Source organism: Pleurodeles waltl, chromosome 9, assembly GCF_031143425.1.
Source record: "Pleurodeles waltl isolate 20211129_DDA chromosome 9, aPleWal1.hap1.20221129, whole genome shotgun sequence".
Taxonomy (NCBI): domain Eukaryota; kingdom Metazoa; phylum Chordata; class Amphibia; order Caudata; family Salamandridae; genus Pleurodeles; species Pleurodeles waltl.
Genome location: NC_090448.1, coordinates 955,921,962 through 956,066,140, shown reverse-complemented (window position 1 = coordinate 956,066,140; position 144,179 = coordinate 955,921,962). Strand labels below are relative to the sequence as shown.

The window sequence follows — 144,179 nt, the reverse complement described above, 5'->3', positions numbered from 1 at the left end:
TTCCCGGTGGGGTTCCACCCCTCCGTCATTGGAGTGATTCCACAAACATAAGATTCCTCCTGTACCCACAAATAAAAATGCAGTAAACACAAAATACATGGAACTACCACATAAGCTAAAATAAAATTAAAATAAACAACTGCCACAATGCTGGATCTGGCATAAATCCCAACTCGCATTGAATGACGCCCAGATTGGCGCCTCAGGTTAATAAAAAATCTTGCAGTCTTGTGGAAGATGTAGGATGAGGACGTAGATGGTACTTCCCTGAGCCACTCCTCTGAGGGCCAGCGTCCTCGAGACAAAATACTGTGTCGGTTTCAGAGGGACATCCCCCCCTCATTCCCAAGAACCAGCAGCACACCAGATCCTAAGCCTGGCTCAATTCTCAGCAGGGCATCTGGTGAGGAGTCACCAGTATGTTCAGTGGAGGAACAAGAGACTGTCAGAATGTCTGTCCTCAGCATCACGTCTAGCACAGTATCCTCAAGAAACTCTGACTCTGGAGCTGAAGGGGGTTATTGTTTGAAAAATGACACGTTCCTCGTTATGGGCTCACGACTACTTTACGCAGTGACCAAAGTCCCACGAACCTTTGTGACTGTCCACAACGTTTTTCCAATAGGCATTTTGAACACTCCTCCATGATGTCGATTTTTCCGCAGCACCAGGTTACCCACCCGTAGGCTTCAGGGGCGGGCATGTCTCTTCCTTGACATTCGGTCATTATTTATGTAACTTTGACTCAACTCCTTGGCCACTTGATTCTGCTGCATGGTAGGACCCTCGAAGTGTGGAATCGTGTCCACCACCATTCGCTGCATGCGCACCGAGCTAGGTGCAACTTTAGTAGTAGTATGAGGAGTGAGCCTATATTCCAACAAGAATGCAAAAAGAGCACACTCTATGTTCCTCCCTTGGGCCACAGCAATTCTCAAGACTTTGTTGATGGTTCTCATAAACCACTCTGCCTCTCCATTTGCCTGAGGCCACCGAGGCGTGATCTTGCGATGACTGATGCCGTGGGAAGTCAGATAGGCAGTGAATTCCTAGCTTGAGAAAGGTGGGCCATTGTTTATCCTAAGCTCCTGAATAAATCCATGGGTGGCTAAGATCTTTTCTATATGGGAAATAACTTGGTCAGTTGTGATAGATTCTAGAATCCTCTGGATACTTTGAGTAGTCATCAATGACAATTAATGTGTGTCGCCCATCTGGCAAGCTTCCTAAGTCCGCGCTGGCTCGATGCCAAAGAGCCCGAGAAATGGGTTGGTGATGATGGGTGCTAGGGGATCGGCCGGGCCAGCTGTTTGGCAAATGTGGCAATACTGCACAGTCTGTTCCACCTGTTGATCCAGCCCGGGAAACCATACCTTGCCTCGTAGTCTGGCTTTTGTCTTGACTATCCCTTGATGGGTAGCATGCACAAGGTCGATGACCCGTTGCTGAAGAGATCCAGGAATAGCAAGTCTCGGGCCCTCGCAAAAGCACCCTTCTGGGGACACAGCCAGCTCCTGTCAGACATGGCACAGGGAGGACAGTGTTAGGCGAGCCTCTGCCGTCCTTCGTGACACGTTGTGCATCATCGTGTGCCATTTCCCAGTGATATGGCCAACTGTAAGCATTCATTTTGATGTCTTCCAGCGAGATGGGCAGGGGGTCGTGATCATTCTACCACCATTCCTACGTATTCCTCAACATCCACTGCGTCAGCTTCTTCCCTAGCAGTTGCAGGCCTGGCCTGGAGAGATAGTCTGTCGGATTCTGAGCTCCTAGTTGATAGACCACTGAAAACTGATATTCCTGCAACTGGAGGATCCATTTCTCAATCCAGGGGGGTGGTTTGGAAGATGACCCATTGAACAAAGGAATGTGGAGCTTATGTTCGGTGTGAATGGTAAAAGGTTGACCACACAGATAGAGGTGGAAATGACGACAGCCCCAGTGCACTGCTATGGCCTCTTTCTCAATGTGTGACTACCGTTGGTCAGTGTCCGTTAATGCCCGACTGGCATAGGCCACAATAGCCCACTCTCCATCAGGGCCTTTCTGGGGCAGGATGGCCCGAGTCCTACAGGACTGGCATCCAGCGACAGCTTCCATCCCTTGGAGGGGTCAAAGTACATTAGAGTAGATCATGGGGACAGGGCTTGCTTGATTGCTTGAAAAGCTGTTTCTTGAGTGGGCCCCCATCCCCAGGTTGCATTTGCCTTGGTTAGTTCTCTTAGGGGAGCTGTGAGGAAGGTCAGGTTGTGGATGAATCTGCCATGGTACATCACCATCCCTAGAAAGCTGCGGACACCCGTGACAGAGGTGGGAGCTGGGGCGGATTGGATGTCGCAGACCTTCTCCAGGTTGGGCGCGACACCCTGTTCTGAGAAATGGTATCCAAAAAAATTCAATGTCTCACTGCAGAATGCACACTTTTTCCAATGTAGTGTCAAACCATTTTCGTGCAACTGCTGGAAAGTAGCACATAGTCATTCAAGGTGCTCCTCGATGGTGGGAGCATGCACCAAGATTTCATCGCTCACAATAATGACACCTTCTAACCCAGCCAGTACTCCTCTTGGATTAGATCTGCAGCTCTAGACTCACCAAAGCTGAATCCTTTATACCTCCGATGTTAGAAATGGGGTCTCTGGTTGGCAGTCAGTTTGCACTCTGTCTGAAAAGCGGCCCTCACTCTAGTCAGGGCAATGGAGATACACACTTAGATAATTCCTGCTCACCCCCTTCGTAGCTTGGTACAAGCAGTCAGGCTTATCTCAAAGGCTATGTGTAAAGTATTTGTACCAAAACACACAGTAATACAGTGAAAACACTACAAAATGGGCACATGCCTAGTTTAGGAAAATAGCCAATATTTATCTTAATCCAACAAGACCAAAACGACAAAAATCCAAAATACACAAGTCAAGATATGAATTTTTAAAATAAAAAGAGTCTTACTGCATTGAAAACAATGGAAACGTTGTTGTTACACAAAGTACCTGGTTTGCATCAAAAATAAAGCCGCCCAGGTTTTTCTCTCCCGCAAGAGAGCGATGCATTGATTTCTGGATGGGGCACCTTGGAACTGCGCAGGTTCACGTTGACTTTGACGCCCTCCGCTGATGTGTCAGAAATCCAGCTGCACAGTGATGGAGAACCGGGCTTCGTGGGGTTTGCGTCGTTTTCAGCAGCCGCAAGCGGGTGTTGCATCATCGCTCTAGCTGCAATGTAGGTGATGCGTCGATTTCGCAGCCGCAATGCAGTTGGTGCGTCGATTCGAGCCACGAGGCGGGTGGTGCGTTGTTTTTACAGTTGCGTTGCAGGTTGTGCATCAAAATTTTCCCCGCAAGGCTTCCAGTGTGTGGATTTCAGTCCTTGTTCTTCCAGCTTCACCTTTCAAAGGCCCAGGGACTAGATAGGGCACCACTTGGCAGGGTAGGAGTCTCTGCAGAGAGTCCCAGTGGTGGCAGAGGAAGTCTTTGATAGCACTGAGACTTCAAAACTGGAGGCAAGCTCAGTCCAAGCAGGGTTATATATGTGAGTTCATTCAAAGACAAGTACATGTAATCCCTACAAACAAAGCATTAGTCTCTGTAAGCCATTCATGGATGACATCTTGATTATCTGGAGAGGCTCCACAGACAAAATAACATAATTTTTAAGTTGCCTGAATACTTGAGATAAATTTTTGAAATTCACGTGCACTATGCATGATTTGACATTGGACTTTCTAGACGTCACTATTATTGCAGAGGAAATGAAATTGAAAACTAAAACATTATACAAACTTACGTCAAAGAACAGTATGTTGCTATTTGACAGTTTCCACCCACGTTCCCTGAGAGAAAATTTGCCTTATAGTCAATTCTTAAGGATTTGGCGGAATTGCAGCAACATAGAAGATTTTAAGATCCAGGTGAAGGACTTTACTGCCAATCTGAAGGAGAGAAATTACCCAACAAAGATTGTGGACAAGGGCTGAAAACGTGCAAGATACAAGCATCAAGAATTTCTCCTCGAACCATCAGTGAGGAATACAGATGAAAACATTCTCACAAGTGTTACCACATATTGTGCAGCCTCAAACCATGTAAAAAAAGATAATAAATAAACATATATACATTTGATACAAAGGGCAGCCCTCTCGCCATGTTACTTATTTATGCCCACACAACAATTCTGGCCACAGCCGGGAGATTCTTTGGGTATTATCTATCTCCACACGTGCCGGCAATTTGTCAAACACGTTAGCGAAGCGCTGCTGAACAAATTGCCAAGCGCCTGACGGAGCGTGAGCACTTCGCAAAAGTGCGCCCCTAGCAGCCCTTCATGTAATCCCAGAATGCGCTTGGACCGTAGCCTGCTGTACATCTTCGATTCAGTTTAACAGAGGGGAAAAAACGCTACTCAATACAATATCAGTGCAATGCGATAAATCACAAGGCAATCCCCGGCAAACCCGATCGCAAAGGAATGTTAATGAAGCGAGGACTTAACTGACGAGTCAGCAGTGAAGAAAGAGGAAGGACTGCTCCTGTTTATGATGACATTCTCTCTTTTGATGTTGTTTAAGGATAAACATGGTGTATGATCAGAACTCACATGGTTCAAGTCTGTAACTCTGACATCTTCCTTATCTTCTAGGAGGCGATTCGAAAATGGATTGAGGCCACTTGAACTTCACTTCCTACAGTGGAGAAGAGGGAGGACTGCTCCTGTTTGACATTTATATGGACATTCAGATGTAGACATGATTGGTTTACTGGTTTCTCCTACTACGCTCCGGGCATCATGGGAGTTGAAGCATTCATAATGTTTTTTGGGTTTGAACTTTGAACTTGCTGTAATTAATAAAAGTGAAAAAAGGACTGCATAATCCTCAGCTCCGTGTCCTTAATAGAATTTAAACTTTCCTTCACGATTTTTAATTTTTAGTCTCAAGAATGTTAAAGCATCAGCACTTATAATATGAAATATTAATGTTGAACCCATTTGTTCAAGCTTAGGAAAATATAGATGTTAAGGGGCATATTTATACTCCGTTTGCGCCGGAATTGCGTTGTTTTTTTTTACGCCATTTCGACGCAAAACTAACTCCATATTTATACTTTGCCGATAGACGCGTCTAGCGCCAAGGTCCATGGAGTTAGCGTCATTTTTTAGCGTGGACACCTACTTTGCGTTAACTATATGCAAGGTAGGCGTTCCCGTCTAAAAAATCGACTCCGAGGCATGTGCGTCGGATTTATACTCCCGGGCAAAATTCACGGCCGGGAGTGGGCGGGTCAAGAAAAATGCCCTCCTATGCCCCCAGGGACCCCCCCTGTCACCCTTGCCCACCCCAGGAGGACACCCAAGGCTGGAGGGACCCATCCCAGGGACATTAAGGTAAGTTCAGGTAAGTTTTTTTTTTTTTTTTTGTGGCATAGGGGGCCTGATTTGTGCCCCCCTACTTGCCACTATGCCCAATGACCATGCCCAGGGGACAGAAGTCCCCTGGGCATGGCCATTGGGCAAGGGGGCATGACTCCTGTCTTTGCTAAGACAGGAGTCATTTCTATGGGGGTTGGGAGTGAAAAAAAATGGCGCAAATTGGGTTGAGGCGAAAAAATTGCCTCAACCTGACTTGCCCCATTTCTTGACGCCCAAGCCCCATATCCCCCTACGCCGGCGCTGCCTGGTGTACGTCGTTTTTTTTAACGCACACCAGACGGCGCCGGCGGCTAACGCCGGCTAACGTCAGTCAATAAATACGGCGCCCGCATGGCGCTTCAGAATGGCGTTAGCCGGCGCTAATTTTTTTGACGCAAAACTGCGTTAGCGCAGCTTTGCGTCAAAAAGTATAAATATGGTCCTAAATGTATTGTTGAAGTTCAAGAACCAGTCATGTGGAACACTCAACACTATTTTGACAACATTTGACTAGTTTTCATTAGGAAGTCTATACCACTTTTCCAATGGTCAGTGCTCGGATGGGAAGTCCTTTTTCACTGACTGACCTTTCCCAATAGAGCTGCAGGATGCTTGTCTTCGTTGTGAAAACATATGGCTGTTTTTCTTTTGTTTGGCTAAATGTGCCTGTGCACACCGTCTTTGCATTTGTTATTAATTGGTTTGAGATTTCTGTATTTAAGCTCAGTCACCTTTGCCATCCTTCTCACTTGGATTGGGATGGCATTACAGATCTTTAAAAGATTTTGATCACTTCTCCAAAAGTAAGTCTTCTTCTTACATCTGAACTTTTTTAAGGCTTCCTTTCAAGTTCAGAGATCTTTGGCACCACATAACTATTCTGTGTGTGTGTGTATATGTGTATTCCAACAGATAGAGCCTTTTCCTGTGGTGGGATAGAGGGAGAGCTCCCATTGAGGTATTTGAACCTCGAGTTCTTCTTTTTTGTATATCTTTTTTGTATATAGTTTCTCTGCCTATATTTTCCATTTTGACTGTTGTAGACCATTATCAGATTGTTCAGTTTTCTGTGGACTTTACTTAACCAAGTTGACACCCTAATAACCACTTATTCCTAAAAAAAGCTTTTTTTGTTGATTAAGTCAATAGATGTACATAAAAATTGGTCAATGTCACCCCTTTTCACCTATAACTAAGTTATGTTTTTTTTAATGAACTCAAAATGTAGCTTTCACAGAGTGGGCAAGGTGGACACAGGTTGAGAATATAATGAATAATTTTGATAATTCTTTGCTCCTTGTCTGTTGATTATTTCAGATTCCCTTCTGTGCTTCCAATGTTGTGGCACTAGTTTAACCACAAATCATAACTACATTTGGTGGTGACTTGAAAGTTGCACGTAATCTAACTAACAATAAGTCCTAATAAAAGGCATGGACCATGAGTGGCCATGTCAGGCTGAAACATGTCGAACTTCATTTTACTTGTATAGTATTTATTGCTGATCCTCACAATGTCACCTGTTTTTAATCTTACCCTTATCCTTTTTATGGACACTAATAAATAGGAATTTAGGCTATGAGGTAATTTAACTCACATTCTATCACTTACCTTCTCACTGGGATTTCCTTCAGTTCATTTGGGTAACAGGATACTGAAGTGAATGGAGACCACATGATGATGCTATCCACAAAAGCACCCCACTGTGGTAACATTCACAGTTGAGGGTAGAATATGTGGTTGAGGGTAGTTGAGAAAGATCTCAGAGGGCCTGGAATGTTATGGTATAAGGGTTCACTTCTTTTGGTTATTAGTGTATTAACAAAGGAAGCTGAGTGAACCTTAGAGACAGTTTCTTTCTCCCTCCTTCTCTGGTTTATAAAGGGCTTAATGGTGTCTGCTCTGATGAACGCACACAAGAGTGACTCATCGTTCTGAAAATCCCTTACCTCCCTCCGAAGCTAGGCCACCCCTGCTTCTCCCAGACAACTGGTATGTTGACCACTTCAGTGCCGCTGTATTGACCCTCTTGCTTCCAAAGTGGGGTACCCCTTCTCTGGTCTCACTGGCTCCCATTTCTGTCTGGGCACTCCGTGGTAGACTAGTCACTGCCCACTCTTATGGATAGCAGCTCTATATATTCTGTCCTCTGACTCCACTTTCCAGCCCTGTTTGGTTTCTTTAATGTTCTCTCCTTTTTCTCCAGAAGGCATGGTGTGCCATCATAGCTAGAAGGACTGAACCAATAAATCCATCTTGTGGTTCCCATCTATGGTTAACGCCCCCACTCTTTCTTGTAGAATATCACTTGGGTTTCCCGTTATCGCTTCCTTCAAATAGCTGATATTTAAGGCTCACAATTTCAGTTTTTACTGATTTTTACAGATAAATACAGTCAGAAAACAATGTTTACTCTCTGCATTTATTTGTAAAAGTGGAAAAATACTGAAAACTGTCCTTATATGGGAGACTCTCCATGCTGGCCTTTATGAATTCCAAGCTGACCGCTGAGCAGATCGATATAGATAGCTCGGGGAGTTAAAAAACAGGATGATATCTCCTTAAATTCAGACACATGTTAATATCTATTTGTATATACTGCTAATATTTATCTGAGGGGATGTAGTTTTATGTTTGGCTTCATAATCTTCTAAAATGCAACAGACATCAAAGTTTGAGTGCATGTTTATCAGTTAAATTAAAATGGCAATATACTATTTTATAACTCCATTATTTCTCAGAACACTAAATAAATATGGATAAATACCAATAAGATTTCCAAAAAATAAAGATGGATAAATGCAGATAGAAATGTTAAAAAACATAAATAACATAAAACCGGGAGCACTACTGATATTGCATGAGTCTCCTGAACAATGTGAAGCAGCTCTGGGAGATACCCATTATGCAAAATGCTGAAAGATACGCACAAATTCAAGATTTTCCTCACACAACTCACACTTTTTGTCCTGACCATGGTTCACCAGTCTCTGGATATGGTCTCAGATTCAGGATATGAAAAAAGTGAAACTTTCTGTATTCAATCCCGTTTGAGCCAATAAGAAAACTATTGATGTCAATCCTTTAAAAAAGACACCATTGTCCAAATGTCCCGTTAGACTGTGGATGTCTGGCGAGTAAACATGACCTACAATTGTCTACTTGTCACAGCATGCGATGTCACTGTACTTGCAGTTGAACCTGAGAGTGTCACGTTAGCAAACATGCCACATCCAGCAAAACAGCTAAAGGATGTGGAATCATTGTGTCATCATCAGTCTGGTATGACAGCACATGGTAAAGGTTTACTGATCTACTCTTTATATGCATTACACCTCCATCTTCAATATGTGTAAGTGTAATATCATAAGTCCAGTTCTATGACTGTTCACAGCTGCAGACGCTAAACGTTCCCTAGTGACATCAATGCACCTCACCCACCAGGATCTCATTAGAAGCAGGGCATTAGGCAACTGTAATCCATGAGTCAGTTATCTCTCCAGCCTCAGGGCTTCAGAAGCACTGCTTGGACTCATTCAGCACCATGTGTTCTAATATCTAATAAATGTACGCCACATATGTTCATTGTCAAGGCCTGGTTTGATTAAATCATCTACAAGTCACGCCTCACATCAATGCATTGAGTCTCAGATTGGTTGTCTGGGTCTATTCTTTGCAATGTGCATTTTCTCCTGATTTGCTGCAACAGTTGCATCGTCCCGTCACATATTTAAGATTCTTTGTCTGCACCTTGGGATGGCAACAGATCTCACATGGGCCATCCCTGTACCGACTACTTTTGGAACTGGCAGGTAAGAAGTGTTAGGGTCCAAAGTCGCTCTGCCCAATGCAAGTAATGCTATGAAATTCTTTCACATAATAGGTTGATATTGTCTGTTCCCTGTGAGCAGTGCACAAGTCACATGGTTTTAAATATGTTGAAATACTATACTCCTCCCACCACCTTCCCAGTCTCCCAACAAGTATGTCTCTGTCATTCACAGAACTGGGGAAAAAGAGCTGCTGATTAAGCGCCTACTGGTAGGGGCAGTTTGTTTGAGAAAACCCTCTACTTCTACAGGCCACCAGCTTGCTTGTACACACCAGGGATGAGGCTCTGGAGATTGTGGATCCAATAATGAATAGCCCCGGTCTCACCGCACCTTCAGCCCCAGCAAAACCATCCCAGGCTCAACGCTGGTCACCCTTCTTCTTAGACTGCAATTCTTGTGAGTTGCAAATTCTGAGATGCATGGATCAGGGCCTCAGGTGCTAATTCCAGTAATGCAGGACCCACTCCCCAAAAACACACTGCAAGTACCTGAGATGAATCTCTAGTAACACACACCCATCAATGTGCAATGCTAATGTTTACCACTGAATCACAGACACAGGACTTTGTATAATCATCCTCCACTGGCCATGCTGCACACCCCCTGAAGTAATGCCTCCACCTCTCATACAACAACCAGGACAGTGAGACAAACACACATTGGTAATAACTTTTATTGATCATTTTATCATGCCATACATAAACACAATTGGACTTCCCTAGCTCTGGGAGTAACATAGGGGGTTATTACAACTTTGGAGGAGGTGTTAATCCGTCCCAAAAGTGACGGTAAAGTGACGGATATACCACCAGCCGTATTACGAGTTCCATAGGATATAATGGACTCGTAATACGGCTGGTGGTATATCCGTCACTTTACCGTCACTTTTGGGACGGATTAACACCTCCACCAAAGTTGTAATAACCCCCATAATTTGCAAGAATGGAGTACAAAACAAATTGCAAGAGAGACAAGCACATATGTATGAAGGCTTGGGGTAATCAGGGTGTGTAGCTAAGGGGCCCTTCTCTTGAGTACCCTAGCACCAAAGTCACACCATCTTCCTGTCAGTCCTCTCCTGGGCAATGTAAGGGAGCTGTAGACTGAGCAGCATGATGGAATCAGATAATGGGAATGTCTGATTTTGCATTTCCTCTAGTTTACTTTCTGATATGCCGATGTTATATTATGGTTAATGCAGCACAAGTTTATACTGTGTATGGAATGGAAAAAACCAAAAACAAGTGAAATGAAGAGGTTGAAGTAGACAAGTGTAATCAGGGGTTGACAGATAAGATCCATCAGTTGTTGGTTCCAGTTGCGGCTCGCTGCTGTCTGAAGGAGCAGGGCGGGTGTAGCCAGGAGGGGAGATATTTAATTAAAAATTATATGTATAGAAAAACATACCTCCTCCGTTGAAGCCGCGCTGCGCGTCTGTCCCTCGTCACTCCAGGCTGCAGGCACATCCTCCCAGCCTGCGGCCAATCCTGACGCTGCTCAAAGCAGCGTCAGGATTGGGTGGGAGCGACCAGCCAGGGCACTTCCAGGCAGGCTCTCCCCTGCCCGGCAACTGTGTTGCTGGGCTGGAGAGAGCCTACTGCGTATATGTGTTCGGTCGGCCAAAGACGGCCAGCCAAACATACATGCACACTGAGGGGAGTGCTCTGTGCAGTCCCCTCAGTGCTTGTCACCCCCAATGCCCCACCCCTTTACAAGAAAACAATAATAAACACAGTTTATTATTGTTTCCTTGTAAAGGTTTTGCAGCTGCTGCTGGCAGTGGGTGGGGGCAGGGGGCAACGCTCCTCCACCCTAATGGAGGGGCTGCCCCTGGTTGGTTCTCTTTAAGCTAGCCAGGGTGTCAGAAGTCTTGTGAACAAATTCCAAAAGGAAATCAGAAATACAAATACTTTCATATTTGTTTACATTCTTGGGCACAGTCATTATTAATCTGCAATAGTGAACGTTAAAAAAATGTTTAAAACATCCAAACTTGTGCCTTTAGATACATTAACTTATTAAACTCTACAAAAAGAACAGTTTCCCAATGCATTTTAAAGTGTTTTGCTCTTTTACTGAGGAAGAGTATAATTATAGAAAATCACACTATATATCTATAGGAAAAGAGCAGCCAAAAGGGTTAATGTAATCTCATCCCTACACAAGTCAATCAGCAACTCATGCGCTATTTACTAATCTCAGATCTTACTGGAACATAGGCTTCTTCTTTTTAAACCAAGGATTCCTTATCGTCGAATAAATTGCAAAATACTCATGCATGTCTCAAGGCACAATCCCTTTTACATGATAAATAGTCACTAGTGTCTCACATATTGTCCTTAGTACATACAGGGGCAGATTTATGAAAAGTGGAGCTGCACCTAGTGCAGCTCCACTTTTCTTGCGCCCCTTAGCTCCTCCCTAATGCCACCATGTGTGCGCCATATTTAAAATACGGCACGCTATGACGGTAGTTAGGGGTACTAGCGTCAGAATCTTTTATGATAGTCCGGTGCTTTGCAGGATTAGTGTAAAAAATGTTGACGGTCATCCTGCAAAGCACCCAGAGACCCATTGAAACTAATGGAAGCCTCTTTTTAGCACCTACCCTGAGCAGGCATTAAAAGTGCCCAGAAAAATGGTGCAAGGAAATCTCATAGATTTCCTAATGCCATTTTTGGCCCCCTAACAGGGGAATGCCCCCTTTGCACACAATATGCTTGGCGCAGGCATAATGTAGCACAAAGGGTTACAAAGTGGCACAATGCATGCGTTGCACCACTTTCTAAATATGGCGTGGCGTTTTTGGACTTCTAACGCCACATTGGTGTAAAAAAATTACGCTAGTGTGGCATTAGAATGCCGCTAGACCCTCTTAAATCTTGGCCACAGTGAGAGCACTTCAAAGGAGCTTCACCTCAGTGGTGTTCTGTTCCCATGCCAAATTGTGTGTAACCAAACCAAAACCCACCACTTTTTCAGTCAGATGTCTATAACCACGACCCTGTACCAGAGTCAGTCTGGTACAGTATCTTCTGAGATGTAGAATGTTTTGAAACCTCCATAGTGCCATATTTCTGCCACCCAATGGCACATCATCAACCTGTGTCTGCCCTTCATTGCTATCAGTTCTCTGTTATGTACAGGGCTTTGTAATTCTAGTCAAAAAAGGTCATCATAACACATTTGTACATTCAACTAACCACTCAACATATCCAGGTTTGTTCTCAGGCATTTTATTTTGTGTAATACACACAAAAAGATCTAACATAATCCTAATACTTGACCTAATTAAGGCCCCATTACAAGTTAAGGGCTAAATTGTATCCCTTTGCAAACAAGTTTGTACAAATTATTAGAATTATGAGTTGTGTGATGATTATCACACTACCGCAGTTTCCCCTTGATAGAATCTGAGAGTTCAAACCTGTCGAAATTTATCAGGGAAAGGCCCCTAAAAACAAAGGCCAAAACATGCAGAATTCAGTGTGTTAAATGCCAGTTGTGCATGTTATGCCTCATTTTAAAAATTGAGAATGCAGAATAGGAGGCATTGACCATATGTGGCAGATACTTGACCCTGGGGTTTGGGTGTTTACCCACTGTGGTAGATACCCCACTCTATTCGCCTTAACTTGTAATGAGGGTTTAAGTCTTCTTGGTGATTCGACTCAGGAGGGAACCGTATCTCTGTAAACTTAGGCCCATATTTAAGAAAGGTTTGCGCTGCCTTTGCGCCATTTTTTTTACGCAAAAGTGGTGCTAACCTACTGCCATGTTTATATTTTGTCGCTAGACTTGTCTAGCGACAAACTTTCAGCATTAGCGTCTTTTATGGGAGCGCCAATGTTTTGTGACATTGATATGCAAGGTAGCCATTCCCGCCCAAAAAAATGACGCTACCCCTCCAGCGCCATATTTACAGCCCAATGCTAAAACAATGCACATTAAGGAACCGGTCCCAAAAAATGACGCAAAGCCCGATTAGCGTAAAAGTTTAAAGCCTGGTCAGACCAGGTGTTAAAATGAGACCCACACACTACTACTTAAGGAAAACACACAGAAGGAGCATTGGCTACCTCTTTGACAACATGGAACTGCTAATTCTCCTGCTTGGCACAAGCCGCAGACGACAGCGACAGCAACAGGTCCCTCCAGTACCACCGCAACAACCCCAAACACCACAACAGCAGCCACAAAGGCAGCGCAGGAGGTGGGAGAGGATATTTAGACAGCACACAACTATCCTTGGGTTCAGAGAAAAAGATGTCATCAGAACCTGCCGTCTGAAGCGGGAGTCAATTGTACGCCTGCTGCACCACATTACGCCAGATACCACTGAAAGGGTGGAAACTCTAACAACTATTCCATCCATGACCAAACTCCTGGCTAACCTCCATATGCTGGCATCAGGACCTTTCCAGACAACGGGCACACAAGTGGGTGGTATCTCCCAGCCATCCTTCTCGGCCTTCCTACCAAAGGTTCTGGATGCAGTCATCTGCCTCACACCCTGCCATATCTGCTTTCCCAACACCCAGCAACAGCAGCAGGAGACCAAGCAAGGTTTCTACCTAATTTATGGGTTCCCGCATGTGCTGGGTACAATGGACTGCACCCATGTCCAACTTGTGTCACCTGCTGCAATGGAACATCTTTACAATAACCACACACACACCCATTTGATAAATGTGCAGGCCTTTGTGGACCACCGTGGGCTCTTCACAAACATCCTAGCCAAATATCCCAACAGCGTCCAGAATGCCTACATATTCCAGCTTTCCACTATCAATGAGCAGTTCCAGGATGGGCAATATGGCAATGGGCTAGTCTTAGGTAAGCCACCATACCAATCATTACACAGACAACACACTAACCTTGTAGGACAAACAATACATACACCACACTAAACACACATGGACAGAGGAACACAGATGTACAGACAACAGCACCAATGCCACATGCCACACTACACTGCATTCATTGCACATCACACACACATATACCCAAGTCTACATAATACAGCCACAACCTGACTGGCACACCGCATGATGGACAGGTGGAGCTATGCCCCCTTTGCATACAGAAGCTGACCCCAAACCACTACAAGTGTCCACTGGTTGACAACTAAATAGAGATCCCACACACATAACACCAAACAGCGAATAGCTCAGCTATGTGAATGGCATTGGCCCTGTCACTGTAAAGAAAGTCACACATAGGCACCGCCCCACATTTGGCATGGTGTTGAAGCCTCTGGCGGGACCAATATCAAACGCCATCCAAGTTTTGCCACTACCAACTACATATCACCTAAACATATCTGACGTACCTGTTGTGTGCACCTTCACCTGTCTGCTGCATTGTGCTGCATACATAGGAATACAACATCACCAGCCATGAAAGACTACGGGGCAGATTAATGAAAAGTGGTGCAGCACCTAGTACAGCGCCACTTTACATGTGCCCCTTAGTGGCCCCCTAATGCCACAATGTGTGCGCTGTATACAAGAAATGGCCCACCATGGTAGAGAGTAGGTGCAACACTGTCAAGATAATGGATGCCATAGTAGGACTCTGTAGGAGCATTGAGAACATACCTGACCTTTCATGCATCACACATAGGGGCCCATTCAAAACGATGGTGTGCACCCTCCTAACGCGTGCTCTGTGCATGTGTTGAAAGTGTCTGTGATAAATCATGTCCAGGAATCTTGGAGATTTCTCTGCAACAATTTTGCTACTCCTCCAGTCGTGTGAATCTTACCCTTGTATACATGATGGCTGGCACAGGCTTAATCTGCCACAAAGGGTCACTAAGTGTTGCACTGCAAGCGTAGTGCCACATGGCAACAGGGAGGCCTGAGTTTGGTTTTGTTGAGTTATCATGGTGTCAATACAAATGACACCATTGTGGTGCAAGGAGGTGGTAGGTTCCACTAACAATAAGACACAGCCCAAATATGGACAACACAACACATATTTGACGTGGTTGAACTGTCAGTTCAGCTTTATTTTGACAATCACCAGGTCCCTAAGCCACAACCCATGATAGTAATGTCCATCACCAAACACTAATGCAACCATTCCACAAAAGAAGCAACACACACAATACCAGAAGCAAGTCTAATTCACCACTGCACCTAAAATTAACATTTACCATGGCACAAATATGCATGACTGACACATGTTCTCTCATTCCTTTGCAGCCAACCAAGGTTAAGGCATCCAGCTGTGGGTGATGACTTCTTTTGGCAACCTGACAATGGTGGAAGAGCGGGCATACAAAGAAGGGCACAGAAGGACACGAAATGTGGTGGAGAGGACATTTGGGCTACTGAAGTCAAGGTTCAGGTGCTTGGTCCTGACAGGAGGCAGCCTGTTGTATGCACCAACCCTTGTATGCTAGATGATCCTTGTATGTGCTATCTTGCATAACATATGTATACAGAATAATGTCCCCTGCGATGAACTGGTAGATGTCCCAAATGATGAGGAGGATGACAATGGTGCAGCCCAGGTGGAGGTGAAACTACAAAACACAGCTGCTGGAGTTTGCAGGAGAGAACAAATTGTACAGAACTTGTACACTTAGACACTGTACAATTAATATCACTTTGTAAATATCACCAGTAAGTCACTTTGCACCAGAATGTACATGGTGTACTCATTCTCCACTACATATACCATTGGAATGTTGAACACAACAGTTTCAAAGATGGTTGGAACATAGGTTGTGATGTAAGAGGGTCTGGCACCTCTATGCCACACATCAGCGTCACATAACTCATGGCCATGTGGCTCTCTAAGGCCTGGATCCATGCACCAGACAAAATATGTGGCATTAAGTAGGCATAGTGCAATTTCTACACTTTCTCACATCATGCCCACGCCAGGCAAGATGTACGCAAGGGGGCATACATATGGTAGGGGCTGTTTCCAAATGGTGCATTTGAAAATAAGGAACTAAACTGTGTCACATCTCAGGTGGGTAACTGTAATGCCAGCACTGAGCACGTGTAACAAGGGGGAACACCATTGGTATCAATGGACCTTCATTGACTGTTCAGGGTTAGGAACAAAAGTTTGAGCCTAACCCTGCACCGTATATCAATGCTGCTATGTACCGGCACCGCCATTGTCCCCAATCCTGCCACGTGGTGTGCTGCACCTCAAATATAGCACTCAGATGTTGGATGTTGTGAGAAAACAGGGCTGATTGCAGATGCCCCCTAAATGTTTGCCCCCATTTTTCACTTTTTGCTGGTGCTTTGCTGACTCTGATGGTGCCCTGGGTATTCCTAACCAGTCCCAGGGCCTGTGCGCTGAGTAAAATGAGTATGCAAATAAGGCTATTTATAATTGGCTATGTCAACCTACCAATAAGTCCCTAGTCTATGATAGGGCATGTAGTTTTAGAGACCCCAGAATAGCTGGTTCACCCATAGGCGCACTGCTGAAATGTCCACCCACTGTCATTTTAAATGCAGACCTGCCTTGCTGGCTGCTTTTAAATTAAAGTTACATACAAATTAAACCTTGGAATTAAAAGTACTTCCATAGTCGTAAACTACCTTATTTGTACATATGGCACCCCTAAGGTGTGCCCTAGGTGTCCCCAGAGTTGGGTGCAGTGTAACTATTACCAGGGACCTTATAAAATATGTTTTATAAGCCCTGGTGAGGAAAAATAGCCAAATTAATGTTTCCCTCATTGTTGTGAATGGGCTCCAGAGGCTCAAATGGGGAGACTTTATTTTAATTAATAAAGTCTCCAAAGGAGCTAGATATGGCACGTTTGGTCTCAAACTGATTGTTATAATAAATGCAACAACCTGCCATTATTGGATTTAATGTAACTAGTTCAGGGAAAGAATTTTAGAACTCTTCCTAAACGTTACCAGTTTCAACTCTATAGTGCCCTTCTATGATTGGCCAGTCTCGGGCAGCCTGGTCAACCTGCCTTGATGAGGTATGAAGTGGCCTGGGCTGAACTTAAAGGAAATGCCTGGGGGAGGAGATCTGGCTCAGCAGATGGTGAAACAGGATGGGGGAGAGGAGCCAAACAGGTCTTCAAAGGAGGGAAGGATATTTAGAGCAGCTCAGGACCTCATCCATTTCCTGCAAACCCAGACAACCTGGTGCCCTCTTGATTAAATTAGGAGAGGGGTGTGTTAGGGATTTTTAGCCACACCAGTGGGTGGACTCAGTCAGACCTAACCTCAAACATTCAGTTTCTGCCATTTTGAATTTTTAAGGAATGTTGCTCCCTGGGATTGATTTTTGTCACACATCCCAGGAAGTGGTCATCCAAAAGAGTAGTGGCCTGCCTGTGATTTGAAGGTTGCCCCCCTTTCATTTCACTCCAGGAGCAAGGATAAATTTGGCAGAGCTGCACCCACACCTCAGACCCATACAAGGAACAATGACAGACGAAGAAGCACTGCCCGGCTGGACCCCTGACCTGCACCTGGACACTGCACTCTGAAGGACTGCACCAGCTGCACACTTGGGATTCACCACTAAAAGGACTTTGCCTGTTTTCAACTGTTTTGAGAAGGGACTCCCTGCTTGCTACAGGTGAAGAATAGATAACCAGAGTCCCCTACATCAACTCCTGCAAAAAGATCCCAGCTGACCAGCTTCAGGTGGCCATTTGAGGATTCTGACCAGGTCCACTCTGGGAATCGTAGTCCCAACTCCCGAGGAGCAACTCAGAGCTTCTAGAACCTTGGATCAAGTTGTGGAAACTCCAAGGACCTAAAATGAACCTCTGTAAGAAGATCTAGAAGTTTGGAGACATTTGTTGAAGAGGTGCATTGTGGGAGTTGTAGTTCCAGACCCCAAGAGGCAAACCAGAGCTGTTGCTGTGGACAACTAACCGGTATGAAGAAACACTTCTGAAAGTAAGTGTAACAGTATTACATTGTGGGTGGCCTGAACTCTGAACTTTGTCCCTGTCCAGTGTAAGCTTTTTTATCCCTTTCAGCGCTATTTGCTTCTAAGCGCTAAAATTACTTTTACTTTTTAAAAACCATATCTCCGGTTCCCTACATTGGATTTTTGTCTTTTTGGTATCATTCAAAGATAAAAATGTAATCTATTTTTATAACTTGGTGTTGGATTTTTATTGTGTTTTGTGTTTTGCTTATGTACTGTTTTGTTGATATTAAATGCTTTACACAAATGTCTTCTAAGAAAAGTCTAACTGCTTGTTGCCAAACTACAAAGGGTTGAGATGGGATCAATTTATTGAGACCTGACTGGACCTCATGCGGGTTAGTAGCCTATTGCTAAGCATACTTACCTGCCCTTACCAATAATCCACAATTCCAACAGCTTTGGAGTGCGCTAAGTGTTGCTAGACAAGTGAAGCAGTAATCAGTGCTGATCCACTCACCATACACATGCACCAAATGGGAGAATACACCACCAAATTAATGTCTGAGTGGAATGTAGGCAGAGTCTGTCGCACTCCCTATGTACATTCTACACACTTGTCACACAAATCTGCTGTCTTGACATATGCCTGGAGCTCATTCGAATATACATGTGAAGAAAGATTTACAAGTGTATGGCCTAGTTAGGAAAGAGTGTACAATTACCTACAATGGTTGACATGTGTCAGCAAGGTAACCCAGTGTAGTCTGTATGATACCATCACACACCACATATGAAAACACACCTCTCATTCACACTCACATGCCAGACCAAGAGAAAGTTACCTACTGTGACAAAATCCCTAAAATGTCTAGGTCTCCAACATGCCAATCAGGTTTGGGATGTGCATGTATGTCTAGCAATGTCCTAACATGTCACAGACCCATCCTAAATTGCATGGGTGAAGAAGGAGATAGATACGTTGCATGTGGCAAATCAAAAATCCAGAGCTGGGATGATTTCACACACTACCAAGATACACTCATGGTGACAGTGACATAGGTCATGGAATGCAGATGTGAGTGCATCTTCATGTACACCAAAGGATGTGGAAGGACAGCTGAGAGACTCTCACAGACACTTGGAGATAGAACATGAGCAGGTCACTTGGAGACTACACAGGTTCTGTGCTGGTGTATTATGTGTGTGTGGAGGTCATGTAATCTTGCAAAGCCTGGAAATGGGAGGGAAACTATCACATGGCCTGTGGTAGAAGATGTGTACCTCTTCAAATTACACAAGTCGCACGTAGCATCCCACCCATGTATGACCAGGCAATGTTGCAGTAGAAGATGTGTACAAAGTGTAAGCAGCCTAAGGAATGCCAGTAATGTAGGACCAAATATATTCCAAGCAAGATATGCCATTAATGTTGGAGAAGGTACACACATAGACCAATACTGACTGTGCAACAGAATGATATCCCAATTTGATCACCCAACATATGTTCACAGAGGTTGTCTAGGTCAGTACATAACCCAATCATGTTTGCTACAACAGCAACGTTATAGTTGCCCATCGCATACTATTGTGACAGAAGACAGTGACACATTACATCATCTGTCCCTTGGTCGTAAAAAATGAACAAGTTACACTAGAGAAACATTCCCTAACCAAGCTGCATATGGAAATTACTAAGAATGTTTAAGCATTTCTGTCAGACCATGCCAAATGATGAGACATGTCCTACAAGTACAAGCAGCCAGTCCCCTGTAAATGATAGGACACAGCTGATATCAAGTGCCTTAAAGGTAATTGTAAATCCCAGCCCATGTGATCACATTTGGTAGGTGCCTGTCGGCAGGGGACTGTGCATTGCTCGGCTGAAGAGCTATCATGATGAGGTTAGATCCCCATCTAACACCCCTTAACTCCAATGCTGAGGCTACATCGGCTCTTGACGCAGTAGGGGCCTGATGCATGTGCACAGTGGAATGGGCTGAGTGGAGCACCTTCAACCTGCATCAAAACATGCAACAATGAGTCTGTGTGGGCACAAAAAGTCCCACAGTAGCAATGATGAGTAAGCTGCTATCATTGCCTGTCTGCAGCACTCGTACACAGTTGTATGCAAGTTTATGTGACAGTCATAACAAACATGTTGTGGTCGATTGTAAGTACCTAGTTTGTGCCATGCACACATATGTCTGATTTCTCAGAACACATGTACCACTTGAATAGTACAGGCCTGGTGTTATGTATTGGAGTCTGCACAAAAGTCAACTTTCCACCAATGAAAATGTATTTGTATCACATGATCATTGATAGACTTAAATGACCATCAGATGTGTTCTCAAATGTGGAAACACAGGTGACACTGATATGACTACACAGCTATTTAACAATATCCACCATGTGTCCATGCAAGAAGATATCTATGTGAGGTTTCATATCCCATGAACACACCGCTGTGGCATTCTTTACACAAATGACACTATAAATGTCTTTCTACACACAAATTACATACCATCCTTCATTGACACATGTGAGTACACCATCTCCTGCATCATAGATGCTTGGGGAACCATATGTTACACGTGTAGCATTGCATCATGAACCCTGAACCAAAAAACACACCACAGTCTGGACACACATGCACTCAAATTGCTAGAGGTTACGTGAAATCAACCCAGCCATAGTCCACTGCTTCCTCTGAGTACGATTTGTTAAGGGTATCACATGCATGACCATGAATTGGACATTGCCCACCATATCTATTGTGTTGTTGTTAAACGTACATTTGGAAATCAGACATGACAATATGGTAGACCCACAAATATGTGTTACATCACATATGTACACTCCTAGTACACATTTGGTAACATGTATGTGGACAAAGCCTACCAACGCATGCACATATGCAAATGGTATCGGTCATCGCATGCATCACACACATACAAACATAATGGTAACACATACCGATGTTACAGTTTAAATGAAAGCACACACATGCACACACAGGTAGCCATACCATACTGACTACATATATGCACACCCGGTGTGACATGGTATGTGAATCTAGATGCACTGTCAGCCTTTCCAACAAAATCCATGCATTCCCGTTAGTCATCAACAAATCTGACACAAACGGCAATATTATATACTGCGCTATTCCAAAAAATTGTGCCTAGCCCCTTTGCATCAGTCGCAAGTCCACGGGCCTTGTTAGCCTTCATGTGAAGAAATACCATGCATGAGCATCATGCGTCAAATTTTTTGACGCAAACACCAATACTCCGTACTTAACTACACACAAAAATTACGCCTGGCCCCAGCGCGTCAATTGGAAGTCATGAGACCTTGTCAACCTCAATGGGGAAAAATTGACACATGACCGCCATGCATCAAAAAAATTACACATATCAGAAAACGTGAGGCACATGCCCAGGAAGTGATGAAACAGGACTACCTGGCTGCATACATGGTACAGTGATTTCGCTTTCACTTTTACTTCACAGTCTTTTTGTCTGTGACTGTGAGAGGGGGTGTGAAGCTGGTGCTGGTTGAGGTGTGTTTTGGAGAGTTCTGTGCTGTGTCATGTTGCTGTTGTGTGCTTTTTATCTTTTTTGTCAGTCTTGTGTAGTGTTTTTCTCCTGTTATTGTTCTTGTATTGTGCAGTGTTTGTCTTGGGGTAGCATAGTGGGTTGGGGTATTTGGGGTTAGGTGGGTTAGTTTATTATTATTTTTTGTGGCTCTTTCATTTGCAATTACCTTATACTGCAAAACGTCTGGGAAAGGGAGAGCAACTAAGATGAGTGGAGATGAACTGGGAGAGTTCATCTGGCTGGTGCGACATTACCTCCCCATGATGCTAACTTTGGGTGGCTGGGTAATACAGGGCTAACCAACAGAGGAAGCTGCAGAGGGGCAAGGTGCTCCACCACCTATGCAGAATTTTCAGAGTTGTGTGCAGGGACCACCAGATCAAACACTGTTGGGCAGACCTCATAGCATGGGAGCAGGATCTACTGGATCTTAAAGATTTCCTTGTGCCATTTTTCCCACAATTTAACACCTGTTCAGAGCAGGGGGCATACCATTATATGTGATGGGCCCCTATGTATTCCACAGGAGTTGCGTCAAAATTTTGCAGAGTACATCAATAGCGTGTAAATAAAATTACGCTGTTGTCCCCTATCCTGCACCATGGGTGCCATATTTTAAATACGGCACACACATGATGGGGGTAGGGGTGCGCTAACGGGTGCAAGGAAAGATGCTCTGAACTAGGTGTTGCGCCACTTTGTGAATTCTGCCCCTTTGCGTCTTTAGCCAACAGCATTTACGGGACCTTAGCTATGCACCGTGTCCAGACTACTTGCACATTCCTTTTTGTGTACATCGTTGTTAGAAATGGGGTCTTTGGTTGACAGTCAGGTTATCCTCTATTCAAGCAAGGACCCTCACTCGAGTCAGGGTAAAAGAGAATCACCCTCAGCTAACCCCTGCTTACCCCCTTGGTAGCTTGGCATGAGCAGTAGGCTTCACTTCAGAGTGCAAGGTGTAAAGTATTTGTACCAACACACACAGTAGCTTAATCAAAACACTACAAACTGACACAACACAGGTTTAGAAAAATAGAGAATATTTATCTAAACAAAACAAGACCAAAACACCAAAAATCCACAATACACAAGTCAAGTTATCAATTAAAAACCAAAAAGAGTCTTCATGTAGTTTTAAACACACACTAACACTGTTAGTGTGAAAATGTACCTTGGGTGCGTCAAAAATAACCCTGCACGGGCGAGTGTGAGTCAAAAAGGGCTTGCGATGCGTCGATTTCACTCACGAGCGAGACCTTGCATCGTTTCTCCTTTCATCGGGTCGGGACGCCTCGTTTTTTCTCTCAGGCTGAGAGCGATGCGTCGATCCGGTCAGCCCTCTTGGGTCGGGGCAGGCCTTGTGTTGTTTTTTACATGCCCAGCAGTACTTGTGTAAGAAATCCAGCTGCACGATGATTAAAAAACCACGCAGCGCAGGTTTCGATCTCCGAGTCTCCGTCAGCGATGCTGCACGTAGTTTCTCCAGCTCCGTGCGTCGATTCTTCAGTCGTGTTCCGGCGAGAGTCGATTTTCAGCTGCAGAGCCAGCGGCGTGTCGCTTCTTCAGCCGCAGATCGGAGCAGAAAGACCACAAACAAGCCTTGCTAGCTGCAAAAGTAGTCTTTGAAGAAAATGGGGATTGCCCATGCCCAGAAAGGACCAGGAGGTTCCCCCTTGGAGGAGGAGACAGAGGGGGTGCTCAGCAACAAAGAGAGCCCATGCAGAAGCAGGCAGCACCAGCAGAAGCACTTGAACATGGGTTCAAGAAAACTGAGCACAGTGGTTATCCCATCACTACAAAGGAGGGTCCCATGAAGCCGGTGGTCAACTCAGCGAGTTGAGCAATGCAGGACAGAGTGCTGGGGACCTGGGCTGTGCTGTGCACGAAGGATTCCTTTCAAAAGTGCACAGAAGCCCTAGCAGCTGCAGTTCACACAGTACACAGGATTACTGTCTGGCGTGTGGAGGCAAGGACTTACCTGCACCAAATTTGGACAGATGGGCCACTGGACTGTCGAGGTCACTTGGATCAGGCTCCTATGTTCCAGGGACCATGCTCGTCAAGCTGAGAGGGGCCCCAGAGGACCGGTGAAGCAGAAGTTTGGTGCCTGCATTAACAGGGGGAAGATTCCATCACAGGAGATTTCTTACTGGCTTCCAGTGCAGGGTGAAGGCAGACAGCCCCCAGAGCATGCACCACCAGGAAAGAGTCGAGAAAGCTGGCAGGATTAGGCGCTACAATGTCGCTGGTAGTCGTCTTGCTACTTTGTTGAAGTTTTGCAGGCGTCCTGGAGCAGTCATCGGTTGATCCTTGGCAGAAGTCGAAGAGGGAGAAGCAGAGGAACTCTGGTGAGCTCTTGCATTCGTTATCTGAAGAGAAACCCACAGGAGAGACCCTAAATAGCCCTCAGACGAGGATTGGCCATCTAGTCAGGTAAGCACCTATTAGGAGGGGTCTCTGACGTCACCTACCGGCACTGGCTACTCAGAGGCCTCCATAGTGCCCTCACACCTCTGCAGTCAAGATGGCAGAGGTCTGGGACACACTGGAGGAGCTCTGGGCACCACCCATGGGGTGGTGATGGACAGGGTAGTGGTCACTCCTCTTTCCTTTGTCCAGTTTTGCACCAGAGCAGGGGCTGGGGGATCCCTGAACCAGTGTAGACTGGTTTATGCAAGGAGGGAACCATCTGTGCCCTTCAAAGCATTTCCAGAGGCCAGGAGAGCCTACTCCTCTCAGGCCCTTAACAACTATTTCCAAGGGAGAGGGTGTAACACCCTCTCTCAGAGGAAATCATTTGTTCTGCCTTCCTGGGACTGGGCTGCCCAGACCCCAGGAGGACAGAAGCCTGTCTGTAGATTGGCAGCAGCGGTAGCTGCAGTGAAAACCCCAGAGAGCTGGTTTGGCAGTACCTGGGGTCCATTGTGGGATGTATGGGATTGGCACCCCAATACCAGATTTGGCATTGGGGGACAATTCCATGATCTTAGACATGTTACATGGCCATATTCAGAGTTACCATTGTGACGCTACATATAAGTATTGACCTATATGTAGTGCACGCGTGTAATGGTGTCCCCGCACTCACAAATTCCGGGGAAATTGCCCTGAACTATGTGGGGGCACCTTGGCTAGTGCCAGGGTGCCCTCACAGTTAGTAACTTTGCACCTAACCTTCACTAAGTGAGGGTTAGACATTTAGGTGACTTATAAGTTACTTAAGTGCAGTGTAAAATGGCTGTGGAATAACGTGGACATTATTTCACCCAGGCTGCCATGGCAGTCCTCTGTAATATTGGTCTGAGCTCCCTTTGGGTGGCAAAAGAAATGCTGCAGCCCATTGAGATCTCCTGGAACCCCAATACCCTGGGTACCTAGTTACCATATACTAGGGAATTATAAGGGTGTTCCAGTGTGCCACTTAGAATTGGTAAAAATGGTCACTAGCCTGACAATTTTAAAGGCAAAGAGAGCATAAGCACTGAGGTTCTGATTAGTAGAGCCTCAGTGACACAGTTAGGCACCACACAGGGAACACATTCAGGCTACAGACTATGAGCACTGGGGCCCTGGCTAGCAGGGTCCCAGTGAGACATATAAAACACACTGACAAATAGGGTTTTCACTATGAACACTGGGGTCATGGCTAGCAGGATCCCAGTGAGACAGTAAAAACACACTGACATATACTCACAAACAGGCCAAAAGTGGGGGTAACAATGCTAGATGGAGGCTACCTTCCTACAAGGCCCCAGGCGCTCACCAGAGGGTTGGAGACTGCATTGTGTGAGGGCAGGCACAGCCCACTCCTGCCCTCCCTCCTAGCCCAGATGGCTCATCAGGAAATGCAGACTACACCCCAGCTCCCTTTATGTCACTGTCTAGTGTGAGGTTCCACCAGCCCAACTGTCAAACTGACCAAGACAGGGAATCCACAAACAGGCAGAGTCACAGAAATGGTATAAGCAAGAAAATGCTCACTTTCTAAAAGTGGCATTTTCAAACACAAAATCTTAAAATCAACTTCACTAAAAGATGTATTTCTAGATTTTGAGCTCAAAGACCCCAAACTCCACATGTCCATCCACTCCCAAAGTTGAATCTACACTTTAATCAGATTTAAAGGTAGCCCCCATGTTAACCTATGAGAGGGACAGGCCTTGCAACAGTGAAAAATGAATTTAGCAATATTTCACTGACAGGACATATAAAGCACATTACTATGGCCCTCATTACAACATTGGCGGTAAATCCCGCTTACCGCCGTGCAAAAGACCGCCAACACACTGCCGTGTCCGCGGAATCCCACCACAGCTATTACGACCCACAGCTCAGAATCCGCCAAAATCGAGACACCCATACAAGTCCGCCACACCAAAGGTCAGTGATAAACTGGCGATAACAAACCCTCCACCGTCACGGCAACAGGAATACGCCCACACTATCACGACCCACGCGGCGGTCTTTCAACCGCGGTATTCCATTGGCGGTACACTCCACTGCACTCAAAATACACACACATTTACAAAAAACTACCACATTGGACAAATCAAAATACACACACCTGATACACATACACACACCACTCCCACACACCCAATACAATATAAAACACACACCCACATTACCCCCAAACCCTTACAACGAACAATTTGGAAGAAGCAGAGAGACAGCAAAGCAAAGACCACACCAGCATACAGAGGAACAAAAACCATCACTCATACACATCCACGCACAAAACAACAAACCCCCCTAAACATCACCCCACACATCACAACACACACCACCTCACACATCACTCACACCACCCCATGGCACCACAAAGACACCCCAGGTTTTCTGAGGAGGAGACTCAGGGTAATGGTGGAGGAAATCATCCAGGTAGAGCCATAGCTATTCGGATCACAGGTGCAGCACACCTCCTTAGCTAGGAAGATGGAGCTATGGCGCAGAATCGTGGACAGGGTCAACGCAGTGGGACAGCACCCAAGAACACGGGATGACATCAGGAAGAGGTGGAACGACCTACGGGGGAAGGTGCGTTCCGTAGTCTCAAAACACCACATTGCGGTTCAGAGGACTGGCGGCGGACCCCCACCTCCTCCCCCACAACTAACAACATGGGAGGAGCAGGTCTTGATTATACTGCATCCTGAGGGCCTTGCAGGAGCAGCTGGAGGAATGGACTCTGGTAAGTCAAATCTTTCACTACTTCATCCCCCACCCTACCTGCATGCTATCACATACCCCCACACTCACCCTCGCCCCCATCACTCCAACTCCTCACATATGTCCCACTATCACAAACCATACATCCCAACACCAAGCCCTGCATGCAACAACAAAGCATGGACACCCATCAGCAATGCATGTCCACTACAGATACCCACACAGACCCCTAAACAATTATCACACAAGGTCCTACACAAGAATGTAAGCACTGGGGTACAGGGTCATCCACCCATTGCACACCATGGCACACACAGATGCAATAATCATGCCTTTACACCCCTGCAGGACCCCTACCCAATGTCACCAGACAGGAGGTTCCAGACATGTCCACTCCCCCCACAAAAGAGGCCCACACTGATGACAGCAGTTCTGTCCAACTGGATCTAGATGACCAGCCCGGCCCATCTGGGACCTCGGAACAGTCGGTTCCCCTCACACAGTCACAGGCCACTATAGAGCCTCCCCCCTCAGGAAACACCAGCACAGCACCCACCCAGCAGGCCCATACGTCTGTCCCCAGGACACGTCAAGCAGCAGTGTGTCCACCACTACAGGGAACCCAGGCGAACCCACCACCCCAAGAATAGCAGAGACCTGGGAGCAGTGGCAGTGGGCACATGGTTCAGGGGACAGAGGCCCAGGAAAACCGGGCAACTGGGATGTCTGCTGTGCGACAGGGGGAGGACAGGCCCAGGGAACCAACTCTCCACGAGGCCCTCTCCAACATAATGGGAGTGTACCATCATTCCCAGGAGACGATGGCAACTGTACTGGCCAAGTTTCAGGAGACCCAGCGGCTGCGGGAGGAACAGTATTTGGGGTTCAGGGAGGAACTCAAGTCCATCAACACCACCCTGGGCACCATTGTAGGGGTGCTGAAGGACCTCGTGAACACCAGGAGGGACACTGTGGCACAACAAGGGGCCCCTGACACTAGCCTGGATGATGAACTGCCCACCACCTCCGCTGGCGCTAGTGGACAGGAAGCACTGCCACATGACCACAACACCAACACCCCACCCCCTGCAGATGGAGAACCACCCCGCAAGCGGTCCCTGAGATCCAGGACAAAGACAGAGAACAATGCCAAGACCCCGCCAAGAAATGAGACCACCCTGAATGTCATCCATCTGTCCCACTTTGTCACCCTGTCCATCCTTAAACTGCCCTAGCTCCACTTCCTATGCCCCTTTGGAAAATGCACCTGTAGGACAAATAACTGGACTCTGCCATGTACATTCCTCCACTATCACCCGTGCCCATTTTACAACCCCCTCCACTATCTAGCACTTAAATAAACACCCTTGAATCACAAAACAATCTGGAGTCAGTCTGTGCTTTCACAAATGTGTATTTGCAATAACTGAGGGAAATAGCAATGTCCATTGTATTGTCAACATAACTATGGGGGTCATTACAACATTGGCGGTATAAGATGCTTACCGCCGTGCAGAAGACCGCCAACACACCGACGTGGCGGCGGGAGCCCGCCACAGCTATTATGACACACATCACGGAATCCGCCGAAATTCAGACACCCACACAATACCGCCACACCAAAGGTCAGCGATAAACATGCGGAAACAAATCCTCCACCTCCACGCCAACAGAAACACGCCCATGCTATTACGACCCACGAATCCACGCGGCGGTCTTTCAACCGCGGTATTCCATTGGCGGTACACGCCGCCGCGCTCACTATACACACACAGCTCCAAAACACCGCCACATTGGATAATTCCAAGTACACACACCTGATACACATACAAACAACACTCCCACACACCCAACACAATATAAAACACACACCCACATCACCCACAAACCCCTACGACCCAAAATTAGAGAGAAGGCCAGAGTGAGACAGCACAGAATAGAGAACCCCATCACATAGAGGCACACTACACCATCACCCACACAACATCCACGCACAAAACACCACATACCACTACACTCACCACACTCATCACCACATACACCACCTCACACATCACACACACCACCCCATGGCACGCCAAAGACACCCCCGCTTTTCCGAAGAGGAGCTCAGGGTCATGGTGGAGGAAATCCTGCGGGTAGAGCCACAGCTATTTGGCTCACAGGTACAGCACACATCCATAGCCAGGAAGATGGAGCTATGGCAAAGAATAGTGGACAGGGTCAACGCTGTGGGACAGCATCCAAGAAATAGTGAGGACATCAGGAAGAGGTGGAACGACCTACGGTGGACGGTGCGTTCCACGGTATCCAGGCACCACATCGTGGTTCAGCGGACTGGCAGCGGACCCCCACCTCCTCCCCCACAACTAACAACGTGGGAGGAGCAAGTCTTGTCCATCTTGCATCCTGAGGGCCTCGCAGGAGTCGTTGGAGGAATGGACACTGGTAAGTCACATCTTAACAATCATATCCCCCACCTTACCTGCATGCTATCATACACCCCCACCCTCACACCCTCCCCTATCACCCTAACTCCTCACTAATGTACCCATAACACCAACCACCCATCCCAACCCCAAGACCTGCATGACACAACTAAGCATGGATACCCATCACTAAAGCATGCCCACTGCACATACCCAGAACACCCCCCAACCATCAGCACACAAGCCCCCACACAGGAATGCCTGCACTGGTGTACACGCACACCCAACCATTGCACACCATGAAACACACACATGCAATAATCATGTACTTATACCCCCGCAGGAACCCGAAGGAACGTCACCACACCAGAGGGTCCAGACAACACCACTCCACCCCCAGAAGAGGCCCACAGTGACGACAGCAGCTCTGCCCTACTGGATCTTGATGACCAGCCCGGACCATCGTGGGCCTCAGGACAGTCGGTTCCCCTTGCCCAGCCACAGCCCAACACCGAACTTCCTCCCTCTGGTAACACCAGCCCAGCACCCACCCAGCGGGCCCATACCTCCCTACCCAGGACAGGTCTATCAGCGGTGTGTCCACCACTACAGGGCACCCAGGCTAACCCAACACCCCAACAACAACAGGGACCTGGGAGCAGTGGTAGTGGGCACACGGTCCAGGGGACGGAGGCACAGGAACACAGGGGAACTGGGAGGGCTGCTGTGCGACAGAGGGAGGACAGACCAAGGGAACCTACTCTCAACGAGGCCCTCTCCTCCATCATGGGAGCATACCACCACTCCCAGGAGACGATGGCAACGGTCCTGGACAAGTTGCAGGAGACCCTGCGTCTGCAGGAGGAGCAGTATTTGGAGTTCAGGGAGGAGCTCAGGACCATCGACTCCGCCCTGGGCACCATTGTAGGGGTGCTGACGGACATTCAAAAGACCTTGAGGGACACATTGGCACTCCAAGGGGCCCCTGACACTAGCCAGGACGATGAAATGTCCACCACCTCCGCCGGCGCTAGTGGACAGGACGCCCCGCCACAGGACCAACACACCAGCACCCCACCCCCTGCAGACGGACAACCACCACGAAAGCGGTCCGTGAGATCCAGGAACAGGACAGAGGACAGAGCAAGATGGCAAGCCCCCACCAGGAAATAAGACCACCCTGATTGTCCCCCCACTGTACCACTTTGTTACCCTGTCCAAATTGGAACTGCCCCAGCTCCACTTCCAATGGCCAGATGTGCAATGTACCTGTGAGACTAATAGACTGGACTCTGCCATGGACATTCTTCCACCATAACCCATCCCCATTTCACAACCCCCCTTCATTGTTATGCACTTAAATAAACACCCTTGAAACACTAATAAAACTGGAGTCAGTCAATGATTTTGAACTTTGTATTGTCAATTACAGTGTCAAAAATGGTTACCCATTGGAAGGCCAACATAACAATGTCAGACATCACAAGCCTTTCAAGGGTGCAAGCTGTTGACACGTAGGTTACCACATTTGTGAAACTGAAATGGAAGGGGACAACTCAGTTAACAAATAGTGATTGAAATGTAGGTACAGGATAGAGGTAGACGTGTGAAAGTTGATGTTATATTAAACCTGAAAATGTACTCACCTGTGTCTCACTTGAAATATTGCTGGATGACTGACTCCCTGTTGTCGTTTTCTTCTTCATCAGCTTCATCCTCATCACTGTCCACAGGCTCCACAGGCTCCACCGCTGCTACAACACCGTCATCTGGATCATCCTCCTGCAGAAAAGGCACCTGGCGTCGCAATGCCAAATTATGGAGCATGGAGCAGGCGATGATGATGTCGCACACCTTCTTCGGTGAGTAGAATAGGGACCCACCTGTCATATGGAGGCACCTGAACCTGGCCTTCAGGAGGCCGAAGGTGCATTCGATCACCCTCCTAGTCCGCCCATGGGCCTCATTATACCGTTCCTCTGCCCTGGTCCTGGGATTCCTCACTGGGGTCAATAGCCAGAACAGGTTGGGGTAACGAGAGTCCCCCAATAGCCATACACGGTGCCTCTGGAGTTGACCCATCATATCAGGGATGCTGCTATTCCGCAGGATGTAGGCGTCATGCACTGAGCCAGGGAACATAGCATTTACCTGCGAGATGTACTGGTCTGCCAAACAGACCATCTGGACATTCATCAAATGATAACTCTTCCTGTTCCTGTACACCTGTTCACTCCTGCGGGGGGGACCAGAGCTACATGGGTCCCATCAATGGCACCTATGACGTTCAGGATATGTCCAAGGGCATAGAAGTCACCTTTCACTGTAGGCAAATCCTACACCTCAGGGAAAATGATGTATCTCCTTACGTGTTTCAGCAGGGCAGACAACACTCTGGACAACACGTTGGAAAACATAGGCTGGGACATCCCTGATGCCATGGCCACAGTAGTCTGAAATGACCCACTTGCAAGAAAATGGAGCACTGACAGCACCTGAACGTCAGGGGGGATTCCAGTCGGATGGCGGATTGGTGACATCTGGCTCCAACTGTGTACATAGTTCCTGGATTGGGGCACGGTCGAACCGGTAGGTCACGATCAAATGTCTCTCTTCCATTGTCAACAGGTCCACCAGCGGTCGGTACACCGGCGGATTCCGCCATCTTCCAATATGTCCCAACTGACGGTGCCTAAGAAGGACAACAGCGAAGAAACTGTCACAATTCCTCCAGGTATGTACCCACAGTCACACACAAGACTACAACAGACAATTAACCCAACCGGGAAATGTTTTGAATGTAGGCCTCAGTATGTGTGACGCAGTAGTAAATGAAGCCATGTGGGCCCCTGAAATGGCGGCTGCCTGACCTCTAAACTGGGACAATGGAATTGTGGGGTAACTGTGCTGTCGTTGGACACCGTCGCGGTAGGCGGTCGTAGAGCGCGGCGCAATGCTGCATTGGTTAACATTGGACCATATGGGTCCCAGGAGCCAATGAACAGGTGCGCTGGCGGTGATGATGCGCCCCGCCGCAGACGTCACCGCCGCGGACGTCACCACCATTTTCTATCTGTTCAATCACTAGATACCTGACTTTCGACAGGCGAGGACCTACACTGCTAGTGCTGCTGTGACCTCGGTCTGGAAGCGACGATGGCTGCTGCGTCTGGGGAAAGGGCCCCTGCCTTCACTGCACATGAGTTGGAGAAACTTGTGGATGGGGTCCTCCCCCAGTACATGCTACTCTACTTTCCTCCAGACCAACAGGTTAGTACACAGGGAGCACGTTGGATGGGCTAGGCCTGGGTGGACAGGGCTGGGTGGGAGAGGGAAGGGGGCAGAGTTATTACAACAGAAATGCATAGGGATGAATGGGCCACATGGACAGAGTTGGGAGGGGGCCACTCACATTGACGGTGCAATAGGTAATGACTGTTTCTCTTTCCTTGTGCATGTCATGTAGGTCAGCGCCCACCAGAAGAGGGACATTTGGCGTGCCATTGCCAAGAAAGTCCGGACCCTGGGGGCCCACCAGAGACGGGGCACCCACTGCCGTAAGAGATGGGAGGAAATTCGCCGCTGCAGCAAGAAGACGGCGGAGGCTCAGCTGGGGATGGCCTCCCAACGTGGGAGGGGTGCCCGTCGCACCATGACCCCCCTGATGTTCCGGATCCTGGCGCTGGCCTACCCGGAGTTGGATGGGCGCTTAAGGACATCATAGCAGACACAAGGGGGTGAGTACAACCTCATTTTGTGGACTTTGCGTGCAGTGGAGGTTTCTGGGTGGGGGAGGTGGGCTGTGGGTGTCCCTAGGCCAGGGCGAGTTAGGTAGGCAAGGCCCCTCCGTAATGTAGGCCATGTGGGACTCTACCCCAGCTCAGAACAGAGGCAAGTTGATGTATAGTTGCCCCTTTGCCATCCATGTGCGCAGATTTCGACCATTGCCATGTAGGCCATATCCCAGAAATTGCATGTGCAGAGGGCAGGAGTACGGCGTAATGCATGGGGCTGCTGCGTCTGTCTTGTCCGCCAACGGTAGCGGTATGCCATGCACTAAAACTCTCTTTCTTCTGTCTCCCCCCCTTTTCCTGCTCTCCCAGTCCTTTTGTGCATCAGCATCATCAGGCGGAGGTACAGTGGCACCGGAGCACGAGGGAGCTGCATCCCACATGGCCATGGAGGGCCACACCACAGACTCTGAATGCACCAGTGGGACGGAGGGCGAGGGGAGCTTCACGTCGGCCACAGGATCACCAACCAGCGACACGGACTCGTCCGCCGATGTGAGCTCCCCTGTGGTGGCAGCACCATCTGTGCGCCCCACTTCTACAGGTACAGCCGCCACCTCCCCTACCAGCACCGCCCTACCAGCAGCCCCTCAGCATTCGCCCTGTGCCCGCTCAACCAGGAGGGTGGGCATCACCTTCACCCCAGGCACCTCAGGCCCTGCCCCAGTCACCCCTGCTGCCCTCAGTGAGGAGGCCATTGACCTCCTCAGGTCACTCACTGTTGGGCAGTCTACCATTGTGAATGCCATCCAGGGTGTAGAACGAGAGTTGCAACACGGTAATGCATTCTTGGAAGGGATTCATTCTGGTCAGGCTGTCCTTCAGCAAACCCTGCAATCTCTGGCCTCAGCACTGATGGCAGCCATTGTCCCTGTGTCCAGCCTCCCCCCTCCAACTTCCTCCACCCAGACCCAATCCCCTGTATCCCAGCCCATCCCAAGCACACCTACAGACCAGCCTGCACACAAGTCAACACCCAGAAGTAGCTCAAGCAAACATAGGCACCACACACACCACAGGCACTCACACAAGCATCACACCCATACAGACAAAGCAACATCCACTATCTCCACTGTGTCCCCCTCCTCCTCTTCTCCCTCCTCCCTCCCAGTGTCGTCTACACACACACCTGCATGCACCACATCTACAGGCACTAGGACTCGCAACAGGACACCCAGCACCACAAACCGCTCACCTGCACTCACCACCTCCACTGCCATTTACGCGTCTCCTGTGTCCTCTCCCAGTGTGTCTGTGACGCCCCCTCCCAAAGTACCCAAACGCCGGCAATCACTCACCCAACATCCATCCACCTCACAACAGCCTCCAGTACCTGTACCTGCACCCAAAACACCTAAAGTGACACCTCCTACAACCACCTCCTCTACCTCCACTCCCAGACCCCCTCCAGCTACCCATCCCAGTGTCCGTCAGAAACTGTCCCTCTGTCAAATTGACCTGTTTGCCCCCACCAACAGTTCATCAGCCCCATCGTAGCGCCTCAGCCAAAAAGGCTCCAGTGCCAGTGGTGCGTGTTCCAGGTTTTTGGAGTGCATCGTCCACCAGGGCAGGCAGTAGGACCCGGAGCCAAGGCACTGGCAGCCCACCCCCTGTAAAGGCTCTGAAATTGGAGAGTGGACGACGGGACTGTGTCAAGACTCCTGGTGGGACAACAACTGAAATGGGATCGAAGGCGATTGGTGAGTCAGCTGTAACTCCAAAGAAGGTGGGGAAGGTCCCGAGGAAGTGTGCCCAGCCTGTTGTGAGTGTCATGGCGGAGAAGTGCGCCATCATTTCCGGCGGTCGAGACACAATCGCCAGCACTGTCGTTACTGGTCAGGAGACCACCACCGGAGTCAGTGCCCAGGAGGGCCCAAGTATCGTTATTGGTCAGGAGACCACTGCCAGAGTCACAGCCCAGGAGGGCCCAAGTATCGTTACTGGTCAGGAGACCACCGCCAGAGTCACAGCCCAGGAGGGCCCAAGTATCATTACTGGTCAGGAGACCACCACCGGAGTCAGTGCCCAGGAGGGCCCAAATATTGTTACTGGTCAGGAGACCACCGCCAGAGTCACAGCCCAGGAGGGCCCAAGTATCGTTACTGGTCAGGAGACCACCGCCAGAGTCACAGCCCAGGAGGGACCAGGATCCCACAGCCCCGCTGGGCAATGATGGAACGTCAAGCCACACACCAATGTCCAGTGTGGAGATCGTCATGCCACACATCAATGTCCAGTGTGGAGATCATCATGCCACACACCAATGTCCAGTGTAGAGATCGTCATGCCACACACGAATGTCCAGTATAGAGATCGTCATGCCACACACCAATGTCCAGTGTGGAGATCGTCATGCCACACACCAATGTCAGTATCCGAACCGCCATGTCAGAGCACCGCTGAACAGTCCATAGAACGCCATGGTGAAGACCGCTGAACAGGGCAAAGACTGCCATGGTGAAGACCGCTGAACAGGGCAAAGACCGCCATGGCTAAGCACCGCTGAACAGGGCAAAGACCGCCATGGTGAAGACCGCTGAACAGGGCTAAGACCGCCATGGTGAAGACCGCTGAACAGGGCAAGGACTGCCATGGTGAAGACCGCTGAACAAGGCAAACACCGTGTGGGTATGAATAGGCCGCCACATCAGGCATCCGTATCCCATGTGCAGCTGGGACAGTGACAGGACATGAACTTTCACGGGGAGACTCATCCTGTCTGGGCACCAGTCCCACCCAGTACCAGTAGAGAACTGCAGATACTAGCGAAAATGTGGCTTTGCACTCCCCAGGATGTAACAGTGGGCAACCCACCCACTGTAGAGACTTGTGAGACTGTGGCTTTGCACTCCCCAGGATTGAACAGTCGGCAACCCACCCACTGTAGAGACTTGAGAGACTGTGGCTTTGCACTGCCCAGGATATAGCAGTGGGCAACCCACCCACTGTAGAGACTTGTGAGACTGTGGCTTTGCACTCCCCAGGATGTAACAGTGAGCAAACCACCCAATGTAAAGACTTGTGAGACTGTGGCTTTGCACTCCCCAGGATGTAACAGTGGGCAACCCACCCACTTGTGAGACTTGAGAGACTGTGGCTTTGCACTCCCCAGGATGGCACAGTGGGCAACCCACCGACTGTAGAGACTTGAGAGACTGTGGCTTTGCACTCCCCAGGATACGTCTATGGGCATGGAGCCCCGTAGTGGATCTGGCTTCGCATTCATCTGGCTGAGGTGCCCCCCCTTCCCTTCCCCCTGATGTGCCTGTAGTGTTTCTATCTGATACCCCGGCAGTGTTCACTCCGATTTTGGTCAGGTATCTATTGTGGGCCTCGCCCATGCATTTTTGGACTGTTGGTGCACGGACATTGTTGTGTACATATCTGCACTACTTCTTGTATTGTATATATAATTATGACAGATTTTGAGATATATATCAGTATTTTTTTGTATGACATGTATATTGGCACATTACAATGTTTGACCGAAATTCGCTTTATCTTTGCATTCTTCCGGGGGGATTGTGGGTTGTTCATGTGATATTTTTGACTGCATTGGTGTGTATGTTGTGATATGCGAGGGTGGGGGTGTTTGGTGGGTGTCCCCCTAACTTTTGCCTCCCCCTTGTCGTAGATGCAGTACTCACCAGTATCTTCTGTGCCTACGTCGCTGTTGGTCGTAGAGGAGCAGAAAGACAAAGGCAGGTAGTATTTGGAGTTCCGGCTCCATGAAGTCGTCGTTCCTCGTGGAGTGTGTTAAGGTGAGCGTTTTCCCATAGCAAAAGCTGTTTCCGCCGTGTTTTTATCCACGGAGAATCCACCCCGGAAAAGGTGGCGGATTGGCCTGTCATAATAGTGTGGGCAGTACATTGTCTCCCGCCTGTCTGTTGGCGGTGACCGCCGCGCTGTTTGTCTGTACCGCCGTGGCGGGCGATGTGTTAAAGTGGCTGTCTTTGTTGGTGGTTTCCGCCAGGGTCGTAATTCCCTTTTTTTTTATTCCGGCCCGTTTGCGGTATTTCCGCAGCTTTAACACCGTCCGCCAGGGTTGTAATGACCACCTATGTCACATAGCTCTAGTCCATGAGGTAACATGGCAGAGGTCACACAGTGGGACCCACATCTGTGAAATCGAAAGGGAAAGTTTCAAATTAGGGGCCATACACTGGGTCAATGTGACAGACAGGTGATAGGTCGAACAATTTTATCACATGTATGAGGCAGTGATGTCTTCTTACCTGTGTCTCTGTCAGAGTCACCAGATCCTCGGGGTCTGCGCACATTCCCAACACGTCCACCACTGAACAGCTCCAAGACTCTGATAGATAAATCACAGAGGCTAAGAGAGTTCAAGAGGGGAAGGGGGGTTTAGGAAGGAAACAGCTAGAAAGGAGACCTGTAGTAAGAAAAAGGTTAAAACACACAATATGAAAATTACATCTCATGAAATCAATACTAGACTATGACTCTAAGCCTAGTCATTCTGAAAACATGAACAATCTAAGAATTAGACTTAAAATGACTAAGTTTCAAGATGGCCGGATACCTGTAAGGGACTAAAGATGGCTTAAATGAAACTTTCAAATTCAAGTACTTTCCTTTACATGAGAATCAGGAAAACATTCTGAATAAGTTCTAAACCAGTCATGTGAATCCTTTTTTTGAGAATGCATACTAGGGCCATGCAATATTGCATCTAGAAACTCTGGCCTTCTGTGTTCTCTTGAAATATTTCAACACAAATTGTGCACATTGCAGATTTTCATATATATAGTAAACATCATAAAAGATTTGTGCACCATGAATAACACAATATGGATTCAGGAAACAAATCACACAACTTGTCAACTCGAATATTACCTCATAAATGTCTTAGAATAGTGGCATACAATGAACAACATGAATTAAGCTAAAGGAGAGAATCGCGCGTCTTGCCGGTTCGAGTGCCACCATGTAAAATGTCAAGAAATGGTAGCACTCAATTAATATCAAGGTTAAATCACCATTAAACGAATCGTGCATCTTGCCGATTCGTAAGCCACGATGTAAATGCCAAGAAATAACAGCGTGCAATGAATAACAAGATTAAAGCACCATGAAACGAATCTCGCGTCTTGACGATTCTTAAGCCACCATGCAAATGTCAAGAAATGGTAGCACCCAATGAATAACAAAGTTAAAGCACCATGAAACGAATCACGCATTTTGCCGATTCTTAAGCCACCATGCAAATGTCAAGAAATGGTAGCACGCAATGAATAACAAAGTCAAATCATCATGAAAACTAATTGCGCGTCTTGCTGATTTGCAAGCTACCATACAAATGTCAAGAAATGGTAGCGCTCAATGAATAACAAGATCAAATCAGCATGAAACGAATCGCGCGTCTTGCCGATTCGCAAGCCACCATGCAAATGTCAAGAAATGGTAGCGCGCAAAGTAATCTGTTAATCATTAAAGAATTAGGCCAAGAATATGAAAGTTCTCGATAACGGTGTCGGGAGGCCAGCCCAACCACTGTCTTACCGCCCAGAACAAGGATCACCAATGAAGAATGAAGGGCAGAGGCCTGGAAGATCAAATAGGCCACCGGGACAGGAGCTCAGGAAGTAGCTGCTGCTTTGCACCGGGACCTCTGAATAGTGAGCACTTGGAGCTGGGCTGGCGCCCTTTTATAGAGTCTTGGCACAGCCCACAACCACACCCAGGCATGCTGCAGGGAAAGTCTCTGGAAGGCCCTGGAAAGGGACCACACCCTAACACACTCTGAAAGCCTGCAGCAATACATTGCAAATGAACAGTGTTTGTAAACACATTAAAAATAAGTCTTCAGGATTAAACCCTGCAATGCAAAAGGTTAAACAACAACATATCAGCAGAATGCATAAATTACATTGTTTTGAGAGAGCTGTTTTTTTGCATTCTAGACGTCAATAGAGCACGCACTGCCCTGGTGTTGACAGTCTCACTGGAAGTATTGCTGGATCACAGTGTTTCTGTTGTCTATGTCCTCTTCTTCACTGTCCACAGGCTCCACAGCTGCCACAAGACCTACTTCTGGACCATCCTTCTGCAGAAAAGACACCTGTCATCACAAAGCCAAGTTGTGCAGCATACAGCAGGCCACGATGATTGGCACACCTTCTTTGGTGAGAAGTATAGGGAACCACCTGTCATATGGAGGCATCGGAACCTGGCCTTCAGGAGGCCGAAGGTCCTCTCTATAACCCTCCTAGTTCGCCCATGTGCCTCACTGTAGCGTTCCTCTGCCCTTGTCCTGGGATTCCTCACTGGGGTCAGTAGCCATGACAGGTTGGGGTAGCCAGAGTCAGCTGCAAATGTCGAGGGACAACTGTTAGACACTCACTAACCATTAGGGACAATCCCAGACCCAGATAACTATTCACACTGTATAGAGTCCTTGTCCTCACCTAATAGCCACACACGGTGCCTCTGGGGTTGCCCCATCACATAACGGATGCTGCTATTCCTCAGAATGTAGGTGTCATGCACTGAGCCAGGAAATTTGGCATTCACATGGGAGATGTACTGGTCGGCCAAACACACCATCTGCACATTCATCGAATGGTAGCTCTTCAAGTTTCTGTACACCTGTTCACTCCTGTGGGGGGTATCAAGGCCACATGTGTCCCATCAATGGCACCTATGATGTTGGGGATATGTCCCAGGGCATAGAAGTCACCTTTCACTGTAGGCAAATCCTCCACCTGAGGGAAAACGATGTAGCTGTGCATGTGTTTCAGTAGGGCAGACAACACTCTGGACAACATGTTTGAGAACATAGGCTGGGACATCCCTGATGCTATGGCCACTGTTGTTTGAAAAGACCCACTTGCCAGGAAATGGAGTACTGACAGGACCTGCACTAGAGGGGGGATTCCTGTGGGATGGCGGATAGCTGACATCAGGTCTGGCTCCAACTGGGCACCTGGATTGTGGCACAATCATGTCTGTAGGTGACAATTACATGTCGCTCCTCCAATTTCGACAGGTCCACCAGCTGTCTGTACACCGGAGGATGCCGCCATCTCATCACCTGCCCCAGCGGATGTGCTCTATGGATGAGAACAGCGAGCAGAGGGTCAGCCAACACTGAGGTACTAAAACAACAACTTTATTGCACACTTTTGTCAATCCGCTATGTGCCTGTCTTAGTGTGTATGCAAGGCCTAGATATGTGTGACGCATTTCAAAATAATGCCATGTGGCTCCTTGAAATGGCGGTTGCCTGACCTGTAATGTGGGACAAGAGGATATGAGGTAACTGCGCTGCCGTTGTACACCGTCGCGGTAGGTGGTCAAAGACCGCGGCGCAATCATGCATTGGTTAACATTGGACCCTATGGGTTCCAGGAGCCAATGATGATGCACGCAGGCAGTGACGGTACGCACTGCAGCGGACGTGACTGCCATTTTCTCTCTGTTCACTCACTTGATACCTGATCTTCAGCAGGAGAGGACCTCCACTGCAAGTGGTGCTGTGACCTCAGTCTGGAAGTGATGATGGCTCATGTGTCTGGGGAAAGGGCCCCTGCCTTCACATCGGAGGAGTTGGATAAACTAGTGGATGGGGTCCTCCCCCAGTACACGCTACTCTACGGTCCTACAGGCAAACTGGTGAGTACACTGTGAGCATTCTGTATGGGCAATGCCTGTTTGGAGTGGTGTGGATGGGAGATGGGGGGGATGAGGCGTGCATGATCCGACGGTGAGTGTGTGTGCGTCAGGGCAAGGGTGGGAACGTGGGCCAATGACTGTGACGGTGTAGACGATTAATGTTGTACCTTTTACCCTGTACTATTCCTGTAGGTCAGCGCCCACCAGAAGAAGGATATTTGGCATGCAATCGCGAAGGACGTCCGGGCCCTGGGTGTCCACCACAGACTGAGCACCCACTGCCGTAAAGATAGGAAGACATTTGCCGCTGGAGCAAGAAGATGGCGTAAGCCCAGCTGGGGATGGCCTCCCAACATGGGAGGGGTGCCTGTTGCATCATGACCCCCCTGATGTTCTGGATCCTGGCGGTGGCATATCCGGAGTTGTATGGGCGCTTGAGGGCATCACAGCAGCCACAAGGGGGTGAGTACAGTCACATCCATCTGACTGTGTGCGCATTGGAGGTGTCTGGGTGTGGTGGGTGGGCTGTCGGATCCCCTAGGCTAGGGCGAGCCTTGTAGGCAAAGACCCTTTGTGACGCAGGTTAAGTGGCACCCCAACCCCACCAGTAGTAAGAGCTATCTACACCTAGTCAGGCTCCTGTGACTTCCATGTATGCAGCAATCGGGCATAGGCCATGTACCCCATGTCCCTGTGAGGAATTAGGGAACTCTAAATGCATGGCGTTGTGCAGAGGGCTGCTGTATGTGTAGTGTCCGCCAACGGTAGCGGTATTGCATGTACTGAACATGTCTTTCTACTTTCTTCCCCCCCCTTTTTGTGGTCTCCCTGTTCTTGTGTGCATTAGCATCATCAGGCGGAGGAGCTGTGCCACCGGAGCAGGAGGGAGCTGCATCCCACATGGCCCTCTACGGAGTCAGAATTCACCAGTGGGACAGAGGACGAGGGGAGTTCCACGGCGGGACTGGAACAGAGACAAACAACACAACTCCTGCTCTGATGGGAGCTCCCTTGCGGTGGCGGGCCCCTCTGTGCCCCCCACATCTACAGGTACAGCCGCCACACCCCCTACCAGTACCACCCTCCCAGCAGCCCCTCAACGTGTGCCAGTGGCTGCTCACCCAGGAGGGTGGGCATCTCCTTCGCCCCAGGCACCTTATCCCCTGCCCCAGTCAGCCCTGCTATCCTCAGTGAGGAGGCCATTGACCTACTGAGATCCCTCACTGTTGGGCAGTCTACCATTCTAAATGCCATGCAGGGTGTAGAGAGGCAGTTGCAACAGTCAAATGCATACCTGGAGGGCATTCATTCTGGCCAGCCCAACAGCGAGCATTTCAGACTCTGGGCTCAGCACTGATGGCAGCCATTGTCCCTGTGTCCAACCTCCCCCCTCCAACTTTCTCCACCCAGACCCAATCCCCAGTACCTCAGCCTATCCCAAGTACACCATCAGACCAGCATGCACGCACTTCAACACACAAGGGTAGCTCTGGCAAACATAAGCACCACACATCCCACAGGCACTCACACAAGCATCATACCCATGCACACATACCAACATCCACTGCCTCCACTGTGTCCTCCTCCTCCACGTCTCCCTCCTCCCTCCCTGTCACGTCTTCACTCACACCTGCATGCACTACAACCTCCGCCACTACCTCCTACACCGGCACTCCCATCACCACACACCGCTCACGTGCAATCACCACCCCCACTACCATTGACACATCCCCTGTGTCCTCTACCAGTGTGTCTGTGAGCCCTCCTCCCAAAGTACACAAACGCAGTCACACACCCACCCAACAGCCATCCACCTCACGATAGCCTCCAGCCTATGCATCTTCACCCAAAGTCAGCAAACAAACACCTCCTACAACCACTACCTCTTCCTCCACTCCCAAACCCCCTCCATCTACCCGTCCCAGTGTGTCTAAAAAACCTTTCCTGTCAAACCTTGACCTCTTCCCTTCACCTCCCCCACCCCTTCCGTCCCCTAGGGCCCGCCTTTCCAGGTCCCAACCCAGCACCTCAACCACCACATCACCCTGGATTCTGGAATCCATAACTGGATTCTGGAGTGCGCCAAGCAGCAGGGCTGGCAGTGTCTCAAGGAGCGAGGCAGGGGCATTCCGCCACTCTCAAAACAGAAGAAGTTGCCCACATCCCGGAGGATGTCACAGTCGGCAGCACCGAGGTCAGTGAGCCCCCCACCAGCACCGCTGCCCAATGAGTGCTGCAAGCATCGCCGCTACTGAGCCCACCGTCAGCACCGCCAGCAGCCACGTCACATCCTGAGCCAGTGGCACCAACGCAGACATGGCTGCCATCCCCAGTGGTCATTCTAACGAGGCTGGTGGTCAGTTCCAGGGGCCTGGCCAGGTTGCATGTTGCACCACCGTCAGTGGAGTGTCACATCCACTACCTCAGTCCTTGGCAGGATGAAGCACTCTGGGCACAAAGCCCCCTCCAGAACCAGTGGAGTATCACATCCACTACCTCTGTCCTTGGCAGGATGAAGCACTCTGGGCACAAAGCCCCCTCCAGAAGCAGTGGAGAAAGGCATCCACTACCTCAGTCCTTGGCAGGATGAAGCACTCTGGGCACAAAGCCCCCTCCAGAACCAGTGGAGACTGTTATCCACTTGAGAGACTGTGACTTTGCACTCCTCAGGATAAAGCAGTGGGCAAACCACCCACTGGAAAGACTTGAGAGACTGTGGCTTTGCACTCCCCAGGATAAAGCAGTGGGCAAACCACCCACTGGAGAGACTTGAGAGACTGTGGTTTTGCACTCCCCAGGATAAAGCAGTGGGCAAACCACTCACTGGAGAGACTTGAGTGACTGTGGCTTTGCACTCCCCAGGATAAAGCAGTGGGAAAACCACCCACTGGAGAGACTTGAGAGACTGTGGCTTTGCACTCCCCAGGATAAAGCAGTGGGTAAACAACCCACTAGAGAGACTTGAGAGACTGTGGCTTTGCACTCCCCAGGATAAAGCAGTGGGCAAATCACCCACTGGAGAGACTTGAGAGACTGTGGCTTTGCACTCCCCAGGATACATCAATTGGGCATGGAGCCCCCTCGTGGAGCTGGCGTCGTGCACTCATCTGGCTGAGGTGCCCCCCTTCCCTTCCCCCTGAGGTGCCTGTGTTTTTTTCGATCTGATGCCCCTGCAGTGTTCTCTCCGTTTTGATCGGGTATCTTGTGTGGGCCTCGCCCATGCATTTTGGGCCCAGTGGTCCACGGACTATATTGGTGCAGTACCTGGACTTTAATTCTTGGTGTACATTTTTGTTTATAGTGTATATACATTTTTGATTAATGGATTTTACATGATTACAATAGTTCAACTCATTTCCTTTTGTCCTTGCGTTCTTCCACGGGGGCTTGGGGGTGCAAATGTAATATTTCAGCATATATTGGTGTGTGTTGTTGTTGTGGGTGAGTGTGGGGGTGGGGGTGTTGGTGTTGCGTGTTGGCTTTGACTGTCACTCTCTTTTCCCTCCCCCCTCCCCTGTGTCGTAGGTGCAGTACTCACCGTGGTCGTCGCCTCCGTCGGTCGTACTCCTGGTAGAGGAGCAGGAATACAAACACAGGGAGTATTTGGAGTTCAGGCTCCATGGCGTCCTGGTTCTTCGTGGAATGTGTAGAGGTGAGTGGTTCCCCTTCCAAGTCCTGTTTCTGCCGTGTTTTTGTACGCATTGAATCCGCCCCTGAAAGGGTGGCAGATTGGCCTGTCATAATAGTGTGGGCGGTACATTGCCTTCCGCCTCTCTGTTGGCGCTGACCGCCATGCTGTTTATTTGTACCGCCGTGGCGGTCGGAGTGTTAAAGTGACTGTCTATGTTGCCGGTTTCCGCCACAGTCATAATTCCATTTTTTTTACCGCCAGCCTGTTGGCAGTTTTACCGCCGCTTTACCACCGACCGCCTGAGTTGTAATGAGTGCCTATATGTCCTACCTTAAACATACACTGCACCCTGCCCTTGGGGCTGCATAGGGCCTACCTTAGGGGTGTCTGACATGTAAGAAAAGGGACCGTTTAGGTCTGGCAAGTGGGTACACTTGCCAAGTCGAATTTACAGTTACAACTGCACACAAGCACTGCAGAGGCAGGTCTGAGACATGATTACAGAGCTACTTATGTGGGTGGCACAACCAGTGCTGGGGGCCCACTGGCAGCATTTGATTTACAGGCCCTGGCACCTCCAGTGCACTTTACTAGGGACTTACTAGTAAATCAAATATGCCAATCATGGATAAGCCAATTACATACACATTTTATAAAGGAGCACTTGCACTTTAGCACTGGTTAGCAGTGGTAAAGTGCCCAGAGTAACAAAAACAGTAGAATCAGAGTCCAACACACATCAACAACCTGGGGAACAGAGGCAAAAAGTTAAGGGAGACCACGCCAAGGATGAAAAGTCTAACAATTGTACATCACATACACCCCATAAAGTGTCAAATATCAGACACACGTGTGCTGATTTTGTATCACAGGCCTGCCCCGTATTACAGACAGTACGGGGCAGGCCTGCATCTGCGCCAGCACTGGCCCATTACTCAGCAGCCTTCGCCAACACAGGCATACTTGGACCACAGTGCAAGTGTGTCTGTGTTGAGGGGAGTGTATATGCGCAGGTTGGCATCCCTTCCTGGACATAAATAGTCTACTATGGGGACAATGGCTGCCCACATAGTAGTGGCAAGACATCCGTAATGTTATTCTGTTAATGTGCAGAAAGGTACAACTACGTGGACCTAAGGAAACTGCCATGGCATTTTAGCTCTATTGTGTGTGCCTTCAAATAGCGCACACATAAAAGAAGCAAGAAACAAGGATGTATTAATGCATTCCTCAACACTTTGCTATGCTCGCACCACCCCTTTTCAGTTTTAGTCTTTTAGTGCTGATAATGAGTAAGATGTCTTCAACATCTGGGGCAGGGTCAAAAGCAATGGGTGTTACAATGGGATGGCCACTGCAAAAACCATTGCATGCCCCTCTGATACAGAATACTGTGTCATGCTGCCCCATATGTACATGGAGGTGTAATGCAACAAAAAGCTGCAAATAAATCCATGTACATATGGTACAGTGAAATGCACCATATAGAAGTCTGGGAAAGTGACGCTTTGGTGGTGCCAGGGCCTCCATTATCTGGCCCTTTGTCTTACAGACAGATTTACAATGTTGGCAGTTGTTGTGACCTACCACTAAGTTGACTTGCTTACGCAGCTTAACAAGTTGAATGTGTAACTGTTGTCCATGCACAGAAATATTCAAAATTCACAAAACTATGTTTTCCTGTCATGTATTGCAGGTGGGCCTCTACCTTACACCATTGGAAAATGACCCAATTTGAAGAACCCAATGCAGCCAGTAAGTGTCACCTTGTGTGTCACATGTGTCATTCCAGGGTTTTGTGTGAGAAGTTATGATGTGTCCAATGCAATGATGAAATGTAATGTGTGATCAATGAGATGACATCATCTGAGTTAGGATATGGACATCATGTCTGCTGCTCTGTTGAAGATGGAGAATGAGTTGATTGTTGCACAAGTGCCAACGTGTGCTGCTATGGAATTGTGGATGTTAGGAAAAGGAAAGCATGCCCACATACACAGTGATGTTAGTCAAGATACATGTTAGAGGTACTGTTTATATGAATAGCATGCCTGTTGCCAGCATATTTGTCACAGCACTTTTTACAGCGCTGTGTGCCACACATGGCTTTCATTTAGTCAGGAAATGATACAGATGATGTACATGTGTTTAAGTCTCTAGGGGCTTATGTAGGGGACACTTGCACCACCGGTTCCTCGCTACTCTTCAGAATTTAAGTGAGACAGCAGTCGGGAAAGTAGCCTTATTGTGCTGGCCAACATTCAGGTGAGTACACAATGAGAATGTAACTCTGCTCCAGATGGATGTGGGACATGCCTACAGATTGTATCAACCTAGTTCTGTGCAGATTTACCAACACGGTCTACCCTTCATGATATTTGTGAGTGATCTTGGTCACATCATGTGTGCGAAGAATGTGAATGCTGAGTGTATACCTGGTATTTCGGAAATGTTTGACCTGCATGTGCACATGTAGTTCAATATGTAGGAATACAGTAGCTACACCCAGTGCAGTGCCGATCTACCTATGCCCCGTAGGGCACCCATACAGCCACCATGTGTGTGCTGCATTACACCAATGGAAAAGTGACTCAATTTGAAGAACCCAATGCTGCCAGTAAGTGTCACCTTGTGTGTCACATGTGTCATTCCAGGGTTTTGTGTGAGAGGGTATGATGTGTGCAATGCAATGATGAAATGTAACGTGTGATCAATGATATGACGTCATCTGAGTTAGGATATGGACATCATGTCTGCTGCTATGTTGAAGATGGAGAATGAGTTGATCGTTGCACAAGTGCCAACGTGTGCTGATATGGAATTGTGGATGCTAGGAAAAGGAAAGCATGCCCACATACACAGTGATGTCAGACAAGATACATGTTAGAGGTACTGTTTATCTGAATAGCATGCCTGTTGCCAGCATATTTGTCACAGCACTTTTTACAGCACTGTGTGCCACACATAGCTTTCAGTTACTCAGGAAATGGTACAGATGATGTACATGTGTTTAAGTCTCTAGGGGCTTATGTAGGAGACACTTGCACCACCGGTTCCTCGCTACCCTTCAGAATTTAAGTGAGACAGAAGTCGTGCGAGGAGCCTTATTGCGCTGGCCAACATTCAGGTGAGTACACAATGAGAATGTAACTCTGCTCCAGATGGATGTGGGACATGCCTACAGATTGTATCAACCTAGTTCTGTGCAGATTTACCAACACGGTCTACCCTTCATGATATTTGTGAGTGATCTTGGTCACATCATGTGTGCGTAGAATGTGAATGCTGAGTGTATACCTGGTATTTCAAAGATGTTTAACCTGCATGTGCACATGTAGTTCAATATGTAGGAATACAGTAGCTACACCCAGTGCAGTGCCGATCTTCCTATTCCCCTTAGGGCACCCATACAGCCACCATGTGTGTGCTGCATTACGCAGTTTGCACACCATACCACATGGTAGGGTGCAATAGGTACAAAATCTGTAGACAACATAGATGTACTGTTCGTGCTTTTGGCAAACTATTTGGCCACTAGCCCTGAACTGTACATGGGGCCCATTGTGAGCAATGGTGTGCCCCCTTGTAGCACGTGCTCTGAGCAGGTGTTAACCCAATGTTACATGAATGATGCATTGGCAAACCCTATCATTGCCGGTGGCAAGTTTCCTGTCCTCCTACCAGATGACCCCCACCTTGCATTCATGATACCAGGCCAAGGCTTGATGTAGCACTAGGCGAGTCAAAGTGGTGGATTGCATATATTGCGCCACTTATTGACAATGGCGCAGAGATTTGGGATTTGTTTGGCCACTTGATCCTCATTAGTATGATGACACAAATGGACGCAGTACTCCACTTACCTCTGGGCCCTGATAGTCAACAATGGATATCCATTACCCCAGTGACATGTACATGATACCATAGATGGCAGTAGGAAGTGTAGTATTGATTTGGAGTTTGACAGTGTTGCGGAATGTGTGCTGGACAGCATGTATCATCTGAGGATGCTGTGCACATTGCATGTTTTTTCTACCTCTACCCAATGCTGTATTTGATGCCATGTTCTCCTCATGTTTTCGCTGCCAATATGACCACAGCACAGAAACATGCATTTGAGAAGAGGGCTGAATGTTACAGACACATCATTGAGGTACAGGCTGGGTCCCAAAGGATGACAAAGAAATATCACAGATAGAAATCCACTGGGGCTTGGCTTGCCTTTTCACATGTGGGACCTCCACTGCAGACTACAACTGTGCATGCCACATCGGGCAAAGAAATCTGGGGTGAGGGAAGCCTCTGCTGGTCCTACCCCCTCCACATCAGCTGCACCTATGCACAGCCAGGCACCACAACAGCCACCTGCACCAGCCAAAACCTCAACCTTTGAGGCAGACATGAGACGGTACATGGCAGCCCTGATGGCAAGATTGGACAGACAGGAAAAGGACAATGCCAGGAACTATAATTGCTGAACTACTGCAAAAAGAAACGTAAGCGGATGTAGACATTGTGTAGCACAGCCTCCGAGTTCCTTCCCTTCTCCCTTTTTCTATTGTTATCTGTTTTAGGGGGTTTCAAGTGGGTAGGAATAGGTTAGTTGTATAGTTTAGGTTAATTGTAGGTTAGTGTAAGTATACTTGGGGGGTGACTTTTAATATATTATTTATTTCTGGAGGGTTGGGTGGGGGTTAGTTGGGGTTTCTATGTTTCTAAAAAATAATATATATGTATATATATATATATATAAAAATTCCCACAAAATAATTAAAAATATATATATATATTTATTTAGGATATAGGTTAAGTTAGTACATGTGTAGGCTTAGTTTATGTTGTCTCTTAAAGGGAATTGGGGGACAATGTTTAGAGTGTGGCGTTACATGAATAAGTTAAGTCTAGATTAGGATAAAATATCTGTAGGGGTAAGTTAAGATAAGTTATTTTAGGTTAGTTAGTGTAGGGTAGTGTCTAGGTTAGGTTTTAATATGATGTTCTTTTAATGGTTTAATAAATCCTGTTAGTTTTAGACAATTATCTCTCCATGTCAATTGAGTGTCTGGGTGTTCTTATGTGTGGACTGGCCAAGTAGGAGGAATGCCTTAGGGTATGCTTTCTGTATCTAATTACATGTATGACCATGTGCATCCCCTATGACCAAGGAGCTGTCAGATTTGCTGCAATATGATATCAGCTACTCAAAACATTTGTCATTCCAGGTTCCAGACTTTCACATTGTGAATGTATACGGAATCTTGGAAAGGTAAGATTGGAACTTCAACTGTCATCCCTGAGGTCTGTCAGAAATATTGATGGAAAGTGTAGCACATATTACATCAGCCATTTTAGGGTATGTATCCTGGCAAACTGACAGCTGCCCGTCAGGGATGAAATTTGCCTCAACTGTCTCCCACATATTAGTTGTACTGGTGTTCTCATCTGGGAAAATTCCAGACACTTCGGTCTGGCCCATATATGCCATATGTCAACTTGCATGGATAACTGTTCAATACATGTAATTAAGTTGGTTGTAGCCCACAACACCACCTCTCACCTTTTTCATGTTAGGATCCTAGTGTGTGGCTTTGTGTCTGACAGTAAGGCACTGTAGGAGGCTGGACTGGCTTGTAGTGAGTACCAAGGGGTACTTGCACCTTGCACCAGGCCCAGTTATCCCTTATTAGTGTATAGGGTGTCTAGCAGCATAGGCTGATAGATAATGGTAGCTCAGCAGAGCAGCTTAGGCTGAACTAGGAGACGAGTGAAGCTCCTACAGTACCACTTAGTGTCATATGCACAATATCATAAGAAAACACAATACACAGTTATACTAAAAATAAAGGTACTTTATTTTTATGACAATATGCCAAAGTATCTCAGATTGTACCCTCAGTATGAGGATAGCAAATATACACAAGATATATGTACACAATACCAAAAATATGCAGTATAGTCTTAGAAAACAGTGCAAACAATGTATAGTTACAATAGGATGCAATGGGGACACATAGGGATAGGGGCAACACAAACCATATACTCCAAAAGTGGAATGCGAACCACGAATGGACCCCAAACCTATGTGACCTTGTAGAGGGTCGCTGGGACTATTAGAAAATAGTAAGGGTTAGAAAAATAGCCCACCCCAAGACCCTGAAAAGTGAGTGCAAAGTGCACTAAAGTTCCCCAAAGGACATAGAAGTCGTGATAGGGGAATTCTGCAGGAAAGACACAAACCAGTAATGCAACAACAATGGATTTCCAGTCGAGGGTACCTGTGGAATAAGGGGACCAAGTCCAAAAGTCACAAGCAAGTCGGAGATGGGCAGATGCCCAGGAAATGCCAGCTGTGGGTGCAAAGAAGCTGCTACTGGACAGTAGAAGCTTAGGTTTCTGCAGGAACGACAAGGGCTAGAGACTTCTCCTTTGGAGGACGGATCCCTCACGCCGTGGAGAGTCGTGCAGGAGTGCTTTCCCGCCAAAAGACCGCCAACAAGCCTTGCTAGCTGCAAATCATGCGGTAAGGGTTTTTGGACACTGCTGTGGCCCAGGAGGGACCAGGATGTCACAAATTGTGTCAGGAGACAGAGGGGACGTCGAGCCAGACAAGGAGCCCTCTCAGCAGCAGGTAGCACCCGGAGAAGTGCCAGAAACAGGCACTACGAGGATGCGTGAAACAGTGCTCACCCGAAGTCGCACAAAGGAGTCCCACGTCGCCAGAGAACAACTTAGGAGGTCGTGCAATGCAGGTTAGAATGCCGTGGACCCAGGCTGGACTGTGCACAAAGGATTTCCGCCAGAAGTGCACGGAGGCCGGAGTAGCTGCAAAAGTCTCGGTTCCCAGCAATGCAGTCTGGCGTGGGGAGGCAAGGACTTACCTCCACCAAACTTGGACTGAAGAGTCACTGGACTGTGGGAGTCACTTGGACAGAGTTGCTGGATTCAAGGGACCTCGCTCGTCGTGCTGAGAGTAGACCCAGGGGACCGGTGATGCAGTTATTTGGTGCCTGCGGTTGCAGGGGGACAATTCCGTCGACCCACGGGAGATTTCTTCAGAGCTTCTAGTGCAGAGAGGAGGCAGACTACCCCCACAGCATGCACCACCAGGAAAACAGTCGAGAAGGCGGCAGGATCAGCGTTACAGAGTTGCAGTAGTCGTCTTTGCTACTATGTTGCAGTTTTGCAGGCTTCCAGCGCGGTCAGCAATCGATTCCTTGGCAGAAGGTGAAGAGAGAGATGCAGAGGAACTCGGATGAGCTCTTGCATTCGTTATCTACAGTTTCCCCAGAGACAGAGACCCTAAATAGCCAGAAAAGAGGGTTTGGCTACCTAGGAGAGAGGATAGGCTAGCGACACCTGAAGGAGCCTATCATAAGGAGTCTCTGACGTCACCTGGTGGCACTGGCCACTCAGAGCAGTCCAGTGTGCCAGCAGCACCTCTGTTTCCAAGATGGCAGAGGTCTGGAGCACACTGGAGGAGCTCTGGGTACATCCCAGGGGAGGTACAGGTCAGGAGAGTGGTCACTCCCCTTTCCTTTGTCCAGTTTCGCGCCAGAGCAGGGCTAAGGGGTCCCTGAACCGGTGTTGACTGGCTTATGCAGAAATGGGCACCAAATGTGCCCATGAAAGCATTTCCAGAGGCTGGGGGAGGCAACTCCTCCCCTGCCTTCACACCATTTTCCAAAGGGAGAGGGTGTAACACCTCTCTCAGAGGAAGTCCTTTGTTCTGCCATCCTGGGCCAGGCCTGGCTGGACCCCAGGAGGGCAGAAGCCTGTCTGAGGGGTTGGCAGCAGCAGCAGCTGCAGTGAAACCCCTGAAAAGGCAGTTTGGCAGTACCAGGGTCTGTGCTACAGACCACTGGGATCATGGGATTGTGCCAACTATGCCAGGATGGCATAGAGGGGGCAATTCCATGATCATAGACATGTTACATGACCATATTTGGAGTTACCATTGTGAAGCTACATATAGGTAGTGACCTATATGTAGTGCACGCGTGTAATGGTGTCCCCGCACTCACAAAGTCCGGGGAATTGGCCCTGAACAATGTGGGGGCACCTTGGCTAGTGCCAGGGTGCCCTCACACTAAGTAACTTTGCACCTAACCTTTACCAGGTAAAGGTTAGACATATAGGTGACTTATAAGTTACTTAAGTGCAGTGGTAAATGGCTGTGAAATAACGTGGACGTTATTTCACTCAGGCTGCAGTGGCAGGCCTGTGTAAGAATTATCAGAGCTCCCTATGGGTGGCAAAATAAATGCTGCAGCCCATAGGGATCTCCTGGAACCCCAATACCCTGGGTACCTCAGTACCATATACTAGGGAATTATAAGGGTGTTCCAGTATGCCAATGTAAATTGGTGAAATTGGTCACTAGCCTGTTAGTGACAATTTGTACAGAGAGAGCATAACCACTGAGGTTCTGGTTAGCAGAGCCTCAGTGAGACAGTTAGGCACCACACAGGGAGCACATGCATATAGGCCACAAACGTATGAGCACTGGGGTCCTGACTAGCAGGGCCCCAGTGACACATAACAAACATACTGAAAACATAGGGTTTTCACTATGAGCACTGGGCCCTGGCTAGCAGGATCCCAGTGAGACAGTGAAAACACCCTGACATACACTCACAAACAGGCCAAAAGTGGGGGTAACAAGGCTAGAAAGAGGCTACTTTCTCACAGGCACACATGTAATTTGGTTCTGTTCTCATTGACATAGCTTTACACAATGCATACATTTAGCTGAGTTGATGGATCACAGTAAACGTTGACATGATACGTGTGAACATGGAGATTTATTTACATGTGCAAGTGTATTTTCTAATGTAATACAATGTCCAGTTCACAGACCCCATGAGAGATCCAGAGCCTTTTGTACTACAGAGTCCCAGGCTGAGGGACATGTCATGAGACATGGATAGGAGAAGTGTGCATTAGTGAGGAGGTGTCCAAATTGACAATAGGTAGGATTTGAGATAATGAGAGTCTACAGCAGATAATTTAACAGTGGTTGTGTGAAGAGGGCACATAGCCAGCTGTCACAACACTGGCATGATGTAAAGCCCAGAACAAAGGAGATACTGTGCATGTGTCACAGACTGGTGCTACCAGGTGGTGTTCTGTGTGAATGTTATTCCTTCCACATCTTCATCTTCTGATGAGTGTGGTGCCTCCTGTGCCATGGGTAGTACTGTTGTTGAAGTTGAGGGGGCCACACACACATCAGGGGTTAGAGATGTGGAATCTAAGGTCCCGGCAGCTGCCATTTTTGGGAACACATAAGGCAACAGTGCAGCAAGGAGGTACTGCTGATTTTTCAACATCCCAGCTACATCATGGTGGCAGGCAGCCATGTTTTCTCTGAGGGAGGCAGCTTCACGCTGTATGGACTCCAGGACATTTTCTGTTGCCCCTAGCCTGCTGCTGCCACTTTGGGCGGGCAATTGTTGAATCCTCTGCCTCATGACAGCAGCTATGTCAGCCAGGGACTGCTAGAGTCCACGTAGCGGGGAGTGGGTGCCTCTGACGGCAGATGAGTTGTCCTTGTTTGAACTGAGGCACCCTTTGCACAACCTCTAGGCTGCCTGGTCTCCATCCCTACCCACACCCGCTGTGCCAGCTCTTGCTGGACTCCTACCACTGTCCTCTGAAAGGTGATGTCTGGGACGTCAGAGTCTAGGGCTGTGGCAGGATTGGTTGGTGCTGTGTGTTCATAGTTGGGTGGTTCATGTGGAGACCCCGCAAGGCTGTGTGCCCTCCCTGCAACTTGAGTTGATGTCTGGAGGGAACTTAGGACATCCTGGAGAGTCTCTTCATTGATGGTCGGCAGCTGGTCATCCATGTCACCTGTAAAATCCAGGACAGGCAGGTTGGCAGGAGTTAAACCATCATCCTCTGCAATGATATAGGGAAATGTCAATCTTTGACTGAAGTGGCTGTTTACTTGGCTCATCATTTACTTGCCACTGGAGAATCAGTGAAATGTTACAGACCCCAGGTTGTATTTGTTATTTATGTGAAGCATTGTGCATCACACATGGGGCAATCTCTCAAGGTCTTTTGTGCATTGATCCCACACCACCATATTCCTTGCAGGCCTCTTGCCCCAGCCACTGACACCATGGTAGCAGGTCATTTACCTTCCAATTCACCTTGGTGGACATTCCCACAGTGGTGTAATGAGTGCTTTACTGCATTGGCGCCATGAATGATGGCAGTAGTGCAGCAAAGCACAGGGGGGTCCATTGCTAACACTGCTTGTGTTACTTTGTCATCTGCCTTTAGCTAGCCCCACACATGTGCTATTTGTATGGCACAGTTCAACCACTTTTTATTTCCATTATTCTTCACAATGCCATCCTCATGTGGACATTTCTGAATTGTGTCATTGGCAGGTGGGTTCAGCTAGCCTGAAATGTGATGTATACTTGGATTGACCCGGGTACTGTATAACATAATTTTGATGGTGTATGAGTCCCATGCCCAGGCATATGTTGGTCTAAGTATGTACCATGTGGATCAATGCACACAATTTGAGACTTTGTTGATGTGGCACAGGGGAATGGGCAGCTTGGATCCACATGGGCAACATTTTGTATGATGGTACAGTTGCTTTACAGGCTAGTGACATTGTGCACGTAGAGCAACAATGATGCCACTTGCACCAGTTCTTACTCATTGAGATGTATCCTTTATACACAACACTAACCATTCAAGCAACACTGACAACCTTGTTACATGGTGAAATTGGAGCAACTTGTACTGCAGCACAAATGATGATCACAGACATGCCCCATATGCTGTATGAGATCACTTTTGTGCCCATTCTGAAATGGTGCATGGAGGCGTGTGGGAGTTATTGTTGGGCCACCCTGTGTGGCTTGCATTCCACATGTTGCACAGTGAGGCCCTGATTTTTTCATATGTGGTGTAGCTCGGTGCAGCGGCATTAATAGTTGCACCGCGCTGCACCACTATTGAAACAGAGGGATGTGCCGTGTTTTCTGGAAGACAGCAAACCCCTTTGTTCCCCCCAAAGCCTGCATAGACGTGTTCTCCTTGCACTAATTCAGGTACCGTTGCATCATAGTGCAAGGGTGCCTGCGTTGAGGGGATAGATTGTTGATATGCAGGAAGGTGTCCCTCCCTGCACATAAACAATCTATTATGGCAAGGTGAAATTTCTATGTGCGCTGCAGGATGCAGCACACATGAGCAGGGCATGGACACGAGGAGGATGGGTAGCCTTTTGCCTTGCTGGGCCATCCTGACACCACCTTTGGGGTGGTGTTGACTTTAGTCACCCTCTCTGGTGAACATGTTGGAATGGATTTGGGACAACACCATTATGCAATGGGTGTTGTTGTGGCACAGCCACACTGATTGCACGTCCCTTCCAGGCAAAGTGCTGTGTGTGTAAGGGGCCATATTTACAAGGTGGTGTTAAGCCACAGTAAGTGGCTTTACACCACGTTGTATATATGTCGGAGTGCATAGTGCCACCAGAGTGTCACTAAAAGTGAAGCTTGTGTGGCAATGGCCTTATGTGTCCTGATGCGACCATTTTGCATGCATTCATGTCCTATGTTCCTCCACCTTCTATCATTTGTTAGATTCCTGATAGCCCCCCCCGCAACTTACCTTGCATTTATGATAGTTCTTGGTAATCTGCGCTGTCCTGTCCTGGGATTCCAGTATCCAGCTCCGCCGGGATAATGGCTGTCACCATCTCCTCCAAGTCATCCATGTCCTGGGGTGCAGGACTTCCACCTCCAGTCTGTAGTGCTGCCTTTTGGTTCCTGGCCAGTTTGTCCTTTGTTCTGCACTTGCAATCGTGCCACACTTCTTGCAATAGGTGACAGTCCACTTCACCTCTGACACCCTGTTGACTTTATCTACTATTGCCTGCCATATACACTCTCTCCTACGAAATGGGAAATTGGAGGTGACGAAGAGCTGGTGTTCATGCCCCGTCACCTCTCTGGCCAAGATGTAATTCTCAACACTTCCACTTCCTCTTCTCCTTCTTCTGGGACTTTTTAGGACCCTCCTGATGGGTACTTGGTTGATTGATAACACACTGGGGTCTCTCCTGGCCTGCATTCTCCATTCTGTCATACCAAATGTTTTTTTTTGCTCACACATTTTGTTTACGCTAATGTGGTTAAATATGCGCTAACCCATTTTGCGTAAAAAAACTTTAACAATTCCTTAGAGCCACTGTGTGTCATTTTATAAATATAGTGCACAGATGGCACTAAGCAATGGCGTTAGCTCGCATCCAAATTTTGGATGCACAACTCGCTAGTCCTATAAATGATCTAGCAACCAAAAAGTGGTCTGTCAAAGAAGAAACATGACATGGCTGCAGTGGCATTGGACCAGGCTGTTAGAGAAGTTATGGCCAGATGTAGCAAAAATTTGCGAGTCACAAATGGCCTGAATCGCAATTTGCGACCCGCAAAATCGGAAATGGGATGCAAAAAAAACATTTCCGAATCGCAAATTGCGACGCGAGCCATTACGGACTCGCAAATTCTGCGACCCCATTGTGCGACTCGCAAATAGGGAGATGCAATTTGCGAGTTGCAAACCATATGCAAAAGCCACTCGCAAATTGCGACTAGTCTCAAAAAGCCCATTTTGCACACCCAATTTACCACTAACTCAGAGCAGGTGGTAACTAGAACCAAAGTATAAAAGGAGACCCAGAAGGCATCTGGGTTACTCAAGATGGCAGAGACATATGTGATAGCAAGGAGGAGGAGAGTCCACGCCGCACAGCAGAGGAGGAGGAGCCAGAGACAGGAGAAGATATACAGAACCAGGCAGACACTTTTCCAACAAACAGTGGAGGAGATATATGATAAATACAGACTCAGCAGTGCAGCAATATTAGAATTAATAGATCTACTCAATCCGCAGCTGCAACACCAGACTGTGCGCGGCAGCACCATCCCCACACATGTGCAAGTGCTATGCTCACTGCACCTCTTGGCCTCGGGTAGCTATCAGGGGGTCATTGCTGTGGCAGGTGGAAGTGCACTCTCACGGTTCTTCAGATGTTTCTTAGATGCCATACTCACACACATGTCCAGATACATATACCTACCCAGGAATGAGGCAGAAATCAACAGCACCAAGTTGGAATTCTACAGGATTGCCAACTTCCCTCATGTAATAGGATGTGTAGACGGGACACATATACAAATATGCCCTCCTGCAAATCTGGAATATCTGTTCCGCAACCGGAAGTGTACCCACTCACTGAACATCCAGGTGGTATGTGACGCCCATTATATCATCACTGACATGGTAGCCAAATTTCCAGGGAGTACACATGACTCTTACATTTTCAGGCACAGTGGGATACACCAACGCCTAGAATGTGGGGAGTTTGGAGACCGATAACTATTAGGTATTGATGCAGGCACCCTGAAGACATACACACAGGTCACAGTAGAAACCATCCATGCCCTGCTAACATTGTCCATTTTTGCCAAACAGGTGACAGTGCATATGCGCTACGACCATGGATACTTACCCCGTACCTCACACCCAGCAATGAGAATGAGAGGCGACATAACAGTGCACATAGGAGGACCAGAAATGTCATAGAGAGGACCTTTGGACTGTTAAAGGCAAGATTCCGATGCCTCCACAGAAGTGGAGGTACGCTCCAGTATGCCTCAATAACAGCATTCAAGATAGTTGGCGCATGCGCTATACTACACAACATTGCCACCAGACGTGGGCTACATCTCACCCCTGAAGACCCAGATTCGGAGGATGACAAGCAAGAGCTACCACATCGCCATCCTTGGGATAGAAGCATTGCAAATCAAGGCAGACAGAGACGGGACCACATTGCAAACCAATACTTCGGAAGGTACGTGGTAACTGTCACCACACACACTAATGTCACACACAAAGAGCCCAGTTGTGAAGTGGAACAAACAAGAACTTTTATTAAGTGAACCTAATTAGTGATGAACTGAACTTTTGTGAAGGGGCTGTAAATGTCCACCTGCTATGAGGACACATTCACTTCATGTGCCTCTTTTGTCCTGCAGTGCATGGGCTCAACACCTCCGCCTGGGACGCCCAGCATGGCTAGTGCTCGGTGTGTCAGCTGACCCCTGACGTGCACTGCCACTCCTCAAGACTCGTGTGTCCATGGCAGATGCGCTGCTGACGGTGGACCCTCCTCACTATCCTGAGGTGTCTCTGCCATGCCCCTAGCCACCTGTCTAGCCTCCAGCATGTCCACAGCGTGGCTGATGCGACCCAGTCCCCGAGCCACTTCCCCTGCAAAGTGGCCCAAGTCCACCTGCAAACTAACTGTACGGCGTGACAGCCCAGTTGTGTTGACAGCGAGGCGGACAATGGATGCAGCCATGCGGTCCAGTCTGTGTACCAGTTGCCGCTCACGGTGCCTTGCACTCTGTCTCTCAGACACTAGTTCTGTGACCAGTTGAGGTAGGGAGAGTGCAAGGTCACCAACATTATCGTTCAGACGTGTGAACTGTGTGTTCACCTGTGCCAGCCCTGTGGTGAAATGACGCTCCATCCGTTGCATTGCCCCTGATATTATTCTCATCTGCCTTGTTTGCAGGCGCTGACCAGATATGAGGGCTGCCTCCGCGGCGGACATAGATGAGTCACCTACATCCTCCTGGGACACTGCTGGCACATGGAGTCTGCGTCTGCGACGCGGTGGAGCTTCAGGGTCCTGCTGTATGACACTGTGGCTGAGACCAGGTGCTGTGTCGATTTCAACAATGTCCATTGGTGCAGCTGGAGGGGACTGTGGTGGTGTGGTGCTGAGCCCTGTAGTGGCTGCTTCAGACTCCTGTGCTGCCTGTTGGCTGCTCTCTGCACCCTGGACGGACTGGCTGGTGGGGGTGTCTTGTGGGAGACCTGTGGGACATAGGGAAGACACTGTCAGTATCTAACATCTGTTGTATGCCTCCTAATAAACTGTTGCCTATCAGCTGACTACTGAACTACATTGCCCATAATGCACCATTCTGGTGGTTGCAAGTCTGGAATGGAGCTAGTTTGGCTGTGCATGCTGCTGTGTACTGGGTGGGTGGGGGTATGGCAGTTATGGGTGTATATGCATGTTTCATGGTACTCACTTGTTGATGTCCCTGGCGCTGACATGTCCAGCACTCCCATTCCAGCCACTGCCTCAGGCTCAAGGGTCTGTTCCACCAGTTCCTCCATGGGTGTGGGTGGTGGGACGGTGGATGGGCCTCCTCCTTTGCCCCTCATCTCCCTGAGGCACTCTGCCACCCTCTCCTTGGTCCTTGAGCGCAGGTCATACCATCTCTTTTTTATCTCCTCTATACTCCTGTGGCTCACCCCTATGGCGTTGACCCTCTCCTGGATGTCATTCCAGATCCTCCTTTTTTTCCGTGTCTGGAACACTCAGGGCAGCCCTTCCGAACGACTGGTCATGGTGCTGGCAGCATTCCTCTGTCAGCACCTCAAGTTCCTTTTCAGAAAACTTCAGTTTTCTCTTCCTGCCAGAGTCTTCCATTCTTGCTGCTGTTCCTCCAGGTGGTGGCTCAGCAGTTAGAAAAGGGTGTGGTCCTCCCTCCTCCCAGGTGTATTTGTTAACTTCCTGGCTGTGATGTCATCAGCAAGAGCCAGGAAGTGTTTTTCAAACTGTTATGCTGCACCTGCATGTAATTTGCCGCACAGTCGCAATTTGCCACACCCATTCGCAATTTGCGAGTCCGTTTTTAGCGAGGTCGCAAAAAGCGACCTCGCAAACAGCGGACTCGCAATCTGCGGTGCGACTTCATTTGCGAGTCGCAAAATGAAGTCGCTTTTTCTTGTTGGATATCATTTTGCGAGTCGGAAATTGTGAGTCGCAACGACTCGCAATTTCCGACTCGCAATTTTTTAGCTACATACATCTGGCCCATAGTTCCTATTGACATCCTGCAAACATGTTCAGGATAAGTTCTGGTGTGTCCCCAACTGCTCGTCTGTAAACATAGTAGCAGTGCTGTGTATGTATTTTCGTCTCTCCTCCTTAATTAATTGCACTTCACCGCCAGTGCACCAAATATTGACAGTGCCATTGCTTGAAAACCTGTTCTTCCTGTGACTTGGGGCCAGATGTATAAAGATTTTTAGAGGTCGCAAACGGTCTAATTCGGAAAATCGGGCTGTTTGTGACTGCTAAAAAGCTTTTTTGGCAAATACCAGGGAGTGTTTAGGGCATCCATTACTAAAACTGAATCACAGTGGTATGTTTGATTGTTTTGCAACCGAAATGCAGTTGCAAAACATTTTCAGTTTACCACCAATTTCATATTGCTGGTAATCCATTTGCCAATGGGAAGGGGTCCCCAAGGGAGCCTTCCCTGTTGTGAATGTCTGCAAAAGCATTTTTTAAGAGCCCGCTCTTTAAAATAAGAAGAACATTTGTCACTCTCTTTTTTAAGCGCATCCCGTTTTCCTGTATGGGAAACTGGTTGCATTTAAAAATGAAAAGATTCCTCTGTTGAAAAACAATCATAGACATGCTGACTACAACATGGCCACCATCCTTGTGATTTTTTCAATTCCCAGTGGGTCACAAAGCAACACCCACCTCATTAAAATTAATGAGGTAGGCCTAATATCGACCCACTGGGAATCGTAAATGAAGCTCAGTAGAATTTCGTACATTTGAAATTGCGATTTTTTAATTACGATTTGCATGGAATCGCAATTAGGAATTCACAATTTCTAACGTACATAAATGTGGCCCTAAATTACTTATGGTTCTGTCCTGTGTGTGGCTGTGTGTAAACGGTTACTGAATTGCATTTGGGGTGGATGGGGTACAGGTGGTTAGGATGTGCAAGTATGCTGAAGTGTGCATTTTCTGCAGCTTTTCAGTTCTCTGTTTTATTTTTTGTTGTTGTTCATTCATGAGTTTTGCACGCTATAATGTGTTTTGCTTTGCGTTTTCGGTTTAGATATTCGTGTGACTGACGACATATGTTTGTTGTGATTCATAATACACATTATGTATTTCAAATCACAGTGCTATCTATATTACATTTTTAAACATTGTCTGGTGTTTGGTGCATCAACCATTTTTGTTAGATACATTGCTACTGTGGTGACTCGGTCTATATGCATATTGATATTACATTAACTCTAAATGTTTCCTTTTAGACTTGGCCTATGAGACAGCTTTGCATGTTGTTCACATCCACCTAAAATAGTTTACTTCTTTCCGCTGATAAAGCTTATTCAAAAACTGTTTATTATTTTATTTGTTGTATTAACTTTAAATATTTGCTTTATATTTGGCATGCACCTCTGGTGCCCAGTTTAGCAGTTTTTTTCCTGTCTTCTTTTTAAAGATGCTCTTGTAAAGTGCTAAGTAACACTGTAAGTGCCTGTGTTTTGATGTCTGGTTAGGGATCATTTATTCTTGCCCCTTCACAAAGAAAAGTAATAAAGTGCATGGCACAACTGGGTGGAATGTTTAAAAAAAAAAACACAGATTACTAGTAAAACAGCCACATAAATTAATGTATATTTTGGTGCGTTTTATAATTTTTCTTTTCATTTATGTAATATATGATTACAATAAATAATAAGTATGCCAGGGTGTCAAAGCTCGACCCAACGGCTTTGCTACTGCTTGAATTATTTTGTTGTGGTAGTGCTATTCCATGCCTCTCGCGCTTTTTTTGTAAGACTACATTATAGTTCCTGTGAGTGGCCTGTGCATGGTGTGTGACATACTTTATGGTAGGGTGGCTGTAACTTTACGCTTTCTTGATTTGTACAGCTTCAGTATCATTGAGTACACATTTTGTTAATTATTCTTCATGCAGCCTTAGACATTTGTCAGTGGATTTGTACAGCATACTATTGAGTGTTGTAGCGAATTGGTTTGTAAATCGGCTCCACTAAGGTTTTCCAGAGTGCATCTGGAATGATGCATTAGTTGCAGGTTTTTTTGAAGCACTTCATGAAAAGTTTCGTGAATTTCTCCTTGCACCTGCTCTTTGTCATGCCCAGCTGTGTAATTGTACACATTATGAAATTACATCTGCCGAAATAACAACACCTCCATGCAATGGCTTTTTTCTTTTTAGTTTTTTTCTACTTTGGGAAAATATTTTTCCGATGGAGAAACCACTTCACCTACAACTCCACAAAGTTTGAGAGTGTCCTATTACTCTTCCAATCTTTACATCGGGTTTATACCCTGTCTTTGGCTGGAGCAAATCACAGACCATTTTAAGGGTTGGAAAGGGTAAGACAGGAGTTTGCGAATGGTGACAAACTGATGTATTTATGGGAATTCACAAAAACTTTCAAGGCTGAACAAGCCTTGATGCTCATTCTCCACTACTTGAATGGGATTTACTCCCCTATCATAATTATGCAGTCATGTGGTACTGTTATATAGAAGCACCAGGATTTACAGCTGTAAGGACCATTAGCGAAATCTTTGCAGCCATAAACCCTGCTGATTAGACTTGTAAATGTGACTTATGAGGACTAACGGCTTTGTGAATTGGGAGCCTCTTTTTAATGCCTGCACGTAGCATGCGTTAAAAATGTTGATAAAAATGGCGCAAAGGAATCTCATTGATTCCTTTGTGCCATTTTTACTGCCCCCCTAGTGCCGGATCACCCCCCCTTTGCATACATTATGCCTGGTACAGCCATAATTTAGCGCAAGGGGTTACAAAGTAATGCAATGCAAGCATTGCACCACTCTGTAAATATGGCATGGCATTTTTGCCCTTCCATCGCTACATTAGGGTAAAAGAAATGATGCCAATGCAGTGTTGGAATGGCTCTAGGCCACCATAAATCTGGGCCTATGTTTATAGTGTGGCCTGCGAGGGAACCATTGGGTTTTGTGGCTAAAGGGGTATTCCCCTCAACATGCTATGCAATTGGTGCTGTGCTTAGGCACCTCAGTTATACCGAAGAGGGTATACCTGATAGGGTCATGCTTTTTGGTGACCTGTCAAATATGCTTAGTTGATAGAGTCTATGGGGGTCATTCTGACCCTGGTGGGCGGCGGGAGCCGCCCGCCATGCGGGAACCGCCAAATGACCGCACTGCGGTCAAAAGACCGCGGCGGCCATTCTGGCTTTTCCCACTGGGCCGGCGGGCGACCGCCAGAAGGCCGCCCACCGGCCCAGCGGGAAACCCCCTTCAACAATGAAGCCGGCTCCGAATGGAGCCGGCGGAGTTGAAGGTGTGCGACGGGTGCAGTGGCACCCGTCGCGATTTTCAGTGATCTTTATGGGGCCCTGTTAGGGGGCCCCTGCACTGCCCATGCCAGTGGCATGGGCAGTGCAGGGGCCCCCAGGGGCCCCACGACACCCGTTCCCGCCATCCTGTTCCTGGCGGTAAATACCGCCAGGAACAGGATGGCGGGAAGGGGGTCGGAATCCCCATGGCGGTGCTGCAAGCAGCGCCGCCATGGAGGATTCCCTGGGCCAGGGGTAAACCGGCGGGAAACCGCCGGTTGCCCTTTTCTGACCGCGGCTTTACCGCCGTGGTCAGAATGGCCCAGGAAGCACCGCCAGCCTGTTGGCGGTGCTTTCGCGGTCCCCGGCCCTGGCAGTCATGGACAGCCAGGGTCGGAATGACCCCCTATGTCTATAGTGTGACCAATGTGGAAATCTATTGTTGTTGTGAGTGAAGAAAGAAGGGTGCTCAAGTTGTGTTACTGTAAACCTGGTGTTGTGCCTAACTATGTCAGAGATGCAGGAGGTGCTGAAGACCATAAGTTAAATATTGTTGCTTTGTCTGTACTTACCAGCTCCAGCTGGGCTCTGAATCAGTACACTGGATGTTGGCATGTTGATAGGGAAATGTTATAAGATAATTTTGGATCAATGGCTTGGGCTAAGTGGGATCACTGAGCTTGGAACAGCCAGGTCTTTAAAACTCTTCAGAACTCCAAGTGCTTAGCAAGGCTTCTGGTTCTTGATGGAAGAGAGTTCCAGGGCTTGGCCATCTCTAATGTAAAAAATATCTTACTGACGCAAGCCTTTCTGAATATAGGGATGATATAGGGATAATGTGAATTGCTGCTAGTCTTCACTTAAAGGTCATTTTTGTTTACTAGATGTGAGGATGAACTTCTCTAAAATCAGGCTGACACCATACATTGCTAACTGCGCAATGCAGAGTGCCTTGAAGGAGAAGGGCACGGTCATGGAGAGCCAGCAAGGAATTAAAATGGTAGAGGAGATGTGATCATGATTACAGTGGTGTGGAAGATGACCAATGGTGACATTCTGAATATGCTGTTCTCTGCATAGGACAAAGTCTTGGGCAGCAAAGTGCAGCCCTTTACTGTAATACATACTGCAGAGAACCAAGGCAATGACAGCTTGTACCCTAAGAGGAATCCCAAAGTAAAGGGAGATATCGCACAAGGTTTTTGTGGTGAAGAAGGAGGTTTTGATAACCTGGGTTATAAGAAATAGATTAGTCCCCATGAACACTCCAAGGTTTCTCACCATATTGATACTGTTTAGGGAAGTCATAGTACAAAGGCTTTTGGACCCTGGAGTGGTGCATGAACCAGTCTTTCAAAGATCAGGTGCTCTGTTTTTCTGGAGCTGGGTTTTAGGTGGTTGCATGTCATTCTTTGGTCCACTGTTGGGAAACAAGATCCTAGGGTGCAGCCTGAAGATTATCTAGGTGCTGTTAACAAATCTGTAGCAGTAGAGGTTGAAGGAGTTGATGACATCTGGAAGAAGGTAACCATTGAAGAGAAAGAGTGTGTCTGTGGGAACTTGAGATATGGCAACATCAACAAACAAAGATTTGGGGATAGGGAGATTATTTGAGATTTCTTTGTAAAATATGATGCAATGTAATTTAGCCTGCTGCAACAACAACAAGGTGATGGATGCATTGGCAATCATTGAGGATGCACCCCCAAACCACTGGTTTTCACCCACCATGCCACCTCAGTTTGGAACCAGCCTATGCAAATCCGTTTTGACCCTGCTCCAGTCCAGCCCAAACTGCCAAACCAGGTGCTCCATGAACAAGAACACAAGCGACCTAGGACCAGTTTTGCCCTGACAAGGGCTCATTAGCGAGGTATAGCTGGATTCTAGTGGCACAGTGAGTATGTGATCCACATCTGGGAATACCCAACACACTTAGGGCATCGACTGCAATAACAAGAAGGTGCTGGATTGAGTGTTTCAATTAATCTCAGCCACTGGCAGTAGTCTAGCCTAGCCACTTTTATTAAGAAGTCATGCAGTGTGTACAGTAACCTAAAGAAGAGCACTGTATTGTAGGTCACAAAGGTGTCCAATAAGAGTAGAGTGGTCACTCCATTCGGATCCATGCCTAATTTGAGGTCATCTGAAATAAAGATTAAAGATCTCTCTGTGCTGCCACCATGTTAAATCCCGTTTAGTATTTGGGAAGTAGATTGATTGTTTTATTTGAAAAAGGCAGAGCGTTGTTTCAAGGTTTCTCTCTTAATGAGCAGGCCTAAGCAGGGTTCGTTTGCAATTTGTCTGAAGCTCCTAGGGTTACAGGAGTTGAGACCTTAGTTCTTGGATAAATATTTAATTTGAAAAGGCATGATAGTTTTGAGGAAAGATCTAGAGATTAGCGAGTGGCTGATGATGTATCTGAGTTTGTGTGCTGTTGAAGTGGTGAGAAGGATCTTTTTGAATGTGGCAAATGGCACGTTCAAAAATATCTCCCTCACCTATAAAATATTTGGTTTTGAAAGGGCCTACAATTAGGTAGTGGAGAGAGGGCTGAAAGAAACAGGACACAGGACGGATATGAAGTAGTTGAGAGTGGGATATTCAATGGACTTTGTCATGAGGTACATACTCTTGGCTTTGCTTGTTAGATGAAGTAATGCATCTCAGGGGACTTGAGAACAGAAGCAAGATAAAATGGGTTAAACTTTTTTTTATTGAGTTTGTTGTGTTCTCAGAAAGGGCAGATGGCTTTGGTGATGGGAATCATGTTGTGGTGCCTCCTTGTTTTTTTTAATGCTGACTTTGAATAATCCACAGTTGAGCTCGAAACAGAGCTTGATATTCAACTCCTACTGCTTCTTCCAACGTCTTACAAGGACTTTGGCTTTATCTTTTACTAATTATGGAGAACAAACCTATCAGTCAATTTACATGAAGAAAGCAGATGCTGGGTGGGTCCGAAATATGAGCATTATTTCAGCTTGCAGCTCACTTTCAGCCTAAATTCAATAACGTGGTCAGCTGACCATTCTCATTGAAATGTTTCAGTATCTGCAAAAAAAATGCTATGTTATGTCAAGTCAATTGTGTGATCCTTTTATCTTCTGCAATGTGGATTTCTTCTTACTTCCAGTGTCTTCAAACAGACCTCCTCATTGGAAAACAGGACCTCCAAAATGAAGATACTAAAACTAAAATAGAGGGGAAGAGGATGATATAAACAGACTGCTCCGCAATGGTTTCCAAGCTGTGTCAGAGCTGCTGCCTTAGACGTCTGCTGATTGGTCTTGTGGGCTCATCTGGTAGGTTTGCTGAGAACATACAGATATTACACTTTCAGCATATGATTACAATGATTACATGTACATGATTACAATTCATCTAAAAGCATATGATTTCAAATCAAAAGTATTTCTGCTATAGAATGAATGTACCCTCTGAATCTGTAGTGATGCTGTGGAGTGTTCCTTTACACTCTGGTGAAGTAACGGCACACACAGTAGTTCCTTAGTCTACAAAGTTGTGCTCTCAAACGGAGCTAGCTTTTACGGTCAAGCAGATTCATTCTGTGCGTTCAGTCTACACAAGACCCTCCTGTAGTACTGCTCTAGTGCTAGTATTGTGATTGTCACTGACCTCGTTTATTGCTGCCTTTCTTTACACAATTGAGATCAATGCACTTGCAATGAGCAATGTTGTTGCTTGGTCTTCTTTCTTTCAGGAATGACAGGAATTAAAGCCGGAGGCAGAGAACTTAGGGCCAGATGTAGCAACATATGCTTTTGTGACTCGGAAATTGCGAGTCGGTGCGACTCGCAATTTCCGAGTCGCAAAAGCATATGCAGAATGGTGTCTCAGACACCTTCTGCGAATTGCAAGGGGGTCGCAAAGACCCACCTCATTATTATTAATGAGGTGGGTCGCAATTTGCGACCCCCTTGCGATTCCCTGCTCTCACAGGGATGGTGGCCTGCTGGAGACAGCAGACCTCCATGTCTGTGTCTGCTTTTTCAATAAAGCAGTTCTTTTTTTTTGTAATGCAGCCCGTTTTCCTTAAAGGAAAACGAGTTGCATTACAAAAGAAAAAATGAAACCATTTGATTTCGTTTTTTCAGAGTAGGCAGTAGTCCATTGGACCACTGCCTGCTCTGAAAAAATATTTTGGGCGACATTCACAAAGAGGAAGGGGTCCCATGGGGACCCCTTCCCTTTTGCGAATGAGTTAGCACCCACTTGACATGGGTGCTAACTGCGAATTGCTTTGCGACCGTGTTCGAGTTCACAAAGCAATTCTGCATCGCGGTGCGAATTGCAAATAAGAAGGGAACACCCCTTCCTATTTGGGAGTCGTATTCCCATTTTGCGGGTCGGTACCGACTCGCAAAATGGGAATGTGCATCGCGATGGCCATTTTGCATGGCGCAAACTGCGAATTTCTCAGTTTGCGCCATGCAAAATGGTTTGTACATCTGGCCCCAGGCCCAGAAAACAGCTCTAGAAAACCAGAAGTTTCTCTTGAAACTGGAAAGGAACAGATCTCTACAGATGGAACATCAGGTATAGAATTGCCATGCCTGAAGCAGAAATAACACACATTCTCTTACTAGCAGACTGTAAGTCTAGCAGGAGAGTGTAATGTGAAGGGAAAGGGGGCCAAATATCTAAACCATGCCAACGATGGCTGCAAAATCTTAAAGAGTTGGTGCGTCAATGCTGATCTTGTGCGATGTGGAAATCTAGTGGGATAAGTATCATAGTTTACCATAGCCAACAAGAGGAACTGACAGGGAAGGGCTCTGAAGAAGGGGAGAAGTAGTGGCTCTGGAGACTGGTGAGCCAGTAAATACAGAACTGCCCTGGTGATCAGACAAGAGATAAGCCTGCAGTTCTAGGTATATGGTTGGGTAAGTGGTGGTCTTGAGTGAGTGGTTGGTAGTTCTTAAATGGACCATAAGTGGAGTGACAAAGGGCCCAGCCCCTGATAGTAGAACTTTCCAAAGCCATAGTATTTCAACGACTGGATTACATAACTTGGTGAGTGTAGGCTGTCCAAAAAAAGCTGACAAGTTGGAAAGAGTACAAAACTAGGCAGCCAGATGAATCCCAATTTGAATCAAGCATTGACAAAGTCAATAGGTCTGGTGCCGGTTGCCTGACTTTTGGCTTGGTCAGTGCTTGATTTGTTCCATCATTATTTAAGTATAACGTTATGGTTGGAGGACATGCAAGGCAATCACCATTATAATAAATACACATCAGGTAAAAGCAAGAATTAGTTTTGGTTTCCATTGCCTGAGTAGTCCCTGGCACTGAAGGGAATTACTTTGTGAGGGATGTGCTTATTGTGAATGAGCAGAATGCTGTCAATTGTAAATTAAGCTAACCAATGGCTGAAGTAGGCTGACCCATTGCCTTGGGGTGCAAGAAAAATGTTAATGACAAAAAAACCTGAGCAAAGGGTATAGAAGACTGGCTGAAAACCCATAGAGGTAGACATATTTTATTTATACATTTAATAAAATAAAAAGGTCTTGCCTTACAAGACCTCAAAATGAGACCTAAAATAGAACCAACTTACACTTGTACTAAAAACCCTTTCTTAGCTTTTGTTGAACCCAGAATTAAGTTTAAAGTCCAATGCGTAATGTATAGAGTACTCTAAAGCAGAGTATTGTGCTACATGAAGTAACTTGCTCCCACCATGCCCCAACCAGAAGCACTTGATTCATTAATTTGTAGACCATCTGTCAGCAAAGGTTTATATGGCAAAAACATGGGCTCAGGGCCCTCAGGACACACAAAGCATCACACTCAGATGCATTAATTCGAGTCCTGAGAGATCCACAACATAATCTCACCTTCAGAAAGCTGACAACATAGAAATCTTCAAGACAGCTTTTTTGCTAAACATCGTTATTGGCATATTCATTATGACATTAAATGAAACAAGGAGCAAACAATGGCAAATACCCACAACCACACTTCACAAGTGAAATACATATTGCAGCTACTCATTTATCTCCTAGCGCGCCCAGTAGAAAGACCAGTTACATATATAGTTATGATTGGCACATTGATAGTAAAATACAACACCCAAGGCCAGAGAATCTCTCGTACTTTTGCAGGAGATGGTTTATAGTATACTATATTTATTGGTGTACTTTATCTCTGCTACGGATCCACCCAGTCATAGTCGGATGCTTAGCTAACTTGGCGTTACCCACATTGGCCTCCCATGCTTCTTTGAACTTTTGAAATGCATCATGCAGTTTTATAACAATAATTTTATAGACTTGAGAAACTTTGTCAGAGTCTTCTTTACTACTGGGAGTTTGGCTACTAACAGGCTGAAGACCGGAGTAGGGTCTATACTTTTACTACTAATAAATTACGCGGTGAGGGCATGCCACAGCTGTAAGCACTTGTTAACTCAACTTTTATGTCATTGGAATTCTTGCTGCAGTTCTGCAACGATCATCATATTAAGTATGGCGCACATTATTAAAGGTTTTCCACCACTTAGTCGACCTAACCCAAAAAAGTCATCCAGAGCTGGTTCAGTCAGGTTCAGTCAGGTTCCCATCCTGAGGCAGTCTCTCTTGTCAATATACCTTGCCTACAGCTTGCCTACAGGGGCATAGCTTCTATTGGTGCAGCAGGTGCCGTGGTACCGGGGCGAAGAGCTCCGAGGGATCCATTGAGCCCTGATTATTGCTTTATTTTATAATTCAGTAGCAGCCAGGGGGCTATTTTCCCTCCTTGCACTCATGGGCGTCAATCACAAAAATGCCAGGAGTAGTGGAAGTGACATCACATGCCCTTTGACCTTCACGTTCACACACGCACACATGCTTACACATAGACACAAACACACTCACACAAACTTTATCTCACATAAACACTGATGGGGCAGATTTTTCTGTACCTGGAGATTCTCATATGGTTGCCATAAAGGATCCTTCAGTGGTTTGGTTGTCAACTGAAAGCGAATGAAATGAGTTAGCATCGGTAATAATTTTCAGTTTTCAGTGAACCCAATTTGGCTCCACAATAACAACAGAGAGGTTTAAATCTAAAACATAAATGTTTATTATTAGAAGTTAGTCAGGTTACAAACAACCATAATTTTATGAAATTAACGAGTCCAAAGGCAGTATGTACATTATGTAGCCTGAATTTGCATATTACAAGTAGGGCTCCCGATGTTATGGTATTTATTTGTTTAACATTTCAGTCTGTATTTATCCATATTTATTTTTTGGCCATCTTATTGGTATTTATCCATATTTATTTTGTGTTTTGAGAATAAATGGAGTCGTAAAATGATATATTTCCACATTTATTTAACCATGAGATGTGAACTCATACGGGGAAGCCTGTCACGTTTTAGGAAATTAAGCAGCCACGTATAACAAAACACTACACCCATAGGTGCATATTAGCCTTATACTACTATGTTAACATATGGCTTTATTATAGGAAATCTGATCCTGTTTTGCAACTCACTCGCTATCTGCTCTGCTTGTGCCTGGAATTCATGAAAGACAACATAAAGAGTCTTTGACAAAAAGCACAATTTTCAGCCTTTTTCCGCTTTTAAAAATAAAAACATGTAGGAACCACATTGTTTTCTGCCTGTATTTATCTGTAAAAATGAAATACTGGGAGCCTTCATTATAAGGAAAAAGAGGCAAAATGAACAAGTTACTTACCTTCGGTAATGCTTTTTCTGGTGGATACAGTAGCTACTTGTGGATTCCTCACCTTAGAATTCCTCACCTTATGAATTCTCCCATTACGCCAGCATTCAATGGAATTTTTTTCCCTAGCTCTCTACATAGACAAGGACACCATAATAACACAGCTCCGCACGTGCCTCCTTCTGACATTATCGGAGCCATAAGAAGTCCTCGCTGGGGTGCTGACAGCAATGGGGAGCCGGGTTGGACTGCGAGGAATCCAGAGGTAACTACTGCATCCACCAGAAAAAGCATTACAGAAGGTAAGAACCTTGTTCTTCTGATGGATACAACTACCTGTGGATTCCTCACCTTATGAATTGAATCCCAAAGCAGTCCCGCTCTCATAGGTGGGTACCCGATTTGGTCAAACCAAGAAGTCCTGCAAAACAGAACTGAAAAAATGACCATCTTTCCTCACTTCCGAGTCTAACCAATAATGTTTCGCAAAAGTGTGGAGGGAAGCTCAAGTTGCTGCTTTACAGATGTCAGCAACAGGCACACCTCTAACTAAAGCTGAAGTGGCAGTCTTAGCTCTGTTGGACTGAGCCCTAATCTCGTCAGGAGGATCCTTCTTTGCCAGTGAATAACATATCTTTATGCAAAGAAAGACCCACCTTGATAGAGTCCTCTTGTGGATGGCTTGCTCTTCATTTTGCCCACATAGCCAATGAAGAGCTGATCATCAGAACTGAAGTCCTTTGTGCTTTCTATGTAGAAGCTCAGGGCCCTCATTGGATCCCGGTGATGCAGCCTTTCCTCCTTCTTCGATTGATGGGGAGGAGGGTAAAAGGATGGAAGGGTTATGGATTGTCCCAAATGACAGGGAGTGACTGCTTTAGGTAGGAAAGCCACCCTGGTTCTCAAAACCACCTTACTAGCACGGAAGGTAGTATGAGGGGGTTTTACAATAAGAGCCTGAAGCTCATTAACATGCCTAGCCGATGTGATGGCTATTAGAAACACTCAAACGGTTCAAATGGTGAACCCATCAAAAAAGTTAAAACCAAATTCAAATCCCACTGAGGCATTATGAATGGAGTGGAATGAAATGTATTAGTTAAACCCTTAAGGAACCTAAGAACTATAGGGGACTTAAATAAAGAGAGTTGATCAGGTAAACAAATAAAAACTGACAGTGCAGATAAATACCCTTTCTCTGTCGCAACTGTGCAACCTTGTTGTGCTAAGGAAAGAGCAAACTGTAACTCATTCGACAGGTGGGCCTTTAAAGGGTCAATGTGTCTCTCTTCACACCAATTAACACATTTTGCCCATCTTTTAGCATAGACAGACTTAGTGGAGTGGCGCCTAACCAATAAAATAACATCCACCACTTCTGGAGGGAGAGAAAAAGAACTCAGATTGCCCCGTTCAATCGTCAGACATGTAGGTGTAGGCTCTTGAGGTGGGGGTGTAGAACCTGTCCCTGTGATTGTGAGACGAGGTCTGCCCTGTGAGGGAGAAGGAGCGGAGGGCACAGTGAGAGTTGAAGAAAGTCTGTATACCACACACTTTTTGGCCAGTCTGGGCTATTAATGTGACTTGGGCCCGGTCTTAGCGAATCTTCCTCAGACCCCGAGGAAGGAATCAAAGGTATGGAAGGAAACATGTAAAGCAGCCAGTTGCTCAAGCTCAGCTGAAACGCATTCCCCCATGCTCCCTGCATCAGATACTGGAGGCTGCAGAACGATGGGCATTGCACGTTCTTGCGAGTGGCAAACAGGTCTATCCGAGGCATTCCCTACAACTGGAAGACGTGAAGAACCACCTCCGGATGGAGACGCCACTCGTGATCAGCTGAAAAGTGCCGGCATAGACTGTCCACACGTACATTGAGAACTTCGGCCAAATGGTTTGCTACTATGCAAATCGGATGGTCCTGAGCCCAGGACCAGAGCTGCAGAGCCTCTCTGCAGAGAAGGTACAACTCTACTCCTCCCTGTTTGTTGATGTACCACATCGTGGTAGCGTTGTCCGTCAAGACTCATACCGACTGACTGCAAATGGACATGAGGAAGGCCTTGATAGCCAGACTTATCACTTGCAACTCCAACAGATTGATGGAAACATCTGTTCTACTGAAGACCAAAAGCCTCTGACCTCCAGATCCCCCAGATGAGCTCCCCACCCTAGTGTGGAAGCATCCATTATGACTGTGATCATCGGAGGTGGAAGACAAAACAACCTTCCTTGAGACAGGTTGCCGTCCACACTCCACCATTGCAGAGCCACTGCAGCGTCTGTGGAGATCGTTATAGACTCCTCGAGAACCCCTTTGTGTTGAAAGCACTGCTTTCAGAGGCACCATTGGAGAGCCCTAATGTGCCAATGTGTGTGAGTGACCAAAAGATTGCAGGAAGCAAACAGACTGAGCAGGCATAGGACCTTTAGGACTGGAACAGCTGCTTCCTTTTGAAACATTGGAATCATAGCCTGAATGTCCTGAATCCTCTGGGGAGGAGGGGAGGCCTCGTTCAATGTTGTGTCCAGGTGAGTTTTGGGAATGTTCAAGGAAAAGCCCAGGTTGAACAACAACTAGGTTTTCATCTGCAATGGTGCAGCACCAACTCTGGGGACTTGGCTTTGATCAGTGAATCATCCAGGTAAGGGAATACCAATATTCCTGTCCTGAGATTCGCTGCAACCATTGCCATCACTTTCGTGAAGACTGGAGATGCGGAAGTAAGACCAAAAGGAAGGACTGCAAACTGGTAGCGCTATGGCCCTATCATGAACCGGAGATACTTCCTGTGCGACTTCAGAATAGGGATGTGAAAATACGTGTCCTGCAAGTCGATAGACATCATACAGTCTTCCTTGTCTTGCACCTGTTCTAGGGTTGGCATTTTGAATGTCTCCTGCTTGAGAAACCAATTCAAAATCCTCAGGTCCAGAATGGGCCTTAAACAACCATCCTTCTTGGGAATCAGGAAATACCTTGAATAATATCCCTGACCCTCTTCCTGCTCCAGAACCAACTCTACTGCGCCCTTTAACAGTTGACTTTGTACCTCCTGTTGAAGCAACAGAAGATGCTCTTCTGAGCACAAAGAATGTGGGGAGGGAAGGAGGAGGGGGGAAACTCCCGAAAGGGAAGGATATTACCATTTCTCACTATGCTCAACACCCATGGGTCTGATGTTTAACTCCTACTCATGGAGAAAATGTAACAACCCTCCCGACAGGCAGCACATGCTGGTGAAAGAGGAGAGAGCTAAGGCTGAACCTACGGTATGGTTTGTAGGTCGTAGATGATGACTGAAGGCCCAAAGATGTTTCTCAATGGCTTTGCTATCCTTGAATCTTTCCAGGGCCAAGACCGCCTTTGCATCAAACAGCCTGGCACCATCAAAGGGAAGATCCATCAATGTAGCCTGCAAGTCAGAGAAAAAGCCAGAACCTCTGAGCCAAGAATGTCTCCAAGTAGTAACCAAAGTCCCCATGGCTATAGCAAGAGTCCACACTGTCCAGGCCTGATTGGATCACTTGTTTGGCTGCTGCTTGACTGTCCTGTAACAGTTAAGCAAAATGGCCCTGTACATCCTTCAGCAATTTAGGTACTACCTCTTTTGCCGTATCCATTATCACATAAATGTATCTCCCCAGTACACAGGTTGCATTCAATGATTTTAAAGCCATGCTCCCTGAGAAGGTCTTCTTTGCTGACTGCTGGATGCACTTCGATTCCCTATCCGCAGGAGTTGAAGGGAACGAACCTGGAGCCGACTTTGAGGAACAAGAAGCCTGTAGTACCAAGATTTCCAGTGTTGGGTTAAAAATTATGGGTCACCTGGAACAACCCTGTATCTCCTGGCTATAGATTTTGAAACCGCAGGAGTAGTGACCGGTTTCTTCCATATTTCTAATCTGGGTTCCGTCAAAGCGTCATTGAACAGAGGAAGGGGCTCTGAAGATGAGGCTGTAGAATTGTCAGAATATTAGTCTTTACTTCTGAAGCAGGCAGAGGCAAATCTAAAAGTTCTGCTGCCTTCCTAATTACCCCATGGTAGGTCGTCACTTCTGATGAAAGTACATCTCCAGGGGATAATAGCTCCCACTCAGTGGATGTATCCAGTTCATTAGCAACATCATGCCCCTGGTATTCATCTGAAGGCACAGGTATTTCCCCTTCTTCCAGCTGTTGCTGTTCTTCCAGATACTGCTGCTCTTCTAGCAGTATTAAGGATTTCCTTCTAGATTTTAGGCTGGACCTGGAGGCATTGCGTCGATAAAGAGTTCGCCGACATCGACAACCCCATAGTGGTGAAGGTGTAGCTGAAAGAGGAGGAGCTGGAATCACGCTCCATACTGGAGTAGACTGAGCCGACATTGCTCGAGGTCTATCTGATGCCGGTACCGGCACCATCATCTAGGGTAGAGGCGGTGTCATCTTCGGTGCTGAGCCAGTCCATTCAAAAGGGGATGATGGTAGGAAATGCATTAATGAAGCCTGCTTGTACACGCCGGGATCCCAATGTAAAGGCCAATGGACCCGTGGGGCCAGCAGGTGCCTCAGAGGGGACCATTGCTTTTTTTAAATTGCTAAACATAGCATTTAGGAACAAAGGCAGTTCTGCTCCCGGAGCCTGACAGGCAGGATACTCCTGTTCCCATTGAGGAGGTTATGGCAAGTTCTGATGCCCGAACCCCGAACTCCTGACCTTGAGTGAATGCAGGGGAAAATTGAACCACAGGACTTGCAGGTGACGCCAAAATCTCCACCAAAGATGGCTCCTGAGATGCCTCAGGTGACTTCAGCTGTGGAGATAGAGTGTGACTGACTTCTCAAGTCGTGCGGTGCCGTTATCTCAAAGTCAGAGATACCGACTGAGGACTGTCATCTCTGGACGAACGGCGCCACGATCCATGACAACGTCGCTTCTTGTGGGACCTCGATGATCTATGTGATGAAGTCTCCTTCTTTCTCTTTTTAAGCTTTTGACAGAAAGAGCTTCGTCTCCCTTTCATCCAGAGCTCTAGGATTCATGCTTTGACAAGACGAGCAACTGCGACTTCATGATCTGAGCTTAAACACCAAATGCAGTTCTTGTGCGGATCCGATCCGTCAGAAACCTCCGCACTCGCTACAAGGTTTAAAGCCAGATTTCCTTTGTGGAGACATAGTAGCACTGTAAGAAATTCCTGCGAAAACAGTTGAGAAAATAACAGAGATGTAGAAAACCATTAGCGTTAGAGTAGAAAAAAGGGAACTGACGTCAGCACATCGGCAAGGACTTCTTATGGCTCTGATGACGTCAGACGGAGTCACGTGCAGAGCCGAGCTATTATGAAGTCGACGTAGAGAGCTAGGGAACATTTTTTTGTCCAATGCTGGTGCATTGGGGAAATTCATAAGGTGAGGAATCATGAGGTGAGGAATCCACAGGTAGTTGTATCCATCAGAAATTACAAGATATAAAGCACAGAATATAAAGTTGGTAAGATCAATAAATGAGCTTCCCTAGTCTAAATAAAGCTTCTAAAGTGTCAGGGGGAAGTTAAAAGAGGAAGGTGTCAGCGTCAAAAGAACCAAATTAAGGTTCTTGGGGGTGAAAGGGGCATTCAGGCATAAAACCTAGTACCCTTGGCAAGCGGAATCTGAGAGTTGAGCGAGGTCTTCTCTCCAGAAAGTCAGGACAGAATCTCCTAGCTATTATAATAAACAAACAAATAATACACAGTAGAAAGTTCTGGAGGCGCACTCCCACCAAATTCATCTAGATGGTCCAAGCAGAAGGCAAGTTCTCTCGGAGCAGATAAACTCCCCAGGTTCTCAGTGCTGCACAAAGAATGTGCAGCTGTACTGCCTTGAAGTTAATAACAATTAGTCTTGCCTGGTAGTGGAGAATCTTTCCATCCCATGACAACCTATGAATACAGTTAGCATGAGAGAATACAATAACGTAATAGTATGTTAAATGTCTGTGTCTTACTACATGTATATGCATCGACCTAACGACTGATTAATATGATGCACACATATTAATACTGTTATTGAAAAAGTGTAAATATGAAACATAGGTGCATGACAAGTTAAATTTTACTGCACTAAACTCCCCTCTAATACCTATAGTTGCACATGAACATCACAACATTTCTGAGACATGCTTAAAAAATGACTTGTCTTCTGCTGCTTGCATCTAAAATCCTCCAGCTCCTTCATCTCATCATAGAACTTACACTGCTCATTCTCCAAATAAACTTCTTCTCTCTTTCTCTTAATACCCCTTCCTTCTTCTATGGTGCTTTCCTTGGTCCTTTTTGGATATATCTCTATTGGTTTCAAACATAATCAGGGGCCATATAAGAGCATCAAGAAACAGCCATCCATACTTGGCCATGCATCAAACATGATTGGCAAACAGAAACACTGGTGTCACACTGGGTGAAAACTTGCCACTACTCATCTCGGGGGCAGCCAACTGGCACATAAAACAGAAGAAAAAAAAGGGGCACCTGCACCAGTGTGTAACAGCTATTTAACAGTGTATTACTAGAATTCAGTGGGGAGCATCTTGCCAGGAGGGACACTAAAAGAGCCCAACCTGCTGGTGCCCAGAAGGTGGCTTGAAACAGTAGCAAGGAAGCTCAACAGGCCAGCAAAGCTCCTAATGGTGTTCCCTTAACACAGGCCCAAAGGAATCCAGCAGAGTGAGTGAAATACCCAAACAGGATGTGAAATCCATGAGGAGAACAGTGCCCATCTCCCATGTTCCAGAACAATCCAGGATATGGTAGACAAGAAGAGGGTGTAGGAACCAAGGGACTGCTCATAGTGGGTGGGTGTCGTTTTTTGCTTATAGATTGCCAATATAAGTGTCCCAGGTCTAACCAATGGCAGCCCCACCCCTGTCTGTGTGTGCCACTGCAGTAACATCCAGCTCAGCCTTCACTCACCTCAACAAAGTAGAGATCCAGCATGGTACATCAGAGCCAGTGCGTGCCTTTCAGGACATCACAATCTTCTGCTTATTAGCATAAAAGCAAGCTCAATAAACCTATGGGGATACTTATTCACCTTCACTTTAGGATGAAGACCAAGGACAGGGCAGAAGCAAGCATTCCACCACCGCAGCTGTTATGCCCGCAACCTCCCTCCAGGCCCCCCTGGATCACCCCCAAACCATGTTGTAGGAACCTATTTTAGGTGTTCTTCATCTGGGGCATTCAGGGGAGACAGTGGGAAACATGCTTTGATTTTGCTGCAGTATTAGGTAGGCCTGAGGTAAGTAATTAAAATATGTAAAGCAAAAGCATGGATCGCTTGAAACTTCCTTGACATGTTGTAGTGACCAAGACCAGTGGCTATCTGTGAGCAGCATTAGGAGATCAGCCAACTATCTAGCCTTAGCTTTGTCAGTTGTAGTACTGCAGGAAGAGCACAATGCACCATAGACGGCTGTTATAACTTTCTGTGTACTACTATGAGATAGTATGATTATGCAGTGTAGCTATTGGGGAGGCTCAGCTGTTCCCAGCCCCCACTTTGTAATGATTGCATGCTGTACATCATTTTATTGTGAAAACTATTTGAGCTGTGATCCAGTACGTGTCCACAATCTCCTGAAATTGCATAAGCACCCCTTCAAGGAATACATCGCCCATCTGATCAATCTCTGCTTCTTTCCAGGACACCAGGTCATAGGTGCAAGCCACCTTGTACAGTGCCGGTAAATGTCACATGGGGATCTGATGCAAGTAGGGAGGATAGATACCAGTGCCATGCATGTAGGTATGCCAGCACCGCCATGCCAGCCTCACCTGATGTGTCTCAGAGGCTGATAGACACATGTAAACGTGCAGCACTCCCAGGAGCTTGCGAATCACCATCCTCTCAGGACAGGCAGAAGCATCTAGTCAGTGCAGTGGCATTGCAGTTAGGCCGCCAAGTAGTACCATTCATAATTAGGGGCACCAAGACCACACTCACTCAGCAGGCGTTGAAGTATAGAAAGTGGTACCCACCTTCTGCCTATACCCCATCTCAGTCCCAGCAGGACACAAAGGCCCAACAAAATAGGTGAGAAAGCAAAAGCAGTAGTGCAGCGAAGAAGTACAAGAGCTAGGGTAGGATAAGCATCTCAGAAATCACTAGCTGACCCATCAGAAATTGCAGCAAGGACACTTAGAAAGGGCAGGACCTCAAGGTCAAGTCCAAGGCCCTGCCCACATTACACTTTATTAGATCATGGTCTGAGTGATAGATCTTAACACCCAGGTACTTAGAGTTGCCGAAACAGCAATCAAGCCGGAACCTCGGCAGGGCCCTAGGAAAGGGATGTGGGCACTACTTAGCCCAATTCACCTGTAGGTACGTGATGGTCCCAAATTACTCCAGAGTCTCCATCAGGGGTAGAGGTAAAGCCGCCTGCCCCCGATACTTGCTCAGAGCATCCCTCGTCAGGCAGAGCACTTGACGCATGTTAAGGAAGGTATTATGCCCGGGGATAAAGCCAGATTGATCCTTGTGGATAAGGATGTTGAGTGCGGGCAACAGTCTGTTGGCCAGGACCTTTCCCAGTATTTTTTAATCTGGGGACCACATTTAAGAGAAAATGACAGACCGCGACGCTGCACCAAATTGGCAGCGTCGCGTACCCTCATTTTCAAATCGCAGAGATGCTCTGTATTTACTATAATACGGCACACCCCTGTGTTTCTCCCTGCGCAGGCACTAAATGGGCTGTACACATTCACATATCCTCCTCCATGTACTTCCCTTAAAGGGAACACACCTGTCTCAGTATTCCCTGGAGAAGTGACTTTTTTAGTCTCCCTCAGTATCCTCCGTTTGCTTTCTCTTGTGCTCTGTGTGATCCACCAGTCCCTTATCTTGTTCAAATTGCTCAATTTCTGTATACTTAGAACCCAGTACCTAATATGTACTTTTAGACCAGAAGTCTTTGTAGTAGTGATCACTTCTTTGCCGACGAGAACCCTAAAACTTCTTCTCAACATAGGGCTCTTGGGTATGTCAATATTATACTCATTCCCCAATTGTGCCAACCTCTCATGTGCCTTCGCAGTACATTATGTGATTTTCTTACTTAAGTATTGAACTTGTCTTTCTGATAGTTATCTAGGTTAGACACATCTATAATACCTTAAATACATACATCCAACTCCAGAATCAATCTAGGGACATCTAAAGGTCTTAACATAATTCTTGCTCAGGGACTGTCATCTTCCCCATCTGCTTCTTCACTTCCTGTAGACACTCCCCCACCCTGGGGCTGTGCCCCTAAATTGAAAAATCCAGTGGCACCTAGAGCATTCAGTGTTGTGAACATTAGAATCAGTTCAGAAACTACAGGTCGCCAAAACAGATTGGGATTCAATATAACTACCTGAGAGCTTTGTGTCATAGGAGCAGTAGCAGTAACAGCTCCTCCTCTAATCAAACTTGAATCCAAAGGGATTGTGGCTCTGGTAATCAGAGTGGTCATCACAGGGACAGTGTGATTCGAGGCAACAGGGGTAGTCACAACTGGAATTGGTACACATGAAGCAGTGGCAATAGAAATTACCACTATGGGGCATTTGCTGGGTCAGGACAGTCGCAACTAGGGCGGTCGGGGTATGTCCTCCTGTTTGAGCTCGAAAAGGATCCACGAGTGTAGTTGCACGATTACCATCACATAGGGAGGGTTCTGTTTTTGGACTGTTATTGGACTGAATTGTGTTGTAAGGCAGTGGTTAGGAGTACAGTAGATCCTCCAAGAAAATGGCACTAGAATGACTATCAGTACTAGACGTATTCTGGGTTTCATTATCCTTCTCTCCCTGGGCCTTTCGTATCTTAGGCCTCTTGTTTATCAAAACAGGATATAATTTAGCTCCTTCAATCATGTCTGTTCTCCAAATCTGCTGTTCTGCATCTCACTTAGCATCTATACAGTTACAAACTGTTCTGCTCACTTTTCTCTGATATTTTTCTTTTCTACTGTGCTTGTCTAGGTGGAAGTTTTATGCAATACAACATCTGTCTCAAATTTTTAATTACATTCAAATTAAAAGTACCATATTGAGGAACTTGTGAAACCATTTCTTTCTCAGTGATCTTGCTCCGTTGTTTAAACCAAGTACATATATGGAGCCCAGCATTGATAGCTATATAATGACCTGGCACTCCTTCCGGGGGCAATTTCTCACCCTCTTGGACCTCAACCCTCATATCTTCCTTCACCAAATTTCTCAATGTCCTAAAACATTTAGTTATTACAATATTTTGATCAATCAAAAATGAATAAACTTCAATTTTAAACAACCGCGATACTATGCATAAGAATTAATGTCCAATCTCAGCATGGCACCTTCTATGCAAGCCTTTCACAGGGAACCACTCAATGATGTAATGGCCAATACCAGCATGGCACTCATTTCAACTGACCAATACCAGTGCAGCACCTGATGATGAGGTTTAGCACCTCACAGTGGCTCTCCCTCTTTTACAGTTTCTTTCTTGCAGCACAACTTTTACAAAGACACTAAAGCAAGCAGAAATAAAAAATATCTCTTGTCTGCTCCAATAAAGAAATTCAGTTATCACTCACTCAATCAATCAAGCAATCAAGTTATCAATCAATCTGTCAATTTATAGAGCACTGCTTGTCATCCTGGAGGGTATTCAGGTGTTGGCGAGGTCTAGTGGTTCAGTCAAAAAACCAGGTCTTTAATGATTTTTGGAACTCTGATAGTGACGGGGAGGTACGGAGGTGTAGAGGGAGGTCTTTCGACGTCATTGCTGCAAAAAGGTGTGCCCACTGATTCAGCATCTGCGGGGGTGAAAGAGAGCGCAACAGGAGGTGGAGAGGAAGTGTCTGATGGGCTGGTGGAAGTTCAGGTGGTGGTTGAGGTAGGCAGGCCCACATTTGTGAAGGGCTTAGTAGCTGAACTGACATCTCTTCTGCACTGGGACCCCATGGAAGTCCTTGAGGTGAGGGGTGATGTGGGTTCGCCGAAGAAGGTCAAGGACATACATGGCAGCTGCATTCTGTATGACCTGAAGTTTATGGAAAAGGTGATCTGCGATTCCTGAGTAGAGAGCCCTGCCATAGGTCAGCCAGCTGGTGATGAGAGCTTGAGTGAGGGTGCGTCATAAGGTCTGTAGAAGCCATTTGAAGACCTTGCCATTTGAAGTGCATACGTAGGATGGAGAAGCAGGAGGAGGAGACAGTGTTGACTTGGGATGTCATGGTCAGCTTGCTGTCCAGGATAATGCCGGCATTTCTGGCGTGTTCAGATGGGGTTGGGGCTGGGCCCAATTCTGCAAGCCACCAGGAGTCGTCCCAGGAGGAGCGGTTGTACCAAAAGATCAGTACCTCAGTTTTATCTGTGTTGAGCTTCAGGCAGTTGTTCTTCATCCAGTTGGCAACGCTGGTCATGCACTTGAGGAAGTTGGTCCTTGTGATGGTGGAGTCCTCAGAGAGGGAGAGGATGAGTTGCTTGTCATTAGCAGATGAGATGATATTGAGCCCGTGGGATCTAACGATGTTGGCCAGTGGGATTATATAGATGTTGAAGGAAATAGGCGTGAGCAATCAGTCTTGCAGTACTCCACAGAGGATTTTTTTGGGACTCAGAGGTGAATTTCTGTGTTCTTCCGCTGAGGAAGGAGATGATCCATTTGAGAGTGGCTCCTTGGATGTTGATGCTGTGCAGCCTTGTGATTAACTTATGTTGGGAGACCATGTCGAATGCTGCGATAGGTCAACGAGGAAAAGTGTCACTTTCTCCTCTGTCGAGGAGGGCTCTGTCATTAGTGGACACGATCAGGACTATCTCGGTGCTGTGGTTGGTCTGGTAGCCAAATTGAGAAGTTTAGAGAAGATGGTTTTGTTCCAGGTGCTTGGTGAGTTGTTGGCTGATGGCTTTTTTAAGGCCCTTGATAAGGAATGGAAGCAGGGAGATGAGCCAGTAGTTGCTGAGTTTGCTGGGGTCTGTAGAAGGTTTCTTCAGTAGTGTATTGATCTTGGTATTTCTCCCGTCCTTGGGGAAGGTGCTCAAGGTTACAGATACACAGAATAGGGAGGTGAGTTTGTGGCTGATCCTGGTGCCTCCTAGGTTGAAGATGTGGTCTGAGCATGGGTTGATGGAGGCCCCTGAGGGTACAGTGTTCATGATGGAGGTGGTTTTGTGAGGGGTTACTTGATTCCATGCGGTCAGTTGGTTACTTTGGTGATTACAGGGTGGATAAGTCAGTTGAAGAGGGTTAAAAAAGAAAAAATGCTTTCCAACATTATCACACAGACAGGTAAAATCACAGCCAGCTGGAACTCATCCTGAATAGTCTAGTTTCTCCTCTGTGCAAAATAATCATCCAAAACCAATCACTATTATTACACTCAGAACAAGAAGTTATGATTCCTCATCTCAATTTTGCAGCAGATGGCACCTCACAGACTGGCACTACAAATCTTAGCAGACAAGTTAAACCACAATATACTTTATGTATCCTGGGATGTTAGACTATGGTAAGTCGGATAACAACTTCAACAACACCAAGCGCAGGTTAATTTTATGTGAGCAAGCAATTTACATAAAGAAGTTTATTAGTTTTCTATTCAGCTTTGCAGGCTTCTCGGGTTGTATAATAGACAAAACACTGCAAATCATACAATTTCATCACAAACACTGCAAGCTTGACATGCACAATTTGCAAAGCGCATCCCTATTCATACTTACTCCTAAAGTACTGTAACTGCCTTCAAAGTGCTGAAACACTGCCAAAACTCTAAACTGGGAAAAAAAGGCATTTAATAAGCACTGCTCCTTAGTGCTCATGAGTACTTGTGTTCTTATCACGCCCTCACCCACATGCTAATCATATGGCATGTTTCATCATTGGGTCCTCACCTGGTGAGGTGCTAACCAGCAGGTAGGCTTAACCTTCCAGGGGGAGGGAGAACTTTGATATTCTATGTGTTTTTAATCTGATTTTCGGACAGAAAATGTTAGAAATATCTTCAGGAAACCATAACCCAATTCTTTAATAAGAGGGGCCCCCTGATATTGTTAAAACATAACATGACACACAGAGGCATTTACTGAGCCAGTGTATCTATTCTAGGTTGGCATGTGTCATCTGCTTCACAAGACGTGCAGATTTCATAAGGACCTTTAAGACCCTTGAACCTATACTGATCATGAGTTATGGGTCAGCATGCATCCCGTGCAAGATCAAGAGATAGTTACCCAACCCTTCTATACAGAGTTAGTTCAGTGAAAACATGAAATTATCCATTTCTACAATCCAAAAAAAGGAGAAGGAAGATAGAAATAAAAATATGTCTGTATTAGAACATGGGTAGTTTAAACAATGAACTCCGTGCACTGCACTACTCAGTCTAATATGGTGAGGAGTGTAACCTTAGAGAAACCATCATCTATAAGCTGGGCACAACTGGGTATAAGCACTGGACCTCTGACACCACCAACTCAGTACACTTCTGGACCTGTGTATACTCTGCGAGGAAGGAGTGCTGTGCTGCTACAAGGACTGGTACTCTGCTGAACTGCTGCTCTGGAAGAACTGCTGTGCTGACCTGTTGCCTTTCTGACCTGGGGAAGAAGAACTGGATCTGCAACTTCATCTTGAACCAAGGACCCCAGAGTGAATCCAAGGGCGTGCTGGCTTGCCTCCGGTTCTTCTGCAGTCTCAGGGACACAAAAGACTTCCACCTCATTACCCATAGCTCCTGAACCTGCCTTCAACCAGCTCCTGACATCCAAGAGGTGCCTCTCAGGTCCTGGGTCTTTGGAAGTACTTTTTGGGCTCCTGAAATCAAGCTTTTGTGCTCTTTGCCAATGGGGGCTGGCCTGTTTGCTCTAGAACTGCGCTGTTCACCTGAAAAATCAATTAGAGCCACCGCAAGTTCATTTTTGCACAGCAAGCTTCACCACTCACGACAGCAAGGCTCCAGTCCACCCGCCTGCACTGCCGGGCTGACTCTTCGTGACTGTGGACCACTGCCAGCAATGTTCTCCTTGCTCCCAGTGAACTTCTTCTCTGCGAATGGGCCTCTTGGCTCAATTGTTGAAAAGATAAAACTTTAGCAGGACTTAACTGGGATTGTGTCCGACCTGTGCTCCATCGCATTTGGAATGAACGTTTAGATTTAATCCGGTCTAGTACGACCAGATGTCCCTAGTTGGCACTTTCTGCTTCTGAGCACTATATTGCATTTTAATCTTTAAAAATTCATGTCTTGGCTTCTACTTGTTGGATTTTTGTCATGTTGGTATTGTTTTGTTCATAAAATTAAGCTCTATTTCTCTACCTAACACATTACCTCATAAGTTAAGCCTGACTGCTCTGTGTCCAATTTCCAGAGGGTGAGCACAGGTTAATTTATGGTGTGCATCTCACTTATCCTGACTAGGATTGTGGTTCCTGCTTGGACAGGGTGCATACCTCTGTCAAACAGAAAACCAGTTTCTAACAGATGGATATACAGGTTGGACTCACATATCCGAGGTCTGAACTACAACATTACATGGACCCAGTTCAACTAATATGTATGGGTTTCTATTTAAGAGTTATTACATGATCCACCCAAGGCTCACAATATGACATACTGATTGGTAATGATTCTTGGTGTAAACACACACAGTGCTAGGGGAACATATTGGAGACACATGGACATTCCATTGGCACATGGACTCACATTTTATTTGTTAACTATTTCCTGGGGACACATTGAGTTAGCATCCCCCACATTAGCCTGTTTACATCTATTTTAAATGACAAGAATGCACTTGTAATCTTCTAAATGACTACTATGCTGCTTCCAAAAATTAAAGATATTGCACTCATCAGTATTAGATGTCCCTCTGAGAATTTCAAGCTGCCCGACACGTTCCCACGTTTCAGGGCAGATTAGTTACAACAGTGGTCCAGTCTGATATACGCCAATGCAGGTCGGCTAAGAATTTCATGATGACCACCACATTGCTGCTTATTAGGACTGTCCAGCGAACACAGCTGTCTAGCCTTGACACACGCCTTCTTATTTATATGTACACTTATGGCTTTCTCCTTCACATTTTATGGGTCTGTATTAATGATTCGTTTCTGGGTCAAGATTGGAGGGATCAGGCAATTAATTTTATCTATCAGTAGCAACTAATGACATGCCTGGTCTTAGGAATAGGGATATAAACATAAGTATATTTACCAGTTAAACCTATTATAAGATGGCCACTGTGATCCATACCGTCTGGGAGCTATTTTTTCTCAAAAGACTTCGGGAGTAACTGATCATCAGAGCACACATTGAACTATGCAAGGACTAGTGTGAGCTGCCTCATTCGGGAGATGTGGTCCATGGAGTTAGTTTGGGAAGTCCCTGCTGAGCACTGGTGCAATAAGTAATGCCCCTGACCACTGGGTCATTTGTTGATCATTTTATTCTTCTTTGCTAATAATGTAGGGTTATCTCTTCCATGCTTTCACAGTGTATGACCTTTGATCCAAACAACCCCCTGTATTTGCTCCCATGAGGCCTGGATAATCTTTGTTGCCACGTATGATCCCCACCTAAAACCCTAGGAGCTTGATGGCTTACATTCATGTATTTATTCTCCTTTGTGTGTGTAGGTATGTGATGCACTGTGTGAGTACACTTGGATAATGAGATTATTACATTTCAAACAGTAGATGTTACAGGTATTTTAAGTCACAATAGGTCATTTATTCTGTTTTACAGATGATGGTATGTCTAGGGTTAGAAATCTCACCATTTTAAATTGTGCAGTGCAGTGCACAAATTTCATTGTTCAAACTACCCATAATCTAATACAGACACATTTTTATTTCTGACTCTTTCTTCTTTTTCAGAATTCTAGAAGTGGATACTCTCCAGTTTTCAATCAACTCACCCTGTATAGTGGTTTGGGTAACTATCTCTTGGTCTTCCATGAAATGAGTGCGTGACGATGCATAGCTCCTGCTCAGTATAGGTTGGGAGTACAAGGGTCTTAGAATCCCTGATGAAATCTGCACATCTTGCGAAGCAGGTGAAACATAGCAATCTAAAACAGACACAGTGACTCAGTGAATGCCTCTTTGTGTCATGTTATGTTTTACCCATAGCAGAGGGCCTCTTGTATTAAAGTATTAAGAGCTCCCTACCACTGTGAGGTTAATCCGACCTGGTGGTGAGCTCCTCACCAGGTGAGGACCCGATGATGAAGCATGTCACATGATTAGCATGTGGATGTGAGTTATTTAAGAACGCATGTACTATGCCTGGTGAGCACTAAGGAGCAGTGCAGTGACGGCTTGTTTTGGGAGACACCCTTCACTTTTGGTTTCTGTTTTTAACAATCAATCTTGCCTGTGACAGGTACCTGGTACTTTGCCATCCCTACTTGTTAGAAGTCCAAAACCAAATTTTAATTAGACAAGCTAATTTTAATTAGACAAGCTAAATATCACAGATCTCCAAAATAAACAATGACTATATTCTTGCTACTGAGCCCTCGTTGATAAGGCACCTGCAGAGGAGAGAAAACATGAAACATTCAACACATTTATTAAAGAAACAACTCGAGAGACTGAGGCCTAGGCCCAAATCATGTCATCCACGAGAGCACAGATGAAAATTTATGAATACATTTAGCATGAGAGAAAACAATAATTATAGTATGGTTACATGTGACGCTCTTACTACGTGCAGCTCTCTTGAAGACAAATGTAGGGCTTGCAAATATTTTACAAATGCCTGGGCTACTGCATGATTTCCTCTGTGCAGCTCTTCTGGCATTAAGCACTCCCATGACTTACAGACTGACCCTTCCTGCTCAACCAGTATAACAAGTTACCTGTTTTCCTGCAGCATTCAGTAATGCACCTTTTGAATACCATCCTTGAGGTACTGGCCTTATACAGCAATATGGTTTGGTTTAAAAACAATCCATTTAAGTTAAAGTAACAGAGCTTGTCACTATGCCCTGTGACAGATATTGTTTTCTTGCTTGAGAATTAGGGCCTCTAGATAAAAAGTGGCCTTCAGTACCCATTTTTCTGCACTTTTCAGGTGACCTATTGCCTTTTTTCACAGAATTGATTTGAAGGCTTCCCAAAGGATTGTAGTGATTCATCCAATCGAATGAAAGAAAGTCAGCTAAGTGCTCATTATTCAACCACCCTCTCCTGGACTGACACATAACACGTGAATCCTTGTCTGAGTGGCATCCAGACAGTTTCTAGAAGAGTTTCAGACAGGCCATGCCCAAGTATGCTCATGTCTGGTGACCAATGCAGGTCTGCTGTTGACATAAAGAAGAAATAAGGAATTCAGGTGGAGAATGATCTGTATACCAATGAGTAAAATGTGAAATCACGATCAATTGTATACCGCGTGTGGTAGGTATCACTCAGCCCCAGTGACAAGAAAAAGACGACTGGCAGGGTGTGCCTATCTGTTCGCGTTCGGTGTGTGTCTTGCCTGTCTACGACCACATAAGCTACGCCATAAAGTCCCCATCTACAATAGTCAATCCAGATGGACCCAGGCAAGCAGTGTAAACAAGGGAAATTGCAAACAGCGGAGATGATGAATAAACGTTTAGGAGGCACGACACCTACTGTGGTCTTAATGAACCTTCCATATTTGAGAAGACGTATATTCTAAATATAAGTTAAAGTTTCTTATAAAAAGGATTTCTCTTCCTAGAAGAATCTTGCAGGAAGCATGTTTTTGACTCTGTCTGTACCCAGGAAATTACCAGTGGTTCCCACAAGGCGACTCTCTTGAAGCCTTAGTAGTTCTGGATAATGGTTCTTGGCTGACATTACAATCCTGCCACTTGTTTTTTTCATGTAATCCGTTTACATTCTACAAATGAATGAAAACTTGGTGCAGGTCTTTCTTCACTTCTGAACCAACCGTTATTAAGTACTATTTGTTGATTGGAGGGAAGAAGGACTAGGCCAGTAACTAAACGAGATCCAAGATAAATACCAAGAAACACCCCATGACTCTTCTCCCCGATCTGTATAATTCTTCTGAATAGCCTCTCGTGCCACTTAGTAACTCTTTTAAATAATGGGAGGAAAACCTACGCTAACCTGTTCTGAAAATTCCTACCCTGTTATCTCAAAACAATAATTGGGCGGGGTTTATTCCTAAAAACACCTCCTGAACAGAATTAGTAAGCAATAGTTAGACGTATAGCAATGCATGTGCAACAAAACAAACATTTGTGTGTACTATTCATATATATCTTCGATCAAGAAGAGATGTTTTGCAGCCACCACCAAGTTCACCAACGTCAAGAGCGACTAACTTTGTGGACATATAAACTGTCAGTGACCCGTAGAGTATTCTTTTGCAGTTTTCTGACAGATAGTGCTCCAATTCTGAGTTGCCTCTGGCCAGCACAGTCAACATTCACCCACACGTATTTGAAGAGCACTGAATTTCTGGATCTCAAATGCCACTTTCTCACCTCGGGACCCTCCCAATGGACCTTGATGAAGCTGAAATGAAGGTTTTACATTTATTAACGCATAAACGTAGTGTGAAATAATCATGTGTGACTTTAAACGAACTAATAAAGATTGTACGGGGACAAAATGTGCCCTCAGAGTAGTTTGCCAACATTATAAGCGTGCTTTATATAACGTGATGTATTAGAATTGCACTAATCCGACATAATCGTAAACGTGTGCTATGATTTGCTTGTTTGAAATGTTTTAGCTTAGCATTACTTTAGTGCAGGCTTCGGCCTAGTTGCCTGGTCTCACGGGTTAGATGCTCGTATTTTTCCAATGTGCTATTAAACGTGTACTTCTGCTTGAAGCTGTACTTTTCCACTGAGATCATTCACATGCTTATCTTAAGGTTTCGTGCCAGCCCGGCATTTTTCTCTTTACTCCAGGGTCGATCTGCAGGTGCGGACAATGGAAGCTCTGAAAGTGAGTTAATTGGTATAAAATGTTGCAACTTGCGTACCCGTCTCCAAGGATAATGTATGCTTAAGTAAAAGCTTGAGAACTGTTGTTTTTGATTAGATAATTTGAAGCTAACCTATGAACCCTCCAATGGAAGACCCTACTGGATTTGAACTGTTGTCTATTTAAACCAGGTGCACGAGAAGAAAGTAGCCATTACCAGCCATTGCAGCCATATTTTTGCCAGCGATTACGAACATTTGGACATTGCAGCTATTATGGCCCACCTTGCTGCGACGCCATTTTGAGAGACTTTGATGCTTTCTCTAATCGAGAGAAAGAGACTTAAATTATTCTTACCCTAGAGACTTTAACTTTGATTTGTCCCTTTGCATGAAGTAGTAGTTTATCTTGCCGCCGTGAGGCAACTGCCCCGTCCACCCCTGCCCCTTTGTCCTGTCCCATGCTGATCGAGAAACGGTACCTGTGAGACGAAGACTTCCTTGAATGCTGATCGTAATTGGTAAATATGAAAGGAAATTGTACAATTGCATTGTGTTTCTTTTAGGTAACCAACTGCTGATTTTGGTAAGATCCCTAGCTAGAAGTTTTCCAAATTTATGTTGCCAAATTGTTTTTGCATGAAGTCCCACATGCCGATGCTAATTTGAGGTTAGATGAGGATTCCTTTTGTCGCACGATGCAATTTGAGACCTTGTTATGCTGACTAAATGTATGCAATTAGCTCATTACAGATTATAGTTCTAGTGATTTGCATTGCTATTATCGAATGCCTTGTTATTCAAATGTTGCATAGATTGCACCTGTTTCGCCGTTATGGACAGCTATTAATGTTCATTTATGTTTATCATTTGGTGTTGAGACACATCTATATTGTGCTAGCTTTGTTAATATAGGGAAATAAAATTCACTAACTTTGAATAAACTGGTGTGGTTATTCCTGACTGAAAGGTCAGGGTTCGCCGAAAATGTATTCTGGATTAATTGTTAAGTGTTATGTTGATCAGGGGATTGCTTATGTTCGTTATTGATTATTGATTAGATCAAATTGACTGATTAAGAGTGGAGAGGGTCCCACTTAGCCAAAAGATTAATCGGCCTAAAGAGCGTCCAAAATACAGGAAAATTACTAGTACGGAACGCTCTATCAGTAGATGGTAGCAGAGGACGGTTTCGCCTTTTGGGACCCCGTACACTTAGAGTACATGGTGTTGAATTAACGGTTACGCCTTTTGAGACCCCACTCGAGAAGTTGAATTAGATTTTTCTTGGATAAAACAGATTGAGAGAATGATGATGGGCTAAGTCCACCGCGACTTTCCCGGGATCTCGGAGCTTGCGAATGAAGAGAATGGAGGTGTGGAATCGGCGTTGGTGGTACTAGTGACGGTATGAGAGAAGTTAGGGTTTTGCGCTTGCACAGCTTATTGCCGCAGATTGTGTGAAAAGCTTGCAAGGATTTCCTTTTTTTTTTTTTTAGAGAATAGCGGAGGTGCGACTCCGAGTGTAGAAGTAGGGAAGTCGTCGAACTTCATAGAAATAGCGGAGGTGCGACTCCGAGTGTGAGAGTAGGGAAGTCGTCGAACTTCATGTGCATGTGGCGCTTCGTGCATAAAAAGGTCCACGTGGTTGTTGTTGTTGAGACGGGCCCTGCGAGGTCAAGAGACTCCGGAGTATGTTGTTTTATGTTGTGGTCTGGGCGGTTTAGTAGGTTGATCGGGCGTGGTCAACAAGTCGGTACGTGTGTTAAGGGAGTGAGAGAAAACTTCGACTTCGGGCTTTGACAAAAATTCTAAGTGCACTAGAATAGATCATTGACAAGTTGAGAGCAGAGTCTGCGGGTCAGATTTGCTTGCGAAAGTGGGGACCGAGAAAGATGGAATAACTGCCGAGGCTAGTGAAAAATCCCTAAGGTCCTGAAGCGGTTGTGTTACCCTTCCTGTAGTAAACCGACAGATCTGTTTTATATTTTTGGTAGCTCGCGATACATGCAAGAAGTTGTTACGAAAAGAGCTGAGTGAAGGAGGACTAGCCGCGAGGCTTTGTCAGCCGCAGTGTGTGTGAGTGTGACGTCACTAGGAGCCGCGCTGGGATAGGTTGGTTGCAGAGAAGGGTCGCGCACGGATTGGACGCAGTCCGTGGGGCTCGATTGGAAGGGGAAAGGCAAGCGAAGAGTATTCCGGGAATTAAAGTCACCTATTGATTACAAACTTTGTGAAATAAAAAGACGAGAAAATGAAATTTTTTAAAGCATTTAGGAGTGCGATGAAGGGGGAGTCTTACATTAAAGCGAGCGTAGGAGAGGAGACGCCGCCCGAAGGTACCCCAGCTTACATTGTAATGGAAGAGAAGGGGGTAGCTCCGTGTCTTTGGCTAAAGCAATGGCACAAGCTGACAGAGAAACATGGGAGCGTAGCGTTCCCGATACATGGGACATTCAATCTAAGGATCCTAGAGAATTTGAGATTCGCGATGTACGACATGAAGGTACCTCCAAGGCCAGCACAGGTTGAGGCTGTAGCGATTTGGGAACTGATGGCTAGACCGCAACAGCAAAATAAGTTCGAGACTAGGATAAGGAAGGTAGAAAAGACACTAGCAGACGCTAGGTGGGATAATGCACAGAAGGTGTGGAGGTCAGATGTATTGCAGGGGATACAATAGTTTCCCGCAATTACGAAGGAAGAAGAGGAGACAGGTAAGAAAGCTACCTGTAAGACAAACAGGAGGTGTTCCAAGGATAGAGAGGACGAGGAAAAGTTGAGAAGAGAAGAGGAGTTAGAGGATGAGGAGTTAATCATGCAATTGCTGAACGACCGTCCACCACCTTATGCGGAGAGTGGACAAGGTCCAAGTACCAGTTCTGCCCCTCCGGCACTGGTACAGAACAGTGAAACCCAGAGTTCAGGAGCATCATCGGGATCTAAGGACCCGAGTTTACTGTTCACCCCGCAGATACCGCAGGTTAGGAGAATATATCCAGATGTGCCCATGTTGAAACCAGCAGAAAATTATCAGCCGCAGGCCCCAAGGTACTACAGCAGTGACAACAGTACGGGAATGATTTTAGACCCAGCCGCAATGGGAGGACAGAATGGTCACAACCCAACCATGGTACAAGCTGAATCAACCCAGTTTTTGATGCCTCAAAAGCAGATGCAGGGGGGAACAGCACATGCTCAGATGACGGGGAGTCAGATGGGCATGCCGGCAATGATGACCCATAGTGTGGGAATGAACATGTCTCAGAACATGGGAAATGGACAGAACCCAGACGCGATATCACTACCCATTACTGTAGGTCCACCGGTACCTTTGTATAGTCAGCCTAACTTGGGTATGAGCAGTCAAGGATCAATGCTGCAGAATGGGACAGAAAGAAGGTGCATAGAAAACACTCCAGGGATAACTCCGATAGCGGCTCAGCCAACTGGATCTGGGTCCTTGATGGAGTTTAGCCCCATATGTGCTCAGTCAACACTGGTGAGGTCGAGTCCCCCACTGATAATACCTCTAACATCGAACACTGAAAAGTTGCCGCAACCATCAATGGCAGTCGATGTAAATGCTACACTTATGGGGTTGAATGCGCAACAGCTGACACAGTGGTTCAACAGTCTGAATTCCACACAAAGCTCAGCCAGTGGGAAGGGAGAAGACTATCTGAATAGGGTCAGGTTGAACATGGAAGCACAAGAATTGGTGGAAGGGACTATGGGTGTGAATAGGTTAGAGTCCTACTCGGAAGAAGAGCTGAGGTATCTATGTCCCAGGATTACGAAGGAAGTGAACAAGGTACATAGAAGCTTGCAAGAAATAGCTGACAAAAACGGGGTTGATATAGACAAGACAAAACACTTGAGCAGGAGCTACAGATTGGATTTTGGGACCACAGATTTTGAACACATGAGGTCAGCAGGCATGAAGGCGCACCTTAGAGAATTGTTGCAGAGTGCACAAGTGTGGAGGTGCTTAGACAAATGGGAAAGCAGATGGGTAAAGAGAAAGGAAAAGAGGAAAGACAGTGTCCCAGAGATCAACGAATAAAGACCGCAGAGTAGTGATGCAGTAACCATGTTACCAATGAGGGAGACAGCAGGAGGAAAATTAATACATGTACCATGGCACAGAAGCGACATTCAGTCTTTTACGGATGATTTTCCCAAACTGAGAGAGAAACCGATTGAATGGTATCAACAGACTGACAGGTTTGTGAAGCTTGCAAAATGTCTCTGGGAAGACCTGAACACTCTCTTTGAGATTGTGGTTCCGGCAGATTTGTGGGAGGATTGCAAAAGAGCTGTAGGTTGGCCGACAAGTGAACCAGAAAGAGACAGGGATACGGGTGCACCATCACCTATGGTGATGAGCCTGTACTATAAGGTGATTGAGCATTTGAAGACGAAGGTTGCCGCGAAGAATGTGGATTGGCAGAAGATCGATCGAACTGCCCAAGAGGCTAAAGAGTCGATTCATAGTTACTATGAGAGGTTGTTGAAGGCGTTCAAGAACTACAGTGGCACGGAAACAATAGAGGCGAAGGACATGCTTCATTTTGTGTTCAGATTTGTGGAAGGGCTGAGACCAGAGATAAGTCAGATGATAAAGTCGCATTTGATTTGTTGGAAGTCGAAACCTATTGATGAAGTGTTGAATTATGCGAAATACTGTAGCGACGAAATTGAAGTGAAACAGAAAAGGTTGAAAGAGAAAGTGATGATGATGCAGCTTAAGGCAGCTCAGACAGGTTTGCAAGGTCTGCAAGGGTTGCAAGGGTTCCAACAGCAGGTACCGCAGCCGCAGTTGCAGGGAAATATGGCGTTTCAGCCACAGGTGAGAGGCAGGGGCAGAGGAAGTTTTATGAATAATGGTCCGGATTTGAACACTGTTGTGACTCAGAATGTTGTGCAGGCATTGAAAAAGGTGATGCCGTGTCACGTGTGCGGAATTGTCGGTCATTGGAAACGCGAGTGCCCGATGGTGGTGCAGGAAGGTGTAGGTGTTGGTCAGCAAAACAATGATGTCAATGCATTTCAGACAATGAGGGGACCGAAAATGAGAGGTCCAAACCCAAATTTTCAGGCCATAAATCAGCTGCAGGGGTTACAGCCCATGCAGCCGCAGCAGATGCAGATGCCCCGTATGCAGATGACGCAAATGCAGCCAATGCAACAGCAGTTTCCCATGGTACCTAATCAGCAAATGCAAATACCTTTGGCACCAATGAGTCAGCAGCAAGTGATGGTTCCTCCACAGGTCTCGGGTCAGGTAATGAGTACAAATGGCACCGTACAACAGTTCCCACTACACAGTGAGAGTGGAATAAACAATGTGTGGGAGAGTGAAAGTTCAGGAGAAGAAGGAGATTGTGTGCTTGCAGCATCCTTGGAAGTTGATCAAAAGGGTCCGTACGTGGAGGGAAGAGTAATGGGTCATCGTGTCTCATTCTTGGTTGACACTGGAGCCACACGTTCAACTGTTAAGAGCATTGAAGTACCAAATTTGCCACTCTCAGGAAGGACAGTTCAAGTGGTGGGAGTAGCAAACAGGCACCTGACAAACCCAATTACAGATCCGGTACCAGTCAGCATTGGTAACTATCAAGGGTTACACCAATTTGTGGTATGTGACTCAAGCCCGATAGCACTGTTAGGGAGAGACCTATTGTGTAAATTGGGTTGTTCGATTATGTGTTCGAACGAGGGAATAAAAATACAGACGAGCAGTGATGGGGAAGAAGAGGACAGTGTAGAGGGGGATGAGATAGAAACTGTCGATGAAGATTATCCTCTGATTTGTCTGTTCCCGATGATAACTGAAGAAGATATTCCAGCTGAATTACGGGAAACAGTCGGAAAGGAAGTGTGGGATATGACAGGGAAAGAGGTGGGATTGATGAAAGGAGTGGAACCAGTGAAAGTGACTGTAAAGCCCAATGCAACCTTTCCCCAGACCCCACAATACCACATGACACAAGACACCCTCATGAAAGTTTCCCAACTCATTGACGAATTTGTAAAACAGGGAGAACTGAAAGAAGTGTTAAGCAGTCCATGTAATTCACCAATCATGGGACTAATAAAGCCGAGTGGAAAGGTCCGACTCGTGCAGGACTTGAGGAAAATAAATGACATCATAGTCAAAGGCTGCCCTGTAGTACCGAATCCAGCTGTGATAATGTTTCAAGTCCCTTGCGATGCTGAGTGGTTCTCAGTCATCGATTTGTCACAAGCGTTCTTCTCGGTGCCTCTTCATGAGGACAGCCAATTTCTCTTTTGTTTCAAATTCTTAGACAGAGTGTACAGTTGGTGTCGAATTCCTCAAGGGTTTTCTGAGTCACCGTCGATATTCAATCAGATTCTAAAGAAAGACTTGGAAGCATTAGAATTGCCATTCGAGTCAACTCTAGTACAGTACATTGATGACTTACTGATTGCATCAAAGACAGAAAGTGGCTGCACAGCCGATACCATTGCTCTGTTGAACCATTTGGGAAGGAATGGACATAAGGTGTCCCCTTCCAAATTGCAGTTCTGTCAGAAGAAAGTGAAATACTTGGGTCACCAGATAGAGAAAGGGTCACGGAGAATAATGAAGGAAAGAATAACAAGTGTACTTCAAATGAGTCCACCAAAGACAAGGAGGGAGGTGAGGAAGTTTTTGGGAATGGTGGGCTATTGTCGCCAGTGGATTCCCAACTTCTCGACTCTAGCAAAGCCTTTACTGAAATTGACCCAGAAGGACGCATTGGATGAAATTGAGCTGAAAGGAGACGAGATGGATGCTTTCATTGAGTTGAAAGAATGCATGTGCAGGGCTCCAGCTTTAGGTATGCCTGACTACACAAAGCCTTTCACATTGTTTTGTCATGAACGTGATGCATGTTCTTTGTCTGTCTTGACTCAAGCCCATGGTGGCATAAATAGACCAGTAGCGTATTTTTCAGCTACTTTGGATCCGGTCGCAGCAGCACTTCCAGGGTGTTTGCGCGCCATAGCAGCAGTTGGTATCAGCCTCACTCAGAGTGAAGGAATAGTGATGGGACACCCAGTAACAGTCATGGTCCCTCACTCAGTTGAGATACTTTTGACCCGCTCCCGAACGCAACACATGACCGGAGCAAGACTCACAAGGTATGAAACGATAATTCTGGGCTCACCGAATGTGCAGCTGAAAAGGTGCACTACGTTGAATCCAGCAACCTTGCTCCCTGGAGAAATTGCTGAAATTGAGAACGCTGAAGACGTCGAGCATGACTGCCTTCAGGTGACTGAATTTTGCACAAAACCTCGACCTGACATTAAGGATACTAAGCTTGATGAAAATGACCAAATTGTTTTTGTTGATGGTTCATGTCTAAGAGATGGGATGGGAATTTTGAAAGCAGGATATGCTGTATGTACTGTAACAGGTGTCTTGGAAGCGGTCTGGCTTCAAGGAGTCTATTCTGCACAAGTAGCAGAACTTGTAGCCCTTACAAGAGCATGTCGACTGTCTGCATTGATGAAAGTCACCATTTACACTGATAGTCAGTACGGGTTTGGGATTGTGCACGACTTTGGACAACTATGGTCACAGAGAGGTTTCCTGACTTCTTCAGGATCCCCAGTGAAAAATGGGGAAAGGATAAGGGAATTGTTACACGCCATTCAAATGCCAGCCGAAGTTGCAGTGGTAAAGTGTAGTGCTCATACGAAAGGACAAGACTATGTTTCTCTGGGAAATGCATATGCGGATCAAGTCGCAAGATTTTGTGCCTTGAACTGTATATTACTCAGAGATGAATGGAATTCGATAAGTGAACCAGAACTCGAACCAGCTGAAGCATTTGCCTTGAAGGTCGTAGATACAATAGATGAATTAAAAGCATTACAGAATAACGTCAGGGAGGATGAAAGAGATTCCTGGATTAAATCACAATGTATAAAGAGACCAGACGAGTTATGGGTTTCAAATGAGGGAAAATTTGTTTTGCCAAATAGTCTCTTATCACAGCTTGCGCGGTTCTATCATGGACAGGCTCACCTAGGGAGAGATGCCATGATACGATTGTTCAAAACTGATTGGTTTAACCCCAGATTTCGTCAAGCTGCAGAAGCAGTTTGCCATCGATGTGTTATTTGCCAGCAGATGAACCCAGGGAAGGGAACAGTTGTGAACGCGAGCCACATTGGCAGGGCCAGCGGCCCGTTTAGTCGAATGCAGATGGACTTTATTGAGATGCCTGTGCATGGAGGTCTGAAGTATGTGTTGGTGATTGTGTGCATTTTTAGTCACTGGATTGAAGCATACCCCACACGTAGAAATGACAGCCTTACAGTCGCAAAACTATTGTTGAGGGAGTTAATACCACGTTTCGGATTCCCGATCTCTTTAGAATCAGATAGGGGAAGTCACTTCAATAACGAGGTGATAAAGTTACTTTGCGCAGCGCTGAACATTGAGCAAAAACTGCATTGTAGCTATCGCCCTGAAGCCTCAGGACTGGTGGAGCAGATGAATGGTACACTGAAATCAAGAATGGCGAAAATATGTGCATCGACAAATTTGAAATGGCCTGACGCATTGCCCTTGGTGCTAATGTCAATGAGAAACACCCCTGATAGAAAGACTGGATTGTCTCCGCACGAAATTCTTATGGGCAGGGCTATGAGACTGCCTGCAGTTCCCGCAAACGCGCTTTTGAATATTACAGATGATATGGTGTTAGACTACTGCAAGGGTCTGGCTGACGTGGTTCGCTCTTTCTCTCACCAGGTGGAAGCGACCACCTTGCCACCGATCCAAGGTCCAGGACACACTCTGAAAGCAGGTGACTGGGTCGTGGTAAAGAAGCACGTGAGAAAGTCGTGTCTGGAACCCCGTTGGAAAGGCCCTTTCCAAGTGATCCTGACGACAACTACCGCTGTGAAGTGTGCGGGGGTTCCCAACTGGATTCACGCCAGTCACACAAAGAAAGTGTTGTGTCCCACAGATGAGGAAGTTGAAGCGCTAAAACTGCCAGTGCCTGATAAAACAGTGCTGAGTGCTGAGACAGAGCAAAACCGAACTGAAAGCGAACAGGCAGGAACGGAAGAGAGAGAGATATTCTCTGAGGACGAAAAGACCAACTCACTTGGGGAAGACCAAGGAGAAAGTTCAGACAGCGACGAAGCAGCTGAAGGTGACAAAGAGCCTGAAGCAGCTGAGGGTAGCAAAGAGCCTGAAGCAGCTGAAGGTGACAAGGAACCTGAAGCAGCTGAAAGTGATAAAGAGCCTGAAGAAAGTAACGGTGACGAAGGGCTCGAAAAAGGTGAAAAAGCAGGAGAGCCTGATCAGAGGAGGGCTCTCCCAGAAGCAGACGATAGAGAAAAAGAAAAGGAGAACGTGATTGATTCCCCAGAAGGAGGGGACAAGGCAGAACAGAACGAAACAGTTCAAGCTTCCACAGAAAAGATCGCAGGTCCATCAAATGGACACGGTGCAAAGAGGAGACTAAGTATATCGCCAATAAAACAAAGGACTAAAGAAAGTTTGAACGACGGAGACAGGCCAAAAGTGAAAGAGAAAAGAAAGGAAGTGACTGTCGTGGTACCATCCTCAAGTGAGGGAAAAGACTTGGCCAAAGAGGAAAGTACCAGTGAGGCAGAATCGAAAAGAGAGGCAAAATTGAAAAGGAAAAGGATACCAAACAGGAGATATTCTGGTCCAGAATGGGCATATGTAGTCAATGACGATTGGACTGACGAATTTGTATCTCTTAGCCTCGAGAACGAAGAAGAAGAGATACCAATAGAAAAGAAAAGTTTTATGGACTCTGTCGATTGAAAGGGTAATAAATGATATTGCTTGCTACAATCTAACGTGATACAAACAACCAGTTGAGACATTGCTAAACCGGATGAGACACTTGCTGAACTGATAAAAGACTGAGTTATTGCCGAATTGAGACAAATGCTGCTAACCGATAAGTGACTGGCCTCCTGGAGAAGACGGTGTGAACATTGCGCTCGCTCAGCTTTGTGACTGAATTGCTAAATAGTTTCTTTTACAGGTGCTTCCAGCTCTCTGATTCTATACAGATCATGACGCAAAACAGTAGAAAGAAATATTGTAAATATGTGTGTGTAGGCTTGGTAATTACATGTGTACTAATAATAATGGCAATTGTGCTTGGAATGCATGGTAAGGGTGAGAATGAGAAAATTGATGCTTCTACTTTTGCTCCTGTTACTGTCACTGAACTAACCGCATTGAAAAGACTAGAATTAGATGAGAGACACTTGCATGATAAGAAAGAACTTTCGTATAATGCTTTCTATCGCTTGCTAACAGAATATGTTGAGACTATGGATGCGAAGGATTGTTATGTGTGTACACAGATACCGACATCAGTAAAGGAAGGGGTGACTTATCACCACATGCCTCTTACATACAGGATTACATGTAGTATAGTAATGTCTAGATTTTATGGTCAAACTAACATACAGTATTTTTACTCAAATTATGATGTTACCTTTGCATATGTTCCTATAATAGCGCAGCTAAGCCAGATTGCTAAAGATTGGGATGCTAAAATAATGAGGGAATTTTTCGAGCCAATGCAACCTTTTGAAACGGCTCACGCTCATAGGGAAAACCTTACCTGCTCGCTCTCTGCAGTAGAAATAAGCTTTTTAGATCGCACAGATGATAGAAGGGCACAAATGAATGCGAAATTAGAAAAAGAGCTACATAAGAGGACTTCAGTAGATAATTATGATTTTGCCGCAATAAAGACACAAGGGAGAATTGCTTTAGATGCTTGGCATGTAGGGAAATTTTGTATATATCGAGGTGAATCTTATTATGATAACATTTTCGTAGGAGCGAGTGAGTGTAAACATACGTTTATCTTTAAGGCCAAATGGACATTCATGATGAACGGACTTGACCCTGTCATTCCAGGTGTATATTACATTTGTGGGTATAATGCCTATTATCGTCTTCCAAAGGGATGGTGGGGGAGATGTTATTTGGGTATAGTGTTCCCAAAGGTTTATCAACTGGATGACCTATCGATGATTCAAAAGACATCTGGATCCCATCGTATCCAGAAAAGAGAGACCGCAGCTGCTGTGGTGGGAGATATATTTGGAGCCATGATTCCTTCATTGGGAGTTGTGTTGAATTCCATCAAAATAAGAAAATTGTCTACTATAGTGGATAACATGTTGACAAAGTTTTCAGGTGCTATAATCCTGATAGATGCTGAGCTTGCAGCGGAAAGAGCTATGACTCTTCAAAATAGGCTTGCTTTAGACATTCTTTTAGCAAAGGATGGCGGCGTTTGCAAAATGCTTGGTGCACGACACTGTTGTACGTATATTCCAGACAATAGTGTGAAGATTAAAACTATGCTTGCTAATCTAACAAAAGAGAGTGCAGATTTGAAGGAACTGAAAGAACCAGGAGTGTGGGAGAAGGTTGGAAAAGGACTTGCTTCAATGGGAAATTGGATTGGGGGCATTTGGAATGGAATATTGCTAAAAATAATACAGGGAATTCTAATAGTTCTAATTTGCATTTTTGGAATTTGGGGAATAAAAAGGGGAATAATAATGATAATGGAAAGAATTAAGAGGAGGAAGGAAGAGAAAATGATGAAAAGAATGGCAGAAGAATACAAAGCGAAAACTAGGGGAATTAAAAGGAAAAGAGAACTGACAGAATTTTAATGAAATAAAATTTGTGGGCATGATTTGGTGTGATGACAAGTAGTCATCAGAGGAGGGATTGATGAAGCTGAAATGAAGGTTTTACATTTATTAACGCATAAACGTAGTGTGAAATAATCATGTGTGACTTTAAACGAACTAATAAAGATTGTACGGGGACAAAATGTGCCCTCAGAGTAGTTTGCCAACATTATAAGCGTGCTTTATATAACGTGATGTATTAGAATTGCACTAATCCGACATAATCGTAAACGTGTGCTATGATTTGCTTGTTTGAAATGTTTTAGCTTAGCATTACTTTAGTGCAGGCTTCGGCCTAGTTGCCTGGTCTCACGGGTTGGATGCTCGTATTTTTCCAATGTGCTATTAAACGTGTACTTCTGCTTGAAGCTGTACTTTTCCACTGAGATCGTTCACATGCTTATCTTAAGGTTTCGTGCCAGTCCGGCATTTTTCTCTTTACTCCAAGGTCGATCTGCAGGTGCGGACAATGGAAGCTCTGAAAGTGAGTTAATTGGTATAAAATGTTGCAACTTGCGTACCCGTCTCCAAGGATAATGTATGCTTAAGTAAAAGCTTGAGAACTGTTGTTTTTGATTGGATAATTTGAAGCTAACCTATGAACCCTCCAATGGAAGACCCTACTGGATTTGAACTGTTGTAGGAGGCTGGACTGGCTTGTAGTGAGTACCAAGGGGTACTTGCACCTTGCACCAGGCCCAGTTATCCCTTATTAGTGTATAGGGTGTCTAGCAGCTTAGGCTGATAGATAATGGTAGCTTAGCAGAGCAGCTTAGGCTGAACTAGGAGACGTGTGAAGCTACTACAGTACCACTTAGTGTCATATGCACAATATCATAAGAAAACACAATACACAGTTATACTAAAAATAAAGGTACTTTATTTTTATGACAATATGCCCAAGTATCTTAGAGTGTACCCTCAGTGAGAGGATAGGAAATATACACAAGATATATATACACAATAGCAAAAATATGCAGTATAGTCTTAGAAAACAGTGCAAACAATGTATAGTTACAATAGGATGCAATGGGGAAACATAGGGATAGGGGCAACACAAACCATATACTCCAAAAGTGGAATGCGAACCACGAATGGACCCCAAACCTATGTGACCTTGTAGAGGGTCGCTGGGACTATTAGAAAATAGTGAGAGTTAGAAAAATAACCCTCCCCAAGACCCTGAAAAGTGAGTGCAAAGTGCACCAAAGTTCCCCTAAGGACAAAAGAGTCGTGTTAGAGGAATAATGCAGGAAAGACACAAACCAGCAAATGCAACAACTGTGGATTTCCAATCTAGGGTACCTGTGGAACAAGGGGACCAAGTCCAAAAGTCACAAGCAAGTCGTAGATGGGCAGATGCCCAGGAAATGCCAGCTGCGGGTGCAAAGAAGCTTCGACTGGACAGAAGAAGCTGAGGTTTCTGCAGGAACGAAAAGGGCTAGAGACTTCCCCTTTAGTGGACGGATCCCTCTCGCCTTGGAGAGTTGTGCAGAAGTATTTTCCCGCCGGAAGGACGCCAACAAGCCTTGCTACACGCAAATCATACGTTTGGCGTTTTTGGACGCTGCTGGGGCCCAGGAGGGACCAGGAGGTCGCAAATTGGACCTGCAGAGAGAGGGGACGTCGAGCAAGACAAAGAGCCCTCACTGAAGCAGGTAGCACCCGGAGAAGTGCCAGAAACAGGCACTATGAGGATGCGTGAAACGGTGCTCGCCGAAGTTGCACAAAGGAGTCCCACGTCGCCGGAGACCAACTTAGAAAGTTGTGCAATGCAGGTTAGAGTGCCGTGGACCCAGGCTTGGCTGTGCACGAAGGATTTCTGCCGGAAGTGCACAGGGGCTGGAGTAGCTGCAAAGTCGCGGTTCCCAGCAATGCAGCCCAGCGAGGTGAGGCAAGGACTTACCTCCACCAAACTTGGGCTGAAGAGTCACTGGACTGTGGGGGTCACTTGGACAGAGTCGCTGGATTCGAGGGACCTCGCTCGTCGTGCTGAGAGGAGACCCAAGGGACCGGTGATGCAGCTTTTTGGTGCCTGCGGTTGCAGGGGGAAGATTCCGTCGACCCACGGGAGATTTCTTCGGAGCTTCTGGTGCAGAGAGGAGGCAGACTACCCCCACAGCATGCACAAGCAGGAAAACAGTCGAGAAGTCGGCAGGATCAGCGTTACAGAGTTGCAGTAGTCGTCTTTGCTACTATGTTGCAGGTTTGCAGGCTTCCAGCGCGGTCAGCGGTCGATTCCTTATCAGAAGGTGAAGAGGGAGATGCAGAGGAACTCGGCTGAGCTCATGCATTCGTTATCTAAAGTTTCCCCAGAGACAGAGACCCTAAATAGCCAGAAAAGAGGGTTTGGCTACCTAGGAGAGAGGAAAGGCTACTAACACCTGAAGGAGCCTATCAGCAGGAGTCTCTGACGTCACCTGGTGGCACTGGCCACTCAGAGCAGTCCAGTGTGCCAGCAGCACCTCTGTTTCCAAGATGGCAGAGGTCTGGAGCACACTGGAGGAGCTCTGGACACCTCCCAGGGGAGGTGCAGGTCAGGGGAGTGGTCACTCCCCTTTCCTTTGTCCAGTTTCACGCCAGAGCAGGGGCTAAGGGGTCCCTGAACCGGTGTAGACTGGCTTATGCAGAATTGGGCACATCTGTGCCCAACAAAGCATTTCCAGAGGCTGGGGGAGGCTACTCCTCCCCTGCCTTCACACCATTTTCCAAAGGGAGAGGGTGTAACACCCTCTCTCAGAGGAAGTTCTTTGTTCTCCCATCCTGGGCCAGGCCTGGCTGGACCCCAGGAGGGCAGCTGCCTGTCTGAGGGGTTGGCAGCAGCAGCAGCTGCAGTGAAACCCCAGGAAGGGCAGTCTGGCAGTACCAGGGTCTGTGCTACAGACCACTGGGATCATGGAATTGTACCAACAATGCCAGGATGGCATAGAGGGGGCAATTCCATGATCATAGACATGTTACATGGCCATATTCGGAGTTACCATGGTGAAGCTACATATAGGTAGTGACCTATATGTAGTGCACGCGTGTAATGGTGTCCCCGCACTCACAAAGTTCAGTGAATTGGCTCTGAACAATGTGGGGGCACCTTGGCTAGTGCCAGGGTGCCCTCACACTAAGTAACTTTGCACCTAACCTTTACCAGGTAAAGGTTAGACATATAGGTGACTTATAAGTTACTTAAGTGCAGTGTAAAATGGCTGTGAAATAACGTGGACGTTATTTCACTCAGGCTGCTGTGGCAGGCCTGTGTAAGAATTGTCAGAGCTCCCTATGGGTGGCAAAAGAAATGCTGCAGCCCATAGGGATCTCCTGGAACCCCAATACCCTGGGTACCTCAGTACCATATACTAGGGAATTATAAGGGTGTTCCAGTAAGCCAATGTAAATTGGTAAAAATGGTCACTAGCCTGTCAGTGACAATTTGAAAGTAATGAGAGAGCATAACCACTGAGGTTCTGGTTAGCAGAGCCTCAGTGAGACAGTTAGGCACCACACAGGGAACATATACATGCACACCTATGAGCACTGGGGCCCTGTGTGACAGGGTCCCAGTGACACATACATATAGGCCACAAACCTATGAGCACTGGGGTCCTGACCAGCAGGATCCCAGTGACACATAACAACCATACTGAAAACATGGTGTTTTCACTATGAGCACTGAGGCCTGGCTATCAGGATCCCAGTGAGACAGTGAAAACAGTGACAAACACCCTGACATACACTCACAAACAGGCCAAAAGTGGGGGTAACAAGGCTAGAACGAGGCTACCTTCTCACAACTGTTGTCTATTTAAACCAGGTGCACGAGAAGAAAGTAGCCATTACCAGCCATTGCAGCCATATTTTTGCCAGCGATTACGAACATTTGGACATTGCAGCTATTATGGCCCACCTTGCTGCGACGCCATTTTGAGAGACTTTGATGCTTTCTCTAATCGAGAGAAAGAGACTTAAATGATTCTTACCCTAGAGACTTTAACTTTGATTTGTCCCTTTGCATGAAGTAGTAGTTTATCTTGCCGCCGTGAGGCAACTGCCCCGTCCACCCCTGCCCCTTTGCCCCGTCCCATGCTGATCGAGAAACGGTACCTGTGAGACGAAGACTTCCTTGAATGCTGATCGTAATTGGTAAATATGAAAGGAAATTGTACAATTGCATTGTGTTTCTTTTAGGTAACCAACTGCTGATTTTGGTAAGATCCCTAGCTAGAAGTTTTCCAAATTTATGTTGCCAAATTGTTTTTGCATGAAGTCCCACATGCCGATGCTAATTTGAGGTTAGATGAGGATTCCTTTTGTTGCACGATGCAATTTGAGACCTTGTTATGCTGACTAAATGTATGCAATTAGCTCATTACAGATTATAGTTCTAGTGATTTGCATTGCTATTATCGAATGCCTTGTTATTCAAATGTTGCATAGATTGCACCTGTTTCGCCGTTATGGACAGCTATTAATGTTCATTTATGTTTATCATTTGGTGTTGAGACACATCTATATTGTGCTAGCTTTGTTAATATAGGGAAATAAAATTCACTAACTTTGAATAAACTGGTGTGGTTATTCCTGACTGAAAGGTCAGGGTTCGCCGAAAATGTATTCTGGATTAATTGTTAAGTGTTATGTTGATTAGGGGATTGCTTATGTTCGTTATTGATTATTGATTAGATCAAATTGACTGATTAAGAGTGGAGAGGGTCCCACTTAGCCAAAAGATTCATCGGCCTAAAGAGCGTCCAAAATACAGGAAAATTACTAGTACGGAACGCTCTATCAACCTCACCTCAATAGTCTTAACATTCACCTTTACTTGATCAGTAAAATGAACAGAAAGTTAAATGTTTACCTATAGGAATGGTTTGCATTTAAACATAACCAGTTTGATATAGGCCATATGCTGTATTTTTGTAGTTTAAGAGTTTGGTGATGAATTACCCTGGCAGGGGCCAACAAGTCACTACTTGTTCTGCAGTCCTGGAAAGTGAGGGGGGGGGCTGCTTTTTATCTGGTCTTCTGGCAGGGGCCTGGCATCACTACCAAGCTGTGGCGGCCGGCAGCTTTAGGAGGGGGGCGGGCGGGGCACACTCACAAACACACACACACATTCACACACACACACTCATTCTTTCACACACAGACACGCACGCACGCTCATCCATTAAGAACACTCATTCCATTCAAACATGCACGCACGCACCAAACATTCATTTTCCACGATCACACACATTCATTCTTTCACACACGCACGCACGCACATCCATTAACAACACTCATTCCATTCAAACATGCAAGCATGCACCAAACATTCATTTTACAAGATCACACACATTCATTCTTTCACACACACGCAGGCACGCACATCCATAAACAACACTCATAACACTCAAACATGCACGCGCACACAAACATTCAATGTAAAATATAGCACACATACATACACACACCCACACACACACACACACACTTACCTTTAGCCTCCAGGTCCCAGGAGGGTTGGGACTGCTGCCTTCCCTCATTGGCAGACTTTAGGTCAGCCAATGAGGGAAGGCAGCAGTCCCAGCCTCTTCACAGAGTGGGATGGGGTCAGTGAGACTGCTGACCCCACCCCACTCTGTGACGAAGTGTCACTGATTGACACTCGCCCTGGGCACTTCAGGGCTTAAACCTGAAACGCCCAGGGAGAGTGTCAATGGGTGACGCTTTCCTCGTCACCCAGGGGAGGGCCTCGAGGCACCTTTGCTGGGCCGAGGAGGTCACGCCCATAGGGGTTGTGATCTCCTCAGCCCAGCAAAGTTCAGCTCAGGCAGCCAGGAGTCTGCGCAAATCGCGCATGTCTGCTCCTGGCTGCCTGACCTGAACATGAAGAGTGTCTGTCAGGCTGACCTTTGTTCAGCTTGACAGACACTCTTCATGGGGTTGGGGGGAATGGCCCCACCCGCCCTAAAGGACGGGCCTCCACTGCTACCAAGGACCTACTGTGCTTCTAGCTCTGTCACCACTCCATGCCAGAGTCTACCTTCCCACATGAGGATGGGCAGTGTATTTCTATGTGCTTCTTATTAATGATAGGTCACCTTCTCCTTAGCCTTCTCACTCTTTTGCATTGTGCTTAGTGGCAAATGCAAAACGATGTCCCTCTATCCCCCCCCCCCACAGAATATGAATATGGGAACCTTGATTTCCAGTATGTTACAGATGTTCATTTACTTTAGGATGAATCGAGGCTCTCTGAAAGTTTGTGGGGCCTGAAGGGTTGGTCCAGCTTGTGCCACAAGGGCTGCTGGGGCCTGAGTTGCACCTCTAACTGTGCTTCCCTCTGCTCCCAGGTGCACTATGGAGTACATCCACCCTCACTCTTGGTCGAGGGGGGGCTGTCATTGTCTTAACTAGTTTCCTGGCAGGACTCTGGAATTTCTGTGATGGCTCGGCTGAGCATCCAGCCACAAAACGTTTCTGGTTGCAGGGGGTCCATGGGGTCCGATCACCACCATCCAGTACACCACTGCCAGTCAAGAACCTCCTAGTTCACAAAACAACACATTCACTCAGCATCAGCTTTAGGGTGGTGCGACCGGTGCCACTGCACTGGGCACTAAGCTTAAGGGCCGCCATTTGCACTGCAGAATCATCTGGCACCGGTTGCATAGCCCGAAATCCTTTGCTGTGAGTATTGTTGCCTGCAGAGCTTTAAGTAGGATTTAAAATCCAGGAGGGGGTCTCTAAAGGACGTAGTCTGTGTAATTAAGGGTGTGGCTTGAACACATAAAGTACAAATTTGTGGTTAGCATGGTGTGCCGCCCGACTGGTGTGTTTGCCTCTTTCTCTTATTGCATCCAGATACAATACAACAATTGACATTACACCTAAAAAAGCAAGCTCTATTGTCTTCCAATATTTATTAGCTGCATAACATAAATAAAACAATGATTGTGTGGTATATAATATAGAAAAAAATTAAATTCTAAAATGATGGCACTGTGAAATAACTATAAGGATTCTCTTTGAAGCTACACAAATGGCCAGTGTAGGGCGGAACAGTCGCTGAGTGGTTTTTTTTTCACTCTGAGGGAGAGGGCTTAAATGGAGCGCCGGATAGGAACCCCTCTCAACACCTGCTTTTAGAGCTGCCCGTGTTGAGGACCGACAGGACCCGGCCCACTTATAGCACTGTTTATCATTCAAACGATGCCAGTCAATGTGGGAATAAAAGACGTACAACAGCACCCACGTGGTTGGTGATGGGAGGTCCGCCCGGTGGCCTGTTTTTGCAGTTTGAAGGCCTTTCGCTGGCTGCATCTCAGGAGCTGTCTGGAGGCATTGTAAAGCTCCTCCTATGGCCGGGATGTCTGAATAATTGGCAGTCTCAGCTCTGTCGGCAGACCACGTCTTATTTAGACCAGCCTATCTGTGGAAGCCCTTTAGTCAAGTAGTCGAAGTGCACAAATAGGGTGAGTGAGCGAATGTGGGGTCAAGGACATAACTGAAAAAAACATTATTTACATAATTGATCTTTCAACTTCTGATAAAATAAGGCAAACATCTTGAATGAAAAATAAATGAAAGTTAAACTAATTAGGGGGCAAATATACTCTCGTTATGAAACTTCAGTTGGTTGGTGCAATCATTGCAGATCTCTGTGTGTTTAAACAGTTAGTCAGAGAACTGAATCCTTGTCGGCACATTGGGGACTGGCAACCTCTGTATTTATAGTGGTAATGGATCCCAGCCTGTGACAGAAAGCACTGTGAACATGTAAGTCATTATCGTATTATTGTATTACATGCTGTGTAAGCTAAGTTGCCACATGTGCTTGAATGTTTAATATAAAACAAATGCTTTTAAAATACATCTAGTGAAACACAGACTGTTGCTGGAGTAAACATTTTTTTATAAAGTTCCATTAAAACATTAAAAGCATACCCTCCAGAACTCTTTATATACTTTTAATTTATACAGTTTATCTTCGTTGTACGATGGAACCACGCATGCTGGAACAATGCATGCCTTACCAACGCGGTCGGAACCACATCTGCATCGTTCCCACACATGCCTTTACCACGCATGCCTTTACAACGAATTTTGTTGTAAAAGCATGCCTAGTAAAGGCATGTGTGGAAATGGCATGCAGGGTTCTGTTGTGCAACACACCCCACTTTCCCTGAGGCCCAAAACTATCCCCACCCCTAATACCTAAACTACCCCAACCTCCCACCTGCCCTGAGCCCTAAATAAACTACCCTGATCTCCCCCACCCCTGTCCCATGAAACTAAACTACCCTGACAACCCCAACCCCCTAAGTCCTGAAAAAAACTATCCCAACCCCTCACCCCTAAAAACTAAACTACCCTGACCCCCCACCCGCCCTGAGCCCTAAAAAAAATATCCGACCCCCACCCCTGCCCCTAAAAACTAAAGTACCCCAACACCCCCACCCACCCTAAGCACTAAATCCACCCCACCACTAAAAAATACCCACCAACCCTCCCCCAACCCCACTTACCTCACCACGTCCTCTCCTGATGCTTCCTCCACTTCTCTCCTTCTTCCTCCCGCCCTTCCTTAAACCTTCCCCTCCCCTTAAAAAATAAACTACCCAGCTACCCCCCACTACGCCACTTAAAAAAAACAATAGCCCTCCTGGCCCCCACCCACTCCAATCGCTTAACCCACGGCCCACGCCTGCCCCAGCCCTACTTACCTCACCGCGTCCCCTCCCAAACAACGCGCAGCTTTTGCTGTGCCTTAACCACTGATGACGTGTCCAGCCCTTATAAATTACCTGTATCTGGACACGTTGGAGGTCGGTGAACCTTTTAGCCGAGTTGGGCTCTCCTCATCCTCGAATAGTAGGGTCACTTAAATCAATAATCAATAACTGTTGTAACCAATAGCCAATACTCAATTAATAGATCGAAATAACACATTAGGAATCAATAACAGTTGATATTTCGACGCGCCATGACCTTTCAGTCATGAATAACCACACCAGTTTATTAAAAGTTAGTGAATTTATTTCCCTATATTAACAAAGCTAGCATAATGTATATAAGTCTCAAAACCAAATGATATATGTATACGAACATTACTAGCTGTCCATAACGGCGGAAGAAACGCAATCTACGCAAAATCTGAATAATAATACATTCAGTTATGGCAATACAAATCACTAATATAAGCAACTGAATTTGACTAATTTCATACATAGGTCAACATGACAAGATTTCAATTCAACATGGTGCGTCAAGTGCATACCTCGACTAACCTCTAAATGGCATTGGCATGTGGGGCCTCATGCAAAACAAATTTAGTCAACACAAATTTGGAAAACTTCTATCTTGGGCCCTATCAAAATAGCAGTTGGTACCTAAAAGGAAAAACACAATGCATAATACAGTTATCCTTTCATAATTACCAATTACAATCAGCATTCAAGAAAGTCTTCGTCATTCAGGTACTGGTTCGATCAGCATGGGGCGGATTTTAAAGGGGAAAAGTTAAGGGCAAGTTTCCTTGCAGCAGCAAGGAGAATGGGGCAAAGTTACTGCATTGGCAAAACGGGGCAATTTAAAGTTAAAGTCTCTAGGGTGAGAATTCTCAAAGTCTCTTTCTCTGGGATAGAGAAAAGGGCATCAAGGTGTCGTCTAACGTGGCGTCTGGCATTTGGCTTCAAAGATGGCATCAAGAAAAAAATGGCTGGCTTCTCTTTGTCCGGTAGGTTTAAGTAAGAAACACTCCAAATTCTGCAGGGTCTTCCATTGGAGGGTTCATAGGGTAGCTTCAAATTGACCAATGGAAAGTGTCTTTCTCCTAGTACTCATTTATGCATACATTGTCCTTGAGGCCTTGGAACACAAGTTGTAACATGGTTTGCCAATTACTTCGATATTAGTGCTCTTATTGTCCGCACCTGCAGAGAATGACCTTGCTTCAAAGGGGATGAAACTTGCCTAGTACGAACCTTGGAGATAAGTATGTTAGTCATCCCTACTGGAAAAATACAACTTTAGAGTAAAATGTTCATTTTATTAGTTCAAGGAAAAGCCACACAGTTAGAATTTGAGACCAGGCAACTAGGCCAAAGCCTCTACTAAATTTAAGCTAAGCACACATAGCTTCAATAAGAAATCATGACATACATTTGCAATTATGACGGATTACTACAATTTTCAATTCTTCATGATTAATAAAGCTCGTTTATAATATTGGCGAACTACTCCGAGGGCACAATTTCGCTCGTACATTACTTTCTTTACTAAAATCACACTACATTATACGATTTTGGTTACATGATATATGAATATATGTCGGACCCTCTTTCTCTGCGTCATCAATCCCTCCTCTGATGATTAATTATGTAATCACATCAAACCTTCCTACAAATTTTATTCCATTAAAATTCTGTCCTAATAATTTGGCACTTCAGTCAATTCCCTCTTTCTTTTGGTTCCCTTTGACTTTTCTCTGTATATTTCTACTATTATATTTTCTATTTTCTCTTCTCTTTTCCTTTTGTTCCTTGCTTTCAAAATTTTGATAGCCTTCCATATTCCCCAAATACCTAATAAACAAATTAATATTATTAATATTCCCTTTATTATTTTCAGTAACAATCCGTTCCAAACGTTGCTGAGCCAATTTCCCACCGAAGCAAATCCTTTTCCAACCTTCTCCCATACTCCTGGTTCTTTCAATTCCTTCAAATCCGTACTTTCGCTAGTTAAGTTTGTAAGCATCTTTCTAATTCGCCACTGCTGTCTGGTATATATGTACAACAGTGACGTGTACCAAGCATTTTACAAACGCCGCCATCCTTTGCTAAAAGAATGTCTAAGGCAAGCCGATTTTGAAGAGTCATAGCTCTTTCTGCAGCAAGTTCAGCATCCATCAGTATTATAGCTCCTGAGAATTTTGTCAGCATGTTATCCACAATAGTAGACAACTTTCGTATTTTAATTGAATTCAATACGACTCCCACTGAAGGAATCAAAGCTCCAAATATATCTCCTACCACACCAGAAGCTGTCTCCCTCTTCTGAACATGATGTGATTCAGACAGCTTTGGGAATTTCTTTAAGTCGTCCAGTTGATAAACCTTTGGGAATATTATTCCCAAATAACATCTCCCATACCATCCTTTAGGAAGACAGTAATAGGCGTTAAGTCCACAAATGTAATATACCCCTGGAATAACTGGGTCTTGTCCATTTAGCATGAATGTCCATTTATGTTGAAACAAATACGTATGCTTACATTCACTCGTTCCCACAAAGACTGTGTCATAATATGATTTATGTCTATGTATACAGAATCTCCCTACGTGTAATGTGTTTAAAGCTATTTTCCCTTGTGTCTTTATCGCGGCAAAAGCATAGTTATCTACAGATGTCCTTTTATGTAATTCCCTTTCTAATTCCTCCTTCACCTCTTTCCTCCTATCGTCAGTGTTATCTAAAAAGCTTATCTCCATCGGTGAAAGCAAGCATGAAAGATTCTCTCTATGTGCGTGAGCTGTATGAAAAGGTGACAATGGCTCAAAGAAGCCCCTCATCAATTTTATATAGTAATCTCTGGCTACTTTACTCAGGTACTCAAATATGGGGACATATGCAAATGTAACATCATAATTAGGATAAAAGTAGTGAATATACTCCTGAGCATAAAATCTGGACGTTATTAAACTACATGTAATTCCGTACGTTAAGAGGCATGCTATGATATGTCACCCCTTCCACTACTGAGGTAGGTATTTGTGTGCATACATAACAATCTTTCGCATCCATGGTCTCAACATACTCACTCAGCAAGCGATAGAAAACATTAGACGAAAGTTATTTTTTATCATGCAGATGTCTTTCGTCTTGTTTGAGTTTCTTTAAAGTTGTTAGTTCAGTAGTAGTAGTAGGTCTAGAAGTAAAAGCATAATTAGTCTCTTTCTCATTCTTTCCATGTATTCCAAGAACTATTGCTACAATGATTAGTACACATGCAGTTATTAGACCTATACACATGTATTTACAACACTTCATTTTAGGCCCTGTGTAGTGTAGCCTGTCATGATATATATAGAATCAGAAAGTTGAAGACACTTTATCAAATCGGATTTGCAGATATGTATACAAAGCTGAACGAGTTCAATGTTCACATGTTTTTTTTTTTTTTTCTTTAGCAGCTTCGTCTTTTATCGCTTAGCAACTTTGTTCAAAAATCGGTTTCAGAGTCAATCAAGTTTAGCAATGTCTTAGCCGGTTTAAAAGTCAATCAGGTTATCAATGTCTTATCCGGTAAAGTTTATGGAGCTTCACTCCTCAAGTACCAAAGTGAAGTTCTGCCTCTTCGTTCCCGAGACTGAGGGATACGAATTCGTCTGACCAATCGTTAGTGGCTATGTATGCCCACTCCGGACCGGAATACCTTCTGCTCTGCTTTTTCTTTTCAATTTTGCATCTCCCTTTGATTCTCTTTCGCCGGTGCCTTCTTCCTTGGCTGAGTCTTTCTCTTCACTTGGTGTTGCTGTTTCAACAGACACTTCTTTCCTTTTCTCTTTCAACTTTGGTCCTTCACTTTCGCTTAATGTTTCTCTGATCCTTAACTTCACTGGCGATATGCTTTGTCTTCGTTTTGCACTATTTTCGCCTGATGGACCTGCAACCACTTCTGGAAGGGTTTGAACACTTTCACTCTTTCCTGTCTTGTCTCCTCTCTCTAGGAGATCAATCAGGTTGTCCTTTTCCTTTCCTGTATCGTCTGTTTCTGAGAAATCCCTCCTCTGATCAGGCTCTCCTGCTCCTTCACCTGTCTCAGGCCTTTTGTCTCCTTCACTGGTCTCAGGCTCTTTGTCGTCTTGAGGACCTTCGTCACTTTCTGAGGCTTCTCCTTGGACCTCCTCAAATGGATCGGTCGTTTCTTCCTCAGAAAATATTTCTCCTTCCTCTATTTCTACCTGTTCGCCTCCAGGTTTTCTTTGTTCTGTCTCGGTGCCTGGTACTCTATTGTCAGACACTGGCGATTTCAGTGCCTCATCTTCCTCTTCTGTGGGGCACGTCACCCTTTTCGTGTGACTGGCGTGAATCCAGTTGGGAACTCCTGCACATTTCACAGCGGTAGTAGTTGTCAGAATCACTTGGAAAGGTCCTTTCCAACGGGATTCCAGACACGACTTCCTCAGGTGCCTATTTATCACGACCCAGTCACCTGCTTTCAGGGCGTGTCCTGGACCTCGGATCGGTGGCAAGGTGGTTGCCTCCACCTGGTGAGAAAAAGAGCGCACCACATCAGCTAGACCTTTGCAGTAGTCCAACACCATATTATCTGTAATATTCAACAGAGCATTTGCAGGAACTGCTGGAAGTCTCATGGCTCTGCCCATGAGAATCGCGTGCGGGGACAGTCCAGTCTTTCTACCAGGAGTATTTCTCATTGACATTAACACCAAGGGCAACGCGTCAGGCCATTTCAAGTTTGTTGATGCACAAATTTTTGCCATTCTTGATTTCAATGTGCCATTCATTTGCTCCACTAGGCCTGATGCTTCAGGGAGGTAGCTACCTTTTGCTTAATGTTCAGTGCTGCACACAGCAATTTTATTACTTTGTTATTGAAGTGACTTCCCCTATCTGATTCTAAGGAGATCGGGAATCCGAAACGTGGTATTGGTTCTCTCAGGAGTAGTTTTGCAACTGTGAGACTGTCATTCCTGCGAGTAGGGTATGCTTCAATCCAGTGACTAAAAATACACACAATCACCAACACATACTTCAGGCCTCCATGCACAGGCATTTCAATAAAATCCATTTGCATCCTGCTGAATGGACCTCCTGCCCTCCCAATGTGACTCAAATTTACTACAGTTCCTTTCCTCGCGTTCATTTGTTAACAAATGACGCAACGATGGCAAACTGCTTCAGCAACTTGGTGGAATTTGGGGTTAAACCAATCAGTTTTGAATAGTCTAACCATGGCGCCCCTTCCAAGATGAGCCTGTCCATGGTAGAATCTGGCCAATTGCATCAACAGACTGAACCAATTTCCCTTCACATGAAACCCACAAATCATCTAGTTTCTTTACACATTGCAATTTGGTCCACGAGAGTTTCTCATCTTCACTAACATCGTTCTGTAAGGACTTCAATTCATCCATTGTACCTACAACCTTTAGAGCAAAAGCCTCACTTGCTTCAAGGTCTGGCTCATTTAGCAAGTTCCATTCATCTCTGAAAACCTTGCGACTTGATCTGCATATCCATTTCCCAAAGAAATGTAGTCCTGTGATTTCGAGTGTGCACTGAATTTACCACAGCTACTTCTCCTGGTAACTGGATGGCATGTAACAATTCTCTTATTCTTTCACCATTTTTCACTGGTGATCCTGAAGAGGTCATGAAGCCTCTCTGTGACCACAGCTGTCCAAAGTCATGCACTATTCCAAATCCGTACTGGCTGTCGGTGTAAATGGTGACTTTCATCATTGCAGAAAGTTGGCAAGCTCTAGTAAGGTCTACTAGTTCCGCTACCTGCGCAGAGTAACCCCCTTGAAGCCAGGAGGCTTCCAGAACACCAGTTATTGTACATAAAGCATATCCTGCTTTCAATATTCCCAGTGCATCTCTCAAACATGAACCATCAACAAAAATAACTTGGTCATTTTCTTCCAGTCGGGTGTCTTTGATATCAGGTCTTGGCTTTGTACAAAATTCAGTCACCTGAAGACAGACGTGCTCGATGTCTTCAGCGTTCTCAATTTCAACATTTTCACTGGAAAACAAGGTTGCTGGATTCAGCGTAGTGCACCTTTTCAGCTGCACATTAGGTGATCCCAGAATTATTGTCTCGTACCTTGTAAGCCTAGCACCAGTCATGTGCTGTGTTCGGGAACGTGTCAAAAGTATCTCAACCGAGTGAGGGACCATGACTGTTAAAGTCATCACTATTCCTTCACTCTGATTTAGACTGATACCAGCTGCTGCTACGGAACGCAAGCACCCTGGCAGTGCTGCTGCGACCGGATCCAAAGTAGCTGAAAAATATGCTACTGGTCTGTTTACACCACCATGGGTTTGAGTCAAGGCAGACAAGGAACAGGCATCACGTTCATGACAAAACAATGTGAAAGGCTTTGTGTAGTCAGGCATACCTAAAGCTGGAGCCCTGCACATGCATTCCTTTAATTCAATAAAAGCATCTATCTCATCTCCTTTCAACTCTATCTCATCCAGCGCATCTTTCTGGGTCAGTTTCAGTAAAGGTTATGCTAGAGTTGAGAAATTGGGAATCCATTGGTGACAATAACTCACCATTCCCAAAAACTTTCTCACTTCTCTTCTCATCTTTGGTGGACTCATCTGAAGTACACTTGTTATTCTTTCTTTCATAATTCTTCGTGACCCTTTCTCTATTTGGTGACCCAAATATTTCACTTTCTTCTGGCAGAACTACAATTTCGAAGGGGGCACTTTGTGTCCATTCCTTCCCAAATGGTTCAATAGAGCAATGGTATCAGCTATACAGTCACTTTCTGTCTTAGATGCGATTAGCAGATCGTCAATGTATTGCACCAAGGTTGATTCAAATGGTAACTCCAATGATTCCAAATCTTTCTTTAGAATCTGATTGAAAATTTATGGTGACTCCGAAAACCCTTAAGGAATTCGACACCAACTATAGACCCTGTCCAGGAATTTGAAACAAAAGAAAAATTGGCTGTCCTCATGAAGAGGCACAGAAAAGAATGCTTGTGACAAGTCAATGACGGAGAACCACTCAGCATCACAGGGAACTTGAAACATTATCACAGCTGGATTTGGTACTACGGGACAACATTTGACTATTATGTCATTTATCTTCCTCAAATCCTGAACAATCCGGACCTTTCCACTCGGTTTTATCAGTCCCATAAATGGTGAATGGTGAGTTGGGCGACTTTCATGAGGGTGTCTTGCGCCATATGGTATTGTGGAGTCTGGGGAAAAGTTACATTGGGTTTTACGGTCACTTTCACTGGTTCTACTCCTTTGACCAATCCTACTTCTTTCCCTGTCATATCCCATACTTCTTTTCCAACTGTTTCCTGTAAATCAGCAGGAATATCTGAATCAGTGAGCATTGGATAAAGAGTAATCAGGGGATACTCTTCATCAAGAGTTTCCACTTCGTCCCCTCCTACACCGTCCTCTTCCTCCCCATCACAGTTGTCTGAATTTTAATTCCATCATTTGAGCACATAATTGAACATTCCAATTTGCACAATAGGTCTCTCCCTAACAGTGATATCAGGCTTGAGTCACACATCACAAATTTATGTGACCCTTGATAGTTACCGATCCTGAATTGCACTGGATCTGTGATTGGGTTCGTCAGGTACCTGTTTGCTACTCCCACTACTTGAACTGTTCTCCCTGAAAGTGGCAAATTTGGTACTTCAGTGCTTCTAACAGTAGAACGTGTGGCTCCTGTGTCAACCAAGAATGAAACGCAGTGACCCATAACTCTTCCTTCCACATACGGACCCTTTTGATCAACTTCCAAGGATGCTGCAAGCATACAATTTCTCTCCTCATCTGAACTTTCACTCTCCCATACATCGTTTATTCCATTCTCACTATGTAATGGGAATTGGTGTACTGTGTCACTTTGGTTCATCCCTTGACCCGTGACCTGTTGAGGAAGCATTACCTGTTGCTGATTCATTGGTGCTAAGGGTGTTTGCATTTGCTGATTAGGTACCATGGGAAACTGCTGTTGCATTGGCTGTAACTGCGCCATTTGCGCACGGGGCATTTGCATCTGCTGCAGTTGTACGGGTTGTAAACCCTGCATCTGATTTACATTATTCTGAAAATTTGGGTTTGGACCTCTCAATTTCGGTCCTCTCATATTCTGAAATGCATTGACATCATTGTTTTGCTGACCTACACCTTCCTGCACCATCATTGGGCACTCCCGTTTCCAATGCCCGACGATTCCGCACGTATGACATGGCATCACATTCTTGATTGCCTGTATACCATTTGGAATCCTAACAGTATTTATGTCAGGACCATTATTCACAAAACCTCCTCGACCTCTGCCTCTCATCTGCGGCTGAAACATAGCATTTCCCTGCTGTTGCTGCTGCGGCATCTGTTGTTGAAAACCTTGCAAACCTTTCAAACCTGTCTGAGCTGCTCTAAGCTGCATCACCATCACCTTTTCTTTCAACCTTTTCTGTTTTGTCTCAATCTCATCACTGCAGTATTTTGCATAGTTCAACACTTCATCGATCGATTTGGACTGCCAACAAATCAAATGCATTTTAATCATCTGACTGACCTCGGGTCTCAGCCCTTCCACAAAATGGAGCATGTCCTTTGCCTCAATCGTTTCCGTGCCACTGTAATTTTTAAACGCTTTCAACAATCTTTCATAGTATGCATGTATCGACTCTTTAGCCTCTTGTGCTGTTCTGTCGATCCTTTGCCAATCCACATTTTTCGACGCAACCTTGGTCTTCAAGTGCTCAATCACCTTATGGTATAAACTCATTACCGTTGGTGATGGCGCACCTGTGTCCCTATCTCTTTCCGGTTCGCTCGTCGGCCAACCTTCAGCCCTTTTACAGTCTTCCCACAAATCTGCCCGAACTACAATTTCAAATAAGGTATTCAGGTCTTCCCAGAGACATTTTGCGAGTTTCACAAATCTATCCATTTGTTGGTACCATTCGATCGGTTTCTCTCTCAATTTAGGGAAATCATCTGTGAAGGATTGAATATCACACCTGTGCCATGGTACATGTACAAGTTTTCCCCCTGCTGTTTCTCTCATTGGCAACATGGTTATCAGGTCGTCATTTTGTTGTGCCTTTTCGTTCCGATCTGGGGTACTTTCCTTCTTTTTGTCCTTTTTCTTAACCCACCTGCTTTCCCACTTATCTAGAGATCTCCAGACCTGCGCACTCTGCAGTATCTCCTTAAGGTGCGTTTTCATCCCTGCCGATCTCATGTGTTCAAAATCTTTTGTCTCAAAGTCTAGCCTGTAACTTCTGCTCAAATGTTTAGTCTTACCTATGTCAATCTCGTTTCTGTCTGCAATTTCTTGTAACTTCTTATGTATGCTGCTCACTTCTCTTGTAATCCTAGGGCACATGTATCTCAGCTCTTCTTCTGTGAATGATTCTAACATGTTCAGACCCATAGTTCCCTCCACTAGTTCATCTGCCTCCATGCCCAATCTTATTCTATTCAGGTATTCCTCTCCCTTCCCACTACAGGGAACCCAGGATAACCCACCCCCCCAAGAAGAACAGGGACCTGGGGGCAGTGGTAGTGGGCACACGGTCCAGGGGACGGAGGCACAGGAACACAGGGGAACTGGGAGGGCTGCTGTGCGACAGGGGGCGGACAGGCCAAGGGAACCCACCCTCCACGAGGCCCTCTCCTCCATCATGGGAGCATACCACCACTCCCAGGAGACGATGGCTACAGTCCTGGCCAAGTTTCAGGAGACCCAGCGCCTGCAGGATGAACAGTATTTGGGCTTCAGGGAGGAGCTCAGATCCATTAGCTCCGCCCTGGGCACCATCGTAGGGGTGCTGAAGGACACACAAAAGACCATGAGGGACACCATGGCACTCCAAGGGGCCCCTGACACTAGCATGGATGATGAACTGCCCACCACCTCCGCCGGCGCTAGTGGACAGGAGGCATTGCCACAGGACCACCACACCAGCACCCAACCCCCTGCAGATGGAGAACCACCCCGCAAGCGGTCCCTGAGATCCAGGAACAGGACAGAGCAAGATGGCAAGCCCCTGCCAGGAAATGAGACCACCCTGATTGTCCTCCCACTGTCCCACTTTGTTACCCTGTCCATACTGAAACTGCCCATGCTCCACTTCCTATGCCCATATGGGCAGTGCACCTGTGTGACCAATAGACTGGACTCTGCCATGGACATTCCTCCACCGTCCCCCATCACCATTTTACAACCCCCCTCCATTTTTTAGCACTTAAATAAACACCCTTGAAGAACAAAACAATCTGGAGTCAGTCTGTGATTTGGTAAATTGCTATTATCAATGACAGTGTCAAAATGCGTTTTCAATTGTAAAGCCAACATACCTATGACACAAATCACAGGTCCATGAAGGATGCAAGCAGATGACACACGTTGGTAACCACACCTGTGAAACCGTAATGGAAAGGTACAACTCAGTTACCAAATACTGCTACTAAATTGCAGACAGGATAGAGGTAGAAGTGTGAAAGTGAATGTAATAGTAAAATAAAATGTTCTCACATGTGTGTCACTGGAAATATTGCTGTATGACTGACTCCCTGTTGTCTTTGTCTTCTTCCTCAGCTTCCTCCTCATCACTGTCCACAGGCTCCACAGCTGCCACAACACCGCCATCTGGACCATCCTCCTGCAGAAAAGGCACCTGGCGTCGCAAAGCAAGATTGTGAAGCATCGGGCAGGCGATGATGATCTGGCACACCTTCCTCGGTGAGTAGAATAGGGACCCACCTGTCATATGGAGGCACCTGAACCTGGCCTTCAGGAGGCCGAAGGTGCGTTCGATCACCCTCCTAGCCCACCCATGGGCCTCATTGTAGCGTTCCTCTGCCCTGGTCCTGGGATTCCTCACTGGGGTCAATAGCCATGACAGGTTAGTGTAACCAGAGTCCCCTAATAGCCACACAGGGTGCCTCTGGAGTTGACCCATCACATACGGGATACTGCTATTCCGCAGGATGTAGGCGTCATGCACAGAGCCAGTGAACATAGCATTTACCTGCGAGATGTACTGGTCCGCCAAACATACCATCTGTACATTCATGGAATGATAACTCTTCCGGTTCCTGTATACCTGTTCACTCCTGTGGGGGGGGGGACCAGAGCTACATGGGTCCCATCAATAGCACCTATGATGTTGGGGATATGTCCAGGAGCATAGAAGTCACCTTTAACTGTTGCCATATCCTCCACCTGAGGGAAAACGATGTAGCTCCTTACGTGTTTCAGCAGGGCAGACAACACTCTGCACAACACGTTGTAAAACATAGGCTGGGACATCCCTGATGCCATGGCTACTGTTGTCTGAAATGACCCACTTGCAAGGAAATAGAGCACTGATAGCACCTGCAAGTCAGGGGGGAGTCCAGTGGGATGGCGGATTGGTGACATCAGGTCTGGCTCCAACTGGGTACATAGTTCCTGGATAGTGGCACGGTCAAACCTGTAGGTGATGATCAAATGTCGCTCTTCCATTGTCAACAGGTCCACCAGCGGTCGGTACACCGGAGGATTCCGCCATCTTCTCAAATGTCCCAGCTGATGGTGCCTAGGAAGGACAACAGCGACCACAGAGTCAACAAATTCCCAGGTATGTACCCACAGATACACAGAACACAACACAAAACACAAAACTGTTCCTGTATGTGTGTTGACTGTAGGCCTAGGAATGTGTGACACAGTAGTAAATGAAGCCATGTGGGCCAATGAAATGGCAGCTGCTTGACCTCCAAAGTGGGACAATGGGATGTGAGGTATCTGCGCTGGCGTTGTACACCGTCGCGGTAGGCGGTCGTAGACCGCGACGCAATGCTGCATTGGTTAACATTGGACCCTATGGGTCCCAGGAGCCAATGATGAAGTGCGCCGGCTGTGATGACACGCACCGCTGCAGACGTCACCGCCGCGGACGTCACTGCCATTTTCTATCTGTTCAATCATTCGATACCTGATCTTCGACAGGAGAGGACCTAAAATGCACGTGCTGCTGTGACCTCGGTCTGGAAGAGACAATGGCTGCTGCATCTGGGGAAAGGGCCCCTGCCTTCACTGCTCAGGAGTTGGAGAAGCTCGTGGATGGGGTCCTCCCCCAGTACACGCTACTCTACGGTCCTCCAGACCAACAGTTAAGTACACAGGGAGCACGTTGTATGGGCTATGCCTGGGTGGAGAGGGCTGGATGTGAGTTGGAAGGGGGCAGAGTTCAGGGAACATGAAGGAGTGTGAATGCATGTGCCACATGGCAAGGGTAGGGATGGGGCCACTCACATCGACGGTGCAGTTGGTAATGACTTCTCTTCTTCCCCTATGCATGTCATATAGGTCAGCACCCACCAGAAGAAGGACATTTGGCGTGCCATCGCCAAGGACGTCCGGACCCTGGGGGTCCACCAGAGACGGGGCACCCACTGCCAGAAAATATGGGAGGACATTCGCCGCTGGAGCAAGAAGACGGCGGAGGCTCAGCTGGGGATGGCCTCCCAATGTTGGAGTGGTGCCCGTCGCACCATGACCCCCCTGATGTTCCGGATCCTGGCAGTGGCCTACCCTGAGTTGGATGGGCGCTTATGGGCATCACAGCAGACAAAAGGGGGTGAGTACAACATCATTCAGCGGACTTTGCACGCAGCGGAGGGGTGTGGGTGGGGGAGGAGGTGTGTGGGTTTCCCTAGGCCAGGGCGAGTTACGTAGGCTAGGCCCCTCCGTAATGCAGGCCATGTGTCACTCCACCCCACCTCAGTAGAGTGCCAAGTACAGGTCTACATGCCTCTGTGGCATCTATGTGTGCAGATGTCCACCATAGCCATGTAGGCCAGATCCCAGGAATTGCATCTGTAGAGGCCAAGAGCACGGCGTAGTGCAGGGGGCTGCTGTGTCTGTATTGTCCGCCAATGGTAGTGGTAAGCCATGCACTCAACCTGTCTTTCTTCTGTCGTTTCCCCCCCTTTTCTGCTCTCCCTGTTCTTTTGTGCATCAGCACCATCAGGCGGAGGTACAGTGGCACCGGAGCACGAGGGAGCTGCATCCCACATGGCCATGGAGGGCCACACCACAGAATCTGAATACACCAGTGGGACGGAGGGCGAGGGGAGCTTCACGTCGGTCACAGGATCACCAAACAGCAACATGGACTCGTCCGCTGATGGGGGCTCCCTTGTGGTGGCGGCACCATCTGTGCCCCCCACTTCTACAGGTACAGCCGCCACCTACCCTACCAGCACCGCCCTCCCAGCAGCCCCTCAGCGTTGGCCCCGTGCCCGTTCACCCAGGAGAGTGGGCATCACCTTCGCCCCAGGCACCTCAGCCCCTGTCACCCCTGCTGCCCTTCGGTGAGGAGGCCATTGACCTCCTCAGGTCACTCACTGTTGGGCAGGCTAACATTGTGAATGCCATCCAGGGTGTAGAAAGGGAGTTGCAACACGGTAATGCATTCCTGGGGGCATTCATTCTGGTCAGGCTGCCCTTCATCGAACCCTGCAATCTCTGGCCTCAGCACTGATGGCAGCCATTGTCCCGGTCTCTAGCCTCCCCCATCCAACTTCCTCTACCCAGACCCAATCCCCTGTACCCCAGCCTATCCCAAGCACACCATCAGACAAGTATGCATACACCTCAACACACACAAGTAGCTCAGGCAAACATAAGCACCACACAACCCACAGGCACTCACACAAGCATCACCCGCATACAGACACAGCAACATCCACTGCCTCCACTGTGTCCCCCTCCTCGTTGTCTCCCTCCTCCCTCCCAGTGTCGTCTACACACTCACCTGCATGCACTACATCTACAGGCACTAGGACTCGCACCAGAACACCCAGAACCACACCCCGCTCACCTGCACTCACCACCCCCACTACCATTTACACGTCCCCTGTGTCCACTCCCAGTGTGTCTGTGACGCCCCCTCCCAAAGTACACAAACGTGGCCACTCACACACCCAACATCCATCCACCTCACGACAGCCTCCAGTACCTGCACCTGCACTCAAATCACCTAAAGTTGCACCTCCTACAACCACCTCCTCTTCCTCCACTCCCAGATCCCCTCCAGCTACTCATCCCAGTCTTCGTCAGCAACTACTCCTCAGCAACGTTGACCTCTTTACCCCCACCACCACCCCTCCAATTAATAGGTCCCGTAGTAGCACCTCAGCCAAAAAAGTCCAGTACCAGTGGTGCGTGTCAAAGGTGTGTGGAGTGCACCGGCCACCAGGGCAGCCAGTGTGACACGGAGCCAAAGCACTGCCAGTCCACCCCCTGTAAAGCACCTCAAGTTGGAAAGTGGCCGACGGGACAGGGTGAGGACTCCTGGCGGAAAACCTGCTCACAAGGGTCCCAGGGGGAGTGCCGAGTCAGCTGTGACTCCTCCAAAGGTGGTGAAGGGCCAGAGGAAGTCTGCACAGTCTGGGAAGAGCAGCATGGCGGAGAAGGGCGCCATCCTCCCCGGCGGCCGGGACGCTACCGCCAGCACTGTTGTCACTGGTCCTGAGACCATCTCCAGAGTCATTGCCCAGGAGGGCAGTACAATCGTCACTGGTCCTGAGACCACCGCCGGAGTCAGTGCCCAGGAGGGCAGCAGTATTGTCACTGGTCAGGAAACCACCGCCGGAGTCAGTGCCCAGGAGGGCAGCAGTATCGTCACTGGTCAGGAGACCACCGCCGGAGTCAGTGCCCAGGAGGGCAGCAGTATCGTCACTGGTCAGGAGACCACAGCCAGAGTCAGTGCCCAGGAGGGCAGCAGTATCGTCACTGGTCAGGAGACCACCGCTGGAGTCAGTGCCCAGGAGGACCCCGGCAGCCACAGCCCCGCTGGGCAATGAGGGACCGTCATGCCACACACCAATGCACAGGTCAGAGACCGCCATGGCAAAGCACCGCTGAACAGGGAAAATACTGCCATGGTGAAGACCGCTGAACAGGGCAAAGCACCGCTCAACAGGTCAGAGACCGCCATGGCAAAGTACCGCTGAGCAGGGCAAAGCACCGCTGAACAGGGCAAAGCACCGCTGAACAGGGAAAACACCGCCATGGTGAAGACCGCTGAACAGGGCAAAGCACCGCTCAACAGGTCAGAGACCGCCATGGCATAGCATCCGCTGAACAGGGCAAAGCACCGCTGAACAGGGCAAAGCACCGATGAACAGGGCAAAGCACTGCTCAACAGGGCAAAGCACCGCTGAACTGGGCAAAGCACCGCTCTACAGGGCAAAGACCGACATGCCAAAGCACCGCTGGACAGGGAAAAAACTGCCACATCAAGCATCGTTATCCCATGTGCAGCTGGGACAGTGACGGAACAGGAACTGTCACGGGGAACCTGATGCAGTCTGGGCACCATTCCCCCTCCAGAACCAGTGGAGACTGTTATCCACTTGAGAGACTGTGGCTTTGCACTCCCCAGGATGGAAGAGTGGGCAAGCCACCCACTGTAGAGACTTGAGAGTCTGTGGCTTTGCACTCCCCAGGATGGAAGAGTGGGCAAGCCACCCACTGTAGAGACTTGAGAGACTGTGGCTTTGCACTCCCCAGGATGGAAGAGTGGGCAAGCCACCCACTGTAGAGACTTGAGAGACTGTGGCTTTGCACTCCCCAGGATGGAACAGTGGGCAACCCACCCACTGTAGAGACTTGAGAGACCGTGGCTTTGCACTCCCCAGGATGGTACAGTGGGCAACCCACCCACTGTAGAGACTTGAGAGACTGTGGCTTTGCACTCCCCAGGATGGAACAGTTGGCAACCCACCCACTGTAGAGTCTTGAGAGACTGTGGCTTTGCACTCCCCAGGATACATCAACGGGCATGGAGCCCCGTCGTGGATCTGGCGTGGTGCTGTAATCTGGCTGAGGTGCTCCCCCCCCCTTCCCTTCCCCCTGAGGTGCCTGTTGTATTTCTATCTGATGCCCCTGCAGTGTTCTCTCCGTTTGTGGACAGGTATCTAGTGTGGGCCTCGCCCATGTATTTTGGGCCCAGTGGTGCACGGACATTGATATGTGCATACCTGCACTACTTCTCGTAATGTATAAAATTTGGAATGTGTATATATATCTGTATATATTTGGTTACTGTTATTTGATACATTACAATGGTTGAACTGATTTCCTTTTGTCTTTGCATTCTTCCGGGGGTGTTGTGGGTTGTTACTGTGATGTTTGGAAATGCATTGGTGTGTGTGTTGTAATGTGCGAGTGTGGGGGTGGGGATGGTGGTGTTGCTTGTGTGTCCCCCTGACTTTTGCCTCCCCTATGTCGTAGGTGCAGTACTCACCGTTGTCTTCGGCGCCGCTGTTGCTGGTGTTCGTAGTGGAGCAGGAAGACAATGGCAGGGAGTATTTGTAGTTCCGGCTCCATGGTGTCTTCCTTCCTCGTGACGTGTATTAAGGTGAGCGTTTTCCCATTGCAAAAGCTGTTTCCGCCGTGTTTTTATCCACGGTGAATCCGCCCCGGAAAAGGTGGCGGATTGGCGGGTTGTGAGACTGTGGGCGGTACATTGTCTTCCGTCTGTCTGTTGGCGGTGACCGCCGCGCTGCTTGTCTATACCGCCGTGGCGGTCGGAGTGTTAAAGTGGCTGTCTATGTTGGCGGTTTCTGCCACGGTCATAATTCCCTTTTTTTGTCCGCGGGCCTGTTTGCGATATTACCGCAGCTTTAACACCGTCCGCCAGGGTTGTAATTTCTAACACTCTTCATTTACATTTTCCATAAACATAAGTTCTGGTCATGACTTCCATCACACTAGTTTTTGGTGTTACAATTTTTTACATACAGTCACCATATAACTCAAGAAAACTCTGGAAGGGGGTAGTTGGTGTTGTAACTCCATTCTCTTAATCCCCAAATGAAAAACTGAGCTAACATACTCTACCATGAAGAAGTGCATCTACACAATCACAGGAAGAAACGCTATGCATCGCACTACTTATCGCGCAATACTTCTTACATAGGCCACAATGTTTTAGTCAGACACAGCAATAACATGTATAAAGCACCAGTATTTGGTGCATAATTGCTCTTCCCCCAGTTGCACACTTAGGATGCAGCGAACTGCCCTGGCACCACTCTGGTAACTCACGCATGATACTAAAAATATTCCTCTCTAGGGAACACTACAGTTCAACATTCATCCAAACATGCAAACAGCCTCCCTGCTTGTAGCGTTGTACGTGTCAGCTCATGCACTTCAGCGTCTTGTCAGGGATATGAAGCGCAGGATAAATGTAAAAATACAGTTTCAACCCAGTCCCTCCATGGTAACTGAAAACAATTAAGTTTTTCAGTGCGTGCTCTAAAAGTGCTTTCGAAGTCAGAGTGCGGGATAATGTGCAGCAGAGAATTGTTTGCTTTTCCCTGCTATCACTAAGAGTTGCCCTGGTAGTCCTGAATCGCGATGGGAATGCTAATACTGTCCTGAAGGCACTGCTGAGTGGTGCTGGACCCGGTGCATGGAGCATGAAGTACCGATTGTTCGCAATATGTACACGCCCCCACCACCCTTGCTTCCCTTGGAGGGAGTTATCCTTCACAGCTCCGTTGCTAACACATGGGAGAGGTGTTTGCAGATGATGAAAACATGAGTGCTGCCACCTCCCCCACAGAGAAAGGTTACCAGGCCTGGGGCAACAGCGGGCCTCCTTCACGTTTTTCTGTATGCACGTGTATGTGCCTCATGCCTTCTTTTGTAATGCAAGTAAGATGTATAATTCGCATAATTATCACACAAATTATGGAATTTTATTTTGAACACAATTCTCAATTTTACTGGGGTTCTGTCTTTTACACTCTGTATATAATCGTGGATCGTGGCCCCCAAACCTTAAGAGTGCTCCATCATCTTTGGTTAGGTTCGTGCTACACCAATACCCACATACCGCATGCACTTACATTAGGATGATTATTGACGTCATTTAGAGTTGGTGGACTGGGAATCGTGCCTTAAATAAAGTTTGGGGAACCGCATTGTTTTTGGACAGCAGAACCTCAGATGGCTCCACTGTTGGAATCCTATGGCCAGGTGATCTTTCTCCCATAGGGACGTCAATAGTGATGATCATCCTGCTCTATTGAGGGAGAAGTGACCATCACAACATTTCCCTGCTGGTATCACCATGCAAGGCACCGGGCCATTGCCTTTTTTGTTTTTCAAACACAAACTCCAGATTTAAGAGTTTATTCTTGAAAAACAGATGTTCAGAGTTTCAGGAAAAAACCCGGAGTCCACTTGGCAACAACTTCTGATTCTGGAGCAACTTCTACACTGCTACACTGCTACACTGCTAGTTGATCTGAAGGCTTAGAGATACCTGCAAGCAATGCAGGATCTGTAAACACGGAGGCAGTAGTGGAGAATGTTTACCCATCTTCAAGGAGCTATCTCAAACGTCATGGAGGCCAGAGCTGACTATTTGAGAAATGATAGGGAGGTGGATGGTTTGTCTACATGCAACTGAGTAGACCTCCTATTCTGCACATACGCCCTTGCACTTTGCCAGCTACAATATAGGAATTACCAGGTAATATATGTTTTGCTGTTAATGTCATTGAATTCTGGGTATGATCATATTAAGAATCGGATACCAGGTATTGCAAACATCAGATGTGCAGTACATGTTTACCCTTGTTCAGTTTTCTGTGCGCACTGGTGTCTCTAGCACCAAGGAGACCTATAGTATCTGATTAGCTCTATTTCTGCAGTTATGTTCTATAAATCCTTTTTAGATAGCACTTAAAACGAACTACAAAACGTACCTTACCGTGAATTCTGTTACGGAGTTTGATACAATTCTGTTCTAATAGACTTTGGATATCTTCTGTTGGGCCGGGCAGTAGTTTCTGTCTCTTTGCTTCCAGCTTGCCAACCTGATGCAGTGATACCGCGGCTTGCCACGTGCAGTTGTTTTCTGGATGCTTTTAGATCATCAGCTGGGTTGTTAAAGTAAAAACTGCAGCGTGTTTTTTTCCGCCCTCAAGCAGAAGGGCTCGTCAGGCAAATATCTTAAGAATGAAACAGGCTGTTCAAGAATTGCAATACGAGGTTCAAACACGTGAAGTGAAAACCGTGTGTTGACATGCTGGTGCTCTTAGCTTTTCCTGCTGAGAGAACATTCAGGCTCCGGAAGTAGATCTGTTGTTGCTTGAGAGTCCTTGGATGTGAGAGAGAAAATACTGCTGGTGAGGAACGCCCTTTTGATCACGCAAAGGCTATGGAAAGCGCTATTTAAATAAACATACATTACTGCCGGGTGCTAGAACCTTCGACTCTTTTGTGGCACAGTGCCATCTTCATTGTATGTACAGACATGAGCGATGGCCACACACCTTTCCGATCTTTAAAATGTGTTTGTGCCTTGGCGATCTCAATGTTTCTGATTGACAGCAAAATTTCACAAAATTGTACCAAAAAGTCAACTACACCAATTGGTACACCATCAATTTGATTGAGGTTTAGCAATGCAGTTCTGCACTAGTGTTGACAAGACAGAGTGCTACTAAAGAGAACAAAGGGAAGAAGAGAACCATGTGTAAACACTGCCCAAAGCCCACTTAATTGCAGTCGGCAAAACCATGGCCCAGTAATTTTCATTAATCCCAGAGCCATCTTCCTCGACCCATTTCTTACCACACAAGGAATTTTGCCACCATAATAGGCCTTCCTTTCTCTCTCACAAACATGCTATACAGAAATCTATGTGTATATATATATATATATATATATATATATATATATAATTTAATAAATATATGTATATACCAAACACAAATACTGCAAAACGTGACTACTGCCGCGTGCTGGGGCCAGTGCCTGGCCACGGGTGCACTCCAGTGAGAAAATGATTTACAGCAGCCCACAAAAGAGGTCCAAAGCCAGCACTCCAGTAGCGGTCACCACTAGGTAGTATTAGTTAGGATCTAGTTTCTATATAAAAAGTGTTTTTTTACTTGCCTATTTCTTTGGCATCACTTGACGAATCTTCACAAAAGTTTCCAAACAAATTTGCCAGTCACGTCAGCTGCTATGTGGAAAGTTTCTGGGTGATTTGTCTGGGGGGGTGGGGGGAGCAAGAAATGGAGGAGGTCCCAAAACACATTTTCCCCATTCATTTTTTCAGAACGATTTTGCACAGCAATAGCACTGGAAATACTGGACAGAATTACACTAAATTTGGCAGAAAGGTAGGCCCTGGTCCAGAAGGTGACCTTTCTTTGATTTGGTGGAAGTTTGTTCAGTAGTTTTAGAGAAGTGAAAGAAAATCCAAATTTGTATATCTAGGGACACGAAGGATTCACGACCCCTCCCGATCTCGTGCTGAGATCTGATTGGCTGCAAGGAAGCTGTTGAAGTGTTGGCAGCCATCTTGGATCTTGGCTGAAGCCTCGTCCCTGAAAAAAAAGAATAAAAAATACAGAAGGGGCCAGAGTACGAACACCCTGACCTCTTAGCTCTGGTGCTGGGGTCCCAAAGGTACGGGGTCACAAATCTGTGGTAAATGTTTTTAAAAAAAACAAGCGCTGGCTCTCCTGCTTGTTTTTAAATAAGCCTTCGGGTGGCAGGTCCCGGGGGCACTTTTTTGTTTTTAATAGGGAGGGGCTCCTGGACCCCCACCCCCCACAGCCCGGGAACCACCATCTCCCCAGGACGAATAATGTAATATGAGTGGGTGGGCAGTGGGGCCCCCGTACCCCGGGGACCACTACCCCTGGGACAAAATATGTTTTTCTAACGTGGGAGAGGCCCGAAGGCCTCCCCCACAGCCCAGGGGACCACCACCTCCATGGGGCAAATGATGTACTATCAGCAGGTGGGCAGTGAGGCCCCAGTGCCCAGGGAACCACCACCCCAGGGGCAAAAATGTTTTTTTAATGTTGAGAAGGCCCAAGCCCCAGGTACCACCAACCCGCAAGGCAAATAATGTAATATGAGCATGTGGCTACAACTAAATAATGCCCGTTTTGGACCCTCAAGCTCTGGGGACCACTGCCTCCCTGGGGCTTCTTTAACTATAGAGGTGGGCAGCGCGGCCTCCCTCATGGAGCCACTGATGGCACTTGGGACTTCCACCCCCTAGGGCCAGGTCCTGCTTGTACCAGGATGCCAACCCCAGAGAGATAACTGTCTGCTGTGGCTTAGCTGCAGCTTTGAAGCTGAAAAACAGCAAACATTCAGTTTTCAGACAACGGGACCTGTCAACAGGTCCCACTGTCTGAAAGCAGACCTTTCCTCTCTGTTCCCTGCACAGAGATATGTGTGCAGAGAACAGAGATGAAAGGTTTCCTTCAGCAAGCATTGAGCTGCTGTTAAAACAGCTCCTTGCTTGCTGAAGCAATGGTAGTGCGGAGGAGGCCTTGAGGTTTCCCCCGCAGTGCCAGATAGGTTGTAAAGGGCATTTTGTTAAATAAAAATTAAACCAAAAAACATGTTGGGACCACGGAGGAGCCCTTAAGGGCTCCCTCATGGTACCAGATAGCCCATAAAAGGAAAAGAAGGAAAGTACACATACAAAACAAATAACTAAATGTGAAGGTCACAGATCTTCACACTGAGCATTCAGGGTTCTAGTCCAGCCGAACTTGTTTCCATGTTTTTTTTTTAAAGTAAAAATGTTTAAGGGACATTGAAAGGTGATTTTTCTTTTTAAAATGACAAATACATTTTTCTTCTTAAATTGTGTGGAAATATCTGATTCTAACTATATCATACATAAAAGCCTTAAAAAGTCTCTCTCTCCCTCTCACTCTCTTTCTTTCTCTCTCTCTCCCTTTCAATCTCTTTCTCCCACTCACACACCCACCCAGACACTTATGCACCCACTCACAAATCTATTCAGATACTCACGCACCCATTCACAGACCCACTCAGACAGTTACGCACCTACTCACAGACCCACTCAGACTGCCACACACCCACTCATAGACCCACTGACTCCTTCATGCAACCACTCACAGACCTGCGTAGACACTGATGCACCCACTAAAACACTGAAGTACGCACTCTCACACCCAGGCAGATAAACTGGCAGCCACTCTCAACCCAACATACAATCTCTCACACCTATTCTCACACTCAAAGAGGCCACTGCCAACTCCCGCCACGCACAGCCAAAGGGCTGTGCACAGCATGGGATTGGGAGGTTAGGGGGGTTGGCTGCAGGGTCTGGCTGCAGGCCAGGCCTTGTGAGCAACCTCCACTCTGCACGGGTGAAGGCTGTGCACAGTGCAAGGTTTGGTGCTTCTAGGGGGTTATACTCAGAGCCTGTCCTTCAGTTGTGCGCGATGTTGGTTGGATTAAAGGATAGTAAAAAAAATTACTATAAGTAAAAAAAAAACATGGAAATTCACTGAAAAAAACAAAGGTTACATGGATGGTATAGTTAGGAAATAGAATTTAAAAAACATAGAAATTCACTCAAAAAAACAAAGGTTGCAGGGATGTTATATTTAGGTTCACATTTTGAACATACAAAACCATAGAAATTCACCAGTTATAGTTACCTCAAGTAACTATGACTCATGCCCTAAGGTAAGTTTAACTCATGCCCTTGCCATGCACTGCTAATAACCCCACAAATGACTGTACTCATAACATCTTTGATAACATCATTGATAATATCAATTTAATATTTGCAGTAACATTTCTGACGAAAAAACTGTGCATGGTGGGGGTGCGAGTTATAGTTACATTAGGCCACAAGTTATAGTTACTTGAGGTAACTCCAACTATAACTAGTGAATTTCTATGGTTTCATATGTTTAAAATGTGAGCCTAACTACAACGTCCCTGTAATCTTTGTTTTCTTCCAGTGATACATATATATGTATATATATAAAATACACATGTAAACCATTTTCATTGGTGAATTAAAATATGGCAATTGAAACAGCTTTTTATAACTGTGGAAATAGACTTAGATAATATTTCTTGCATGTTAAATGCTATTTTGTGTTCAGCGTTTGTTTGCCTATTTCTGGAGAGATGTGACATTTATTAATTTGAGACTGCATAATAAATTATGAAATAAATTCTGTCACTGCCATTTGGATTTTAATGTGGGATTCCATGCAAGTATGGAAGCCATAAATATAAGTACTCAGACTAGGATGCTGTAATTCTGTTTCAATTGCCAACTTTTAATTCACCAATGAAAATGGTATCAATAATTTGTAAATTCAGGCGATTATCAGGTGACATGGAGAAGACTGTAGGAGGCTGGCCTGGTTTGTACCTTGGGTACTTACACCTTACCCCAGGTCCAGTTATCCCTTGTTAGTGAATGTAGTAGTGCTCTAGCAGCTTAGGCTGATAGAGGTAGCTATAGCAGAGCAGCTTAGGCTGAACTAGGAGACATGCAAAGCTCATGCAATACCACTTGAAGTTACACAGTACTTATACACAAGTAAAGACAATACTCAGTGTTACCAAAAATAAAGGAATTTATTTGGGTGACACAGTACCAAAAATATCTTAGAGACAATACTCCTTCTGGAGGTAAGTATTACACACAATAGATACACTAGAAACCAAAATTAGACAATTAAATAGTCATAATGCAAACAGCAGGAAATCCTATAGAATGCAATGGGAGAAAATAGGTCTAGGGGCAACATAAACCATATCCTAAGAAAGTGGAATGCAAATCACAAATTCCCCCCTAGATAAGTGTAGTGTGTACAGAATCGCTGGGAGAGTAAGAATACAGTAAAGGTAAGTAATTTACCCCCCTCAGAGCCCAGAAAAGCAGGAGTAAAGTACTGCAAGTTTCCTTAGGACACACTACACCTCGTTTTTGGGATTTTGCAGCAGCCAACCAAGTCTGCAAAGAACAACTGCTGGATTATTGGACCTGAAGTCCTGCAAAGGAAGAGGACCAAGTCCAGAAGTCAAAAGAAGCTCCAGGAAGGACAGGAGCCCCTGCCAACTCAGAAGAGGGTGCACAAGAAGAGTCCCTGGTCAGTCGAAGACTGCAGAAATGCACCCTAGGAAGATGCCAGCAGGTTCCTGCATAATGCAAAAAATGTCCCACGGCATGAAGATCGTTGCAGATGCGATTTCGTGTGGGAAGGCACCAACAAGCCTTGGCTACAACAAAAGTGCATTTTGCATTAAAATGGCACTGGATGGACCCAGGAGGGACCTGGGGGCCTCAACTCTGTGTGAGGACGGAAGAGGGGGCTCTCAGCACTTTATAGAGCCCTCAGGATGACAGCGAGCACACCCAGAAGCCACAGGATCCGGGTTCAGATGCAGCACAACAAAAGAAGATCCCAAGCCACCGGAGAACTCAGCGAGTTGAGCATCACAGGATGGAGTGCTGGTGACCTAGGCCAGGCTGTGCAAGAAGCAATTTTGCAAAGAGTGCACAGAGGCCTCAGGAGGTGAAGAAGACGCAGTACACAGGGGTACCATCGCTCTCAAGGAAGACAAGGTCTTGCCTCCTCCAAATTGGGTCAGCAAGACCTCAGGGCAGTCTATGTCGATGATGTCCACCCTCTGTGTCCTTAGGATCATGCTTGTCACTGTGAAAGGAGTCCCAGGGAAACGGTTGTCATCTTGGAAGGTGCCTGCTTGGAGCAGGGGAGTGGCTCCGTCACTCCATGGGAGATTTTTTCGGTCCTTCTGGTGCAGGATGGAGACAGGGAGTCCCCAGAGCATGCACACTGTGGAAACTGTTGCAGTTGCTGACTTGGAGCTGAGGTTGCTGAAGAAAAGTGTCTGTGGAAGAAACTTTGTTGCAGTTACAGCGTTTCTTGGAGCAGGCTGCGGTTGATCTGAGGTCAGAAGAGTCTGAAGTTGTTGCAGAGGATTCCTGAAGGAAACTTGCAAGCAGAATCTGAAGAGAACCCACAGGAGAGACCCTAAATAGCCTTGAGAGGGGGATTGGCTACTTTATCAGCTAAGGACCTATCAGGAGGGGTCTCTGACATCACCTCCTGGCACTGGCCACTCAGAGCTCTCTAGAGTTCCCCCACACCTTGCAAAGCAAGATGGCTGAAGTCTGGGACACACTGGAGGAGCTCTGATGGACAGGGGAGAGGTCACTCCCCTTTCCTTTCTCCAGTTTCCCGCCAGAGCAGGGGAGAAGGGGTCCCTGAACCGGTGTAGACTGGTTTTTGCAAGGAGGGCACCATCTGTGCCCTTCAAAGCATATTCAGAGGCTGAGGGAGGCCAACCCTCCCCAGCCTGTAACACCTATTTCCAAAGGGAGAGGGTGTAACACCCTGCTCTCAGAGGAAATGCTTTGTTCTGCCTTTCTGGGACTGGAATGCCCAGACCCCAGGAGGGCAGAACCCTGTCTGTGAGGTGGCAGCAGCTGTAGCTGTAGTGCAAGTCTCAGAGAGCTGGTTTGGCAGTACAGGGGGTCCATGGTGGAGCCCCCAGGATGCATGGAATTGGCTCCCTAATACTGGATTTGAAATGAGAGGACAATTCCATGATCTTAGACATGTTACATGGCCATATTTGGAGCTACCATTGTGAAGCTACATATAGGTATTGACCTATATGTAGTGCACACGTGTAATGGTGTCCCGCACTCACAAAGTCCAGGGAAATGGCCCTGAACTATGTGGGGGCATCTTTGCTAGTGCAAGGGTGCCCTCACACTTAGTAACTTTGCACCTAACCTTCAGCAAGTGAAGGGTAGACATATAGGTGACTTATAAGTTACTTACATGCAGTGAAAATGGCTGTGAAATAGGGTGTGCACTATTTTATGCAAGCTGCAATGGCAGTCCTGTGTAAGGGTTTGTCTGAGCTCCCTATGGGTGGAAAAAGAAATGCTTCAGCCTACATGGATCTCCTGGAACCCCAATGCCCTGGGTACCTAGGTACTATATACTAGGGGCTTATAATGGGGTCCAGTATGCCAATTGAAATTGGTAAATGAAGTCACTGGCCTACAGTGACAAATTTAAAAGCAGAGAGAGCATAATCACTGAGGTTTGGTTAGCAGAGCCTCAGTGACACAGTTAGGCACTACACAGGCATACACATTAGGCCTTATATTATGGGCACTGGGGTCCTGGCTAGCAGGAACCCAGTGAGACAGGCAAAGCATACTGACATATAGGCTTTTATCTATGAGCACTGGGTTTCTGGCTAGCAGAATCCCAGTGACACAGTAAAAACACACTGACACACACTCACAAACAGGCTAAAAGTGAGGGTAACCATGCTAGAAAGAGCCTACTTTCTCACAAAGACCATAGAGAAGGACATTGTTGCTTAAACGTGACTGCTAAGGAAAATCAATACAGAACTGTATGCCCCATGATTTCCCATGTGTTTTGAAGCAATAATTATACGTGAGTCCACCCTCATGGCAAAGGAAGTACCCATCTCAAGGATTTTTGCAGGACTGGTGGAATGTTTTGGAGTTTACCTATCCGCTGATGAGTGCTGCCTCTTTATGGGGGTGTCACGTGGATTCGGTAGCGGAGCAGACAGTATTAATTCAGAAATTCTTGATTTGTCCTTTTCCAACCAAGGAAACTTGCGTACTTAGGGCTCGGCATCAAAATGAATTTAATTGTGTAACCAACACCAACACAAACGATGTGTTTCAGGACACTGGCCTTGGTCACACTCGTACAATCCATCATTAATCAGTCATCTAAAGAAAACATAAAGGTGATAAACTCGTGCCCAAAGGTAACTATAATATGCACCTTTGCCATGCAGTGCTAATTACCCCAGATGTTACATCACTCATGACATCTTCTATGACATCATTGATACTATCACTGTAACATTTGCAGTAAAATTATTGATGAGAAAACTGGGCATGTTGAGGACGTGAGTTATGGTTACCTTAGAGCACGAGTTACAGTGACTTGAAATAACTCTACCTATAACAGTTGAATTTCTATGGTTTTGTGCAAGTGAAATCTGTACCCTTCTATAACATCCCTGTAATCTTTGGATTTTTAGTGAATTTCTAATTTTTTCTAAAATACTATTTCCTAACTATAACGTACCTGTAATCCTTGTTTTGTTTAATGAATATATTTATATGCGTACACATATATATACATATATATAAATTATAATGGTGTAAATCCTTTCAGTAGTTTTTTAGAAATTAAGCTTAGAAATTTGTGTATATATGACACTGTGGAGAATCTGCTGAACTGACAGATCTAGAGATAAGATCCGATTGGCTGCCAGCAACAATGTGGTAGCAGCCACCTCAGGAATTGGGACTCAGTCCCATGTCCTGGGAAAAATGTAAAAAAAATATATATATAAAAGTCAGGGTAGGTATACTCTGTCACCCTAGGTCTTGTGGGGGGATCCCAGAGAGTGCCCTCAGGGGGGCGAAAACATTTTTTTTAAATTGCTGCAAAAAAGCAGTGGATCCCCAGCCAGCATTTTGGAAAAAGCTCAGACTCCCAGAAGTTTAAAAAAAATAAGATGGGCCAGCGCTTGGGGGAAGTGGTGCAATGGATTTTAAAGGGAATTGGGGCATGCAGCACTAATCCTCACGATTTCTTCAGGCCCTGGGGACCCCACCCCCTGAGATAAATCAAATAATAAAGGGAGGGGGCTTGCAGCCCCCTAGCCTGTGCTTTGTTGAGACCTTGGAGACCCCATCCCCTGGAGCCGATACACACTTAATTGGGAGGGGGCATAAGACCCACCTTTCCAAGCCTCTTCAGGCCCTGGGGACCCCATCCCTCAGGGCCGATTTGTTATTAAGGTGAGAGTGGTGCAGGGACCCCCTCCCTGAGCCTCACTGAGGCCCTGGGGACCCCGTCCCTGAGGCCGTTTTCAAATCTAGGGGTGGGGGGCATGCAGTCCCCCCTCCCCAAGCCAACATCGGCTCCGGGGACCCCATTCTCCAAGGTCCAATACTTTGCAGTGTCCTAGGAAGTCTATCCATCGGGACACTGTGGTTCTCTGTCCAGGAGAGTGGGGGCATACCATGCCTGCACTCTCCCAGGCAGAGAGGAGAAGTTGCTCCCTCCTAGCTGGAGCAGTAGAAAATGCTGCTCCAGCCTGGGTGGGAACAAAAGAATGGTACCAGCTCCTGCCAGTATCCACTAAGGTGGTGGGTAGGAAGCTACCAGGGTTCACGGGTGTCTTGGGGCTCTGCCTTCAGCCCTCATGAAAGGTGCCTTGTGGGTGCCCCTGATGAGCACTGGGGTACCCATCTAAAATGTTTAAAAAATGGCCTGCTCCCACCAGTAGAGCCAGCCAGCTGCCATGGGGGAACTGGGGGAAGGAGTTCTAGTTGGCTATTCCTCCTTCCGGTGTAGCAGGAACAGCCAAAACTGCATTACAATTTAGACCAATTAAGTGCTCGTACCACCCCAGCCAATGGCACTTACGAAATGAAACTGGTACAAACTATCTTTAATCTGGCACACATGAGATGACACATTTTGGTTCCAATCAAACCTTGCTCATCCAGGTCGACATTTTAATTTTACAAGGTATAAAGAAACGCACATAATGATTTCAGGGAGACATAGAAGGAAGACTATTCACTCAAAAAACATAGATTTGTCCCACGATTATTAATACCAGAAGTGCCCAAATAAAATATTGTTAGTTTGCCGCATAACTCAAAAATAATGGCCAACAATTCAAGCACAACCATTCTTTCTTTTTGCAATTGTTTCGCTTTTTTGAGTGTACATTGGAGCTTATTATGAACATTGATAAAGGACTACTTGAGGCTGAAAAGACTCTATTTTATTTATTTCAAAAGTAGCAGCAGTACTGGTATATTTTTACCTTCCTGGTAATAAAACCAAAGCCAACAATTAAATACTTCATATATAGTCCATTTGGGAAACAAAGCCACCAATAACTATTTATATATTCCTTGTATGATGTACCCCAAGTGAGTAGATCAAGTTTCCTATCTCTATATTGTAAAAGTTGTCATTCTTAGCCCAGTTGGAAATCATCTGTTGTACTGATGTCTCAGTACTTATCAAAACTCAGCTAAGTGGGTCAAACATCTTAGGTAACCACACCATATTAAAATCTCCAGTTCAAGCAACCAACTAGATATTGGGACACACTCAGTTTCTTTATATAATGATAATCCCTAAACATTTTGTTTTAACGAGAAGTTCTCAATTCATTTTATTTCATGTATATAGATTTTTGTACTTCTAATTCTTCCATCCTCATCCAAAACACCTGAAAAAAGATCAAATGCATATTTTTCTTTCTCTATTATTAAAAACAACCCACCAAATGATAAGAGATACATAAGCTTGCTTTCATGAACAGGTTAGTCCAAATGTACATGTAATTCCTCATCCAAGTTGAGGCCATAGGGCTCTTGGATGTTAAATAGCTGAATTTGCTTGGATTCAAACAAAGGCCCGTATTATACTTTTTTAGCGCTGCATTTGCGCTGCTTTTTTACGCCAAAACGGCGCAAACTGCCGCTTTTGCGTTAAAACATGACGCAAATGCGGCACTAAAAAAGTATAAATACGGGCTAAAGTGTCTATGGTTGAAAGCGCAGCAGTTCATCCTGCTCATGTGGAACTGAAAAAAAATAGACTCAGTCCTCGATCTGCTCCTGAAGGAATATAAAAGAGGACATAGCAAGAGCAGTCCAAACCTCATTAGGCACCATGCTGCTGTGGTAGACCTCCAAAGTGAAACTGATGATTCTAGACAGTAGGATACAACAGAAAAAATATAAAATATTGTGATCACTATCAACCTGCTGAGACACGATATGTACAAAATTAGAAGTGCCAAAATGGAAGGTGAACAAAGGATTGTGAATCTTGAAGACCTGGCTGGTTCTCACGTGTCATAATTGGGAGATCTTTAGCAAACAGTGAAACAGAATGAAAAGTAGATGTGGACAAAGAAGACTGTTTAAGGTAAACTAATAACCATCTCTTGGGTCACCCAGAGGGAAAAGAAAATGTATCCTTCGGAGGTCTTTCTGGACAGCTTCCATAGTGCTCTTGTTGCTAGTTTAAAAGCACTGAAGGAGATACAAGTAGACAGGGCATATAGAGCCTAAACCAAAGGCAGTTGCCAGGGTCGCTGCAGAGACTTGTCATGGTGCAACTACAAATGTACAGATCAAAGTCAGGTTGCGTGGCAAGACGTGACAGCAGCAAGAAATCACATATAACTGAAATAAACTCACCTTTTATCCTGACTTAGGGCTGGAAAAACAGAGGAAACAAAAAACATTTAAGGGTGTGAAATGCAAATTAAAGGAAAAAATATTGTATATGAATGAAGAGTGTGAGGAGAAGGTGGAAACAATGATAGTTGGGCTCAGAAAATTGATCTCTATATGGTTTTAGACCTCAATGCCCTTAATAGGTCTTTCTTGCATAGTTAAAAATGATCATGCAGCCAACAATATTATATGTACTGCAAAATATGCTCATGATTATCCCAGAACTATGTTTTAAGAATATTGATGTGCTACTACGAATGTTGTTTTGGGAAAAAATAGCACGTATGGCTTTAAAACCCCAAAGGTTGCCAAGGGAACCGAGGGACATAAAGGTACTTGATTTCTGTAAATATTATTACTTAGTGAATGTTAGATAAAGAGTATCCTAGTTGTCAATATTAAAAGATGACTTTGGGTGTGCGAAACTCACGTGATTTGCTGTATTGTAATTACTGGAAATTATAGCGAACTTACATTGAAATTACTGCAAAACCACACACAATTACTTGAAATGCATCTTTTGCTCAAGAAATTACCTAAACAGACCAAAAGGTAATTTTGCGAGGATTCCCAGTTGCTCCTGTTCTGATTTGTAGTTTTGCATTAAAAATTACCTGGATAGTGTGGATGAGTAAAAGAATCTATCTGAAATATTTGCTGACTGCCTATATTAAAAACTTCTGCTTGCACTCAAAACACTGCAGCTTGTTTTCAAATTTGTAGTTTTTAGGAAGCTGGCTCCCTATATGGTGCACTAAAAAGAAGTACACTGTGCATAGTCCAGTTAATCCACAATTGGGTTGCTGAGGCATATGTAGATAGCACTAATGCTCTATTTTATGGTAGTGTGGGTGAGAAAGTTAGGCTTATCAGAGGGCAGCGCTAAGCATTTTTTGTACTCATAGAGGCAATAAATGTGACACACGCTCAAAGAATAAATCAGAGACCAATCTAGAAAAAGAAGACTTCAATTTATATATATTTGAAACCCAAGAATTTCATTATAGGGTAAGTATGTTTTTAAGCAAAAATTAGTTCCACTTGCAAAAATTGTCACAGTGCAATTTCAGAGTTCTTCAATGTTAGCCTAAGGAAGGAAAACACATTCAGCAAACAAGCACTTTATGACGACTCACAAGACCAATCTTGTAGACTTAAGATGAGTACTGGGCAAAGGTCAGGACCACACCAACAGGTCACTCTGGGCAGCACTGGGGGGGCTGAGTAGAGAGGTGAAATACGGCGTCAGCTGCCAAATGTATTTTAGTGGGGATTGGTCTCCTTGGATTTGGGCTTTGGCTTTGGAAGGGAGGCCAGTCGGGGACAACCAACAGGTAGGTCACAAATTTGGTGTGCCGGAGACGTAGGTGTACCATTGGTCCTTTTCACCAGGGCTTAGGAGCGACAGATGCAGGGGTGTCCTTTGGCATCAGGTTCCTTGTCCAGGAGCAGTTGCAGGTGGGGGATCCTATTGTCTGAGACTGCAGGCGGCGGTCTGGAGTCCAGGAGGGGCAAAACCACAGTGGACTCAAGCTCAGGAGAGCTGGGGGACGTCGTTGACACTAGGGATCCACTTCAACTCTGGCCGGTGGCGAGGGGTGTAGAGGGTGCTTGAGGCATCTGGTTTCTCTCACCACAGAAGATACGGGAGAGGGGGCCTGAGTGCAGAGGCTGCAGGTGACTTCACGGAGTCCACAAGGCGTGAAACCACGATGGACTCTGACTCTGGGGAGCTGGGGAACCTGGTTGCCACTGGAGGTCCACTCCCACCTGGGTCGGTGACGGCGGGTGCAGTGGTGACTTCAGGTGTTGAGTTTTCACAGCTTTGGAGGCTGCAAAGTCCTTTCTTTAGAGTTGGTTGGGGAGCAGGTCCACTGCTCATGGGAGACTTGAGTCTTTTTCAAAGACAGGCAGTCCTCCCAGGTATCTGGAGGTTCAGCTGCAGGACGAGGCGTCTTCTAGTGCAGAGTCCGTCAAGGAGTTCAGACAGGCAGGTGGTGTTGGCACAGGTTAGCTGCTTCTTCTTCTCCTCTTCTGCTGCTGCGTCTGTTCTTTGTACTTGGTCTTCATAGGTCATCATGATCTGCATTCTGGGGTACCACCTAAATCCTCTATTTAAGGGTGTTACAGGGAGTGCCAGGAGGAAGTCAATGGGTTGCCCACCTTTAAGGTGATCACACCCTTTCTATAACTACTTCCATTGGGAAGTAGGCATAACTCTGACCCTCGTGGCCTAATTCCTTCCAAACCAAGATGGAGGAATTTAAAAAATGGTTTCCACTTATTTTCCTGCCTATCTTGTAACCAAAAGTGGGGTCATGACAGGGGGGTTGGTCATCTCCACCATTTGGAGAGTCATGGGTCACATTACAAAGGCAGCAAGACCATTGAATCTTCTCTCCCTGGAATGCCCATCCTGCCTGGAGGAGGTGTCAACACTCCTGTACATTGCAGGCTTTTGTCCCTGGACCCAGAGAGCGCTGGCTTTCACCTTAGGGGGTCAGAAATGTGGCTGAAATGGTCAGAAACAGTCAGTTAACACACTAGTAACTGGGAGATTTTCAGTGAGCACCTATAAGTGCCCTCTTTGTGCATGTATTGGTAAATCCAACACTGGCATCAGTGTGGGTTCACCAATACGAGATGTTTGATACCAAACATCCCTATCTTCAGTAAAGCCATCATGTAGCTGGGGAACTCATAGTGACCAGTGCCCAGCATGTGTATTTAAAATGGCTTCCCTGGTCACTTACTATATATGAGAATTGACAAAGACATAGTAGTGACATATCTACTCGTGCAGATATGGCCTCATATGTAATATAATGCATCCTGCCTTAGGGCTGTAAGACCTGCTAGAGGGGTGACTTACCTGCAGCGTTGGGGGACATGGCACGCAGGCTGTGTGCCATGTCGTATTTTCACTTGTGTCTGCACCAAGATCCGCAGCTTGCAATGGAGCCTGCCATGTGCTTGGTTAGGGGTCCCTTAGGGTAGCACAGTTCATGCTGCAGGTTTTGCCAATTGGGGAAACAACTGTGTCATTTTGGGGAAAGAGATCTGGTACTGGGGGCCTGGTTAGCAGGAACCCAGTACACTTTCAGCTGAAATTACATCACATACAGGTAAAAAGTGGGGGGCTAGCCATGCCAAAAGAGGTACTTTCCTACGTAGTTTCAACTTAAAACCTACCCAGTGTGATCAGATAAAATTCTACCTTGAAGTTGATCACGTTAAAAAATTA

General features: G+C 46.3%; 1 long non-coding RNA gene across 1 annotated transcript; it reads right to left on the bottom strand.

Moving 5' to 3' along the window:
* Positions 1-66,360: 66,360 nt before the first annotated feature.
* LOC138258745 (uncharacterized) lies at positions 66,361-129,872 on the bottom strand. The gene is made up of 3 exons (XR_011198543.1): positions 129,524-129,872; positions 70,547-70,600; positions 66,361-66,932 (listed from the first exon to the last, which is right to left on the bottom strand). It is a non-coding gene; the product is annotated as an uncharacterized lncRNA (long non-coding RNA).
* Positions 129,873-144,179: the final 14,307 nt, after the last annotated feature.